Raw genomic sequence first — 143856 nt, 5'->3', positions numbered from 1 at the left:
AATTACAGACTGGGGTTGATGTTTAAGTTAAAGAGAAATAATCATGACTTCATTTTCATTTGCCTCTTGATCACTTTGTGTTCAATATATTAGGGAATTAGATCCTAGAATAAAAATCTTGCTCCTGGCCCTTCTTGCCCTGGTATGACTGGGTTTATTAAACCCTGATAAATTCTGTACGGGAGGTAGACAGCTACTATCCTGAGGCCCCTCCACTGCCCCTTCTACATTCCTGGCCTCTTTCCTTGGGACACCACCCAACTGCCTTGATTCAGCGGTCCTGGGTTAAGTCCTGGCAGATGGGAGAGCTTTCTAGACCACCAAAGCTCTGGCTATCTTCAGCTCTGGTTGGCCAGTGCCCACATTATACTAGTTGTGATAGATTTCTTTTAAAGATCTACATATTTATTTTAGAGAGAGAGAAAAAGAGAGAGCACAAGTGAGGGGGGGAGGGAGAGAGAATCTTCAGCAGACTCAACCCTGAGGGCAGAGCCCCATGTGGGGCTCGATCCCATGACCCTGAGATCATGACCTGAGCAGAAACCAAAAGTCAGAGACTTAACCGACTGAGCCACGCAGGCCCCCCTACTTGTGGTATATTTTTAATATTATCTTAGAGCAAAGCAATATTCTATGCGTTGATTTAATAATATCTGCCAGCCCTGATGCAACAAAAGGCAGACAAAATACAGTATTCTGAGGAGCATAAGGCAGTAGAATGGAGGAGAGGTGGAAACCAACCACGGGCAGGTAGGAGGGGTGGGAAAGATGGAAAAGCAGCAGGAGGAAGACCTAGTGTAAGAGGGTCACCACCTGCAAGGATGTGTTCCTTTCTCGTGTGCATTCCATCAATTCAGACTGTCCCCATAGGATGGGGGGTGAAAGCTCTTTGACAAGTACATGGTATATGACTAGAACCAGAGCTGTAATTACTGTGTTTGCTATGCTGACACCATTGTCTGACAAAATATTGTGCTGAACGTTTTCCTGCTTTTGCCCTTTGTGCTGGCTTACTTTGGGCAAAATAACATCAGTCAGGTTCGTATCCACCCCAGGTGAAATCCTGTTACGACACACTCAAAGGCTGGTGTCTACATTGTTTCCTTGTGCCAGGATTCCATTGTATTAAATATTGTTGAAAATCGGGTCCTTGTGAATCTTTCGGTGTTTTGTCAGAACGGTATTACACACTGTAATTTAGAAAGCATTAAAGAACCGTTGCTGAATGTACGAACTGCTTTTGTTGGGATTAGAGCCGAGTTTTGCAAATTGTGCCCTGCTAAACTCCAGAAGAGGGAAAGTGGGCTGGATGGCCAAAAATGTTTGAGAAATACAATGCATGTTGGAATATTACAGGATCTGAGGAGTCATGTATTTAAAAAAATGTTTGACTTTTATAAATCCAAGATTCTCAAATGTATTTGACTCTCTTCCACTCTCTCTGTCTCTCTCTCTTTCTTTGTCTCTCTGTCTTTCTTTCCATTTTTGTAATGAAATTCCCAAGGTGGGATACCAAGTTTGAGAAATGGAAATGTTGGGTCAGGTTATTCATTCTTGCATTTAGGGCACCGGCCATGTGTTTGGAAATGGGCCAGGCTGACAAAGCCAAGACAAATAAGGCACAGTGCTCCATCCTGAAAGGCTAGCAGAGGAGATGCAATGCAAATGATATTACAGAGCTGTTTTGTTTTATTTTTTAATTGTGGGAAAACAGGAGACAAAGCAACTGAACGGAAAAGAAGAGAGGTTAGAAACATGTCTGGGAAAGCTTCCCTGGTCAGGAAGTCTCACGTAAGCATACATTCATGCAATGTCAGGTACTAGAGATTTATAAAATAACCAACAGGGGGAAAAGACTCTCCCAAACATCGTCTACTAAAACCATTTAAGATAAATCCTAACAACGTAAGTTCATTCCTCCTACCTCAGGACATCGGTTACGTCAACATGTCTCCCTTAAGACAGCTAGCTCTCATTTCGGGTAGTTTCGTGGAAGGTGAGTGGTGGCCACAAAGATAATGTGCATTCTGTTTTCTTTGACACATATACACTAACCATTTCGGTCTTAATTGGACATCTGCTGAGATCCTAGCTCTCTTGCCATAGCTGGACAGGGATTTAAGGAATGTGCCAGGTTTCCCTGGCTGTGAACTTGTTTTTTCTTGTATCCAACATGCATACTGGCATGGCCCTTATTAACTAGTTATTCATTGGATGGGGAGTGGGAATGGGTTGGAATCCTTGATGTGGTTCCAAACATTGCTGGCTTTCTCAGCCTTAAAACCAACAGCCCAAAGACATCGAATGTCTTTGATGTGTTCCACAGAGTACCTAACATGCTAGGGGTGCAGCGGCGCCCTTATAGACAAGCGGAACGGAAATGAACGGGCGTTGTTCTCTCTCTAATAAAGAAAGATGGTATGTCCTCCACTCTGCCAATCAGTCCACACACATTATTTTGTTTCATTTTTACAACGACCATATGAAGAAGATATGACAGTATTTTTACCATTTTTACTGGGGCGAAAGTGAGGAACAAAGATGTCGGGCATTTATCCAAGGTAAAAGACAGAGCGAGGAGTAAAAGCTGGAGATCCTTTTCCTTCCAAAGCCTGAATACATTTCCACTGCACGCACTACAATGCCAGAATAAGGGGATGACTAAAACATATTTTTTACTATTCTAAAATAATTCCAATTTAGTGTGCTAAGCTGATGGCAATAGTCTTTACTTTGGATAGAATGTACTGTGCTTTCTTTCCCCAATGGAAGTAATTTACCATTACTTACGTTGTTCAAAATGGTTCAAAACAGAGTCCATTATTCCTTCACTTCTTTCCCTTTCTCTAATAAATACATTCCTTGTAGGAATCAGTCCAATTATTTTTAAATAAGGAAAGGATTGCTAGAATTTAAGGTGTACTCAGAACTCTTCAATGGCTGCCCTGTCACTCTTGGGAGAGACACACACATGAAGAGACAGGATTTCCAGAAGTGTTAGCTCGTTTAAGATGATTCTTAAGTATTTCCTCCACTTTAGAAATAGTTTCATGACTGAAAATATCTTCTTCAGAATAATGGCTGATTGAAAGGCAAAGCACTAGTCCTAAGGTTTTTAAAGGATATCAACAACATGCTACAGATACTTAAACAGAAAGAATGAAAGGTAAATTAAAATAGGCAATGTTTCAATCACGTGTTTTTTAAAAGCTTGATATCAAAGGAATGACCCAGTGAAACAGGTTTTAAAGGAAAGTAAGACCCTCTGTGAATCTGATGAACATTAAGAACTCTCTTTTTATTTTTATTCATTTTTTTAAAGATTTTATTTATTTATTTTGAGAGAGAGAGAGAGAAAGAGCATGAGTGGGGGTGAGGAGTGAGGGGAGTGGGGGGGAGGGGCAGAGGGAAAGGAAGAAGCAGACTCCCAGCGGAGCAGGGAGCCCAACTCAAGTCTCCATCCCAGGACCCCAAGATCATGACCTGAGCACAGGGCAGGTGCTTAACTGACTGAGCCACCCAGGCACCCCGAACACTCTCTTTTTAGATAAATAGAAATATACAGTCACATTTTATATTTAGAGGGTTTATCAGTCCCTGACACTCACTTACAGACCCCACTAGGAGGCTTTGATGTGGTCCTAAATAGTTTGGAAAAAAAAAAAAAAGAAAGAAAAGAAAAGAAAAAAGAAAGAAAGAAAATTGTCCAGAATGAAGAAAGGCAAAAACCAGATGATTTCTCAAAGGACCCTTGTGTCTCTATTAATCTATGATTCCAGTGGCCCAATTTTTAAATGCTGCTCTAAAATCCTTGCCCTGAAGTTCTTGTTTCCTATTCGAGGCCTTAATAAAAATTCCAGGAGTGTTAGTGACCTGAGGATTTCTGCCTTTCTCCAGCGAGAGAAGCCAGGCAACCCAAACCACAGAATAGGAAATGGTTTATATCAACTACGCAGCTCTCTAATATTAATGCTAAAAGGTTTCCCAAATGTTAATGTGCACACACATCAACTGAGGATCTTCTTAAAATGCAGATTCTAATTCAGTAGATCTGGGGCGGGATCCAGGATTCTGCATGTCTAACAAATTTCCGGGGGGTGTTGACAGTGTTGGTCTGTGGAGCAGACCGAGTAGTCAGATTCTAATAGTGGATCCATATATACCGCTGCGGCAGAGCCCTTTAGAACAGCCCCTCCCACTGTTTGCTCATGCATGTCCTGGAGCTACTTTGTCTCACCAACTAGAGCCTAACCTACACAAAGAGAGAGATACCACCAGGGCATTCGGTAAGAGAGGGTAAACTGACTTTTTTCCTTAGAATAAGACTCAATGATCGGAGTTTTGCATTGCGTTGTTCTCTTTCTACTTAACGTTTTGGTGTGTCTCTGCAAGGTCTGGGGTAGATTACGAGTAATGTCTATGAATGATTAATCTTTTCAAATTAGAGCAAATTTAAGATTATCCCTTTAAACCCATTGCTTTCACTTGCTGAGAGGACCAAGAGATGGAATCAGAGTTCGTTAAGTGCTGAGAATTACAATCAAAACCTACTCATGGTGGCCAAGCCCACAGATAGACTGTCTCATCCATGTGTGGGTGGGAGTTGAGAACCACTGCTCTTTCTTAGAGGTAGCCCTGCTATCTTCTGATTCTTCAAAATATGGATGAGTCAAAGATGAATAAGGCCCCTGATCAGAAAGATTTATTTCTGAGCCAAAGATTACCTTTCTGTATGTTAACGACTCGTGAGATTGTTTTAGCTGCTGGTGTTATTGATGACATTTTCAATGAAGAAAAAGATTCCATGATAGTTCCTAAAATGGGGGTTGAACAAGCAATGTGGAAAGTTTGGGAACACTGGTTTAGCATTTAGTAAGTGTATGTACACCTATCGGCAATTGTACAAGCCAAGAATATGTTATTTCATGTTTAAGGGGACGAAAACCATGGCTTTCTATAAATATTCTTATAAAAACCATATAGAGACCAAAATTGGACATGGCTCATTTTTTCATATTCAGTTTATTTCAATAATATATATATTTCTTTCACTATTTCTACTTTATGGAAGTTAGGTCTACGGCCATACCACCCTGAACGCGCCCGATCTCGTCTACTTTATGGAAGTTAGGTAAAATAAAATGTGTGTTTTTGATTACTTGTTCAGAGAGAATGACACTACCAGGCAAAATAACATTCCAAACTCAGTATGGGACAAAAGATATAGTCACAAAACATTTTCAGCTTGCTCCTATTTTAACTACAAAATTTACTCGAAAAAATGTGGCATTGTTTCTTTTGGAAATATTCATTTTTCCCTTTCTCTATGCACCAAAATGATTCTTTCTCTCCTCTCCCCACAGTTAGAACTCTTACTCAGAAAGTAGCAAGCCTGAGATTGCAGCCAGCAAAAAATGTTTACAAATGAAAGATAACCAAAGTGTTAAAAATTGTGTAAGGACAAATAGGACATCACAAGTAATTTTTAAATGACTTCAATGTTGTATTTTCTTATTAATTTCAATTTTTATTCTTAATTATGAAACATTTCAAAATAATGTCAGATATTCGTATACCCACCATGTAGTTTTAAGAGACTTTAACATTTTATATAGGTTCTGTTGTCTTTTAACAAGATTTTTTTCACTAAAAAGAAAACATTAAAAATACTTGTCAATGTCATCAAAGGGGTGAATCACTTCAACTGAAATTATCTGCTATATTCCATATAAAACTCATCAGAATTTTAAAGGATGACAGAAAGGCCTCTAGCAGAAATTCTTTCCCATGCCTCTTGCACCATGTCAATGTTCAAAAATAATACCAATAATAATCAGAATTTGGGTTTGCATACAGGGGAAATTTTTTTCTAAATAAATTAACTAAAAACAGAATAGAAAGTATATTTTGTAGACTTTTTGTTAATGATTTGCTTCATAATTACTTTAAGTACATATTTTTGAAAGAGGTATCTTAGTCCTTCTACTCCCATAAGTCCTGTGCTCATTTGTGTGCAAAGGTGAGGGGTAGGTATGGGTGAAGTATATTTATGTGTGCATAACCTTAGGTGTTAACTTTGTAAAAACTTAAAATGAGGTAAAGATTCTATTCCACTCTCCTCTGAAATTCCTTGATGGTCAGTGGATATGGAAAGATGTGATCAGTAACAGAACAGTTTTAGAATACAAAAATTATTAACAATTGAAACAATAAGATAACTCTTGTAAGTTATAATCTATTTAGAGATTATTTAGATGCTGGGAGAAAATATGGCCTTGGTGCTCATCATCAGGTAAGCTAGAAAGTAAATAGTAGTTCATCTTTCCCTTGCAGATAAAGATTAAAGAGGAAATTCTTAAATTTCAGACAGTGCTGTCATGATTATGGAGTAAAATGTGAGCAAAGAGTTGTATGTGAGCCCTGGGCCAGCCCTTTTGATAAAGCTGAAGATGCCTACGTGATTTGCCATAGGAGCCATTTATGGCTGTGTTCTATCAACTCTGGCTTTACTGTGATAGTATGTGTATTTGTGTTGGGGCAAACAGTGTGTTTGCCTCAAATCGAAGTCTAAAAGAGAATTCTTTCTCTTGCTATGGGCTTGAAATAGTTTTTGTTTGGGTTGATTTTACTGCTTGAGGTGAATTATCCCTTCATTGGCTCTTTTTATTCATCATATTATGATATATAATTTTGGTTAAGCAATCGTATAATCTTTTCTATAACATTGTTCTGGGCTTTGTATAAAAGTTTAAAGATGTGTTCCAGGGGCACCTGGGTGGCTCAGTCATTGAGTGTCTGCCTTCGGCCCAGGGTATGATCCGGGAGTCCTGGGATCGAGCCCCACATTGGGCTCCCCGCTCCATTGGGAGCCTGCTTCTTCCTCTCCCACACCCCCTGCTTGTGTTCCCTCTCTCGCTGGCTGTCTCTCTCTCTGTCAAATAAATAAATAAAAATCTTTAAAAAAATAAAATAAAATAAAAAATAAAAATGTGTTCCACAAATGAAATGCTTATGCTTGCATATTCAATATCTTTCCTATTGGACTTTGGATACAGTCTTGTGTTATGGAACTCATTTATAATGAAATCTTTTTCCTTTCTACATATTATGTTTAAAACAGCTATTTGAGTTTGATGATACTATATTTTTTCCATGATAAAGTTAGAGTAGTATTTTTTTTTTTTTACTTCAAAGAATGATTTTAATTTTGAGTTTTCTACGAACAGGTTTTGCTAAATAAATACATATTTATAAATATATTTTATATGTTTATATGTATATTTAAAAGCACTTAGCTCTAAGTTTCATAATCTTTTACATCTTAAGGCACATTTTTCATGATGTGCAAAATATTTGCTTTTTCCTTTATACTGTGACTATAGAATTTGAAAACATTTTCAAATTATTGGGAATATTTTAACGGCAATAACAGTGTTAATTTCTGTTCTTTATTTCTCGTTCAAGATAGTCAAGATGGCTTCAGATTTTTCAGTTCTTTAAGAGAGTTCATGCTTTCAACCTGTTTTAAGCTGAACTGTAGATGAGTTTCTTTGAATCCTACCTGTTTACCTAATACTAATAACCATTAAATACGACTGACCTCACAACTCAAAACATACACTTAAGTGTCTGAAATGACAAATGGTATATGAACATTTTATTCAACTATATTTTATACAGAAAATTTTAAATTTGTATCTTTCATATAGTCCTTATCCCAAGTGCTCATGCAAAAATAATTTATGTAATACATCATCTGCTTTGGACTTACATAGTTGGCTAAGAAACGGAGACTGTAGGAAATACCAACTCATTAGTCAACATCTGATGAAGATTTTTCATTGTGATTGAAGAAACGATTTTTCACACAGAGATATATTCCACCATCAATCAAATACCACTATGAACTTTGCTTCGCCCCCCCCCCCTTGGAATTTTTCTTTGTGGGAGTTAGACCGACCTTTGCCAAAAACAAACTATGTTCACACACAGAAACACAACTACCCTGCACCCGCACCCCCCCCTCCCAAAATCCAGATGCTAGTCGCCAAGCTGGGCTCTCGGAGGATATAGATAAGTAGGACCGCCGGAAAAATCTGGCTAGGTCACATGGTGCGACCACCCTGCCAACTACCGTTCAGTATTTACTTGAAAACTTCCAGAGATGAGCAACTTATTGTAGCCTCTGCTTCAAAGAATTTCAATCCAAGTGGAAAGGATTAGGCGAGCATAAATCTTTCTGCTTGTATTCTACAGTACTGAATACCGAGCCCGCACTGCACGATAAAAATAACTAAAGTGTTTAGAGATGACCCATTGCATTTCCCAAAGCGCTCTCAGCCAAAGGAGGGGCCAGCAGGTAGATTCAGAGAGCCCTGGCTATCCAAAACAGGGCGAAATCAAATCTGGGCCGCGGGTGAAAGCACCTGGAAAAAATTCGTGGTGGAGATGGCATCTGAGAAAGGCCTCGAAGCACCCACAGGGTGGCGAATGCGGCCGCTCCAGATGGAAGGACTCCCCACCTTGCTCTAAAGCCAGCTCAACCGCGGGGCCCACGCTACCAGGCACGGTTTTAGAAGACCCCTACAAATGCAAGGGTCCGACCGAGGAGGCACTTCCGCTGTACAGTTTTCTAAGTTTGGAATCCGAGAGTGCACGGAGGAGCTCCGGCTCTCGCAGGTGGGAGCCTCTCCCTTCCTTAGCTCAGACTCTCTGCGAGAAGCTTCCGCCCGCAAAAGGCTGCGGTGGCCAGAGGGGCTGTCGTGACTGCCGCTTCCCCACCAAATTCCGGCGTTCGGGAGCCGAGCTGCAGTGGAGAGACCCGAGTCCCGCCCCAGCGCGAGGGAGGAGATGCAACGCCTAGGCTCGCGCTCCGCGGCCGGGGAGCCTCTTTCCTCCCCCCTTTTTCCCGCGGCGGCGGCGGAGGTGGCGGAGGCGGTGGCGGCGGTGGGGCGGGGCGCGGGCGAGGGGCGGAGCTGGGGAGGAGCCGCGGCCGAGGCGGCCCCGCGGCGGCAGGTGTGGATGGGGCGGAGGTGCCGCTGAGGCGGAGGTGCGGGGATGTCCACTCCGCCGGCGCCCGCGAGGAGCCGGGGCTCGGAGGCCCGGACGGCCTCCCCGGAGGAGCTTCGAGAGCGGCTTCGATCTGCGCACAACTTGGGGCGCGCAGGCTCCACGTCCGGCGCCCAGAGGAGAAAGGCGCGCGTCCCCGACCGCGGCGCCCGCGCGGACCCCAGCGGTGAGGCGGCGACCGACTGGGGTGGGGGGGCGGCCGGCGCTGGAGGGTGGGCGGCGAGTCTGCAGACCGGCCCGTAAGCGAGGAACGCGCGGCAGCGGGGCTGGGGCGCGTCCCTTACCGAGTTAAGAGGGGTGCTCGGGCCCCCGCACTCTGCAGTCTGCGCCGCGGGCACCCGGGCGGGGATGCTGCGGCCGGCCACGGCGGCCCTGGCTCTGCGCAGAACCTTCTCCTCCTCTTGCCCCAAGAGCAGGTTGTTTCCCTGGCCTGACCTCGGAAGTCGCGGGTCCCGCTGTCTTCCCCTAAACGGCGAAGGAGGAACTGTGGGTGTCCGGGAGCGCGTTGGGGGGCGAGCGCTCTCAACCAGCGCTGTTTGAGGGGAGCCCGTTCGCTAGTTCAAATTCAGATTGTCACTTTGCAACTTGCTCTGCTTGCTCCCCTCTTCGGGGGAGGGGAAGTCAGGCGAGTTTTAACTCCCCACCTGGTCGGATTAGAGTTTATTTTCGCCGAATATGGGTGGGAAAGTGATGCTCTGCAAAATCGTGGTTTTTCCAACAGTGCGTCCCTTAAGAGAGCCTCCCATCCTGCAGCGAGACAATGGCAGTCGTGAAAACACGACCGAAGTGTTCACCTAGCGCCGCGGTGGCAGGCGAGAAGTTAAGGAAAACTTAAGCCCTAGTGACCCCTCAATAGGCTTCTTGCGGGACCGCTTTTGCCCCTCCACAGGTGGTACTAGGACTGAGAATGACGGCTCAAGACCTACACTTGGGTGGGAGCTGAGGCTGTGGCCGGACGCCCCTCACCGCCCTGGCGACTCTGGGTTCTGGAATTGGGCCTCTCTGCTTCCTTCACTGAAATCATGGCAGCTTGAAGTGAAATTGGGAAAATGAGCCTCTTTATTTTCCTTAGGAGTTTATTACCTGTGCATTGAAATGTGTCTCTCGTGGACAGAAATTTAAACAGTATTCTAGTTTACACTTTGTTTTAAAGAAATTGTGCTTGAACTGGTAAAAAAAAAAAATGGATTTAAAACTGACAGCCAAGTTTAGGTTTATTTGTTGTGGAGTTTGTGTTTGGTTGAGGCAAGGAGTGAGTTTTAAGTAATTTTTTTCAAGTCTAATATTGATTATTTTTTCATTGTTTGCAGAACTTAATCCTTCAGTGAAGGCCTTTTAAGGAATAAATGCAAAAATAACAGTGGTTTAAGCCCACCCGTAAGAACTATAGCCTGCCCCCCACCTTTTTTTCTTAACTTGTGACAGAGCCTCATGAAAGTTGAGCAGTTTCCTTGATCTTGGGATGTAAAATACGTCTTAAGTTGAATTTTAGGCCTCCAAATGAAAAAAAAATGTTTGTGTCTATCTTAATAGAATTTTCGGACTTTATAGAATTCTCAGTTTATGATGGTGTTTATTTTTTATTTATATCGCATTGGGACTTACCATGTCGATATCGCTTACCAGACTGGCAGACATGGGGAAAAGTCAAGAAGCTCCTTTAAAAGATACAGAGTTATTCTCTGGGTGAAATTTTATAGTTCTGAAAAGCATGTGTCAGAGACAAAGCTCTTGAGTGATAACATTAACTGTTGGCTTTTTTTGAAATTTTAAATAGACAATTAAGAAGGGAGGTATAAAATGCTTCATACTTGAGCATAGGTTTTTAAAATGCAAGTGGGAAAAAAGTTAAGGATATCATTTTTTTACAGTGTAATAACTAGATAGCTATTCAAGAAGCTATAAAAATGCTTGAGGAAGTAAAATAAAAAAGTAGCATAAAATCACATATTGTACTGTTAGAATTTTAAGGAGAACGCATACTTATATATCTCAAATACTCAAGTGAGCAGTATTAAAGTGCATCAAATAGAAGAGTTCCTGCATAGGATTTTTTCCTAGAATAAAAAAATATGTATTTATTTTGGTTTATCTTAAAATGAAAGTTATAGTTAAATTTTGTTGGTACCTATATGGGATAATTCAAAGGTTAGTAAGATGTCTTTTGCTTGGGACATTGACATTTTAGTGACAGGTGTCCTTAAATTTTTCATATAATTGCCACAGCTTTTCTTTACTTGATGTATCTAGGTATTTTTAACATATAAACACCATACGGTCTCTTAACAAACTTAAAACTGTAAAAAAGCAATAGATTAAATCCCTTATTATTAACATTTCAGGATAAAATCTAGCTATAAGATAAAAATGGCTTCTCGAAGACATTTTAGAATACATATAATGCTATGATTCTGGGAGAATGTTTTTGATAGTTCTTTTCCTATTCTTTGAAGTCATAAGGTAAAATAACAAAAAATCAGTAATTATGTTTTAACAGTTTCTTGATATATTTAACAGACTGTTTCCTTAATAACAATCTCCCAAGTGTTTCAAAAATTTTTGTAGGATCAAGTTTATTTTCTGTTAAGATACATTTCTGTAGACTAGAAAAAAACCTTTTTGAATTTAGAGTAGGCCAGTCTTAAATAAGAAATAATGAAATTTGATCTTTGTATTGCAAAATGTGTTTTCACTAAGGACATTTAAACTATGTCCTCTCTATTAAACATGTAAGTTTATAGAAAGTAAATCAGATATTTCATTGGTAAAATATAAGGGCCCTAATGTGCTTGCTTTGTTAAGGACTATTGAGACTTTTTTTCTCCACATCAATATGAGCAGTGGAGTCCAGAAAATTATCAAAATAATTTTGAAGAAGATAGAGATGAAGCGAAAAAATCCAAGCATGATCACGGTATATACGTGTGTTGGTTCGCAGCAGGGAAAGGGTGAAAAAGAAGATTTTAGGATCAAAATTTATCCACATTAGTCAGATTCCCTAGCACTCTCTACTTTATTGTATAATCGACTTTTTAGCTAGTATGTAGTTATTGAGTGTTTTAATACAGCAGACACCAGAAAAAAATAAATCTCATTTGAAAATCTTTAATTATGGCTTTATCGAATATACAGCCTACTCTGTATTGTCTGAATGCCAACAGAGAAGCTATTCAATATTTGAGACCAATTTATAAATTAAATGTATTATAAAAGTTAATTAAATAACTAGTTTTCATTTTAAGAGAACTGCCCCTTTTGAGGAACTATTTTTAACATTACAAATAGCACTCTCCTTTAAGTAAAATAAGAATGATTATATTAATTACAAATTATACTTTTAGCAAGGGGAAAATGCAATTTTTATTGGCCGGGGTGGGGAGGCATTTATGCTAAGTAGTTTGTGGCCCAGTTTCCATTTCTGTATCTGTGCTGCCTCTGACAAAGGATTGAGTGCTGAGGGATGAAAAACCGTGAGGAGAAAATTAATAAAAGAAGCTACGTGGGTTGATCAAGTTCTGCTCAGAAGCCTGTGTCCACATGAATTCAGAACTAGAAGAGAAATTCTGGCAGTCTGATTCCCCACAGGCCTTTTACACGGAGTCCCGTGAGTTAGCAGTGGCAGAGAAAAGAGGAGTCCTTTCTGCCATTTGCAAAGCCAACTACTTGATCCACAGCAAATCAAACCCAGGAAATCTTTTTAGTCTTGTCCAGTTCAGCTCCACTTCCTCGCCAGGGGCATAACAGCTGAAGTTAAAAGACTTATCCCCAAATGGGAAAATTAGTGCCATTTGTGTAGAGGCAGTAGCCTTATTCAAACTGCTTTCAACCTAATTGAAAAAAAAAAAAAAAAAAGACAGAATATGACTTGATTATATGTCCTCCAGGGTGGGTAGCACGTAGGAGACTGTGGCTCAAGAATGCCTTTAGGTTTTTCACTTATTTTAAAGTAGTTATAGTTTGCATTGTATTCTCGGGTTCGCGTGTCTGTGTGTGTCTGTGTGTGTGTGTGTGTTGTTTACTTCAACTTCTACAATTTGGAATAGGTGAAAAGTACCATAAAAAGGTGACCAAAATGTGTAGTGTTGGGCATGTAAAAGTTCTTCCACTCCTGCCAGTACTTCCGTTACTGAGATAATTCTCTGGTGGATTTTCTTCTGTGTTTTGTAAATCTCAGGTGTTTTGGTTTTTTGTTTTGTTTTGTTTTTTGCTTTGAGGTAACCCTGATTTTGAGAAGTTGAGCAGAAAAGGGAAAGAACTTTGTCTAAAAACCAATGCCATCTGCCAACCTGCGTCTTAAGTGAGCTCTGTCAAATTCCAGGTGAACTTTGGCCCTATTAGTAAATTGGATATATGTATTAAGTAAGGTTAAGAAAATCAGCTCAGAAAGGCCTGCTCCAGAAACTTGTGGTATGTGTGCTTTCCTAATTGATCTAAATCTAACATGTAATTATCAATCAAGACCGATATTGGTATGCATCTGAGGTGGAACTATTCTGGAGTCCAAATGTTAATGGTGGAAAAGGATTGGTCCCCAAAAAGTCAAATCGATAAGATCTTACTAAAATAACTTGAGATTTTTGAATTACAGCCCATGCTCAAGTGGAAACTCAAGTCATAAAGTCATTATTGAATAACCCCGTGGGGTAATTTTTTTCCTTCTTTAAACCTGACCTTTTACCTATTATCTCAACTTCATTAACTTAATTTAAAAAAAAAAGTCAAATAAGAAACAATAGGCTAAAGGAATAAAGTATGAGATCTCTGTGGTAAAATCTACGTATAGTGCATGAAGTCTTCTAAATCAGGATTTAACTGGCTTTTAACTCGAGTGGGCTTTTAAGTAACTAACTGGTAATATTGGTAATATTGTCACTTGACATTTCCTTTTCATATCTGTGCTGTAACTCAAAACTGATTTCCTTTTTATGGGTAAGAGTGGGACTATATTAAACTAAAAAACAAAAACAACTTACAGTTTACAGCCTGACTTTGATATAGAACACTGCTGCATGTTAACCAACACCTGAAAAGATTCTAGTTTGCTTCATTATTTATTTTTGGAATTGGGATTAGGTTGATTTTTTTTTTAAATGAAAAGAGTAGCTTTAATTTCCTTTTTAGATCACTGTATGTATATTAACTATTATGACAGACAGTCATTTGAATTGTACTTCTAATAAAAAAAAATTGCAAGTTAGTACCTGAACTGATGTCTGGTAAGTAACATTCTAATTGCTCTTAATAATTAAACACTTGAAATTTTATCATAGCTTTTTTAACATCTGAAAAATTTTCTAGATTCATGTAAAAGGGGGAAATACAGTATGACATCTTAGTCTTGTTAAATTTTAAGGCAGATCATCCAAAAGACATTTTCTTTCAGTGATCTGTGGTTTTTCAGCCAGAGGTACTGAAAATATCTTTATAGACAAAAGAAGAATATATGAAAAGAAATATAAAATAAAAGACTAACAAACTGGGTTGGTTTGTTGTTTGAAGAACTAAACCTTTAATATAATTTTTGTCCTTGTGGCCTGTAGTTTTTCAAATTCCGGAGAAATGGCAGTAAGTCGTATTTTATGACAAAGATGATCAAAAGATTTGACAAAAGTCAGTTTCTCTTTAAAATGGATGTCTTTAGTAGTTGGTAAAAGCTAATGTTCTATATTTCCTTTTATTAACACATTGTCACATAGAAACCGGTGAAATTGGAAAGCTAATTATACATAGGTTAAGAATAATTTGAAAAACAGATTTGTTTGAAAAGTACATCTTCCTTCTGAAGGTGGAGTTCATTATGCCAGTCATAAGTGTCAGTGGAATTTTCTTTTGCAAAATTTATTAAAGCAGAAATGATCAAACAACTGCATATTTCAGAATGGTAGACAAGTTACTATGTGTTAGATAGTTCCATTAGCTAACCTAAAACCATAATTCAGGAGCACCTGGGTGGCTCAGTCGGTTAAGTGGCTGCCTTCCGCTCAGGTCACGATCCCAGGAATGGTCCTGGGATTGAGCCCCGTGTTGGGATCCCTGCTCAGCAGGAAGCCTGCTTCTCCCTCTCCCTCTGCTGCTCCCCTTGCTTGTGCTCTCTCACTCTCTCTCTCTCTCTCTCAAATAAATAAATAAAATCTTAAAAATAAAACCCATAATTCATACTAGGAATACTAAAATAGAAATGGAAGAGTGTAATTTATTATTGTCCACTTGTATTCCAGAACACATGTCCAAATTATTGATCTAGAACCAACACAAAACCACTGTCCTAAATTTCTAGGTTTCAACGTCATCGAGATCTTTTTTTTTGAAGGCAAAAATTAAAATGTATGCAACTCTTCTAATTGCCAGAGCAATAACAATGAGAATTATAACTCTCTCTATTGATTATTTTCTGTGTGCCCGTGCTTAGTTCCGCACGCTTTATCTGCACTGCCTCTAGTAATCTTCACAGCAATGTTACAGTCCTGGTGCCATGATTGCTCCTGTTTTACAGACAAGGCAGCTGTGGCCTGGCGAGATTAAAGAGGTCAGACAGCTAGTAAATGGTGTGGCCCCTAGACTCAAACCTAAGTTTCTCCTATTCCCACCTCTCTATTCTTGCTTACCCTACTATGCTTCACAGTACGTAGCCAAGTATCCATGGAACTCCTCTAAAAAGCTGTCTGGGCATCACTTGTCCTCAGTTATAACACATCTTTGTCTTTGATTTTTAGAACCAGCTCAAAGTCTTCCATGTCCAAGTCTGGCAAAAGACATAGATGATACAGGTCATAACGTTTGTGACCAAAAGAAATAGGCAATGTCTTTAAAGTACCAAGCCCAATAATTCGGAACGGGTTGTACATTTTCTCTGGAAATCATTCCAAAAGAATCATAGACACAGTTTGGTTTGTTTTTTGGAACCATGACACTGGAATTTAAATACAGTTAAAGCTTTTAGGACACCCCACCCATAATAGGTGTTCCGTGAACATTTTTTTTTTAAGATTTTATTTATTTATTTGACAGACGGCCAGCGAGAGAGGGAACACAGGCAAGGGGAGTGGGAGAGGAAGAACAGGCTCCCAGCGGAGCAGAGAGCCCGGAGAGCCCAATGCAGGGCTCAATCCCAGAAGGCTGGGATCACACCCTGAGCCGAAGGCAGACGCTTAACGACTGAGCCACCCAGGTGCCCCGTGAACATTTTTTAACACAACGAGGGAATGGATAAAAAGCATTTCTTTGCCCATGGAAGTTCTAACACACATTGTGCGTTCACGTGTAGTACTGTGTGTGGGTCGATTACCACGGACTATGCAGCCTTGGACAAGTTACTGCACCTTCTTGAACCTCAGTTTCCCCTTTTGTGAAACGAGAATAATTACATCTTCCTCACTTAGTTGTGAAGATTAAATAAACGATAATTGCCTTTTCTTTGTTTCCACACCTGACCTTTTGTGTGGGTATAAAGCCTGTTGGAGAAGTGAGGATTGAGGGAAAACTGCCAGAGCCAGCCATAATGAGTCCCTGAGTTGAGAGAAGAGTTCACGTAACGAAACCCACCAGAGAAAGAGTCAAGACCCAGGAATAAGATGCAGATGGTGCTTTGCTGGTTCTGGAGTAAGGGTACAAGTCTGGGCAGAGAGTAGCAGATCCAGGGCTGGATCTCTAGTGTTGACTGTGGCTTTAGACAAGCTGCCTGGGCTGTTGATGTGTAAACTGAGAGCACACTTCAGGGCTACCTAAGAGTTTCTCAAGTGTGGTCCATCTTAAAGCTCCTACCTACAAGGTTTCAAGTGCCTGCGTTCACTGTACCTCACTTAGGGGACTTAAGGGAACTCCACAGAGGAGGACATTAGCATTCCAGACACACGCCCTCAACTTCCAGATACAGGTTAGCACTTCTTGGACCTGAACCTTCCCCTTATCACTATCTTCCCTTCCCCCCAGCCTCTCTCACTGCTTTCTCTGATAGCAAAGGAGGTAGGGAGTAGTTTTTATTTTGTAGAGGTTAAAGACTCAGCACGGCTGTACAGGATAATTGCAAAGGCTCCTTTCTGAGCTGCCATTTTGCAATGTCTGAAATTCTGCATAGGTACACAGTGAAAGAGCAAGAGCAGAAGGCTAAAAAGTGAACTGAGTCAGTTTGCAGGCTGGACAAGACAAAGATTAAAACACAGAGAAACTCAAAGAACTAAATAGCAAAGAAACATATATGGGGGGAGTGTTAAGATGGGTGCGAAGGTCAAAGCAAAAATGTTAAAGACAAAATTAGACAAATTTACATGAGAAGAAAATAAAACCGTAAAAAACAAATTTCATAATGGAAAAATGACTTTTAAAAGCAAAAGGAATGAAAGCTTAAGGCTTTTCTTCATCAGAGTCCCTCTTTTGAGGCCCATTGGAGCAGAGTCCTTATATTCCAGGAAAGCAAAGCTTTTCTGTGCATGGGGAAAGAGAGTTTAGGAGGAAGGTGATGTGGAACAACATTCCGGGATACCACCAAATCCAAATCTAAGCATTTTGAAAGGGAGATACTTGACAAAAGAATATTCTAAAGTTCCTTGAAAATAGAAAGCGAATCTCTCTTTTTGTGCTCGAAATGGAAAACAGGGACTACACAGATTGACAGGCACCTGAAATTTGAAGCATTTAAAGAAAAAGAAGAATTTGTCATCAGAAATGTTTCCCAAAAAATCCTTGGAATCTGGGATGCCTGGGTGGCTCAGTCAGTTAAGGATCTGCCTTCGGCTCAGGTCATGATCCCAGGGTCCTGGGATCGAATCCCATTTTGGGCTCTTTGGTCAGCGGGGAGCCCGCTTCTCCCTCTGCCTGTTGCTCCCCCTGCTTTTGTGCTCCCCCCCCAACAAAATCTTTAAAACAAATAAAAATCATTGGAATCAAAAAGCTAGTAAAATAGAGACAACAGGATAAATAGAAAAGAAACTTGCAGAGATAACGGCAAATTCTGCATGCTCTTTAGGTCAGAAGGACCCGATATAGTTGCTGGAACCTATGGCATTCTAGAAAATGACACTAGTTATGCACAATCGTGTGTGAGAGTGAGCAGGGAGAAATGAGCGAACGCAGCTTGCCAATTACCAGGGCCTGCTGAGTCTAGTGGTAACTAGGTTAAGTAGGTTGCTGTGGAGAGAAGTCTTAATGTTCACTTTTGTTGTCTCCCTCCCTGACCCCAACACCATAGGTGCCACACAAGAGTTATGGACTGGGGTATGGAGTTGGATGTCAGAAGCTCTGTGTCTGAGCCGAGCTCAGCACTTAACTTCTGGCCATGAGACGGGGACGCACATCACCTTCCACATTTGCTAAATGGGGTTAATGCTAATCTTGTACCTTCCTCACAAGGCTGTTATGAGAATCAGAGGAGCTCACATATGCAAATATTTTGTAAGTGTACCTGAATGTTTTTACTGTGACAGATCTCTTTGGAATTATTCCCAACATAGAAGAAGAAAAATGTGATGAGCTCATTTTTTGTTCTCTTCAGTCGCCAAAGCTCTTGAACCTTTATGACCTCATCTAAATGTAGGGCTTCCTTATCTGGAGTCCATGGATCACAAGGGGCCCATGGTTAGAATTCAGGGGATCGTGAACACATAGTGTTCATATAGATAGTGCAAACACATTTTTATTTTGCACTAACCTGGAATTGAAATTCAGCATTTCCTTCAATTAGTGGAGTGGAGGCAATAAGTTGCAATCATATTTTAGCAGGACCTGTGATTTTGTCACCAGTCAAAATCACAAGTAACTTATGTAACATTACAGTTGTTGCTGATGTCTAGAAATATTGTCTACGTGTGACACAGCTTTGACATGTTAGTTATTAGACACACTGCTAGATCTTGTTATTTAATATGTTGAGTCACATATATTAAAATGTGCATTTTACTATTTAGATATTTCAATGTAATTGGTTTCCTTTGTAACCTCATATACTTTATTTTATGCGTTTCATGTGAGAAGGGGTCCATAGATGCAAAAAAAAAGTTTGGGTTGTTTTTTTTTTTTTTTTGAAGTTATTCTGACAGAGGGCCTACTGGCGTCCCCAGATACTGATAATAAAAGGATTACTGGTACAATGGCTACTCATGCAGCCGTAGCTGAGAGTGTACTCCAGAGAGAAATTCCAGTTACACAGGTTAAAATAGCTTAAAGTTATAATATAATGAAACAGTGCCCTGGACAATAGGAGGCGCAGATCTCTTCGACCAGTGCCACCTCCCTCATGCATGGCGGGTTCAGGCCAGACTGTGCAGTGCACCGAGAGGGCTGAAGATCACAGGGCATGACAAGCCACATACCCCCTCCTCCAGTTCAGGTACTTCCTAACACCCGCAGATGTCTGAACGGCAGACAGGACGTGCAGTTAGAAACCCAAACAAGAAGATGGATGTTTACATTTCATTTTTAAATTTTATTGTGTGTTTTTGCCATTGTACATTTGTGTTCTAAAAAAAATGGCAACACCTAAGACTACTCTGCTCCCATGGGTCTTTGTTTAAATGTCCGTCAGACACACACGGGCGCCTTATGGATTTACATCTTCCTCGTCCGATGGAGTTTGAGTTCCTGGAGATAGCAGTCCTGTCTTGTCATATCCTCTGCTGATTTTATTTAGCCCCTAATAAGAGATAACAGAGTAAATTATACTGGTGTACACTTTGAGGGGCTGAGACCTTTTTTTATTGCATCCATATTCTTCTTTGCCAGCTCTGCTCTTTGCTTAAAAAATTAGGCTGCATTCACCTATTCATCTTGATTTCTGTATTGGATATTTGGGCTTCTTCAGAAACAGGGATTTGGTAGACACGATTGTCCTGGGTTTTGTCACAGCTCTTGATTTTGAGAGTGATGTCCTACTCATCTGATAATGCATGACTTTGAGATCTACTAGTTATATTCATCATGCAAGCACATCAGTGAATCAGAGCCTTTCAGAACTGGAAGGGCCCAAATTCTCTTGTGTGCTGGTGATCATGGAGGCCAGGAAAGGTAAAGGGACTTACCCAGGCTTCAGAGTAAGTACGCAATAGACTCAAGAGCTAAGTCCTGTCTCAGTCCACCACCCTTTCACCACACTGGCCTTTCCCTAAAGTGTGTTTGATCTTGCAAGATTCTGCGTAGGATTCTTCAGTTGGTTAGATGTGAAATTCTGCGTGCCATATATTTTTATCTGTTAAAGATTCTGAGAAGTTCTGCAATAAAGAAACTTGTCCAATGTTGATCTACCATTTTTAAGTTTATTTGACAACAGAACCCTTTTTCTCCCCCGCCCCCCCGAATTCCCCAGAATACTTTGGGAAATGCCGCCCAACACAGTGGTGAGCTTTGGTGGTGGTCACGGTAACAACAGCATTTACCGAGCACTTAGCACCATGTCACAGGCACTCTTCTAAGTGCTTTACATCATAAGACTCACTTAAGGCTCACAACCACCCAGTGAAGCAGGTACTGTAGTCATTGCCATTTTGCAGATGAGGAGACTGAGGCCAGAGAGGCAGCTGGAGTAAAGAAGTTGGATCCCTGAGGCAGTTGCATCAGACTGTAAACCAGGGTTTCTCAGCCTTGTCACTGTTGACGTTTTGGCCATCTGATTTGTCCTGTGCATCGTACAGCATTTAGCAGCATCACTGGCCTATACCAAGTTGTGTCAACTAAAAATGTCTGCCGACATTGCCAAACGTCCTCTACATTGCTCCTAGTTGAAAACAACTGCTGTAAACTTGCAGCAGAAATATACTTTCCCAGCCGAGCTTCTTAGTAGCTTTTACAGTGACTCATGATCATGATTGGGCAAATTACACATTGCAGGTTCTGTGACTGTCAGGTTGCGTATGCTTATATGGGGGTGGATGTGAGTTGAGCTTGACCCATGCTGTTCTCTTCCACTCCATTTCCATACACTGCTTCTGGTGAGAGAGAGAGCCAAGAGGCAGGTATTGTTGCTTTTGCCTGCAACCACTTATTACTGCCCTGTACACACACCCAATTCGTATATTGTTTCCATTTTATACTTCCCCTTGGACCTGACCCCCATAAACACACGCGCACACACAGAGTCTTTTTTTTCCTCCGTGTAGTAGAGGACTTAACACATTTGAATTACACTACAGTAAGAAGTTATGTCTGAGCCAAGATTAACTGCTGCCAAGGAAAACATGCCCAACAGTGAATAACTCACAAAAATTTGGTGAAGAAAAAATAAAGTTATATGATGAAGTATACTACTAAGGTATTGGGTTTTATTTTTCCAGTGTTAAATTCACACACTACGAATGGATTCAAGGCTTCTGGCCATTGTTTCTTTGTAATTTAATATGCCATTTTCGGGAGCAGCTGAAGTATAATAAAAACAACAGCGAAATACCTAGGTTTAAATCCTGGCTCTGCCAAGCATTTACTGACTGAGTGACCTCATCTCTTTTTTTCTAAAGGTTTGGTTCCTCACCAATAAGATGGGGTAATGATATGAAACATTATATTGTTGAAAGGTTGAAAGGAGAAAATATATGCCCAATATCCAGCCCAGGTCCTTCCAGGACCAGTTTTTCAAGGAACTCTACCATGGTTTGAACTTCATAATCCTTTTCAGTAACTCTTTAAGCGTAAACCAATTGTCTTTGAAAGTAACAGAGATATTATCAAGTAGCTCAGTACAGATAACTCTTATTACAAGATGGGGTTTGGAAGGCAGAGAGGGTACATACAGTACTCAGAGCCATTGAATCTTGAAAGCTTTACATTTAAGGACAGCAACAAAGCGAAGGCAGGGAGAGAAAGGATTCACCGAGGAACTTTAGGAGCAAAAGCTTATCCTCCTCTTGGTGGCCAGTTAGTGATTCAACCTTTCAGTGGATATTTGAGTGCCTGCTGTGTGCTGGACACTAAGCAAGCACTAGTGATAGAAAGAGAGCAAATAACAAAAACAGCTACTCTAGCTCTCCATCTGTCCCCTTGGAACTTAGACAGTGACCGTGTCATGTCTTTGTCCCAACTCCAGTTGATAGTTGCTGCCTAGAATGCTGGTTTGACAAGGGTGCTCAGGGTTGGCCAAACTCATCAGAAAGAATTCTGTTATCCATTAATATTGTCTGCCTTGGACAAGAGATAAAGGCGGTGACTGCATAGGATTTGACAGTCCTCAGACAGTGTGGGTCTCACCCATTAGTCATGAAACCAGTTTTGTGGATCACCATGAGCATTATTTAAGAAAGGAAATAGAAAAACAACAGAGTGCATTGCACATAGTGACAAGTATTGCTTTGTGGGAAACTTTTGTTTTAGTTATATACATATTGTGTAATAGGTCATGATGTAAAGTGGATTTCCTACCATGGGTCCTGTGACAAATGTGATTCTGGTGGTTACGTGGACTCCTACTCCTTTTTCTCTATGTTCATAGTGTTTTTGTTTTTCTGAAACAGCATGATGTGTTTGATAATTTGTGCCTGATTAATGAAAAGCAGAACAACTCATACATTCTGGAGTCATTCTTCAATACATGATGTGTTTATCCTTTGAGCCTATTTCCATTAGAGTCTTTGTATTTTCTGTGGAGTCATTAACAATTTTATTTATAGTCTGTTCTGAGGGGAGAAGCAGAAGTACCAAGTAGTTAGAAGGCACCTGAGTGAAGCTTGCTTTATAATATAGACCATGCCACTTTAGAACTGTGTAACGTGGAGAAGCTACTTAAAACTTGGATTTTGTGACCATCACACATGTTTATTTTTATACACACACGCACGTACACACGGAAGATCTTGATTCAGAATTCTTTGGTTACTCCTTAGAGCAACATAGATACATGCTCTCCTGTGTGCATTGGCAGATCATATCACATGACAAGATTTTGTAGAAACAACATCCAGGTTAAACATGGGACATAAAAATGCTCTTATATATCACATGTCCACCATGAATGATTAGGAGAAACCAACACCATTTTAGTACTTGACCCAACATCTGATGGTTCTATTTAATTCCCAAAGCATCGGGAGAGAAATGAATCTGTAATCAGAGAAGTGTCCATAGAAGGAGAAGAATATTTGGAAACCATGAGGAAAGAGGATAGGGAACAAGAGGGTAAGAAGCAGGATAATATGAAAGACCACACTTTGCCTCGATCCTGATGGTGGTTTCAAGCATAAAATGGTCATTTAAAAGTCCTACAGTGATGCTGTATAATTGGAAAATCCTGCTGCATGGCTTGCCTGACTGTTCCTTAGATAAGAATTACATACATTAAACATGCTTTTAAAACATGATAATGCCGTGCCTGGGTGGCTCAGTTGGTTAAGCATCCGACTCTTGATTTCTGCTCATATCATGGTCTCAGGGTCGTGGGGTCGGGCTCCACGCTGGGCATGGAGTCTGCTTGAGATTCTCTCTCTCCTTCTCCCTCTCTGTTTGCTTCCCCACCCCTCACCACTCATGGCACACACCATCTCGCTCTCTCTCTCAAATACATACATACATACATACATACATACATACATAATGAAAGCACCTTGAGCTTGGAATAAGACAGAACTGGGTTGGAATCCTCGGCAGAGCACTTCACCTCTTGGAACCTCGATGGTCTCTCAGGCAAAATGGATGTAATATCATATTTCACAAGGCAGTGATCAAGATGTACTGAGAGCTTGTATTTAAAATCCCTAGCACATGCTGAATGGCCACAAAAAGTTCTCCCCAGTCTCCTATCCTACCGGAGAAAGATTTGGATTTTATTTTTAAAACAATTTTTAATTGTTAAAAAAAATTTTTTTTTAATTTCCACATGAACACATGTGAAAGCATTATGGATAAGATCAGTGTTTTGAGAGCATGAAGTAAAACTTTCTCCAAGGACCTTTGATTGAAAAAAGTAAGTCTTTCACACCTTACCTGGGTACCTGTGGCTGCCTGCTTTGCCTGGGTGCCAGAAACAGGGAAAAGAGTGTACCAAGGCCATCCCTTACACCAACTGGCTTACTGGCTATTGCATTTCATACCACAGGCCAGATAAATGGTGTGTCATACACATTTAATGTGAACTTGGTATTCCTTGTAGGTTAAGAGATCTCACAGACAACTTGTTTTGACATCTCTGAATTGGGTACGTAAGGCAATTAGACTATCCAATCTACTCTAATAAGGTTCCATTCAAGCCTTCTCATCTTAAGGTTTTATGGTTCTTCATTCATTTGAATTGTGATCCACGATATCTCTGCTATTTTTTTCTTCTAGTTTAATATGTTGAAGACTTTTCAACTTTCGTTGGCTTGGGCCGTATCTATACCTATGATTAGAACATTAGCAAAAGTGACTGTTCTATCTGGACTCTTCCAACACCTACCTCTTAAAAGTCCTTGTTTGTGTATCACAATATTTGCTGAAAGCAGAACTCCTTTTCAAGATGTAATTCGCAAAGTGCCAAGTGACAAGCCATACCCACATGTGAGCACAAACATGGTGTATTTGTCAAAGCAGGTACCTATTATGCATGCATTTTATAAAAATTACTGGAAAAGTGCACCTCAGAACAGGCACTTTTAAAAGTGAGCATTCACTTGGCTTACTGAGAAGGACCAATCCAGAGCTGACCTTGCTCGCCCAGGCAAAATATGCTACACCGTGATTTCTCCCACCATTCCAAGAGTTTTCAGCCCTCTATCCATGAATGAATTTGGTGTATATTTTCCTGTCTCCTGGCTCCTCTGCAGATTGGCATTAATGTATCCAACCACTCATGGCTTTGTTGGACTTTTTATATGGAAATGTTTTGCTTCATTAGTTAGGAGTTTAAAAGATGTAGGAATACTGACTTCATGGGAAGGTTTTGAAATTGCTACCCTGCGAATTATAGAATATTTCATCACCACAGTTAAAATTCTAATAGGTACTGATTGAGGAAAAAAACAAATGTTATTCTGGTAACACAGAAGACAGCTACTGTATCATTTTCCCGGACTTGGGAATATATTAATTAATTTCAAGTCTGCACTGTTTCAAATCATTGAAATTTATGAATGAGCTTAAATTTACCTTTTAAGATTTACTAATTCAGAAGCATGATCTTTAATACAGATGTTATGAAATTTTTAGAGATCTACTGGCAGAATACTGCAATTATGCATCCTATAGGAGTAAATACTTTCTAAAATTTTATTCATTTAGCCAGCTCTCTTCTGCCTTTGTACTTTTAATATTATTTATCTCAGATTGTTACAAGCAATGTGCTTCTCATTGAATTTTTGGACACTTGGTTATAATTCTAGGAAACACTTGCTAGATACAGACAAAAGGTAAGTCAACGCTGATATGCAAAAATCAACTTTGTTTTTTAAATAGACTTAAGAATTAAAATGTTTCCACTTATTTTAAAGAAGATGGTCATTCTTTAAAGATCTTTTAAAAAATCTTTTTGACACTCATCATCAAAGTGAGAAAATTTAAACAATTCAGTTTCTGCTTTTGCCTGTAGGCATTTTATGCTAATCAGCTTAGTACCTTGGAAAGCTGTCAAGGGTTTGACAAGCCGAATGCAATGAGCCATTTACTCCAGAAGCCAAGTCCCCCTTAAATAATTTTCTAGAGACAAGAGTTTTCTGATGTGCTCAGACCTAACAGTTCTTCCCACTTCCTCTGCAAATGCTCCAGACCTTCAAAAACACCACCATGTACTCACTTGATTAATGTAATACACACACACAGGCTGGATGGAGGACCACACAGTGTGAAGGCGTAATAAGGTAGAGGTACTGATGGGTGGGTGGGCATCTAACCTCAGCCTCACCGAAGTTTATAATTTCCTACAAGGAAATCATTGAGTTCTTCTAGATTTTTTTTTTTAAAGACTTTATTTATTTACTTGACAGAGAGAGAGAGACAGCCAGTGTGAGAGGGAACACAAGCAGAGGGGGTGGGAAAGGAAGAAGCAGGCTCCCGGCAGAGCAGAGAGCCCGATGCAGGGCTCAGTCCCAGGACACTGGGATCATGCCCCGAGCCAAAGGCAGACGCTTAATGACTGAGCCACCCAGGTGCCCCAGTTCTTCTAGATTTTTAAACAGGGTCTCCCTATTGGATCTACTAGAAGTGTGCTTTTGAGAGATGATCGTTTTTGTTTTTGTTTTTGTTTTTTAAGTAGACTCCACACCCAGCATGGAGCCCAACATGGGGCTTAAATTCATGACCCTGAGATCAAGACCTGAGCTGAGATCAAGAGTGGACTCTTAACTGACTGAGCCACCCAGGCACCTCAACACTCTAAAAGACTTTGAAAAAGATCATCTCTTGGGGCGCCTGGCTGGATCAGTCGGTTAAGTGTCAGACTCTTGATCTCAGCCCAGATCATGATCTCGGGGTCATGGGATCGAGCCCTGTGTGGGGCTCCACACTCAGGGTGGAGTCTTCTTGTCCCTCTCTCTCTCTGCTTCTCCCCCCACTCATGCACACTCTCTCTCTTAAATAAAAAAGTCTTTTAAAGTGTTAATAATTATAAAATTGATCAAATTCCCTCACTCAGTCACACTCATGGTGTTTGATGATTTGACACATAGAATAAATAGGCTGATTTCCAGTGCTGGGTTATTTGGGGTAGGACAGATGCAGTGCTGCGGCCGAGTGGGGGGTGTCTGTCTGCACAGAGGGTATAACCCACCTCTCCTGGTTTGGCAGTTATGGGAATTGTAGCCACGATCACAGGGCCTTCAGAGTCAGAGTTGGGACTTAAAGCTGGTCATTTTCCTTCTTATGGCTTTTTGATGCAGTTCTTCTTTCACACTCAGAATAGTGCCTTTAAGTGTGCCTAGTGTCTAAAAATTGTGGAGAGAAAAATGTGGTATGAAAAGTACATTTTTTTCTGGCCTGACTTTGCATTAACTTGAAAGAAAATACAGACTACATGCTTATATCTGCACTGCCCCTGACTTTGGGGGATATTGAAGTGTGGATTAAAAAAAATAATAATAAAGACACAAAAAAATTCATGGAAGGATAGCTCCCTGTGATTTTATTTTTTTTTAAATAATTATAACTCTTGACACATTTTATCTTCAAAGTGCTTGGCAAATATTAATTAACTTTTTAAAACTTTAAAGGAACCAAGTCACCTTGCTTTTTCATAGAGAATATCCCATTGAAGTCAGGTGGTCTAAGATTGAGCTATAATTGAGCTATAATAGAATTATTAAAAGATTCTTAATAGGAATGCCTGGGCTTCAAAGAACAGAGACCTAAGTGGAATAAAGCAACATCTAAAAAATTAATTTGGTTCATGTTGAAGAAAAACTGAATTTATCGTCTTGGCCAAATATTCATGCCCAAATAAAATCTTCATAGTGAGAAATGGACTGGCTTTAATTTGATTTCTGCACTATTCAGGAGGCTGTAGAGTGACACTTGGCCTGATACCTACATTAAACATTTGTAGAATTTGGTCCATGTAGGCATATTATTAAAGAATTACTATTTCCATATTGACAAGTAGCAAAAAATCAATAAGCCCATAATTAATCCATTCTAATAAAAATAAGTGGTCTAAAATGGTGAGCATTGAAGAATATTTTCAAAACAATGAATTTATCTATTTATCAATACTTCTGACAAACTCTACCAGTCCAGAGTGCAGAACATCCTGTAGTTTTAATATAATTTACTTCCCATATTGGACTTAATGATTTGCTTTCATTGAAGGTTTCACCTTTAAGGTGATTATTCCAATATGGCAACATTATTTCCTGACTAGTGGTTCCCCGAACTGCTTACCTTTATGACATATTCCATTCCTACCTGCCCCCTACATACACACACCACAGACAGGTATCAGCAGAGAGTTAATATTTAACTCTTGTGGTGATGAGGAAGTGATCTGGTGGGTAAATCCAAAACCCTGCACGCCAGCAGTTCTTCATAATCCTTTCCATGTAAGGAGAGCAACTGATAGAATACAATATATATTTTTAAAGATTCACATAAACAGAAGAATAATATAAACAAAGTAATTAAGGTATAGTTCCTGGGATATCTAAAGTAGCCCTTACCTATCTGAGACTTGGGGTTTCTTATTTGTAACATAGTTGCAGTTCAAAAAACCAAACCAAACCAAGAAACTAGCTTAGTCCTTGTCATATAGTATGTTTTTCATAAATGCATACTCCCTGTCCTCAAAGTCAAGGTCCTTGCAAGTTTCTATTTTAGGAGAAAGAGAGCAGAGCTAATTCTGTTTAGTTCCCGGCTGCTTCATGCCTGAGATCATTTGCATGAACTGTTTCTCTCCTAGCAAAGTTCCATCCTGCCTTATCTGGTTTCTGAACTTCTGTTTAGTCTTCAAAGTCCTGCTCCGTCTTCAGTTCCTCTGTGAAGCTTTCTATGACTTCCTTCCAGACAAAATTCATCTATCTTTTGCCAAGTTTTTGAATCTTTAGCTATTTCTGTTCTTGCCTTTGTCATAATGATGTGTTATTTTTTCATCTTTCCACCTTCTCCACTTGGTTATTAGCCCATCACTGCTGAACTGCATTGGGTTTGTGTCTGTTTTTTATTCCCTGGTATATAAAGATTAAGCAATAAATCTTTGTTGAGATGAAGTGAAAATGTTCACTATAAACACAAGAAGGTCTTTAAGATTCGGTTTAAATAAAACAACTTTTTTTACTGTGCTCCATTTTAAAAAAATGATGTTATCTTTTTTTTTAAAAGATTTTATTTATTTATTCGACAGAGATAGAGACAGCCAGCAAGAGAGGGAACACAAGCAGGGGGAGTGGGAGAGGAAGAAGCAGGCTCATAGCGGAGGAGCCTGATGTGGGGCTCGATCCCATAACGCCGGGATCACGCCCTGAGCCGAAGGCAGACGCTTAACGACTGCGCCACCCAGGCGCCCTGATGTTATCTTATTTTTGCAATAAGAATTAAATCCATTCCACTGCAGAAATTTTGGAAAACACATACATTTTTAAAGAAGAAAATTGAAATGATTATTTCACTAAGAGATTAAACATTATTAACATTTTGATATACTTCTTCATTTTTTTTACTTAAAGGTGTAAATACATGTATACATATGTATTTAAACAAAATGGGGATGCTATGCTTTTTTTAACTGCTTTGCTTTTTGCCAAGTAGTTTGCAATTATCTTCACATATTTGTAAGTACTCTCCTAAGACATAGACCTACTATAATTTATTATTGGCAATATAATTTTTTTCCAGTTTTTTGTTTGTTTGTGGCTATACTAAAAGACTGAAATGTTTCTATGCTGATCGAAAATTCGTCAGCACCCCTTGTGTCCTGAGTACCCTCCTTCTACCCCTACTCCCAGACTCCTGACGATCCAGCAGTTAATGGGTTACAAATTAGCACAATCACAGGCCTCTAGGACACAGGTGGCATCCATTCTGATTAGTCCTGACTATGATAAATCTCTTCAAAATCATTAATGACACCCTGAATCTTTGTATACAGCGCTCATTATTTTTTTTTTTAATTTAAGTAATGTCTGCACCCAGCATGGGTCTTGAATTCATGACTTCAAGATCAAGAGTCACATGCTCTTCCGACTGAGCCAACCAGGTGCCCAGCATCTCTCATTATTTCTTTAAAGATCTAAAAATGAACATCTTTGGCCAACAATTATGTGTCAGGAGCCTATCAGGAAACAGATCGCTCAAAATAGGATAATTCGTATGGGGTTCAGTAACATTCATACAGGGATCAGTAAATGAACTGTTTAAAAGGGAGAGGACAGAGTAGGAGCAGAGCTGGTAAGAGCAGAGACAGTTTGCACCCTGGGCATGCAGGTGCGGGCAGGAGTGGTTATAGGGAACTGTAAGGAGAGGCACCTTGAAAAGAGCTGTGACTTTCGACTGAGTTCCCACAGGGAGCAAATCCAGGGAGTACACACTTCAGTTTCCCTCTCTTCTTTCCCTCAGATCTCCTATCAGGACACCTCAACTCCCAATAGGGAGTCAAAGGATGGGGGTTCTGTTTATATAGCCCTTTATAGGTCAGCTTCCCCGGATGGGAAAGGGTAAGGAGTTAATTTGGTGTGGTAAACCCAGAAGACAGCTAGCACACATATAGCCTCTTCATTCCATAATGAAAGTTTGTCTCCAGAAAAAATGATGTCGTAGATCCTCAGATGTAGGCTATAATGTGGGTGTTGGTTGATTATATTTACAGATAATCTGAATGCACTTACAGGGAGTGCAGCCTCCATCCTCTTGTGTCTACAGATAGAGCCTTCTCCAGTCATTACCAGTTTGTCATGGAGGCTTCCCCTCATTTATCCTCCATTCAACATTCCCCGGCTTGTTAACAATAATAAGATGACCATGATGTGACCATCCATCTATTTCAAAGCCTTCTATCTGTGGCTCTCTACCCTGGCTGCACATTATAATCATGTGCGGGGCTTTTATACACGTACCAATGCTCAGGCCCTCTCTCTAGAGATTCTGGTTTAGTCCCTGTGCTCCAAGGGTTCAGGCATCAGTAGTTTTAAAAAGTTCGGAAGAGTCTAGTGAACACCAAGGGCGGTGAAGCCCTGTTCTTCTGGAGGCTTCAGCAAGCACTAGGATTCCCAGGAAGGAGGGGAATTTGCTCTGCTCCAGCTTCTGGCAGCAGCACATACTCCCAACACCTCCACCTGTCACTGATGATGAAGTTTGGAGGAAATGACAAGTCACCTTCCGATCTGGAAGAAGATTGGAGTCTCAGTTTCTGACATGGCAGTTGGGACTAAGTTGCTCATAATTTTACTCTGTTAAGACATTTTGTAAATCAGAAATAAACTGAGTAATGAAACTCTAATGAGAAGCAAATATCTGTGCTTATGAAATGTGGAGACAGAGTTCTATTTTCCCAAGATTCGTCCATTGATATCCCATCATACACTGTAAGTGGTTACTATATATTTTATGCATATATGAAATATAAATGTCATTCTTAACATTTAAGTTTTAAGGGGAAAATATACATTTTAAGTAGAGGTGATCATATTTTTTTTTATTTGAGAGAGAGAATGAGTGAGAGAGAGAGCACAAGCTGGGGTGGAGAGGGGCAGAGGGAGAGGGAGAAGCAGTCTCCCCGCTGAGCAGGGAGCCCTGGGATCATGACCTGAGCTGTAGGCAGATGCTTAACCGACTGAGCCACCCAGGTGCCCCAAGGTGGTCATATTTTTAATGTTTCCAAATGGCTCAGAGAATTAAGTTACAGAGTAAATTTTTAGTAGCATTTCTAGACATAAAGAAATAGTATTTCTGAAAATCTACATTTCTCCCTTGTAATAAATATTGTGAAAGTTTAAGCGTAAGACTGTAATTTATTATTGAAAACATTTACATTATTTGCTACCTAATGTTTTATTTTATCTTGCTTTTTTAAAAATTTTACTTAATTAACAAACAGTGCAATATTGGTTTCTGGAGTAGAATTCAGTGATTCATTGTTACCTAATGTTTTAAATGAAGAGCAGTGCGTTTTATTTTTTTAATTTATTTTTCTTTTTACCAACAGTTTTATGAAATCCAAGCATCCTTGGTTCTATTCTCCCTCATCCATTGTGTTTGAAAAGCGCCTTGTCACCCATTCCCTTTTTCCAAGTACGACCCAGGCCACTTCTTTGTTTCAAGTCTTTAAAAAGTCATCATCCTTGCAGTACCAGATATTTCACAATTTAGTGAATGGAACAGTTTGCATTCTCTTCTGGATACCAAACATGACGGAACCAGAGTTGAACCTCGTTAAAATATTCTTCATCCCTTTTTGAGTATTTTTTCTTGCTGAAAGTCCAACATAAGTTATGACTCTAGAAAACTAATTGTAAGTTAATAAGGAAAAAGATTGTTCTTATATCTCTGTCTTAAAAGTGTAGCATGTGTTTGTCTTAGAATTCCACGTACTAATTAAATCCATTAATGGTTGTCATCAAGGATTGAAATTATTTTGATTTTTGTGCTGCTTGCATTTCAGAGTGAACATTCTCAGGGTGACATCAGTGATCAAGACATCAGGCTTTTAGTAAAAGATAATTCCTGTCAATGCAAGTAGAAACATCATCAAGAATATGTAAATGGATCTTCACTGTAATAAAAAATAAACATATTTGTAGGAACCTAGTCCTGTGAAAAACAAAAATCCCAAGGGCAGGGGCTCCTCACCATCTAGGGGATAAGCACTTTTTCCTTGTGGTTAAGTCAGATTACCAAATGCTGGTAGAAAAGGAGCATGAAAGGCTAGCGATGACCGTTTGAGGATGACAGCAGCCCACTCAGTGCACTGCCAAGTTCATTATTGGGAGGACTTCCTGGGAACCTCTTCACTCAAGTTGGGCTTGTGTCTTTACTTCTCCAGGTTTTCTTTCAGTCTCCTTGTTTGTGCTCTTCTGTTTCTTGAATTTATTTGAGATTCTTGCAGACATTTACTGGGAAAATGATTTATACACTTTAAAAAGTATTTCCAGAGCACTTTGGATTGTTTAGAGGAAATATCTAAAAATGCACACATTTACTCTTTTTCTTGTTTACATCTATTAATATTTATCTTTCCTTGGTGAATATTAAAATTAAAGAATTTTAGCCCTAGACAGGACCTTGGTGATCCGTTTAGTGAAAAGGGAGCATAACTGGGAAAAGTGCAGAGGACAAACATGGTTATTATTTTATTTTTAAAGTAGGTTTCCTCGTGAAGCGGATTTGAGTTATAAAGCAGCAATGCTGCACATCCTCTACAAAGAGAATAAAATAGGAATGATGATGCTTGCTTTGCAGGGAATTGGGAAGATTGGAAATAATCCAATAACATGTATAAAAGCCTAAAGTAGAAACAAATAACAGCCATTGTTGTCTCTCCTGCAGACTTTCCACCTCTCCTCCCCTAACCCCAGGTCACTGTGCAGTATGACCTTCACTCCAGTGTCCTTGATGTGGTCAGGCCATATTCCTTCCTAAAGCCTCCTTCTGGGTTCTAGCTCTTCTTGGGGCCTTATAGTCTCTGGATCAGAAAACTGCCCTGTCATCATTAGTTGCTCAAGGCGTTAGATTTTAATTAGGACAAAAGCCTTGGCAAAAGCCTATAGAGATCAGGCCCAGTTTGCCAATGAGCCTTCATCAGCAGTACCAAAATTATGTGCAAGGGAAATTTTGAAGAACAAAAGCACAGCCTGCAGTAAATATAACTTAGCATGCCTTAGTCTGTTCCTTTGTTAGAGTAGGGCATGTATCATTACCATCACCATCATCATCATTGTCATCATCGTCATGGTGCTGCCTGAGCAGAACCTTGAAGATGAATTCTGGTTTGCCAGGCAGAGCAAGGGGCATGTTAGGAGGGTGTTATAGAGAGGGAACAACACTTGCAAAAGGCTAGAGACTTAGCTTTCTCAGGGAGTGTCACTTTGGGTGATGGAAATACTTGGGAGCCCTTGGTTTTTGGATTACTTGGGAGATTCCCTACCATCTGTGCTTTGTCTGACTTTGGTGATATTTGGCTCCCAGGTAACCATCTAGTCTGATAATAAAATGTTTTACATTTTAATTATAGGTTGAGACAGTATTCCAAAGATTACTGACAAATAGGAAAATGGAGTCATTTATAGTTTTGCCATTGCCTCAACATGGTGGATCATTTCTTTGAGTTCAGGATGCTTCCTTTTGGATGGATCTTTTGGGATTCATGAAGCAGAATGATCATTTAGAAGAATATGTGAGGGGCAGGAGAAAAGTTATGAACAAAATGGAGCTGGGGATGTATCTGACATGCCAGGGAGATGGTAAGGATATAAATCTAGCCCCAGAGGGGGAGCCACGTCGGTGAGTAGAAAATAAGGCTGGTGAGGTTGTGTGTTAGTATGGGACACAGAGTGCAGACCTCAGGGAAGAGATGCTGCACGTCAGTGAGTAGAAAATAAGGCTGGTGAGGTTGTGTGTTAGTATGGGACACAGAGTGCAGACCTCAGGGAAGAGATGCTGAATGTTGACTCTGACATTTACTTGCAGTGCAATTATAAATTAATCACTTAACCTTTTTGAGGTTTAGTTTCCTGAGGTATAAGATGGAGGTAATTTTCCTCAACAGCTCTTCAGTTTGGAGTTAGGATTTAATAACACAATGGGTGTGAAGTGTTTGACACTTAATATATTCTAAATTCATCCTCCCTTTGGTTTAGGCTTTGGAGGACCTAGAATATGAATTGAATGGGAAACTCTATCATTACAAATATTTAAGATATTTGTACTTTAAGATATGCACTCTACCAGAGCTTGGGTGGTTGCTCTCCAGTGCTTCAAGGGGCAGCCTTGTGCTTAGCTGGGTTTGGGAGGCACCATATATGACTGATAAGTCACTCAACTCCTCCTGTGATTCGCAATAGTCCCACATTCTCTACATTTTCACACATGGAAGTATTGCTCACCCACCATCAGAGTGCTTTGGTTTCTTTCCAGAAGTGTTGACAGGGCTGCGCACATCTGTCCCCAGTCTCTCGCAACCCTGACCCCTATAAAGCCAACAGCACACATTTTTTAGGTGACTAGCTATGATTAGAAGTGATGGTCCATGGCCATGAAGTCCAGAGAAAGAAGAATGACTCATAAATAAAGTCATGACCTTACTGTAGAATAAACATTTCAATTTAATAAAGTACATATTTTTAAAGGCCTGATTAAGGGCTAAAATCTTTAGGAAAAGATGCCAGTTATCAATCCAAGCCAATGCTTTTACACTGACATAGACCACAATGCGGTGGTGATAACAGTCTTCAAATGGATAATTGAATCATAAACTGAAACAATTGGATTTTTAGTAAATAATGGCATTAAAGGAAATTCTAGGAATATGGAGTTTAGGATGAGCATACGGTAGCAAAGCAAGAGTTCATGTTCCATGTGTATGGAATGTCCTAAAGTCTAGTTTAATTTTTAGGTCCGTAGCAAATTTGTTAAGCAGGGAAGGATCCAACCTTAGTCTCTAAAACTGATTTTAAATGTGGCATGTAGGGGCGCCTGGGTGGCACAGCGGTTAAGCTTCTGCCTTCGGCTCAGGGCGTGATCCCGGCGATCTGGGATCGAGCCCCACATCAGGCTCTTCTGGTATGAGCCTGCTTCTTCCTCTCCCACTCCCCCTGCTTGTGTTCCCTCTCTCGCTGGCTGTCTCTATCTCTGTCAAATAAATAAAAAAAAAAATCTTAAAAAAAAAAAAAATAAATAAAAAATAAATGTGGCATGTACACTCTTTTCCTTCTTAAGCTTAATTTTCTTTTAAAGTTTAATATAGTTCACCAAGTCTTCACAGTGGGGCTCTATTTTGCCCTCTTACAAAGATCCAGCACAGCCTTCCTTCAGACCACTTCAGCCCCATAGGGCAAATGAACTTATCCAGTGTCACAGGGTACAATTTAGTGTTCAAGGAACATCAATCCTCAAGTAAATTGATGCCACAGATTCTTTAAATTGAAGTTCCAGGTGGTGGCTTTAGACAAGGATTAACTCAAGATCTCTCTAATCAGGAGTCTACATTTTTAAAATATTTGTCCTCCAGAGTTCCTAGTTCAGTGAAAGTTGCCTCTGCCTATCCAGGAGCACGGACTGAAAAACTGGGTTTTTGCTTTTGTTTTCGTTTTTCTTGGTTCCTCCATTTCCTTGGGCCCTCAAATCCTCAAGCAAGTTTTTTCTGTTCTGCCTCTCAAATATATCTCAAATCCGTGTGCTTCTCCTTCTCAATCAAACTGACACCATCTCTGCCTAGACAGCCTCGGTGGCCCCTGGTTTGTCTCTGTGCATCCACTCTGGTCCCTCCTGTCTGTTCACCATGAAAGAGCATGGAGAGCAATATCCTGTCAAAGCACAAGTTTTAAAAGGAAAATGATACAAAGTATTGAAATTTAAAACACACACGCATACACACACAGGTCTTGTCCTGTTGCTTCCTTATAGTCTTTGGTGGCTTCCCATTGATCTCGGTAAAATAACCCAAATCTTTATTCTTTCATTTCACAGATACAGATGGGCCTTTCTGCTAAAAAGACTTTTTCATCCCACTGTGTCCGGGGGATGCAGAGACGAATCAGTCTTGTCTCCAACCCTCAAGGAGCCCATACTCTAGCAAAACAGTGCTTGATCAAAGTTTACTTGTTTATTCATAAATATTCACCGAAATCCTGTAATTTACCAGCATAGTTGCAGAATGAACTTAGGTGTCCATTGACTTTGTTATGCCTTTTAGTAAAATGGGTGGCTTGAACAAACATGGCCTATGCTGCTCTAAGGATAATTTTGACCCAGTCAGTCTAAATTCAGAGCACATAGTCCTTCTTAATCATTATGCTACATCAGTCATCTTTCTACAGTAGTACTGCATAGCAAACAACCAGAAAACCTGAAGGAGTTGGCACTAAGTGTTTCTTTGCTTACACATTGGAGTGGTCAGCTAAGCAGCTCTGTTCATCTTGCTTGCTCGCACGTCGGGGTTGGCTGGCTGTCGGCCCACCAATGCCGGCCTTGGCTGGGATGACCAGGGAGACTTTGCCGTGCTATCTGTGTTTGACTTGAGATAATTAAATGTACTCAGCCTCAGCTTAATCATTTATACATAGGAAATAATAATAATACCAAGTGCAACCACTTCTCTGAGGATTAAATAGAGGGAAAAATGTAAAAGTACATTACTGCTTTCTCAAAAAAGACAGTTGCTTCTTCCCCTCCCCTGACCTTCCTTCTTCACTGGAACATAGTAAATGGTTTAATCTTGGCCTACTTTAGGCAAGAATTTGTGGGATAGAGAACCATCTATTGAAAATATCTTCCATATCTTCCAACTAAAAAGTACTTTTGTATAATACCCATACTCGAAAGGATTTAGGTCCCCTTGGGTGCCTGGGTGTCTCAGTCGATTAAATGTGTGCCTTCGGCTCAGGTCATGATCTCGGGGTCCTGAGATTGAGTCCCGCATCGGGCTTCCTGCTTGGCGGGAACCTGCTTTTCCCTCCCGCTCTGCCCCCTGCCCCCTGCTTATGCTCTCTCTCTCAAATACATAAATAAAATCTTAAAAAAAAAAAAGAATTTAGGTCCCCTTGAAGACTTAAGCCTGTTAACCATTTGTAGTTTGTCTTAAATTCCTATAATGAAGGGGTAGGTGTCTTTTTTCTCATTCCCATAGAAGAAATATGCAAGGAGGAAAAGGCAGTTTAGAACGGGTAGAGGAATGTAATTTTGGGCAATGGAGCTCTTTGAGGGAGAACAAATCTGGTAGGTTCCACAGTGTATGGGGCAGGGAGTGCATTGGACAGACAGATGGGAGTATGAGGCTTTCCAGCAGAAATGACAGGGCCACTGGAGAGGGCAAGGAATAAAAACCTCACCCTTTTTGTCATTTCCTGTGTACTTTAATGGAGCTTAGGCTTTGTTTCTGATACCTGATCTAAATATTCAATTGTGCTTTATTAATATTCCTAAGTTAAAATATATATAATTTTAACTTATTTAGTTATATATATTTTTATTTAATTTTTTATATTTAGTTTTTATAGCTATATAGTTCATTATATATTGCTATGTAAATTAATATATATCAATTATGTACAAATAAATATATATTAAATTATATCTATAAACTTACTCTTTCTTGTAACCCCCAGATTCAGGGCAAACACACATCTGGCTTCTATCAGTTAAGGAGTAGCTTTAAGCACATCCTGTCAAATTGTCTATTCCCAAAAGCAATACCAGCACATTCAGTGGATGTTATTTTTTCCCCACAGTTATGTTCTTGATTGGACCACAAATTTTTCCATAATACTGTACTTGAAAAATAGGACATTCTAGCTCTTTATACATCATCAGCCCCCTACCTCCAGCCTTTTTCAGAGAACATTTTTTTTTAAATGGGGCATTATGTAAATTGTATTGCAGCTCTGGAAAACCATTGAGTATTAGTTACACCGTCTTTTAAGTTGCTGTGATTGAGTTGCTCTCATTCTTTATATCTGTGTGCTAATTGGGGCTGATAGAGCTAACTACCTCCTGTCCCCCACGTGTCTGGAACATGCTGAATTTTCTTCCAGGGTGGTTTTAAATTAGCTAGTCACAAATTGAAATCAGATTATGCATTTAAAATGAATTTGAAGTTAGTTAAACTTCTTTGAAAAATTCTAGACTTGAGCTTTATTTTGTTAATGACACTCTTAAAGGTTTGAGATGTTTTAACAGTGTTTTTTAACTTCTAGGAAAAAAATTATAAATTGTCCCTGTAATCTCCAGGACATTTTACTGAGTGTTTTTCGAAGTTGAACCTTAACTGCTAAAAGCTATAATTAGGTACCCATAATATCTTTCCAGTTGCAACATAATTCACGGATAGGTTGTATTTTTGCAAGAAATTTGTCCGAGGTGTAATGTGGTGAGGAGGTGCGTTTTATCAGTGACCTGATAGAACCCATGATTTACTGGATATATCAGAGAAATTAATGGAAAGAACTCAAGTTTCAGCAGCATCTTTAATATGGGAAGGGTATGGTGTTCCAGACTTTTAAGTTATACATTGAGAAATTACCTTCTTTTTAAAAATATGCAAGTAAATAGGAAGAGGAATGTAGTGCATCCTGTCTTTTATCCTTTAAATGATCCCTTTAAATGAAATAGCCCATATAGCTTCTCAGGGATCTGCTGCTTCATCTGGCTGGTAATTCAGATAATTGCTAGCATTCAGTTTTCTTTTGCATATGCAAAATGAACCTGAAAAATTCACAAGAAAGTATTGCTTTCAGATTTGTAGTATATACCTTCTACAATGATGCAACTGCATCTGCCTCTTAATTATGAATATTAGGAATATAAAAAATGAACTTTTGGGAGAAATTTTGATTCAATTAAATCTTCTTGATTCAATGATGTATTTTTTTACCTGTATTTTCTAATCTATCTTGTATTTGCCTTTAATTTTGATACAGTGTTCTACTCTTGATGAACCAGAAATTCCTAAATACCTTTACATTAATAGATCATGTTATCAAGTTGAGCTGTATTCTGGGAAGTCAACTCATACCTCTTCCACCAGTTACCTTGCCCCAGCACAAGTTTTTATAGGGTCTTGTGTGATAGAATCCTCATAACTTCCTGTCCTCCCACAAGAAATATACACCACATGACACATGTGTAAGTGAATGACTCTGTGTGTGTGTATATATATACACACATATATAGTTCCAGACTTAGGAAACATTGAACTCTTGCTTCTGGTAAATGCAATTGATAATTAGCCCTGTTTAAGTGAATATGCTGCTTCTTATATGTACCTTGATAATGCTATGTAACTAACTGTTTTATCCTTATAGGTATATCTTAGGTTCATTTGTTTTTGTAAATAACATTTATTAGTATTTTTATCAGAAACATATAAAGAGGAAAACAAAAATAATTCATAACACTGTCCTCCAGTTATTTTTAAAATAATAAACCACTATTTAAAATAATAAATCACTCATGTATCCTTCAAGAAAAATTTATATGTATCAGCCAGGATATGTGTGTGTATACACATACTTTCATACTTACAGTTGACCCTTAAACAATGTGGGGTCTGGAGGTGCTGACCCCCGCCCCCCATGCAGTCGACAGTGCACATATAACTTTTGACTCCCCAAAAACTTAACTAATAATAACCTGTTGACTGGAAGCATTACCAATAACATAAACAGCCAATTAAGACATATTTTATATATGTAGGGGCGCCTCAGCGGGTAAAGCATACGACTCTTGATCTCGGGGTTGTGAATTTGAGCTCTATGTTGGATGTAGAGATTTTTTTTTTTTTTTTTAAAGATTTTATTTATTTATTTGACAGAGAGAGAGACAGCCAGTGAGAGAGGGAAAACAAGCAGGGGGGAGGGGGAGTGGGAGAGGAAGAAGCAGGCTCCCAGCAGAGCAGGGAGCCCAATGCGGGGCTCGATGCCAGGACCCTGGGATCACACCCTGAGCCTAAGGCAGACGCTTAACGAGTGAGCCACCCAGGCACCCCTAGAGATTACTTTAAAAATAAAATATTTTAAGAAAAAGACCCATTTTGTATATGTATTATATATTCTATTTTAATAAAATATGCTAGTGAAGAGGAAATGTTATTAAGAAAAATCATAAGGAATGGACTTTGAACTTAACAGCATAATGATGGATCTGTCTCTTCAGGCAAAGGAAACAAAAGCAAAAATAAACTATTTGGACTACACCAAAATAAAAAGGTTTACACAGCAAAGGAAATGATCAACAAAACAGAAGACAACTTAAGAGAATGGGAGAAGATATTTTCAAATGATATATCCAATAAGGAGTTAATATCCAAAATATATGAAGAACTTCTACAACTCAACACCAAAAAAATAGAAAGCGCTCAAAAAAATCTGATTGAAAAATGGATAGAGGACCTGAATAGACATTCTTCCAGAGAAGACATACAGATAGCCAATAGACACATGAAAAGATGCTAAACATCACTAATCATCAGAGGAATGCAAACCAAAACAGCAATGGGATATCACCTCATACCAGCCAGATTGGCTAGTATCAAAGGATAAGAAATGATGACTATTGGTGAGGATGTGGACAAAAGGGAACCCTAGTGCACTGTTGGTGGGAATGTAAATTGGTGCAGCTACTGTGGAAGACGATATGGAGGATCCGCAAAAAATTAAAAATAGGAATGCCATATGATCCAGTAATTCCACTACTGGGTATTTACCCAAAGAAAACAAAAACACTATTTCAAGAATAGTGCACCCCTATGTTTATTGCAGGATTATTTACAATATTTACAATTATTTACAATAACCAAGATATGGAGACAACCCAAATGTCCATCAATAGATGAATGGATATCTAACATAACAAAATAAAAAATTAAAAAAAATAGATGAATGGATAAAAAAATGTGGTATATACGCATAATGGAATATTAATCAACCATAAAAAAAGAATGAGATCTTGCCATTTGTGACAACGCAGATGGACCTAGAGGGTATTATGCCAAGTGAAATAAATCAGAGAAAGACAAATACCGTAAGATTTCACGTATAGGTGAAATCTAAAAAAACAAACAGACAAACAAAACAAAGAACAGACTCTTCCATACAGAGAACAAACTTGTGATTGCCAAAGGTGATAGATGATAGATAGATAGATAGATAGATAGATAGATAGATAGATAGATTAAAGGGATTAAGAGGTACAAACTTCCAGTTGTAAAATATATAAGGCATGGAGATGAAAAGTATAGCATAGGGAATATAGTCAGTAATACGCTAACAATGTTGTATACTGACAGATAGTGACTATACTTACATGGTAAGCATTGAGTAACATAGCATGGTTGAATCAATACGTTGGACCCCTGACACTAATACTAATGTACTTCAATTTAAAATTTGTTTAAAAGAAAGTGACAAGGAAGAGAAACTACATTGACAATACTGTATCTATCAAAAAAAATCTACATATAAGTGGACCCGCGCAACTCAAACCCATGTTGTTCATGAGTCAGCTGTACACAGAAGTGCTCTTACACAGCGTCATTATTCTGATGCTTTAAGCTTTGGTAAGGATGATAAAATACTCTATTGTGAGATTATATCATAATTTATAGTCATAATTTAGCCAGTATCAATCATATTGATGGACACTTGGGTTCTTTCCAGTTCTTTGGCTATTTAAAAATAGTGTCGCGGTGAACATCCTTGGACATATAACCTAGTGGTGCTTTTGCAAATGTATTTGTGGAATGAGTTCCTCGCTGGGAATTGTTGGCGCAAAAGAGCACTATTTTTAAGGGCCCATAAAGCAGTGAACTACACACTGCAGGATGACAGGTTGTTACTCAAGTACATCAGAGTACCAGAAATTGACTGATAGAATTCTTAGAGGAAAAATAAAACGGTACTACGTGTTCCTGGGATGTACAGTGGGCTGTGAATGTGATGGTAATAGCCCATAATTAACTTTCATCAGCTTTAGACTTTACTGACTTAAAATTTATGTCAGAATTTTCCCCCTGTTGTTTGACAAAGCAGTCAGTAAACATTCTCAGGGTTCATTTTAGATCAAAGGCCACGAAACAAAGAAGCCACAACCTTCCTGTGCTTAACTACTTCTTCAAAATGGACCACTCTAAGAAGACTTTTGTAATGTTCAGAAACAAACTTGCATTTTTAATTAATGAGTATGTTTTCCCTCCCTCAGGTGGAAGGGAAGATTTTGGAAAAGTAAACCACCGAAGAGGCATGGTATTGCTCCTGTAACTTAGAACTGGAGAGGAGGCAAGATGCTGGCATAGCTGTTGAACTGAGAACCTGCTATGCCAACATATTGCCATCTTTCTTGTCTGACAGCAGCCATGGCCACAGCCTGCCGCCCCTCATGTGTTGCTACGGATGTGTGCCCTTCCTTGGATATGGGTTTCCAGGACGTGGCCCTGCTCACCTCTGTGACCTCTCTTCCACCATGCTGCGTGTCACTCCATTTTAGCCATGACTGGCCTTTCTGGACGTTCCTGCCTCTTTCTCATCATTTGGGTCTCAGTGAAGGCATCAACTCCTGAAAGAAGCCTTCCTTGGCCACGCTGTCTAAAATAGCTGTCACATACCCCAGTTGCCCTTTACCCCGTAGCCTGCCTTATTTTCTCAAAATACTGGTCACTCCCCAGAACATATTCATTGACTTGTTTATGTATCTTTATCTCTCACATTAGAATGTAAGCCCCTTGAGGGTTAGGGACCTTGTTTGTCTTGTTCAACCACTGAGTCCCCAGAGCCCGACACACAGTAGGCCCTCAGTACATACTTTCGAAACTCCACCCTGACCTTTATGGTGCAAGAAAGATATCAAATAATTATATTTTCCCCATTACAAATGGCTTCGGTGAAACTGTGACTCACAAGTAACAATATAAAGAGCTAAATGATTGTTGAGTTCTGGACCTGCAACCCTCACTCCTTAAAGTAGTCAATATGATATCGTTGGGTCCACAGATGATATCAGTAGATCATAATGAGAAAAGCATGAGCTTCAAAATAAAGCCTCCGTGAGATTCTCACACTGGAGTTGCCTATCCGTGTGTTCTTGGACAAGTCATTTAACCTTTGAGCCATGGTTTTCTCAACTGTAAAATGAGGATAACAATAATAATCCCAAAGGTTCATGAGTCAAAGAGATAAGATATTTTAGCCAAATGATTCTTACTTCATCTCTGAAAAGTTAGTGTCTATAAAATTCCTGATATACATGTAGGAGTAGGCATCCAACAAATTTTATTTTCCTATCAAGAAAAAAGAATTGTTCTTTAGTTAGACACAGGTAATCTGACATGAAATAAGTGGAAGTGCTCTGCCGGAACCATAGCACAGATGGAATTCTGTGTTAAGACACAAGAGCTCTTGAGAGGCCAAGGTGTTAATTGTCCTAGTATCTCAAATTCTTCTCCTCTCCTGGTTAGTTCTCACTCCTCTACCTTCCTTTATTCCTGGAGTTACTGGTCTTGGGATCTCTTTTCTTTTCTTCATTTCTTTTTTCTTCTCCCCCCTCCCCCCTTTGGATCTCTTTCAAAAGCAACTTTCATAGATCCAATTTATAGAGTAAGAATATTTAATAATTACTATTTGTTGTTGATGCTTTTAGACATTGAAGCTTTAGTGAAATGTTTTGCTTTTAATAAACTAAATTCTAATTTTGATGCTTTTCCAAGAAATAAAATAACTATTAGTACTCTTGACTCTCATTATTTATTGCTACTCATCGTATTATAACTCTGACATCCGGAAAGTGTGCATTAGGCTTTTAAGTCATGCCGCTGAGAGTATATTAATCTGAGCTATTAATGTAACAAAAACATGTAGCACGAAAGTATGGCAGTTTTAGTCCACGAGTTCTATAAGCGTTCTCTTTATAGCTGAGGATGATTAGTTTAGAGACATCCTTTAAAACTCAATACGATAATTAAGGAACTTAAGCAGTATCATGCTACTTTTCTAGTCTGAAGTAGCTAACAGATTTATGGTTTCCATCTCGATGGTTTGTGTACTCATTAACTTGTTTTGTTCTTTTAATTCTTGAAGAAATCAATACACAGAACACCAGCCCTGGGGGGTCACTGCATAAGCTAATGTTGCCCACAAAGGACCCACACAGTAGCTATAGCTGAAAATTGACATCCGCATTCATTCCGGGCCTTGCTGGTAAAAACATTGGTGCACAATCAGCAGACCAGAACACACTGCTTATTTTAAGAATTGTTTTTATTTAATACTTTTTTTTTTTTTTTACCTGTAACTTTGTTCTAAGACTTGTTTCATGAGCTTGTTTGGGCTTCTTTCCCCTTTTTCAGAGTTCCGTTTGCCCTCATCTACATCAGAGATGTCCACTGCCCCTTGACCTCAATACAAGGTGAACTGGACCCAAGCATGGAAATGAACACGGAGCTCACTTGGATCAATCCTCCACATCTTACTGTGTTTTACTGTAACTTGCTGAACACCTGGACCTTCTCTTTTGATTCCAAGTGGTCATTCGGGTGCCTGGGCGGGGAAGGGCGGGGTACGATGTAGGTAACTTAGGACAGAGGAAGAGCAAAGTGGAAGACTAAGAAATTACTATCCTCCTGTATCCAGTAATTTCTTTAAGTCTGTGGTTTTCAATTCAGCATTCATTGTCAGCTACTGGGAGAGCTTGTTCAGAAATGCAGATCACAAACCAACCCCCAGACATTCTGATGTAATGGGTCTTGATGGAGACTCCGGCATCTTCACTAAGGAGCACCTTACTTGATAGTTTGACAGTGTACTACACTTTGAGAATGCTTGTCTTCAGTCTGAAATCAGAGGGCAAGTTGTTAAAAATCTCATACAGTTTCCGAATATGGAACTTGGGGGTGGTCTTGGAAGCAGCCTGCTTTTCTATTGCATCTGTGCTTATGGAAAACTGGAACAGTGTTTTGTAATTGTGTTTTCCTTATGCTCTGGGCTTTCTTACATAAACAGCCCATAACACTGCACGTAAGAGCACCACGGGCTGCTGCTGTGCTTCTGCCCCCTTGTTTTTAATTCAATCATCTTTTCTCCACTGGTTCACGTTATGATTTCCAAGATGTTTCATGTTCTTTTCTGATTGACTTGATATCAACCCAAATCCTTTACCTCTAAATATATATTCTTCTTTAGAATTTATGTCACATTGTAAATGATATATGAGCTCCTCGAGGCAAGAGACTAGGTCTAATTATGCAGATGGGGAATTTTCAACATTATTGGACTCCCTACAGTGACAAACCTTTCCATAAACTAAAGGATCACGTCATAATTGATCTATTTCTTAAGTTGAGATTCTTGTGGGTTTTTAAAAATTGGGACAGCTTTTCCTTTGTGAGACAGTGTGTATAGTAGAAAGAGCTTCAGAATGAAATGCAAAAACATCTAGGCTCTAGTCCCAGACCTGTCATTTTCTAACTCTGTACATGAATTTGGGCAGAGCATTTAATCTGTCATCTTATTTGGAAGTAATAGCAAGAGAGACTACATGATATATTGGAGAGAAAAAAAGGGAGAGCAAAATACAGCTGTGAAAACAACATGTAGGCAAACTGGGAGGGAATCTACAAGAGGAAAATAATTGGAGATTTTTAGTGGTCATTACTTTTATTTTAAAATGTTTACAGTGTTTTACTGCTTTGTGCTGTTATTATCTAATTTAACTATGAGTAAAAAATAATGAGTTTTGGTTAAAAGGCAGAACTTTGTTCTCATCCAGCCTGAACCATTTATTTGCTAACTAATCCCAGCCAAAAGAGAAGAAACGTGATATTTAATTTTATCTTGAGGAAAGGTCTGGCTTCTCTTATGCTGTTGAAAACCTAGATGGAAATAGCTTTTTGGCCTTCGAATAATGATGATAATGACTCTGACTCATATACCTTTTTTCTATGTCATTGGCTTATTATGAGATTCAAATTATTTAAGGTACATGAAGCTGCTTTGAAAATGGTTAGGAGTAGGGATGCCTGGGTGGCTTAGTCAGTTAAGCATCTGCCTTTGATTCAGGTCATGATCCCAGGGTCCTGGGACTGAGCCCTGCATTGGGCTCCTCGCTCTGCCTGCCACTCCCCTGTTTGTGCTTTCTCTCTCTCTGACAAGTAAAATCTTAAAAAAAAAAAAAATTGTTAGAAGTTACATGAAGTCCTAAGATACTGTTATTAAGTCCTTCTGACCTTTGCTCTTTCCCTTCACCCCTACAAACATTTACTTTTGAAGTGATTGAAATTGAAGTATTTTATTCTAAACTGGCTCTAAAGTTTTAATTCATAAGATTCCAATCATTTACCATTATACTTGTAGCAGCTAAACTGACAGGAGCTGTGGGCCCATCTTCTTTTAGTTCTGTTCATCTGGGAACGCAGAAGCAAAAAAGTGGGAGGCCTGGAGCTCAACTACAGGGGATTTCCTACTCCATCTACATGTAGCTCGAAAACACATTCAAACCGAAGTACTGCTTTAAGTTTCACTGAAACTAAGATGATGTTTTTATTCCCAAATAAACATTTTATGTATTTATTTAATGTATGTTAGAAAAATATACATTAGGGGCGCCTGGGTGGCTCAGTAGTTAAGTGTCTGCCTTCGGCTCAGGGCATGATCCCAGGGTCCTGGGATCGAGCCCCACATCAGGCTCCTCTGCTGGGAGCCTGCTTCTTCCTCTCCCACTCTCGCTGCCTGTGTTCCCTCTCTTGCTGGCTGGCTCTCTCTCTGTCAAATGAATAAATAAAATCTTAAAATATATATATTATATATATATATAAATATATATATAAAAAATATATAATATATATTTATATATATAATATATATAAATATATATTATATATATTATATATATAAATATTTATATATAATTTTAAGATTTTATTTATATAAAATTTATATATATATATGTGTGTGTATATATATATATATATATATATACACACACACACACATACACATACACATTAGAGTCTACTTTTGAAAGTAAATTTGTTTTGGGGCACCTGGGTGGCTGAGTCAGTTGAGCAGTTGACTCTTGATTTCAGGTCAGGTCATGATCCCAGGGTCATGAGATCGAGCCCTTCATTGGGCTCTGCCCTCAGCACAGAGTCTGCTGGAGAGTCTCTCTCTTCCTCTCTTGTGGCCCCTCCCCCTCTAAAAAAATACTAAAATAATAATTTAAAAAAAGAAAGTAAACTTGTTTTAATATTATAAAAGTTAATTTAAATAAAATATTCATAAACTTATGGTAAGTGGAAACAAGAAAAATTATGCAAGTGGGCTCACATAGCCAAATTTTGGGAAATAGGAATTTGGGTGAGCAAAATCCTGCTGTGGAGAAGCAGAGAGAGCATTATGGAATGGGAGAGATGTTTCCTAAAATTGCTTCAATATACAGTTCAAATCGAGAAATTGTTATATTACTCTTGGATGAAGAAAATTTATGTCTTAAGTGAGAATGAACGGACTTCACCTGTTCATTGCATATATGGTCCTGCATTTAGTTGCTTTTGAGAATTACTAATATTTCCCTGATGTAAGGACCTTGCATCTTCTGTCTTTGAAAGCAAAGCCCAGTTGGTGAATAACAAAGTTTATTCATACATGACTAGCCAATCTGAGCAAGTATTTGAGGATACGTGTGTGGCCTTTTGTGGAGATAAGAGGGTCCTCAGTGCCAAACTGTGGCACTTTCCACAGTGGGACAATTGCCTTACGGTGCCTACACAATGCCATGAGAAATGCAAATTAGAAAAGTGTCAGCAAAAATAATTTGCTAAATTCGAAATCTAGAAGTCCAAAAAGATCTGTACAGAGAACCATCAAGCATGCACGAGGAAATGAAACCATTCAGATGGCATTACAGGAAGGTGATGTAGTTACTGGGCAGCAGGCCACCCTCATAGTCTGCATACTTTGGAAGTATGTTCTATCCAGAAAAATGGGTGGTTTGACTTGATGATTCCAAATTAATTACCTGGTCATTGAGATAATTTATAGGAGACCACTCATGGAATTTGTGTGGCCCAAATTGCCTGCTCACATTTCCTGATCTGCCTTTCCACTTGCAACCTTTTCCTGATTTCTAAAACTGTCTAAGGGACCCACATACTAGACTTTGAAGACTAGTCATAAAAAATTAGGTTGAGTCTATTGCTGGATTGTGAAGGTGGGGCATGGGTGGAGGAGGAAGAGAGAAAGAGAAAGGAGATCATCTTGGGAAGATTAAGGTCTAACGTATTTTTTAAAAGATTTATTTATTTGAGAGAGAATGGGAGGGAGAGTGGCAGGGAGGGGCAGAGAGAGAGAGTCTCAAGCAGACTCTGAGCTGAGCTCGGAGCCTGACTCGGTTCGATCTCACAACCAGGAGATCACGACCTGAGCCCGAAGAGTCGAATGCTTAACCAGCCGTGCCGCCCAGGTGCCCCAAGGTCTAATACTGAAAGAAAAATGAGCACTTGAGAATGAAGAAAAGGTGAAAACAAAAGAAGGAAATATAACTAGTGACAAGGCCACAGACTGAAAAATAATTGAAATCCCACCTTGTAAAATTCAGATAATTTAAGAGTTTTTCAGTGAATACTTTTCCTAAATTTAATACATTCAAGATAATTGCATAGTGCATATAATTATTTTGAATTACATGACTCTTCTTTGGATCATTACGATATAAAAGCTCTATTGGTTTTTTGAGAATTACAGAAGTCCTTTACCCAACTTTTTATGTCATGGCTTAGTTTTTTTGCACTTATTTATTCATCATTCAATATTTATTAAGTATGTGCCATGTTCCAGGAACATCATACCTTCCCATGGCTTGCTGTCTAAGAAGAGATTAGCTTTTGCAAGTCTGATTATGATAGGGAAGTACTTTTGTGTGTGTGGAAACATAAGGCTACCTGAGTTAGACAGGAAATGATGAAGGAAACTCATTCCAAGGAAGAGCTGTTTTAAGTTTACTTCGTTCCTCGTAAGAGTGTTTTGTCAGGGGAGAGTGTCTTACTTCTTTGTATATCTTCATGGTACCCAGGACAAAACCTTGCACATACATCTGATGGGTATCTGCCATGATGATTATCAAGTGGTGTTTGATGTGCAAAGTACTTCAAAGGGATTGGCTTTTATTGACTTGAATTTTCTTTTTTTTTTTTTTAAAGATTTTATTTATTTATTCGACAGAGATAGAGACAGCCAGCGAGAGAGGGAACACAAGCAGGGGGAGTGGGAGAGGAAGAAGCAGGCTCATAGCGGAAGAGCCTGATGTGGGGCTCGATCCCATCACGCCGGGATCACGCCCTGAGCCGAAGGCAGCTGCTTAACCGCTGTGCCACGCAGGCGCCCCTTGAATTTTCTCTCTCTCTCTCTCTCTCTCACACACACACACACGCACACACACACACACGCACACACACATACACACACATATGAAACGCGGCAGTCCCTTTTGCTAAGTGAGGACTCCTTTCCCTGCTTCGGCTCTTCAGGATTTCTTGATTTCAGAAGCTGCTGTGGTTAAGCTCTGTTGATTTCAAGGATCAGAGTCTTGCCCAAGTTGCCTTTGGGAGAAGGGTCCAGTGCAAATATTCATGGCTAGAACTAGAAGATGTCAACCAAAGCAGCTCTAAGGAAATTCTCTTCTCTCCCCTGTTACTCCCTATACAGCTATTGCTCATTGCTTCCCTACTCCGCTCTGAGAGGTGACTCCATTTTCTTCTTCAGGTCACTTTTGTATTTTTACTCATTTTCCTCTTTCCCATAGCCTTGGCTTAGAAGGGGCTCTTACAAGTACCACCACCCACTTTTATGGACCCTGTCCGTTTCAGCTTCACTTTTCACTGTTAAATTTTCCATGTATTTTGGTTCCAATTACCAACACTGAGAAGCTGGTGGGCCCAGCTCTCCTGTACCAGACCACGTCGTAGGGTTGTACCATAGGCAGTCCCTGGGTCATATTCCACCTCTGGTGCAGTCACCTCTAGCCTGCTACAAAACATAGTTACCTAGGTCATAGGTATTGTGGACAGGGGTCCCTCTTTGTAAAGAGTTTGAGCAGTGTTTACCTAACCTCACCAAATGCCATCACTGGGTATCCACATACACTTACAAATTTAGAATTAGTTTCCTACTCTCGTATAACCTAACCAAACTTCCACAAACACTAAAATAATTTTGTTAGTTAAAAAAAAATAACCCCACATCTTGTTTTTCCTTTCTGTTTCTCCTCTTTTTCATGATGTGCTTTGTTCTTCAAACCATTAATTTTTGAACTTTCTCATACACACATAAGATTTAAGTATGCTGATGTTCCAGAAAAGATTAAATCTTAGAGATTCCTTTTTTTAAAACATTTTATTTATTTATTAGAGAGAGAGAGAGAGAGAGAGCACAGGGAGGAGGGACAAAGGGAGAGGGAGAAGCAGGCTCCCACACAAGCAAGGAGCCAGACTCCAGGCTCAATCCCAGGACCCTGGGATCATGACCTGAGCTGAAGGCAGACACTTAACTGACAGAGCCACCCAGGCACCCCTAAATCTTAGAGAGTATTTGTCTCTCCTCTTTCTTTTCATGGTAGAGCCCATGTAAATTCCCAATTGTTGGTGTTTGCCCTCTCTTTTTTCATCCCTTATTGCTTCCAAGAATTTTTTAAAAGATTTTATTTTTATTTGAGAGAGAGGAAGAGAGAGCACAAGCAGGGGGTAGGGAGAGGAAGAAGCAGACTCCCCACTGAGCAGGGAGGAGCAGGGAGTCTGATGCAGGACTCGATCCCAGGACCCTGAGATAATGACCTGAGCCTAAGGCAGGTGCTTCACCAACTGAGCCACCCAGGCGTCCTGCTTCCAAGAATTTTGGATAAACTCTTTTTGGAGAACACATGAGGCTCAGTCTCTTCATTTCACATTCTATTTTAGGCCAGGTTCTTTTGACACTTACCCCACAAATGAATTCAATGTTCAGTGATTTGCTGAGTTAGATAAGTCACGAGAAAAAAGAAGCATTTTCTAGATTAAAGGAATCAAGTCTGAGATCTGTTGAAAATTCCAAGATCTTTCAACTTTGATTTAAATATGAAGTTATGTAATACACAATATCTCCGTAAAAGACATTATGACCATAGCATAAATAGCCCACATTTCTAACTTAATCTTATAGTTTTCTTCATGTACTCTTCAAACATTCTTTTATGGTTGTAGCAGAATCAGATTAAAGCATCTCTTTATTTTGGCCTTCTTTAATTTTTTATTATTTTTTTTTAGAGAGATAGAGGAGGGGGGAGAGAGGCAGAGGTAGAGAGAGAATCTCAAGCAGGCTCCATACCCAGGGCAGAACCTGATGTGGAGCTCGATCTCACAACCCTGAGATCATGACCTGAGCCAAATCAAGATTCAGGTGCTTAACCAACCAAGCCACCCAGGCACCCTGGCCTTCTTTAATTTTTTTTAAACAGTAATGGACAAGTTTTTTAAAACAGAATAAAGCAGTGTGCTGATATGCACTCTTCCCTGGCCTCTTGCCTTTAGCTAATATTTGCAATTCCTTGTTAATGTGTTTTGGTATGTAGGTTTATTCCCCAGCTCTTCTTACAAGAAACATTACAAGAGAATCTAAAAGCTAACAACATGTTTTTTCTCTTGGAAAGGCCAAGAGGAGTAGTGATAATTTAGAAAAAGGTGTAATGTAACATTCAAAACCAATCTTTAGGAATCCCATGAGGAGTATCTAGGTTTCACTGCTAGCTTTGATAGGTACTCAGTAAATATTTGTAAAAATGACCAACAATCTTCATTATTAAATCTAAAAAGTTTATGGTCATTTCAAATCCTCATAATCTAGATTTTAAAGGATTAACAAGTACTTAAAAGTCAAGTTTCCTTTTGGAGGAACATAATGAGTAATTAATGGCAACATTGCCTTCCAGAAAAGTCTCAAAATTAACTGTGTAGCACTTGCTGAAACCTCACCCTTTGGAAAGACTGACAGAGGTATCCCCCTTGCCTTACATGCAGTGACCCCCTTTTCCACAGACCACATGCAGGGTCTCCAGTTTTATTTGGAACCGATAAACATACCTGAACTCCTTTCTCTTTATTTATTCAAGCTTAAATTTTCTTATCTACCAATAGATCAATGATCTTAGTCTATTGTTTTCTAACATCTTCAAGGGAAAAAACATCTAGCAGTTATGGTGTTCTTTTTGTTTTGTTTTGTTTTTTTAAAGATTTTATTTATTCAACAGAGCGAGAGACAGCCAGCGAGAGAGGGAACACAAGCAGGGGGAGTGGGAGAGGAAGAAGCGGGCTCCCAGCCAAGGAGCCTGATGTGGGGCTCGATCCCAGAACGCCGGGATCACGCCCTGAGCCAAAGTCAGACGCTTAATGACTGAGCCACCCAGGCGCCCCATACGGTGTTCTTTTTGAATTATTGCTATTGTCATTAATTACTTTAATTGTATGTTATGAGCAAATCGGTTACCATCTTGAGAAGTTAAGGTAAATCATTGCCATGTTAATAGTTTAAGAACAATTCATGAAGACAATGCTTACAAGGTAGAAAGTTCTTCCATTATTTGTCTACGAATTGGGAAATGCTTGCTAGAATTTGATTTTAGTAGTAGATCATCTAGCCTCAACATGGAAAACCTCTGTTCTGCTAAGTCTGAGAAACAATAGTCTTAATTATTATTCTCTTAATAAATTGAAAAATAACATGTCAATCTAATGTAAAGTCTGATATAAAATTTTTAGAGTTAGAGAATTTAACAATGCTTTTCTTATTTTAAAAAAAAATAGTGGTTGTGGGGTGCCTGGGTAGTGCAGCTGGTTAAGCCTTTGCCTCTTGATTTCAGCTCAGGTCATGATCTCAGGGTTGTGAGATTGAGCCCGCATCAGGCTCAGCTCAGAGTCTGCTTGAAATTCTCTCTCTCCTTCTCCCTCTGTCCCTCCCAATTCTGTGCTCTCTCTCCTTCTCTCTCTAAAAATAAATAAATATATATATATATATATTTTTTTTTTAAACTAGCTGTCCCTGTACTTATATCTCAATAAATTACAAAATGCTTTCTTTCTATTGCCCATCTTTTAATGCCCTCGGCTTCCTACCATCCTCTTTCCCCATCATACATATATGCACTTTTTCCCCTCACATCTGTGTGTGATCTTCTAATTATGATTGAATAGGCATGAATTAGAGATGGAAAAGTTCAATTTTGCTAAAATCTAAAATTAAGCACTATAGTGTTCAGGCTTATACTTTTATTTAAAAAGAAATCACTGTCCTTAAACTGGCTGGGATGGTAATGTGAAAGTACAAAGGATGTGGCCATAAGCTACTATTCAAAATTATGTATTTTTTTAAGTCCATGTGATGAATATAAAATGATCTTGGTCTCTGAAATTCCAACAAATAACCTCAAACTTTTGTAGTACTACAATACTTTGTATTCAGTTCTCATTCCCGAATAACAGCTGACCCGCAGTATTTCATAGTGCCCATTTTCCCCCTTTGATAATATAAGGTGTTTTCTTTAAAAATGTTCTTTTCTTCTTGGTACATGAAGATCATGCCTGCTGATGGTTCAAAAAGAAACACAATTCCAAGAGCCTCAGAAACTGATGTAACTAAATCATCTTGAAAGTGTCAGTACACCACCAGCCAGGCAGTCCGTTCATTTCAGGGTGATCTTAATCTTGTTCTGACCTTCAGGAAGGGTGAGATGAATAGGAAGAGGCTCAGTTTATATTCCCAAGGCTAATGAATGGTTTCATTATATGACCTGACCGTATCTGCTGCACAGTCATAGTGACAAAGAAGACATTTGTTTCTGTGTCTAAGGACTTCTTTTAAAAAATCTTTATTCCTACCCCAAAAAGGAGAACTGTCACCACACAGGATGCTTATCAGAGACACTGTCATAGTTCCAGCTTACTCCACCCATGCCCCAATTGCTACCTGTTGTTGGGTGTGTGTCACCATTTCCAAACCATCTTCTCTTGAATTTCAAGATGGGACCACTTTGGGCAGCTGTCTACCAGTTTTATATCTTTAGAATGACCTTCCTCATCTTGCATTTACACCTGACCCAAGGAACATGACACACAGATTGGGTTTCCTGGTTTCCTAGGGTAGCCAGAGTAAAGTTTGACACTGATAGATGGGGTCAAACTAAGGTGCCCTCAGGAAGTTGATCGTGAAGATACATTGACCCAATGAATGTTAATAAGTATAATTATGCCCCCCAAAATTGAAATTGAATTGAAGTTAATGTGTTAAATACTTTGAGCTCCAGGCAAATGTGTTTACTCTTTATAAAGAACTTTACAAATCTGCTACACGTTTAATAAGATTTTTTTAAGCAGTGATATCTTGTCTTAGTTTTTAGCTTATTTATTTAGAAGAACATCTTGTCTTGTTTATTTGAGACAATAATTCTTATCCTAGGCCCAAGAGTATTTTTATCCGGAATTGAGGTGAACTTGGATTCCTGGCATGGCAGGATCATTTGCTATTCTCCCATCTCACTGGTCTTTTGATAATAATCTGAGAATTTCCTGGAATCACTTTAGGCCATAGCCTTCCCACTAGTGATCCTTCCAGTCCTGGTTGTTGACTGTGTCAAGAGAAATGTGTGACCAGGTAGTCAGACAAAGTTACTTAGCAAACTCATTAATCTCTAGACCAGCTCAGGCACCAGTCTTCATATCTGCTTTCTGGTGGTTACACAAGGTAGCAGTATTGATTTTAGACAACTCTGTCACTTGATAATTGCTTAGAGCCCTGAAAAATGTCTGCTAGATTAAGAAAGCAAAGGGCAAAGTTTATGGCTCTTTAATATTTTGTAGTCTTCTGATTTATTTTTCTCTTTGCTCTACCAAGGAGCGAAGCCTGTTGAGTTCATCTCAAAACTCAGAGAATAATGAATCCCAAATGTGAAGAGCCCCATGAGCTTACAGTGGCTTCTCTGGTGTTTGTCTTTTTCAGTCCCTCAAATGTTTCTTCAGGAAAAGAAGCAGTGACAAATCTAGACTGAGAGAGTTGACATCGGGGACCAGTGGTATGGAATCTTAGTTCAGTTCCCATATCAGGTATACTTCATAATATCAAATAAAATAAATATAAATCGGAGGGGGTGAAAAGGACTCCAGAAGGACAGGAAACAAATTTTACCAATACTAGGCAATTTATATATGTTACTTTATTTAATCCTTTAACTGCTCTGCAAGGTTATTATTACACACCTATTTTATAAAAATGGCAGCTTACTACAGTTAACTTGCTCTCCGAGAACTGGGCAGCTCACGTGCTATTTCAAAGCCAGTACTATCTCAGTGCAAAACATGGACTCTTTCAAATATATCATTTTGTTCCAAGGAAACAAGACAGCATTCATTACAACAATGTGAAGTCAACTGGCACACTTCCTAAAATACATATTTTGGCAGATCTTTTCCTATGATGATTTCCATCTAGAATCCTTGTTAACTTTTTTAGGTCAAAGAGTCGTATCCATTAAGACATTGTATTCAGGAAGATATATGTTCACTCACATTATCCGGCCCATTAGATTTAAATACAGCAAAAGTTTGGTGTAAAAGGACCCAGGACTCACTTGGCACCCAGGACCACCCCCTTATACACACACACACACACACACACACACACACACACACACACACACCATAACTTTTCCTGAGCCTGATTGAGGCCTTCAAATCAGATATTAATTTACTATCTTGAGCCCAAGTAAGAATTTCAGGGTTCTCACCTACCAGCTGCTGACAAAACAGTTATGTGCCTGTGTGCCAAGCATATGATAAATAACTTTTCACATGTTACTTCAACTATTGCTATGTATTGTTATATATCAGGCCTTCTCTCTATCCCAATTTTACAGATGGGGCAATGAAATCAAAATTTTAGAGATGTGTGCAAGTTCACCTAGCTAAATTACAGAGCTAGAATTTGAGCTCGTGTCTGTCTTGATTCTAAAACTGTTCTCTTCTTTGTGACATGTTTACATTTGCCTTTCTACTCACAGTCCCTCTGCTTGGATGATATTTCTACCTTAGTTGTTAGCTGTGGTTTTCTTAAGACACTGTAAGATGAGAAGCACCCAGGGAAAATGAGAATACCTTAGGGTCACGTGGAGCTGCGTTTTAATTCTACTTATGACCTAACCGTCTTTGTTGTGTCTTCGTTGTTTGGTTGTTAATCCCATCTAGTGACATTTTCCGATATTGTATTTTTCAAATCTTGAATGTCTCTTTGGTTCAGTTTTTTGTTTTCCGTTTCCCTTCTCACTGTATTTATGTTCATTTTCCATGTGGATCTTATTTATAATAGCTGCTTTAATATCTTTGTCTGCTAATTCCATCATCTCCCAGTCCATTTCTGTTAACTCATTTTTTCCGAAATATGTGTCACAGTTTCCTATTCCTCATAGGTTTAGTAGTTTTATATTGAATGCTGGACATTGTAATTTTATGTTTCAGTGTGTGCTGGATTTTGTTGTATTTCTTTAAAGAATTTTGGATTTGTACTGTCAGGCAGTCCTTAATTGTAGATTAGTTGGTTTTTTTCCGGTCTTGTTCTTAAGCTCTTTCGAGACAGGTCTAGATTAGTCTTTAGGATTAATTTAGCTTCATATTTAAGAGTGCCTCTTTCGGGGTTCTTTATTGAATGTCCTATGTGTTCAAGAAGGTCTCTCCTAGGTGGCCAGTGGGAATTTGAATGATTTCTGACCCTGATTGTGCTCTTTGGCTTCAAGCTCCATGATAATGATTTTCTTCCTCTGGACGTTTTACTTGTTGGGCCTTATAGGGCTTCACCTGATGTGTGCACAGACTAGGATTCACCAAAGACTCAAGAGTACCCCTGTGAAATTTCTGGAAATCTCTCTAGATAGCTAGCTCCCTCCTTTTGGGTACTCTGCTCTGCAAGTTCTGGCTGCTTTGGCCTCCCCAAACTCTGACCTCTGTTTCTTCAACTCAGAGAGATTGTCTAGGGAGGTTCCTCCTCCCTACAGCCTAGGCTAGAAATTACCTCTGATCAGAAAGCCTCATTTGCTTCCCATCTCCCAGGAATCACAATCTTAAACTGCCTATCATTCAGTGACTACAAATAGTTGTTGCCTATATTTTGTCTAGTTTTCTAGTTGTTTGCTGAGGGAGGATAATTCTTGACCCTATTACTCCCTTATGATCAGAAGTGTAAGTCCCCGTTGTTGGAAATGTTATTTAACTTCTTTAAGTCACAGGTGTTTTTTTTTTTCTTTTCATTTTTAAAGTGGAGATAAGACCTACCTCTCAAGAATATATAAAGATTAGAAATAATAATAATAATGTATTCTGTTTGTACCACACATTTGGATTTAATGTCTGTGTCTTAATTTCCTTATCTTTGCAATAAAGATTGTAATAGGACTTAAATCATAGAGTAATTGTGTGGATTAAATGAACTAAAATCTGTAGTTTGCCAAAAGTAATGCCTTGGACATATTAAGAGTTGCAAGTGTTAGCTAAATAAATAATTTTAAACAATCATGAGGATGTTATCTGCTATCAGAAAGAAAACAATCCTACCAGTTACCAACAGCAAACACACGTAGAGTCAGAGGACATACAAGCAATTTAACTTTCCCCACTGAGATACTTTCCAGTTTACAGAGACCATCTTTCCTTCTCTCTCTTCTCCTGCCCTTCATTTTCCCTCTGTCTTAACCTCTTTTCCCTTCCCTGCCCAATTACCTCGTTCACTCCTGGCTGCATGATGAAATGTTCTCAAGATCATGATGACCATACTTGCCCACATCTTTGAAGAACTTTGGTGTACCTTTTACTGCTAATCTTAGAAAAGCTTAGGTTTTTTAATTTTGTCAGACTGGATCATATATAGCAGAAATCTTTCTCTTGTTATCTGGACCACTTCTTTTAACTTTGATATGTTTGAGGTGCTAAGCAACAGAGGTTGCCTTACCATGTTTACCAAAGAATCCTGCTGAGGGTTGGGGGGAGGTAAAGAAAAGAAGGAGGTGATAAATACCAAATACACAAAGCTTTTTGAGAAAATGTGTATGCAGTATATGTAGTATATATTAAGTAAGTGGTGACTATTTGGATATTGCCATGTGAGTGGATACTCAAGTAGCATTATTATCTAACCAAGTATTAATATTAAGACTAGAGAAAATAGGAAGTTAATTGTGAAATATGATCAGGGGGATTTAGGTAGACTATATTGCCCCTGAACTTGATCATTTAGATGTAATCCAGACTCACCTGTTATCAATTCCAGGGTTCAATACTTCCACTACTCTCTTATTAATATCTTAGAGCCCCTTGTTTCATTGTCATTCAGTTGAACACCCCCTGGCAAAGTCCCAATCCTGGATGGACTGTGGACCTTCTCTGCTTCCATTCAACGCAAGGTAAATTGATGTTATTGTTAACTAGGATCACCAAGCAACCTAACCAGGTATATTAGTTAACTAATCCACACATATACATTAAATATGAAATATAATTATATATTCTTTTGATGCCTAATTTTGTCCATCCTTCCTGCTAAAGACCAAGCCTGCCATGCGTTCCATCTCTTTCTCCTCTCTCTACTGGCTTCTTCCAGTCAACAGGTTGTCTTTCTTACCTTAAAAACAAACCAAATGAAAAAAATAACAAAACCTTCCAAGACTGAACATCCCATTCTTGCTTTCACTTTATTTTTCTCTTCCATGGAGTGCTCAAATTTTTATTGGCATCACCTACATTGTTTTTTCCATTTCATCTTAAAAGCATTGAAATCTGTCTCCCACCCAGACTGCCCTGTTGAAAATTCTATTTACGGAAGTCACTAATGACTTCCATGTCATTAACTCCAATGTATGCGTTCAGGTACTTTCTTTGCTTATCCACTCAGCAGCATTGGACACTGTGAGACTATTCTTCTTTCTTGAAAACTGGTTTCCCTTCTACTGAACTAGACACTCTATTTCCCTTTGCGGTATTCTCTTCTCCTTCCTTAAATATTGGTATTCCCCAAGGTTTGCTCTTAGGCTACTTGCTTTTGTCACTCTGTATATAGAAGTTCTACAGCCAGACGGTCCATAAATGGAAAGGAAAGGTGCTCCCAACTGATCTTATTCTGATCCACTTTTATGTTATGTTATGCTATAAAATTTGTTTATACATTACTATTTTTCCCTTCTCACCCCACCTAATCCAATTAAGCTCCATTCCAGGGATCTTTATCACTGCCTCACAGAACAGGCCTAAACAGTGATAGGAAGATAAGAAGCAATCAATAAAAATTTGTTGAATGAATTAATGTCATGAGGACCAGTACATGTTGTGTAAGTGCTTTTAGAGGATGCACCCACTGGATCCTTCTCTCTTTGAATTAATTGACATTTATTGAAGAAAAACATTGATAGAAGATAGGCTTCATCTTATTTCCATCTGTGATTGATTAATAGGGGACTGTACTTGGAAAGCTATGTTGAACATACTTGTCTTGGGGTCAATGGAAAAAGGTGTTGCGATCTATTAATACTGTCACACCGCATACAAATAACATAATAATATCATTTGTTGAGCATGGACCCTGTGCCAAACATTGATAAGCACATTATTTCAATTAGAGGTCACAATAGCTGTATGAAACACTGTTATTACCCTTGTCTTTGCATTGATATAACTGAGATACAGAGATGGTAATAGCTTTCCCAAGACCACACAGCAAACAAATGGTAAAGTTGAGATTTAAATGTAGTCTGTTACACTTTAGAGGCCATGGGCTTAAGCATCACACTATACTCATAAGGTGGAGTGGTGGACTTTTCTTTCCCTGTATTTTTGCCATTCTTGGCCTAAATTAACCTCTGAAGAGCGGACAGAAGAACAGTATAGGTGATGTTAGTATGGAGAAAGAAGGTTACTCTGCCCTATGAGGCCTCAGTTATCACATCACAAAAACGAATTATTTCATTAAAAAATGCATGCATACACAAGCACACACACATTTTTTTTCCCTTTTGAAATAGTCACAAAAATTGCCAATATAGGAGAGAGAATCTTGGTTTTGAAACCAGTTCAGAGTACGCTCCCAGTCTGGTGCCCCAATATTCTCACACACTTTAATGTATATTTCCTATAAAGAGGAACATTTCTACTGCATAACCACAATGTCATCATCAAAACTAAGAAATTAACATCCTGGGGTACCTGGGTGGCTCAGTCAGTTAAGCATTTTACACTTGTTAAGCATCCAACTCTTGATTTTGGCTCAGGTCATGATCCCAGGGTCATGAGATCAAGCCCCAACTTGGGCTCTGTGCTGAGCATGGAGTCTGCTTAAGATTTTCTCTCTCTCCGACTATGGACTATGAGAAACAAACTGAGGGCTACAGAGGGGAGGGGGTGGGGGAATGGGATAGACCGGTGATGGGTAGTAAGGAGGGCACATATTGCATGGTGCACTGGGTGTTATACACAACTAATGAATCATCGAGCCTTACATCAAAAACCGGGGATGTACTGTATGGTGACTAACATAATATAATAAAAAATCATTATTAAAAAAAAAAAAAAAAGATTTTCTCTCTCTCCTCTCTCTCTTCCCCTCCCCCACACTTGCACACTCTAAATTATAAAAAGGGGAAATTAGCATCGTTACATTGGGACCATGTAATACTCACTCTTCATCTTTAGATTTGTCCAGTTGTACCAATAATATCCTTAATAGCAAATGGATACTGTTAAAAATCATACTGTGTGTTCAGTTGACATATTCTTTAGTCTCATGGAGCCTCCAACAATCCACCAATTACAGCTCAGGTTTCCTACCCCAACATCAGTTCCCATGGTGGTTTCCACTTGTGAGTCTCTGCTTCAGAAAACTGTTAGTCCCTGGATTCTCCTGCCTCTCTCTCCAATTTAGGGGGCATTGGTTTTCCTTGTGTCTTCCTCGGTCTTATGGGTTGAAAAAGAGTGATTGAATTTTCAGTCTGTTCAGCTTTTTACTTAATAGGATAGAGTAGTGACTTCTAAGCTTCTTACATGCAGAACTGGAAACCAGAAGTCCCTTTAGTTTCTAAACTGGAACAGTTCCTGTCTTCCTTTGACTTTCACAAGCTTAAATTGTTACAGGGCAATTGTTTTGTAGAATGTTCCTCAATTTTGGTTCAAGTGATGATTCCTCATGATTACATTCAAGTTTTATCTACATTGGTAGAAATAACTCAGAAGGGATGCTGTGTTACTTTGAGTTGCATCTTGTAAGGTGGTGCATGATTTCAATTTGTCCCATTATTGATGAGGTTCACTTTGATCCTTTGACTAAGGATGGCATCTAGGCATTTTGCTGTGACTGCCAGGCTTTTCCATTATTTAACTCTTTAAAACTAGTAAGTAGGTAGCTTTGTGACGTAATGGATATATTAATTAGCTTGACTGTAGTCAAACATCATTTCACAATGTACATGTATATCAAAACTTCATGTCGTATACCTTAAATATATACAACATAAATAAATAAATAATCAAATATTTTCTAGGGCAGTACTTTGAAACTTTGTCCACAAGAACTTTGCCTCTCTCACCCCACTTTTGCTGTGACTCTTCACAGAAACTGGACCCCCATGGATACTCTCCTCACTCTTCCCAGGCTCCAACACCTCATGCCAGGTTAGCTCTCCATATGGACGTTTGCCTCATCCTCTTTGAACCCTGGCATCCCGCTCCAAACTACAGTGCATCCCTGCCCCTTCCAGCACAGTGCTTACTTTTTTTCTGCCCATCTGTTGGCTTTAGGACTGACTTTTTCAGGAAGGGAACAGGAAGCAGAGATTATATATCATTTAAAATCACTTCTAACTACAGCATTCTAGGACAGGTAAACTAATACAGTTAAATATTTGCAAGTTTATGCTCAGAAAATGGGGGTAGAGATGTATTGAGACCACTGGGACAAAGGGCCATGCCTGAAGTGATCACCGAGGCCAGGGGAAGTGAGGCATGGAGTAGCCTGGGCAGGGCTAGATATGTCAGATGCGGATCCAGGTCAGAAGCAAAAGATCCGAGAGGAGGCGGAGAAGTCAGGCCATGTGTAACAATAACCCTCAGAAAGGCAGAGGTGATGACGGTGAATAGCGAGAAAGCAACAAATGTCCATTAAAGCAGTCAAGGCAGAAAAAGGGAAATATTTAACAATACTAACCAGCAAGTATCTTAATATGAGTTAGAGTGATTAGTAATCTTATGCATTATGGGAACAATCATTTTGTCAAAAAATGTGTTTCTGACCACATGTTATTAGACCACTAGATGCCATGAACTTTTTGATTTCTCTTGCCAACAGGGCAAGTTGATGCCAGGCTCTAAGTATTGGTGTTATGCTGCCATCCTTTGGTCAAATTTCAAACGTCTTCCTTACTAATGAACTATTTTGGTATGTTTTTAACATACAGAAGTAACCAGAATTTTAATTACATTTAGATTGACAATGTTAAATTTATGAAAAAAGGGTGAATAGATAAAAATGTATACCTGTGCAATAAATTTAAAAGTCATTTACAAAGTCCATTCTAGGCAGATAGATTACCATTGTTAGTTTATTCAATTTTCTTCAAAGACATTGTCTTTTTTTTAGACAACTGACTGAGCTCAGGGTATAGCCCCTAGCTATACCACTTTATTTTTATAGTAGTTTCTCTAGGGCTTAAAGTATATATATCTTTATTTAGCATATCACAATTTACTTTCAAATAATATTACACATGGCTTGAATTCCAGTGTAGAGGATATTACAACAGTATATATCTTTCTGCTTCCTCTCATCCTTTGTGCTATTGCTGTCATACATTTTCATGCATTTTAAACCCCACAAACATTGATACTATATTTATTTTAAATAGTCAATTACATTTTAAAGAGATTTTTTAAATGAGAAACTATTTCCTCTATATTGACTCCTTATCATATATTTACCCACATAGTTACCCTTTCTGGTCTTGTTCATTCCTTTTGGTAGATCTAAATTTCTATTTGCTATCATTTTTCTTGAGTAGCTATTCTTCTTCTTGAATAACTTCCTTTAATAATTCTTGTATCTCAGGTCTTCTGGCAATGAATTCCCTTGGCTTTCTGTTTGTCTGAAAAAGTATTTTGTCTTCAGTTTGGAAATATAATGTTGCTGAGTACAGAATTCCAGGTGGAGATAGCTTTTCTTTCAGTACTGTAAAGATGTCGTTCCACTGTCGTTTGGCTTGCATAATTTCCGAAGAGAAGACTGCTGTCATCTTAATTTTCTTTCTCTGTGCATCACATCTTCTTTTTCCCTTCCCTATTTTAAGGTATTCTTTCCACCATTATATTTCAGCAATTTGATGATAATGTGCCTTGGTGTAATTTTTTTCTTGTATCTTCTATTAGGAGTTTCTTAAGCTTGTTGAATCTGTGGTTTTATCATTTTAATTAAATTTGGAAATGTTTCAGACCTTATTTTTTTCACCATTCTTTTCTCCTTCTAGGACTCTAACTACGGAAATATCAGACCCATTCAGTATGATCATACAGGTGACTGATGTTCCCTCAGTCTTTTTCTCTTTTATTTTTGATAGTTTCTATGGTGATGTCTTTGAGCTCACTGATACTGTTTTCTGCAGTACCTTATCTGAATGTTAATCCATCTAGTATATTTATCATGTTAAGTAGTATATTTTTCATCTCTAGAATTTCACTTCGCTCCTTTTTGATATCTTTCATTTCTTTCCTCATCGCGTTCATCTTTTTTCCTATCTTGTTGAGCTTATGAGGTATATTTACAATAGATATTCCAACCTCTTTGTCTGCTAATTCTGTCACATGTGTCATTTACAGGCCTTGTTTCTTGATTATCTTTTATACCGCTTATGGGTCCTATTTTCCTGCTTCTTTGTGTGTCTGATAGCTTTTGACTGGATTCAGAACATTGTAAGTTCAACATTACTGGATTTGTGAAGTCCTTCATATATGGTTGGGCTTTGTTTTAGGACATAGTCGAATCACTATAAGGACATAGTTTAGTTACACACTTGAGTTACTCTGATTCCTTTGGGGCTTGCTTTTACACTTTGCTAGTACGGATGGAACAGACTTCATAGTCTAGGGCAATGTCATCTCACTACCAGGGGACCATCCTCATAAGGACTCTACTCACTGGTCCCAATACTAGGAAGTCTTTGTACTTTGGCTGGTGGAAACACGAAATAGTTCCAGCCCTGTGTCCACCCTGGGGATAGTTAGCCAGTTCCTTTCTGAACATTCTTTCCTTATTCTCCAGATTCTAAGTGACATGGGCACTAGGCATTCTTAAAAAAAAAAGTAGTGTGTGTGCATGTGCTTGACTGTGTGTCTGTACACATGGCTGTGCGTGTGGAGGGTCATGAATGACATTCAGAGCCCATGAGACAGTAAAGTCTGGTATGTGGGTCCCTTTTGTCTAAATCTAAGGATGGTATTAAAGGAATCCACTGCAAGCTTACACTACTTTAGAGAAAAACAATGGAAAAGTATCATGATAGTGAAAAAAAAGTGCTAAGTCTTAAACATCACTGATTAAGACAGAGTCTTTGGGGATGCCTGGGTGGCTCAGTTGGTTAAGCATCTGCCTTTGACTCAGGTCATGATCTCCAGGTCCTGGGTTTGAGTCCCATGTCAGGCTCCCTGCTCAGCAGGGAGTCTGCTTCTCCCTCTCCCTCTGCCCCTCCCCCTGCTTGTGCACACACGCTCTCTCTCTCTCTCTTTCTCTCTGTCAAATAAATAAATAAAATCTTTTTAAAAAAGTAGTATAGCTAATAAACCGATAGTGGAGATAAAATGGAATCATTTTTTGTAATCAATCCAAAAAAGGGAAAAAAACAAACAATCAAAAAATAAATAGCAATATGGTAGGTGTAAATCCTGCTGTGGTACATTAATTTTATTTACCTATGTGCATAATCACATAAAATGTAAATGTGACAAGTGAAAAAACAGCCATATATGAGACAGAACAATAAAGGCAGTTTTAAAAAGATATACAGTGCTGTGAGGATCCAGAAGAGAGATTATAGCTTCTTAAAAATAAAACCTAGGCCCTAAAGAAGTAATCCTTAGTCCTTGCACAGAGAGGTACTGGGGGTGAAGGAGGCATGGGTGATGTTCCTGAGAGAGAAAGCATCCAACAAACACACACACACATACACCCCTGCTAGCTGTGTTAAGGAAACACACCCCTGCTAGCTGTGTTAAGGAAACACACCCCTGCTAGCTGTGTTAAGGAAACACACCCCTGCTAGCTGTGTTAAGGAAACACACCCCTGCTAGCTGTGTTAAGGAAACACACCCCTGCTAGCTGTGTTAAGGAAACACACCCCTGCTAGCTGTGTTAAGGAAACACACCCCTGCTAGCTGTGTTAAGGAAACACACCCCTGCTAGCTGTGTTAAGGAAACACACCCCTGCTAGCTGTGTTAAGGAAATACACCCCTGCTGGCTGTATTAAGGAAATAGTAAGTCATTAACCTTATCTGGAGTTCAGGTTCCCTCACATGACGTTTGGAGCAACAGTGGGAGATGAGATTGGAAAGGTAGATTGGAGGCATATGCAGGAGGATTTAGAATATGGAGCTGGGTATTTATAATTCAAGAGGCATTGCTGATTTAAATATATTGATGTAAAAGTTTACCATAGTTATACGTACTCTAGGGAATATACACTAGCCAACTGTCCCCAATCTCTTCACATATAACTTTATCATTTATAATGGTTACATAACAGGGCACCTGGGTGATGCAGCCAGTTAAGTGTCAGACTCTTGGTTTCAGCTCAGGTCTGATCTCAGGGTCATTAGATCGAGCCCCGAGTAGGGCTCTGTGCTCAGCACGGAGTCTGCTTGGGCTTCTCTCTCCCTCTCCCCGCTGTGTGCATGCTTGCTCTCTCTCCCTCTCTCTTTCTCTCAAATAAATTTTAAAAATCTTTTAAAAAATGGTTACATAGCACTTATTTTTTAAAGATTGTATTTATTTTATTAGCACAAGTGGAGGGAGGCAGAGGGAGAAGCAGTCTCCCTGCTGAGCAGGGATCCCAGTGCAGAGCTCGATCCCAGGACCCTGGGATCATGACCTGAGCTGAAGGCAGCTTCTTAACCCACAGAGCCACCCAAATGCCCTACATAGCATTTAATTATATGGATTTACCAACATTTATTTAACCATTCCCCTATTTTTGGACCTATAGGCCATTTCTAATATTCTGCAGTTGCAGTAATTTTATAACAACCTTCTTTTGCTAATTTTTTTCTCTTTTACATCACATTTCACAGGCTAGAAACTTAGATATTCAACTGCTTGAATAAGATATAAAACAATTTAAGATTGCTCATACGTATTTTAAGGTTACTTTGTTCAAACATTTGTGCAAATTTACAATTCTACTTGAAGTTTTAAATTTAGTACTCTGTATAGATTTTAATTCCCCCCCCCAGCCGAGAGCCCTATAGGTGCTGCTAAACCTCTGATAAATATTACTCAGATATATATTTAATATAAATATTGAAAAAGTATTCCTTTAAAAAAATACTCTCAATAAAAGAACTTTAATAAGCTTGACTAAATATTTAGAAAGCATATTGTGTTGAGCGAAACTTTGTATGGAATAATGAGAGTAATAGAAAATCATATTGGGTGACTAGTATGTAATTATCTCAGGGAACACATACAATGAAACAAGTTCTTTTGGTTACTTCATCAAACAGCCAACACAATGGGGAGAGTGGAGGAAATGTCCCATAAACACTATGAAAAGGGAACCAGAAAACCTAACATGTAATCTTGGAGTAATGACAACATTAGAAAACAAAACCTCCAAAAGAGAACACCTTCCAGAATAATCTGAGATGCATGAAAAGCAAACATTCACTGAAGTTGGAGCTGTACTAAGTCTGTACAGAGATAAGTGGCATATTTGACCTTCACCATGATTCCCAAGCATTTCTTTGAAATCGTGTTGGTGCTGTTGGCCTCTTCCACTCTCTTCTCCCTCGAACTGAAACTGGCTCTCTTCCAACAAAGAGTAAACAGAGAGAGTTTACGACTCTTGAATAAATTGCAAAAAGCATCAATTCAGCAGTGTCTACCACACAGGACAAACTTCCTACTTCCCCAGCAGTCTGTGACTCGTCGCCGGTACCAGAGAGGGCAAGCCCTGGGCATTCTTCATGAGATGCTTCAGCAGATCTTCAACCTCTTCAGGGCAGATATGTCTCTGGATGGCTGGGAGGAAAGCCACATGGAGAATTTCCTCACTGAACTTCATCAACAGCTGGAACACCTAGAAGCGCTTAGAGGCCTGCAAGCAGAGCAGAACAGTAGTGAGAACCCTAGGTTGCAGGTTAAAATGTACTTCCGGAGGATCCATGATTACCTGGAAAACCAGGAGTACAGCAGCTGCTCCTGGACCATTGTTCGAGTAGAAATCAGCCAGTGTCTGTTCTTTGCTTTCCAACTGATAAGAGAGCTAAGCAAACAAGGAATGGATTCCTTCAAGAATGTGGAACAAGAGCCAACTGCAAGCCTTAAAAGCATAGGGTAGGTGGAGGGCTGGGAGGACTTTTCCGGACACTATTATTTCTTTTTTCAAAAATTGGTAGTATTGTTTTGGTTTTATGTGTGTGTATATATATATATATTTTTTTTTACCTATCCTTTTAGATTATGCATATTGACTACAATTGTCTGTATCTTGTAATGTCACTTTGTATTTTCTATTCATCTTAAGTTTTATGAGTTAAAGTAGATTCATTAATATTTCATAATTGGTTCTTCAAATGAGTATATTTTCATCAAAGTTGTCCAGGTAAATAAAACGAAATATGTCTCCACTGTAATAATACTTTTCTTAACATAGAACATCCATTCCAATGATTTCTTTGCCAGAACTTGGTAGACACAATGAGAAATACTAGGGATAATGTGCATTGCAAGATTTGAAAATATCAATACACACCGAATATTTGTTACAGGTGACACAATAGAAATAGGGCCAAAGGACGTGAACAAGCAGATTGCAGAGGGAAAACAAATGCATGAGAAGAGGTTCAACCTCATTCATAATAATAAAAATGCAAATTAAAAGCGAATAACATGCCATGTGTAACAGATAGGTGAAGGCCCACACTCCATGGAGATTTGGGAGAGGGATGCTCTTGTAATTTGCCAGAGCACTGGAAATCGGTAGGATCACTATAGAGGCAATTTGGTGATAACTGTTAAAATTATAGTCCCTGATCCATAAATTCTGGGTTTGAAATTTATCTTATAAAAATGCTTGCACATGTGTATAATGACTTACGTACAATATTATTCATTGCAACATTATTTATAATATCCAAAAACAGAAAACCACACAAACTCTTTTAATTAGAGACAGTTAAAATATATTCACACAAAGGAACACAACTCAGCTGGAGAAAAGGATGAGGATGCTCTTCCTATACTGAAAAAAAAGTAAAAAATAGGCAAGATGCAGAACAGGGTATATAAAATGCTATCTTTCACATTAAAATGTAAAACGAATTTTACATTTGACCTAACTTGTGTATGAACAAATAAAGAATATACAAGAAATAAATTACAATGATAACCTGTATTTTGGGGAAGAGAGACTAAGGGAAGAGGACAGAGGTGCGTTCACAGCTTTTTTTTTTTTTTTAAAGATTTTATGTATTTATGTGACAGAGAGAGACAGCCAGCGATAGAGGGAACACAGCAGGGGAGTGGGAGAGGAAGAAGCAGGCTCCCAGCGGAGGAGCCCGATGTGGGACTCGATCCCGTAACGCCGGGATCACACCCTGAGACAAAGGCAGACAATGACTGCGCTACCCAGGCGCCCCTCACAGCTTATTTTTATATTTTCATTTTTAGTCATGTGAACATTACAAATTAAAATAATAAATTAAAATATATCCAACAAGTGCCAGTTATTAGAAATATACATGAAGGAGGGGCAGCTGGTGGCTCAGTCAGTTAAACGTCTGCCTTCAGCTCAGGTTCTAATCTTGGGGTCCTGGGATTGGCCCTGCCTGGGGCTCCCTGCTCAGTGGGAAGTCTGCGTCTCCCTTTGCCCCTCCCCCTGCTCGTGCTCTCTCTGTCTCTCAAATAAATAAATAAATAAATAAAATCTTAAAAAAATATATGCATGAAGGAGTCTTGCTGGCAAAAGGAAGTGTTAGATGAAGATTAGAAGAAACAGGACTGTACCAGCCTTCCCTTGGCGGGGAGGGGAGTGGCCAGGAGGAAGAGAGCTGGACAGAAGGGCACCCATGGCAACCAAGGGAGAGGGTTTCCACTCGTCAGAACTGTGGGTGATGAAGGGACTCCAGCTCTTCCAGCCAGGAGCTCTCAGAAATCATCGTGGAACACATGTGGGGCCAGAGAAACTAGACGTTCACTGAGACTTGGTGGCTTTCCCACAGTCACAGTGACTTTCGCCCAATGTAAGAAGCAGAGCCACGGCCCAAAAGTCTGGGGCTAGTTCTACTACTTGACGTCATGTTCTGCTTTCGAGTCATCGCATCGAGATGAACTTGATCACTGAATGTGAAAACTCGCTGAAGAGCAAAACATATTTCGTCCCAGTTTAATCAGTGTAAGTGTATTAGCTGTTGGTCCATACTTTCAGATTTGGCTTCAAAGGGAGGAGGACCAGCTGAATTGGCTCCTGGGTTGGAGGCAGGATCAGCTGCCCTAGAGGAAAGGGACAGAGAAGCAGAGGCTGGGCAGTCAGGAGGAAGTCTGTCACATTTCAGCCCAGGCACTGACCTGTTCACCTTCAAGTTTACCCGGAGGCAGGGAAGTGGAGAGAGGAGAGGTATTTACCACACTTGACTGCAAATACAGGTCATGCGCTTCACATGATCAGTAGAATTTGTGTTTTCTTTAAACCAGGAAGTTTTCAGAACAAAATCCTTCGTTTAACACATTATTCAATTCTCTCATTAACCTAGCAAAGTAGATTCTGTTATTACACGCTTTTCTCAGGTGAGAATGACAAGACTCTTACAGTGAAATAACTTGGTCAAAGTAATGTAACAAGCCATGGAGCCGGCCAACGCCAGCACAAAGATTCTCAAACCCATCTGCTGACTTGGGAGCCTGCGCCGTGTTCCAGACCCCACCAACCCCAACGGCACTATGCAACATCGCTGCGAAATAATAATGGTAACAAGAGGGATGATAATTTGCTCTGGCGTTCCTTATTCAAGTTCACACCCTGTCTGCAGCCTTGAATTAAAGGAAGAACATTTTCTCCTCCCTGGACATTTCTTTCCTGAGAATTGAGGAAAACAGAATGGAGGAAGTGCCAAGTAGAAATTCATAGCAGATAATATGTACTCACATTTAGAAGCTAAAACCAATACTTTATATGCTAATGTGTCCCCAACCATTTAGCTTTATTAAGTTGACATCCTGCTTGTACAACTGTTGTCACTGCCTAATACAAAATAAAAATTGCTTGCTTTTAAATATATGTGCTGTCTTAAAACTTTAAAACCAGAGTTCTAAATTTGGAGATATTGAGGAAGATAAATACTTTAAAGAGACTAGATGAAAAAATAAATAAATAAATAAACAAACAAACAAATAAATAAATAAAGAGACTAGCTGCCCTGCTGGTAGTGTGATTGTGGGCTCAGAGTAAAGGTCAGGTCATTTGTACTCACAGGCTCGGTCATCTGAGTTATCCTTGTTACATCTACATGTACTGAGCTAAATAGATTATTAAATGAAAAAGCAGGTTACATGGGGCGCCTGGGTGGTGCAGTCGTTAAGCGTCTGCCTTCGGCTCAGGGCGTGATCCTGGCGTTCTGGGATCGAGCCCCACGTCAGGCTCCTCCGCTGGGAGCCTGCTTCTCCCTCACCCACTCCCCCTGCTTGTGTTCCCCCTCTCACTGGCTGTCTCTCTCTGTCAAATAAATAAATAAAATCTTTAAAAAAAAAAAAAGAAAAGAAAAAGCAGGTTACAAAATAACAAGTATAGTATCATCATATTTTCTACAAATAAAAATGCATGTGAAATGTCTGAAACGAAATGCACTAAAATGTTCAAAGTAGTGCTACTGGATGATAGAATTTTCATTCTCTTATACTTTTCGAATTTTAAATATTTCTCCCATCAATATAAATTTATTTTAGAATCAGGAAAAAAATTAAATTATTTTATTTTTGAAATTTTAAAAAAAAGAACAATAAATATGGCTCCTTGTAGAGAGCTGGCTTAGGATACTTAACCACCTGCAGTAAATTAAGCCCCACCTCCAGTATGTATCAGAATCATCTAGAGGGCTTGTTAAAACACAGATAGCATGGCTTCACCCCCAATGTTTCTGATCCAATAAGTCTGTAGTGGGGCCCAAGTATTTGCATTTCTAACAATTTCTAGATGATGCTGATGCTGTTGGTCCTAAGACTCCACATTACAAACCATGCCTCTATTTCTTGATAGCCTTGGTGGACTTTTCACAGTTAAAGGCCTGGTCTCCTTGAGGTTACTGATCTCATATTTTCCCACAATACCATCCTAGGTGGGAGATAGCTGATGAGGAGAGTTTTGTCTTTTTCTATCACTGCCTTTTCACAGCAGCAGTTTTGATGGTCTTTCTCCTTCTTAAAGAAGCTGGATATAGAGACTATAATACCCCAGGTGCACCCCATGACAGTAACTGTCTTCTCAGGAAAATGACCCGAACCAAGTTTTTGTCTGGGTTTCTGTTCCTCATGCCTGTGGTGGTGTCACATCCAACCTGGAACCATAACATGACTGGATGAGGAATATGATGTGAACACAAAAGAAATCAAAGGATTCCAAGGTAAAAGATGGCAAACTGGTTCAGTAATCGAGAATTATAGATGTTTGGGAAATACAGAGGTTTGGGGGCATTCTTGGAATTGCCTTCGACTGGAATGAGTCATTTAGCCCAAGTTTTCTCCCCGTATCCAGTGATTGGATGTCATTGGGGGATAAAGGCTCAGATCCCTCACTCCACCTCTGAAGGGTCATTGCCGCTTCAGAGCCCTCCCCCCACACCCAGCTTTTGACTGAAGCCACGTTGTGACTGGCCTGCAACTCAGCTTTTCCTCTCTTCCACGTCCTGCCTTCTCTTCTCACACGTGTTGAGCCCATAGCCCTCCCTAATCAACTCTTTGCATGGCAATTTTGTCTCAGAGCCTGCTTTCTCAGCACCTGACTTCCAAAAGTATAACCCACAGACCTTCCATTTGGGGCCATAGAAAACCCAAATTCACATATTGTCTTGGTCAAGTACATATTAGCTTCCTAATATGTGTTATTATCTCATTCTTGCTATTTATGACTCCTTAAAATTTTTCACTTCACAGAAAACCCTTAGAGTCTGATTTGTCTAAATCTGTTTGCCCCTCCAGAGCAGAACTCCTATCAGGTCACAAACCACGCTGTACGAGGATGGACTACTTCTCTCTCAACAAAAGTATGACCTACTTCAGGGTGGGGAAATGACTTCTTACCTTTTTGCCTAGCACATTCTTGAACACATAATGGGACAATCTAAATACTGAATGAATAAAGACATTTAAAAGGCAGTGTTAACAGAAAGAAGAGATATATAGGGGCACCTGGGTGGCTCAGTAGGTTAAGCATCTGCCTTCGGCTCAGGTCATGATCTCAGGGTCCTGGGATTGAGCCCTGAGTCAGACTCCTTGCTCAGCAGGGAGTCTGCTTCTCCCTCTGCCCCTCTCTTCTGCTCATGCTCTCTCTCATGCTCTCCTCTCTCTCAAATAAATAAATGAAATCTTAAGAAAAAAAAAGGAATGAACTTTTATAGAGAAAAGTGGTGGAGGGCATCGGGGTGTAGAGCTATTATAAACAAAAAGTCCTTTGGAAAAAACTAGGAGCTCAAAGTATAGTGGCTTCTCATTGGCTGAATAGTGATTTATCTCTCATTGGCTGGGCTTTTGCCAGGGGAGGTCCTCCTACTGGAATAGTAAAGTAGTATTCGCTTGCAAGGTCCATCTTTTCCTGTTGATTTGCAATTGTCTTTGAGTAGTAGCGATGGTAAGGCATGAGAGTTCCCCGTGTCCAACCTCTCAACTCCACTTTATTAAGTTTCACATGTTGTGTAGAAAATCCATGGGGAGGGGGGTGGGGGAATGGGATAGGCTGATGATGGGTAGTAAGGAGGGCACGTATTGCATGGTGCACTGGGTGTTATACACAACTAATGAATCATCGAACTTTATATCAAAAACCAGGGATGTACTGTATGGTGACTAACATAATAAAAAAATATTATAAAAAAAAGAAAGAAAATCCATGTTACTGATCACATTATTGATTGTGATTACTGGCTTAGAAACAATGTGTACAAAAATGTTCTGTCTTTTTATTTAAACAGCAAACATATTTATGGGAATCTAGAAAAAGTACATAATGCAAAATAAAGGGGAAAGGCAGGCTTTAAAATGGTGATGTCAATCTAATACCAGTTCTGTGTTGTTATTTACTATCTAATCTGACCACATCACACCATCCAATATAATTGGTTTTTAAGGGAATTTGGGGAGATTTTTGTTTCCATCCCAACTTTAATAACTTTGTTCTCTGGTGTGTCTTTGCTAAGAAGCAGATTGGAATGGCTTAGTGCTGGTTAAAAAGGGGGGGAAAGGCTTTGGCTGTCTTCATTAAGGATGAACAGAACATGGTGCTATGTTAATTAACCAGATGCAATAAGGCATAGGAATACCTGGAGTTACTTTATTTCTAGAGGTTGACACACTGAGCAAACCATTCTAGTGACTGATGTTATTCTGCCCTCTAGTGGTTCAAATTAAAAATCCCTGTTTGACTACATTCCAGGAAAACCGCTTTAAGGCAGGATTTTTATGAAATTTTCCCCTTAAAAGGACAACAAGCCAAAAATGAAAAACAGCATGGAAAACTTGATGTATATACATCATCAAATAATCGGAGCAGAAATATTTTGATCTCATCGAATTTCAGGTTTGCAGTTTTGCCCATTACGTCATTCAAAAGTTTTCAAAAACTGCAACATTTCAACTCGATTTAAGCATTCACAACAAACAATGGAGTACTACAGACGCTTCCCCATGCCATTTTCTGAACAGAGTACCATATCTTCAAGCCTTAAGAGTGTAAGATTTTTCAAAGGCAGAAAAAAGGGACCACGCAATATATCCAAACACAAAGCTGACCAAGTCTTAGTATTCTAAGTGCTTTTTATACACTATTTCCTTGAAGGCACTAGGATCTTTGCTACTTTAGTTCAATAGCTTTCATCCAGTTCAGGCAAACACACACACACACGTATGAATGACACAGAATGGCTTCTGGACCAGCTAACCCAGACTCTCCCGGTGCTCACACATGTTTCAACCAAGGTGATTTATTGAACTTCTCATAGTCAAGTGGCACTGACTACGTCCCCCATTCTCCAGCCCATTTTCTCAAGATTATGTTCTTCTCTACTGAGCATTGCCTCACTCAGGATGGATGTGCTATTTCATGGTGCTTCCTAAACCTCAGCTTGCCTGGACATATTGCCATCTTTCTTTTGTAGATATGATGGAAAGAATAGTTTAAGAAGCAGTATTAGAATGAGATTGATATACAACAGTTGAGAGCTCCCCAGACCTGTGAGTCAAGCTGTGCAGTTTTATTATGCACAGTCTCCTTCTAATTCTTGTCTATAAAAGCATGTCCAGCTCTTTCCTGGTCCATGTTCCCAAACTGTTACAATAAAAATGGGGGCTTATCATTCTTTGACTTACTTCAGCCAAGGGCCAGTCAACGGCTTTGGGGATAAGGACGAGGAGGCTGGGGGAGGGAGATTATACTTACTATTGACTCATCTACTTATCTTAGTAAGTGGGGAAAGCATAATACTCAGAAATCAAAATATTCCTTAAGTCAAAATTTAGCCATCAATAGGAAATTTTCTCTCAGTGTGAATTTTAATTAAAAAAAAATCAATATCAACTCATAATACACAATCCTTATAAATCTTGCTTCTTCCACCAGGCTTAACGTTTGCTCCATTTTTTTCTGCCATCCCCTCTGCCCACATACATACATACACCTTCCTCAAGACAATAATTACAAACTTTACTTTAAGAAATATCCCATATTTTGTATATATCAACACAAACCTGGGGAGGTCACCTTGTTTTGGTTCCAAGAAAAAGACAGACATAGGGTTCTTCACCTGTGGGGGCTGGGTCTCCTGCCCAGGGCACAGGTGAGCACACCCAGCATACCCTTGCTCTTTTGGATCCATTCTTCCTACCTCTTCGGCCAAAATATTCCCTCCTGTCCAACATAAAAATCCCACTGGCTTGTTTTAGCTTCTTTCCAGTTCTGCTTTTCTTTCTAGGCAATGCATAATCCTGAACACACAGGATAAAGAATCAATCAGACAAATTCAGGATTTTCTTTAGAGAAAGTCCCTAAGATAAGAGAGTGAATGCATTTCCCCATGTTAGTAATTTCTGTGTCTGTTGCTACCTAATAAGCTTTTTTCCCTTTTGTATTTTTATGTACAACACATAACGATTATGTGTTGTTTGAATGAATGAATGAATGAATGAATGAATGAATGAATACAAATAAATGAGGAGTATCAGGATCTTGGCAGGAGTGGTGGTGATTAAGCACTGCACATGAACTGACATACCTTTGAAGATGCTGAAGATACTCGGGGGAGATTTTTCTTGTTCTCAGGCCATGTTCTCCAAGATTTCAGGGTGTCAGAGGAGGCCAGTCTGTGCTACAGCAGCTCTGGTATGGGGGAAGCCTCTCGGTGCTGGTACCATTCTTGGAGTCGTCAAAATAAACCATCTATTTTTGCCTTTAAGTGAGTTCAATCTTCATCTTCAAATAGACTTAGAGCTCCCTTAAAGCTAGAATATTTTGTTACAGCGTTTACGTCAAGTGTCTAGAGGCTCTCCCTCATCCTAAGGACTTAATGTGTCCATTGGTCCTGAACAAAAATGCTTCACTGAGATTCCACGCCATAATCAGTCTGGGAAATACAGGTATTCCCGGTTTCTCATGTAGGTCTCTCCTGAAAAAGACATCACCTTTCTTGCACTTTATCTTTGCATTGACTTAGATGTTAAAAATTGAACACATGAACACATAACTTTTGAGAAATTGCATGCATTGTTACAAAATAAAGTTGTTATACATTGTAGTGAAAACATTGTTCTATGAAATATAAATACCATGTGCAAAATAAAATACAAAATTAAACCCGTCAGATAATTCATATGTCTCTGCTTCTAAGGTCACTATTGTTGATTCGAGGCTTTAGTTTTCGGTTGGTAGAGCACCTTCCAAAATGCGTGACCGCCTGGACTTTATGTGAATCATTTGTCACTGTTTTGTGAGAGACTAGTTCTCTTCCGTTTCTCTTCGGTTTTCTTTTTTCTTTTTTTTCCAAATAAAGGACAGTTTTTGTTTTTGTTTTTTTTTGAAGATCCTATTTATCCATCTGAGAGAGAGACAGCACAAGTGGGGGTGGGGGAGCAGACTCTCCTCGGAGCAGGGGGCCCACTGTGGAGCTCGATCCCAGGACCTGAGATCATGACCCAAGCCGAAGGCAGACACCCAACCAACTGAACCACCCAGGTGCCCTTTCCTTTCTTTACAGCTTTGTTAATAAGAGAAAGCACCTGCTGATTTTCACTGTGACAGTTGCTTAAACACAGAGATGTTAACCCACGTTTTCCTGGAAGTAACACCTTATTCTCTCTTCCACTTCACAAACAAGCTTACAGAGATAATCTCCTACACACAGTATCCCTAATTCTCATTCTTGTGTTTCCTCTTCAACCTACACCCATCTGGTTTCTGCCCCATTAATTCCACTAAACCAGAACCATGCCAAAGTCACCAGCGGCATCTGCTTGCAGGCCTACTGGGACAGTTCATCCACACCTGTCCTGCAAGCACCACTCTGAGACATATTCCCTTCGGGAGTCTAGTCCCCATGTGACCTTCCAACTGCACTGGCCCCTCCACCTCAGTGCCGTTGCAGGTTCTCCTCTGTCTGACCGTTAAATGTTGCGGGTCTGCAGGACTACCTTTGGGTCTCTTCTCATTGTCCACTCTACTTAGAAAATGACCACACCCACTGCCCTGCCCTCATTCCCAGATACTCAATAAAGAATCCCAAATTGACACCTTCCTCATGGCATTTTTGTAAATTCTAGACACACATTCCCAACTGCCCGTAAGACTTCTGCATTTATAGGTCTCCCAGGCACCTTAGAAAGGACATCTAATATTATTTTTCCTTTCCAGCATCATTTGCATCTAAAGCTTCTTGTGTAGGGGCTTCTGGGGTGGGGGCACAGTCAGTTAGGCATCTGACTCTTGATTTCTGCTCAGGTCATGATCTCAGGATTGTGAGATGGAGCCCTGGGTCAGGCTCTGCACCAGGCCTGGAGCCTGCTTGAGATTCTCTCTCTCCCTCTCCCTCTGCCTCTACCCTTGTCTGCCTCTCTAAAAAGATAAATAAATAAATAAAAATAAATAAAGTTGCTTGTGTAAGAACATCATTTTCCTTTGCTTCTCTTTGTAGTTTTTAAGAGAATTGAAATAGGGATGCCTGGGTGGCTCAGTTGGTTAAGCGTCTGCCTTTGGCTCAGGTCATCATCCTAGGGTCCTGGGATCCAGTCCCACATCCTGCTCCTTGCTCAGCAGGGAGCCTGCTTCTCCCTCTGCCGGCAGCTCTCCCTGCTTGTGCTCTCTCTCTAACAAATAAGTCAATAAATAAAATCTTTTAAAAAATAACATAATTGAAGTAAAATAAACATTAGTAGCATTTTCATGTCTCCTTCCCTAGGAGACTAAGTTTCAACGCAGCAGGAACTACATGTGCTTTATTTACCTCTAGGTTGGTTTTCTTTTTTTTTTCCCATTAAAAAAAAAAGATTTATTAATTCATTCATGCATTCATTCATTTGAGGGGGGTGCACAGGGAGAGGGAGGAATCTCAAGCAGACTCTCTGCTGAGCATGGAGCTTGACCTGGGGCTTGATCTCAGGACCCTGAGATCATGACCTGAGCCAAAATGAAGAGTCTGACGCTTACTGACCAAGCCACCCAGACGCCCCTTTTTTCCATTTTTTTTTAAGATTTTATTTTTAAGTAATCTCCACACCCACCGTGGGGATTGAACTCACAACCCTGAGATCAAGAGTTGCCATTCTACTGACTGAACCAGCCAGGTGCCTCAGTTCACCTGTAGTTCTTGACCACAATTACACATTTGTCATTTAGATACTCTATTTTGACATATACTTTGAATGGAATGAAAGAGTAAATAAAATTCTACTATCTGTTCTTCAATAACATTTACAAAACAATTTGGATTTTGATTTTGGAGTAAACAATCCAAGAAGATTCCTCTCACAAGTATTTAATATATAAATCAAAGTGCAAATTTAATAATATGAAAAGGTAAACACGTTTTGTAAATTTTAATGCAGCGAAAAGATAAACAATTTGTTATATATAATTTCAGAATTCTATAAATATCATAAGTGCAAGAAGAAATGAATAAATTAAATAAATAAATAAATAAATAAATAAATAAATAAATAAATAAATAAATACATAAGCAGGAAAGCATCAGGGCAGTCATCTCTTAGGCATTAATGATCCTGAAGCTGGATTTTTTAATATTCTTGCGTCATACTATTCACGAAATATTTGCTGAGTTAAATTCCGTAAGTTCTCTACTAAAGCAGGAACGAGAGCCCCTTGCAGTGACCAGACATAGGTGCGTGGGTGATACGGCACATTCGTCCCTGAGAAGCATTTCGAGGTGACCCCAGGTCTGCATCCCTAATCCCTAACCTATCTGCACGTGGGCGGAGGAAGACAACGATCTCATGACTGCCGCTCTGACAACTTCCCAGGCGCAGTCGCTGTACTTCTTCTCTTCCAGGTGCGGACGGATTTCCCGGAAGTCCCTCTGCAGGGCGGGTGTCGGGCGGTCGGTTCCAGAGCGGATTCCTCCCGTCCCACCGCCCGCAGCTCCCAGGGGTCCGGGTCTGGCAGCGGCCGACCGAGGCCAGAGCGCAGCTGGTCCGGCAGGGGGCGCTCCAGGCAGCCGAGGAGCGCCGTGTGCGGCGGGGGCTGAAGGTCCGCGGGAGCCGCTCGCGGAGGACCGACGCGGCCTGAGGCTTGTGCAGCCGCCCGCGCTCCGCCATCTCCCGCGGGAATCCGAAGCCTCTTCCGTCCTGCAGACAGAAGAGAGCGGACAGTCGGCTCCCTTGCCCCGCAGCACGAAGTGCTCCCTGCTCACCCGCGCGTGGCTCTGAGGCCGGGCACAGCCCGAGAGCCCCCGGGCCGCAGGGGAGCACCCCGAGGGCGCGGAGCAGAGGGCGCAGGACGGCCGCGGGGAAGACGAGGCTGCTGCAGGCCTGGCCGGGCTGGGCGCCCGGAGAACCCCGAGCCGCGGTTCTCTGAAGACAGGCTTGGCCAGCAGGGCTCTTCAGTGGGCAACGCCGAAATGTTCCTTTTCTGAGCAGTCCTCTCTGCTTTTACTGCCTAGTTTTAGTTTTCACTGAGGGCTTGCCCGCATTATCTAGGAAGCTGGCACCAACCTAGACCATGACTTGCACAACAGAAGCTCATTCTCCCAGTGAACTTCCGATGGGTCCCTCCACGTGGGTTCTTAGCAGTCAAACGAGAGCCATCTTTACCCTGAAACGGAAGTGGTGTAGGAACGTGAGGCCTCACACACGCACCTACACACGCACCAGTTTTACTCTAGAAACGTTGCTCTTCTTTGTGTGAGGAACAAAATGGGGCCTTGATTCTGGACTAGGTTTTTACCCTCCTTTCCTCACGCGGGGAGACGGGCTCCTTCGTCTCGACGGATTTGTATCTTGTTGGGTACTGACCAGACCAGCTATGGTAAGACGCTCTCTAGAACCAGGACTGGGCTTTATTCAGTGTTATAGTCACAACAGAGGCTTATGGTAATGAGTGCAGGAGTTCTCCGATGTTCCTCTTCATTCTAGAAATAACTGATGCAGGTCCCTGCAGTGATGGGTCCCTTGGGACTCAGGGTCAGGACTAGTACAGACACTGTCCTTTCTCTGGGTCATTTTGTAACCGGTCTACACTGCTCCTCAGGCTGTGCCCCTGCCCCCAGCAGGTGTCCTGGTTCTCGTCTGGGACGTGGACGGGTGAAGATTGTGTTCTGCCAGGCACACCTCACTCACAAGGTAGTTACCACCTCTAGGAACATTTTCCTCTGGAGTGACTGAGTGTCTTCCACCCGGGCTCTCTGGGACTCACTCCCTGAGGGCGGGCTCACCATGTCCTGAGGACTTTAGGTTCCCCAACGGTGCAGGGGCTGGTTTCCTTGTGAGCAAAGCCATTACTGCCGCTAGATCCTTGCCCTCGCCCCTGGAGTGTTTGTGCGGGGACGCGAGCTCTCAGTGCTGACCTCCTCCTCTCCTGACCAGGCATCAAAAGTGTCAGCAGCCTTCAGATGCTGAGGTGAACGTTTGTGTTGTCGACCTAGAGGAAAGACCCAATTGTAATCATTTCACCTTGAGTTGTGAATATATTTATTTTGCCACCACAGCTTTTACTTTTCAATTTTTTCATTTTTTTAAGTAGGCTCCACACACAGGGTGGAGCCCAACGTGGGGCTTGAACTCACAGTCTGAGATCAAGACCTGAGCTGAGATCAAGAGTCGGATGCTCAACCAATTGAGCCACCCAGGTGTCCCTATTGTTCAGTTTCTTCTTAAACTCCTGAACAATTGTTAGTCTCCCCTTTGGAATTCAGTTACTGAAGCATAGGACACAGAGTTCTGCATAATTTTGTGGAAAGAGACAAACAATATTCTCATATATAGCTGTAGAAGCAAAATAAGATGATACCTACCACAATTTAAGTCATTCCTCTATGGAACCTGTGATGCTAGGTGCCTTAAAGGGCATGAGTTCACTGAATATTCACGATATTTAACAAATATGTTAAATCTGTTTTTACTCCTGAAGAACACACAACACACTCTTGCTCTATGGATTTCCATGATTCATGTTATATTTTCAGCTGATTTTGACCAATGTTTTTCTTTGTTCTGAATATTAAGAAAGGGAATGCCTGACCCAGTTTCCCCCGGGTCATTTTTTAAGAAAATCTCTCAGTCTTTATGTGCATGAGAATTTTGTTATCTGGGGATCCCCCAAAGATTGTGATATTCATAAACTTAGGTAACATTACCAGTGAGTAACAGAAAAGAATTCTTATCATAGCAAACTTCCTAGGAAACGAAATGTGGCATAAAGCTTCTGTAGTAAATTATGGTCGCAATGACAGGACAGTAACCAAATTAATAAATCCAGACATTCCAGGAACATTTTTAATCAGTAGTAATAGAAAATTTCATGAAGGTTGAATGAGTTATCTATTCCTGCCCAGTGAATTCTTAAAGCTGAACAGCTCGCTGATGCAGAAGGTAGTAAGAACCAAGACAGGATACACCATCGTAAGTAGTTGAGTCACAATTCAGTCTGAATATAATATTAAAAACATTAACGTGATTTGCCAGAACATCAATTCCATGGGTCACCCAGGAAGAGAGAAATGACATAAAAGGGCAAATTATGCACACAAAAACCGACCCACATTATTCCCAGATCCCATGCTGTATTCTTCTCCACTTCAGAGGCACTGACTTCTCTTATTTCTGCCCCCACCTGCTCCAGTGTGGTCTCTGCTTATGCATTCCACCAAACCAACCCTCATGAAGGGCAGCAAAGGCATCTATTCTTCTGACATAGCAGGCAGTTTCAATCCACATCTTCCAGGAATCCACTGATGGTCACCAAACACACTTATTTCCTTAATACACTAATCAGCATCCTCTCTCCTTACCCCTGTACTGTATGGCCACGAGTCCACTGTCTCCTCTGTGGCTCTTCTGTCCCGTCCATTTAATGGTCGGAAGCCCTCAGAATCAATTTTTTCAAAAGATTTTCTTTATTCATTTGAAAGAGAGAGAGACAACCAGCGAGAGAAGGAACACAGGCAAGGGGATGGGAGAGGAAGAAGCAGGCTCCCAGAGGAGAGGCCTGATGTGGGGCTCGATCCCAGGAATCCGGGATCACACGCTGAGCCACAGACAGAGGCTTAACGACTGAGCCACCCAGGTGCCCCTCAGAATCAATTTATATGTTTCTCACGCTGCACGGTTTCACGGCATGACCACCTCGGTTTCTGGATTTCCCTGCTAGATATGGACCTCAGCCATGGCCTTTCTTGTCAAATGCCGGCTCACCTCTCCCCTGACACTGGACATTTGTGCCTCCACGACTACCAGTCCCCTGTCGAGGGATCCACCACTTTCATGTGTACTGGCTGACCTTCTCCATTCTAGCTGCAAGTGAGAGAATTCACTTCCTTCCCTTCTTCATTATAACACTAAGTATGGTGATTGTTTATAAATTCCTATGCCTACAACAACCAAAGATATAGATACCTGGAACTGTATTTCTTACGTCCTAGAGCCTAAGGACAACAAGCAAGTTGTCTTAGAGGAAGTCCATCGTCATTTCCGATGTTAATGTAGTATGATAGGTAAATGCATTCTGCCGTCCGATTTCCAATGGAGTTGCACAATTGGACTTGGTGTTACCCTTTCAAAAAACTCCCATAAAAAGTTCAATAAGAAAAAATTGATGAGCTGGTTAAATATCAAAAATAGATTTTATTATATTCTGCAATGTAAAGGTGCACATAATATCTGAATAAAATAATCTGAATCTTAAAAGTATTTACATACATAAATATTTAAATAGATAAATAAACATGAGCATGGTCATCCGGAAGCAACTACTGCTTGTGGGGTTGACATGTTCTAGAAACACTGGAAAAATCGACTCTGCTCATGTCACCAGGACAGCAGAAATGAGAGTCTTTGACACGGCCCACTCCGTCGGGCAAGTGTGATATTCTCAGTCAGAGAGATTCATTTCCGTGTTGAAATGGGTCTCATTTCTTGCGCCTTAGTCCTTCTTGCAAGATCGTTGAAGAAAACAAGGAGCTCGTGATTTCTGCTCTGACAGTCTCCCAGGCACAAGGGCTGTATTGCTTCTCTTGCAGGTAGAGGGAGATTCTTTGGAAGTAGTTCCTCAGGATGGAGTCCACATTCATGGCAGGAGTCTCTCCCACTCCCGCCGCCTGCATGGGACAGGCTTCCAGGACGCTCAGCTGCTCAGAAAGTCCCGAGCAGAATTCCTCTAGGAGGGTCGTGTTCCAAGCAGCAGATGAGGCCTCTGTGCAGAAGACGTGGAAGATCTTCTGGTTCATCACATGCACGACCGAGAGGGCTTGAGCCTTCTGCAACTGCTTGCCATCAACCACCTCCTTGGGGAAGGCAAAGTCACGTGTGTACCCGTCACAAGAGCTAGCAGACATTCTCTTCATTTGTCCCAGGAGCGTCAAGGCCCTCCAGGCAAACAGGCCATGGTTCTGAGGCAGGTCACAGCCCAGAGAGCAGAGGGAGTTGCCGCTGAGCACCACCAGGGCCACCAAGAAGGAGAAGGGCAGGGCCATTGGGGATCCTGCAGAGGCTGCTGGCCTGGCTGGGGTGGGCAAGTCTGGGAACCGTGGCTCTAGGTTCTCTGAGCATCTTGCATTGTGCGTGTGCCTTAAGTAGGGGACTTAGGAGTTTTCAATTTCTGAATGTTTCCCTTACTTTCTACTTCTCTTTTTGCTTTCCTTAGGCACTTTCTACTTGGGTTTAGAGCATGGGTTTCTCAACCATGTATTATTTTTTTCATCATTGTGTCTTCTCCCCAGAGTCTTTCTGGATGCTTTTAATTCAACCTTCCAAGAAAACTTAAGAGCATGGATACACAATTTATATAGAGAGAGAGTTGTGCATTGTATTTCTATCTGTGCTTTATAGATTCAAGGAAAGTGTCAAGTTTATCCAATTCAGGGTTAAGATTGACTAAACACTTTAAGCTAAAACTTCAATTTTAAAGCTATTGATGCTGAAGTAATAAGGAAATTTGATAAGTGACTCATAACTTCTTTACAGATATAAGTTATAACATAGGAAGTACATATGCAAAGTAACAACTTCTGAAAAGACAGAACGATTTCAGTGGACATAAACATTTAAAATCATTCCAAATCACTAGAATCACGTGAAAACTTAAATGATTTACTTAACATCTGGTTTTAGTGTACTGAATTTCAGTGTTGCCTCATAGGACAAAATCATTTTTCACTTCACCTGCTACTAGACACTCTTGAAGGTATTGTCAAAATATTTTTTCTGTGTAGCACTAGACAATTACTGATGTGTTGGACAAGTTTTGTAGAACTAAAGAGTAAAATATAATTGGTATTTTATTGCCAAAGCCCACATCACATCAAAGCTCTGACAAGCAACCACCACAAGACAGCCAATGGCAGCTCAAAAGTAAGCAAGGATCACCTCTCCTGGTAAGACATTGAGATCCAGGAAATGATGGAGAGAAACTCTTTCAATCCTAAGTGATTGGTCTTATTCCTGGTTTGTCGCAAGGATCTTGCAGACAGTTTGTGTGTCATCCAAGCATTCTATGTCATTGTTTCTTGTATAAGACCCAAGAAAACCCAATGAGAGACGATAAATACTAAGGTTGTGTTAGACCGCTCCAAGGCTGTGCCACGGCCCCTAGCAGGTGGCCTGGTTCTCGTCTGGGACGTGGACGGGTGAAGATTGTGTTCTGCCAGGCACACCTCACTCACAAGGTAGTTACCACCTCTAGGAACATTTTTCCTCTGGAGTGGCTGAGTGTCTTCCACCCGGACTCTCCGGGACTCCCTCCCTGAGGGCGGGCTCATCATGTCCTGAGGACTTTAGGTTCCCCAACTGTGCAGGGGCTGGTTTCCTTGTGAGCAAAGCCATTACTGCCGCTAGGTCCTTGCCCTCGCCCCTGGAGTGTTTGTGCGGGGACGCGAGCTCTCGGTGCTGACCTCCTCCTCCTCTCCTGACCAGGCATCAAAAGTGTCAGCAGCCCTCAGATGCTGAGGGTGAACGATTGTGTTGTCGACCTAGAGGAAAGACCCAATTGGAATCGTTTCACCTTGAGTTTGGGAATGTGTTTATTTTGTCACGACAGCTCTTACTTTTCCATTTTTTCATTTTTTTTAGTAGGCTCCACACACAGGGTGGAGCCCAACGTGGGGCTTGAACTCACAGTCTGAGATCAAGGCCTGAGGTGAGAGTAAGAATCAGATCCTTAAGGGACTGAGCCCCCCAGGCGCCCCTATTGTTCCAATTTTACTGAAACTACTGAACACTCGTTAGGCTCGTAATTGCTGAACGGAGCACGGGTAACCCGCTGATTCTGTCTCTCTGGTGAAACTTCCAACAAAATACCAATGACTTGGAGTAGTTCCTTCAGTCTGCGTCCTTCTGTGAGGCATCTCAGTGTGGTCATCTGCCTGGTGTTCAGAATGCGGGGGCCGAGGCCCAGGCTGTGACGTCAGGGAGAAACAGCCTTCTTGCCTCTCCTTAGTCATGCTATTGCATTTTCAATTTCAGTAACCACACCGAGAAGATCTGCATGACTTAATCTGTCCACAGTGCTTTACTGGACACACCCCGACTTGCTGCGCCTGCCTCCTCTTCTACGTCATCGTGAGGATCATACGAAAGGAAGTGAAAGAAAGGCCAAGGGGCTGCACCGGTTTTCTCTATCACTTTCAAGACATCCGTTTTTCTGTTTCTCATTTCAACTTTCCTAGAGAGCCAAACATGACAGTGGTGAGTGGGGGAGGGGGCAAGACAGATGTTCCGTCTGAACGTCACAGAAGTGAAAAGAGTGGCCTCTCTGCTGAGGAAATGCCAGAGTGTGCGTTAGCAAAATTGGATGCGGCAACACTGGGGAGGGTCAGCTCTGGCAGAGGGCGAGCATGAAGGCTGCACCGATTTACCCCAAGTCAGGAAAGTGGCTGCCTCGACCAGAGGCTCACACGAGACCAGCTCCTGGGGCCCCGGGCAGCCCTCAGCTTGGCAAGACCAGCCACCTGAGTTTTCTTTCATTCAATCCACATGTGCTCAGCGGTGAGGAGAGATGAGAGGAGTCACACCAACCAGCTCACAAGAGGCTGGCGACCAGCACCCCAGCTGCTCACCCTCCGTGGAAGGAGAGAGGATACTCGCCCTGCCTGAGCGCTCGACCTACTTGAGAAATCCACTCAGGCCAGGAAGCTTGCCTTGATACACCTAATATTAAGGCCAAGGGAACGGAATGATCCTGAATGATCTGCTCTTCCTCTGGATAAGAACAGTGATGATGACGTTTTATGATGATAACACTAAAGCTGATTGCAGGCTAACTCTTCTGAGATCCTTGAAATCCGTAACTCTATCTTCTCAACATCTCCGTTTGGATGCGGCGTATTTATACAGCTGTTTGGAGAGAAGTCGAAACCCAGAGGAGTGAATTATTCTGAAGGTACCGAGGTCGAACGTTAAGGAGTTGTGAGATAATGGCTTGTCTGGAAGCACCTGTTAGAAAGTGCGATGGATAGAAATGGACAGAGGATTGAAGAGCCAGAAGAGGAAATGGCATGAAATCGGTCGGGAGGGGAGGGTGAGGGATCAAGGATTCCAGATTCCACTTCAGAGGCCAGAGGGTTGTCGTCTCTTGTTGTGTGTGGTCCCAGGGGGTGTGGTGTGAGTCAACTGAACGACTGACTTGAAGTTCTAAGGAAAAGTTGACAGAATCCCTTCTAAATACTCATAAGGCACTAGACTTTTCTGCCAGTTGAAACAGAAGTTTGCAGCTGGCACTGGAGTAACCTTACTTCCTTCCGCTACCCCGCCGGCTGGTGTCGTGTCGGTGTCACCCCTGCTGGGGACACTGCTATGGGCCACGTCCGCATAGGAGACCTCTGTGCTCCCAGCGTCCACTTGAATTGTCTCAGTTTCGGGAAGAAAAATAAGACTTACGGACCATATATAAATCATTCCTTGGTGAAAGACGCAATGCTAGGTGTCTTTAAAGTGCACGAGGTCAGGTAATATTCACAATATTCTGCCATAATCGTTCAATCTGTTTTTACTCCTGAATTTTACTCAACTCACTCTTACTCTATGGATTCCCATGATCCATGTATTTTCATCTGATTTTGACCAATGTGTTTTCTTTGCTCTGGATATTAAGAAAGAGAATGCCTGACCCAGTTTCCCATTGTTGAAGAACGTCTGTCAGTCTTTATGTGCATGAGAATTTTGTTATTTGGGGATCCACCAAAGATTATGGTATTCCTAAATGTGGAAACATTGCCAGTGAGTAGCAGAAAAGAATTCTTATCGTATCCAACTCTTTAGAAAACTAAATGTGGCGTAGAGCTGCTGTAGTAAACAGGGTCCCGATGAGGAGTTAAGGAACCTATTTAATAAAGCCAATAATCAAAGGAACCGTTATTTTATCAATAGGAATAGATAATTTGATGAAGGATTGAATGAGTTATCTATTCCTGCCCAGTGAGTTCTTAAAGCTGAACAGTTCACCGATAATGCAAGGTAGTAAGAATCAGGACAGGATACACCGTTGAACGTAGTTAAGTCACGATTCGGTCTGAATACAATATTAAAGACATTAACATGATTTGCCAGAACATCAGTTCCATGGATGACCCAGGAAGAAGGCAATGACATGAAAGGGCAAATTATGCACACAAAAACCCACCCACATTATCCCAGATCCCATGCTGTATTCTTCTCCACTTCAGAGGTGCTGACTTCTCTTATTCCTGCTCCCACCTGCTCCATGGCGGTCTCTGCTTCTGCGTTCCACCAGACCGACTCTCAGGAAAGGCAGCAAAGGCATCTATTCTGACTTAGCAGGCAGTTGCAATCCACATCTTCCAGGAATACACTGATGCTCCCCAAAGCACATTCATTTCCTTAGATACGCTCATCAGCATCCTCTCTTGTGACCTGTGTACTGTATGGCCAGAAGTCCACTGTCTCTCCTGTGGCTCTTCTGTCCCCTCCCTTTCACGGTTGGAGAGCCTCAGAATCAAGTTTATGTCTGTTTCTCACACTACACGGTCTCCCCGCAGGACCACCTCTGTTTCTGGCTTTCCCTGCTAGATATGGACCTCAGCCGTGGTGTTTCTTGTCAAATGCCGGCTCACCTCACCCCTGACACTGGACATTTGTGCCTCCACGTCTACCAGTCCCCTGTCAAGGGATCCACCGCTTTCATGTGTACTGGCTGACCTTCTCCGTTCTAGCTGCAGGTGAGAGAATTTACTTCCTTCCCTTCTTCATTATAACACTAAGTATGCTGATTGTTTATAAATTCCTATGCCTACAACCACCAACGATATAGATACCTGGAACTGTATTTATTTTGTCCTAAAGCCTAAGGGCTATGAACAAGTTGCCTTAGCGGACTTCCGTTGGTATTTCCGATGTTAATGTAGTATGATAGGTAAATGCATTCTGCCGTCCGATTTCCAATGGAGTTGCACAATTGGACTTGGTGTTACCCTTTCAAAAAACTCCCATAAAAAGTTCAATAAGAAAAAATTGATGAGCTGGTTAAATATCAAAAATAGATTTTATTATATTCTGCAATGTAAAGGTGCACATAATATCTGAATAAAATAATCTGAATCTTAAAAGTATTTACATACATAAATATTTAAATAGATAAATAAACATGAGCATGGTCATCCGGAAGCAACTACTGCTTGTGGGGTTGACATGTTCTAGAAACACTGGAAAAATCGACTCTGTTCATGTCACCAGGACAGCAGAAATGAGAGTCTTTGACACGGCCCACTCGGTCGGGAAAGTGTGATATTCTCAGTCAGAGAGATTCATTTCCGTGTTGAAATGGGTCTCATTTCTTGCGCCTTAGTCCTTCTTGCAAGATCGTTGAAGAAAACAAGGAGCTCGTGATTTCTGCTCTGACAGTCTCCCAGGCACAAGGGCTGTATTGCTTCTCTTGCAGGTAGAGGGAGATTCTTTGGAAGTAGTTCCTCAGGATGGAGTCCACATTCATGCCGGGAGTCTCTCCCACTCGCGCCGCCTGCATGGGACAGGCTTCCAGGACGCTCAGCTGCTCAGAAAGTCCCGAGCAGAATTCCTCTAGGAGGGTCGTGTTCCAAGCAGCAGATGAGGCCTCTGTGCAGAAGACGTGGAAGATCTTCTGGTTCATCACATAAACGACCGAGAAGGGTTGAGCCTTCTGCAACTGCTTACCATCAACCACCTCCTTGGGGAAGGCAAAGTCACGTGTGTACCCGTCACAAGAGCTAGCAGACATTCTCTTCATTTGTCCCAGGAGCGTCAAGGCCCTCCAGGCAAACAGGCCATGGTTCTGAGGCAGGTCACAGCCCAGAGAGCAGAGGGAGTTGCCGCTGAGCACCACCAGGGCCACCAAGAAGGAGAAGGGCAGGGCCATTGGGGATCCTGCAGAGGCTGCTGGCCTGGCTGGGGTGGGCAAGTCTGGGAACCGTGGCTCTAGGTTCTCTGAGCATCTTGCATTGTGCGTGTGCCTTAAGTAGGGGACTTAGGAGTTTTCAATTTCTGAACGTTTCCCTTACTTTCTACTTCTCTTTTTGCTTTCCTTAGGCACTTTCTACTTGGGTTTAGAGCATGGGTTTCTCAACCATGTATTATTTTTTCATCATTGTGTCTTGTCTCCAGAGTCTTTCTGGATGCTTTTAATTCAACCTTCCAAGAAAACTTAAGAGCATGGATACACAATTTATATAGAGAGAGAGTTGTGCATTGTATTTCTATCTGTACTTTATAGATTCAAGGAAAGTGTCAAGTTTATCCAATTCAGGGTTAAGATCGACTAAACACTTTAAGCTAAAACTTCAATTTTAAAGCTATTGATGCTGAAGTAATAAGGAAATTTGATAAGTGACTTATAACTTCTTTACAGATATAAGTTATAACATAGAAAGTACATATGCAAAGTAACAACTTCTGAAAAGACAGAACGATTTCAGTGGACGTAAACATTTAAAATCATTCCAAATCACTAGAATCACGTGAAAACTTAAATGATTTACTTAACATCTGGTTTCAGTGTACTGAATTTCAGTGTTGCCTCCTAGGACAAAATCATTTTTCACTTCACCTGCTACTAGACACTCTTGAAGGTATTGTCAAAATATTTTTTCTGTGTAGTACTAGACAATTACTGATGTGTTGGACAAGTTTTGTAGAACTAAAGAGTAAAATATAATTGGTATTTTATTGCCAAAGCCCACATCACATCAAAGCTCTGACAAGCAACCACCACAAGACAGCCAATGGCAGCTCAAAAGTAAGCAAGGATCACCTCTCCAGGTAAGACATTGAGATCCAGGAAATGATGGAGAGAAACTCTTTCAATCCTAAGTGATTGGTCTTATTCCTGGTTTGTCGCAAGGATCTTGCAGACAGTTTGTGTGTCATCCAAGCATTCTATGTCATTGTTTCTTGTATAAGACCCAAGAAAACCCAATGAGAGACGATAAATACTAAGGTTGTGTTAGACCGCTCCAAGGCTGTGCCACGGCCCCTAGCAGGTGGCCTGGTTCTCGTCTGGGACGTGGACGGGTGAAGATTGTGTTCTGCCAGGCACACCTCACTCACAAGGTAGTTACCACCTCTAGGAACATTTTTCCTCTGGAGTGGCTGAGTGTCTTCCACCCGGGCTCTCCGGGACTCACTCCCTAAGGGCGGGCTCACCATGTCCTGAGGACTTTAGGTTCCCCAACTGTGCAGGGGCTGGTTTCCTTGTGAGCAAAGCCATTACTGCCGCTAGATCCTTGCCCTCACCCCTGGAGTGTTTGTGCGGGGACGCGAGCTCTCGGTGCTGACCTCCTCCTCCTCTCCTGACCAGGCATCAAAAGTGTCAGCAGCCCTCAGATGCTGAGGGTGAACGATTGTGTTGTCGACCTAGAGGAAAGACCCAATTGGAATCGTTTCACCTTGAGTTTGGGAATGTGTTTATTTTGTCACGACAGCTCTTACTTTTCCATTTTTTCATTTTTTTTAGTAGGCTCCACACACAGGGTGGAGCCCAACGTGGGGCTTGAACTCACAGTCTGAGATCAAGGCCTGAGGTGAGAGTAAGAATCAGATCCTTAAGGGACTGAGCCCCCCAGGCGCCCCTATTGTTCCAATTTTACTGAAACTACTGAACACTCGTTAGGCTCGTAATTGCTGAGCGGGGCACGGGGAACCCGCTGATTCTGTCTCTCTGGTGAAACTTCCAACAAAAAACCAATGACTTGGAGTAGTTCCTTCAGTCTGCGTCCTTCTGTGAGGCATCTCAGTGTGGTCATCTGCCTGGTGTTCAGAATGCGGGGGCCGAGGCCCAGGCTGTGACGTCAGGGAGAAACAGCCTTCTTGCCTCTCCTTAGTCATGCTATTGCATTTTCAATTTCAGTAACCACACCAAGAAGATCTGCATGACTTAATCTGTCCACAGTGCTTCACTGGACACACCCCGACTTGCTGCGCCTGCCTCCTGTTCTACGTCATCGCGAGGATCATACGAAAGGAAGTGAAAGAAAGGCCAAGGGGCTGCACCGGTTTTCTCTATCACTTTCAAGACATCCGTTTTTCTGTTTCTCATTTCAACTTTCCTAGAGAGCCAAACATGACAGTGGTGTGTGGGGGAGGGGGCAAGACAGATGTTCCGTCTGAACGTCACAGAAGTGAAAAGAGTGGCCTCTCTGCTGAGGAAATGCCAGAGTGTGCGTTAGCAAAATTGGATGCGGCAACACTGGGGAGGGTCAGCTCTGGCAGAGGGGGAGCATGAAGGCTGCACCGATTTACCCCAAGTCAGGAAAGTGGCTGCCTCGGCCAGAGGCTCACACGAGACCAGCTCCTGGGGCCCCGGGCAGCCCTCAGCTTGGCAAGACCAGCCACCTGAGTTTTCTTTCATTCAATCCACATGTGCTCAGCGGTGAGGAGAGATGAGAGGAGTCACACCAACCAGCTCACAAGAGGCTGGCGACCAGCACCCCAGCTGCTCACCCTCCGTGGAAGGAGAGAGGATACTCGCCCTGCCTGAGCGCTCGACCTACTTGAGAAATCCACTCAGGCCAGGAAGCTTGCCTTGATACATCTAATATTAAGGCCAAGGGAACGGAATGATCCTGAATGATCTGCTCTTCCTCTGGATAAGAACAGTGATGATGACGTTTTATGATGATAACACTAAAGCTGATTGCAGGCTAACTCTTCTGAGATCCTTGAAATCCGTAACTCTATCTTCTCAACATCTCCGTTTGGATCAGGCGTATTTATACACCTGTTTGGAGAGAAGTCGAAACCCAGAGGAGTGAATTATTCTGAAGGTACCGAGGTCGAACGTTAAGGAGTTGTGAGATAATGGCTTGTCTGGAAGCACCTGTTAGAAAGTGGGATGGATGGAAATGGACAGTGGATTGAAGAGCCAGGAGAGGAAATGGCATGAAATCGGTCGGGAGGGGAGTGTGAGGGATCAAGGATTCCAGATTCCACTTCAGAGGCCAGAGGGTTGTCGTCTCTTGTTGTGTGTGGTCCCAGGGGGTGTGGTGTGAGTCAACTGAACGACTGACTTGAAGTTCTAAGGAAAAGTTGACAGAATCCCTTCTAAATACTCATAAGGCACTAGACTTTTCTGCCAGTTGAAACAGAAGTTTGCAGCTGGCACTGGAGTAACCTTACTTCCTTCCGCTACCCCGTCGGCTGGTGTCGTGTCGGTGTCACCCCTGCTGGGGACACTGCTATGGGCCACGTCCGCATAGGAGACGTCTGTGCTCCCAGCATCCACTTGAATTGTCTCAGTCTCGGGAAGAAAAATAAGACTTACGGACCATATATAAATCATTCCTTGGTGAAAGACGCAATGCTAGGTGTCTTTAAAGTGCACGAGGTCAGGTAATATTCACAATATTCTGCCATATCGTTCAATCTGTTTTTACTCCTGAATTTTACTCAACCCACTCTTACTCTATGGATTCCCATGATCCATGTATTTTCATCTGATTTTGACCAATGTGTTTTCTTTGCTCTGGATATTAAGAAAGAGAATGCCTGACCCAGTTTCCCACGCTCATTGTTGAAGAACGTCTGTCAGTCTTTATGTGCATGAGAATTTTGTTATTTGGGGATCCACCAAAGATTATGGTATTCCTAAATGTGGAAACATTGCCAGTGAGTAGCAGAAAAGAATTCTTATCGTATCCGACTCTTTAGAAAACGAAATGTGGCGTAGAGCTGCTGTAGTAAACAGGGTCCCGATGAGGAGTTAAGGAACCTATTTAATAAAGCCAATAATCAAAGGAACCGTTATTTTATCAATAGGAATAGATAATTGGATGAAGGATTCAATGAGTTATCTATTCCTGCCCAGTGAGTTCTTAAAGCTGAACAGTTCACCGATAATGCAAGGTAGTAAGAATCAGGACAGGATACACCGTTGAACGTAGTTAAGTCACGATTCGGTCTGAATACAATATTAAAGACATTAACATGATTTGCCAGAACATCAGTTCCATGGATGACCCAGGAAGAAGGCAATGACATGAAAGGGCAAATTATGCACACAAAAACCCACCCACATTATTCCCAGATCCCATGCTGTATTCTTCTCCACTTCAGAGGTGCTGACTTCTCTTATTCCTGCTCCCACCTGCTCCATGGCGGTCTCTGCTTCTGCGTTCCACCAGACCGACTCTCAGGAAAGGCAGCAAAGGCATCTATTCTGACTTAGCAGGCAGTTGCAATCCACATCTTCCAGGAATCCACTGATGCTCCCCAAAGCACATTTATTTCCTTAGATACGCTCATCAGCATCCTCTCTTGTGACCCGTGTACTGTATGGCCAGAAGTCCACTGTCTCCCCTGTGGCTCTTCTGTCCCCTCCCTTTCACGGTTGGAGAGCCTCAGAATCAAGTTTATGTCTGTTTCTCACACTACACGGTCTCCCCGCAGGACCACCTCTGTCTCTGGCTTTCCCTGCTAGATATGGACCTCAGCCGTGGTGTTTCTTGTCAAATGCCGGCTCACCTCTCCCCTGACACTGGACATTTGTGCCTCCACGTCTACCAGTCCCCTGTCGAGGGATCCACCGCTTTCATGTGTACTGGCTGACCTTCTCTGTTCTAGCTGCAGGTGAGAGAATTTACTTCCTTCCCTTCTTCATTATAACACTAAGTATGCTGATTGTTTATAAATTCCTATGCCTACAACCACCAACGATATAGATACCTGGAACTGTATTTATTTTGTCCTAAAGCCTAAGGGCTATGAGCAAGTTGCCTTAGCGGACGTCCGTTGGTATTTCCGATGTTAATGTAGTATGATAGGTAAATGCATTCTGCCGTCCGATTTCCAATGGAGTTGCACAATTGGACTTGGTGTTACCCTTTCAAAAAACTCCCATAAAAAGTTCAATAAGAAAAAATTGATGAGCTGGTTAAATATCAAAAATAGATTTTATTATATTCTGCAATGTAAAGGTGCACATAATATCTGAATAAAATAATCTGAATCTTAAAAGTATTTACATACATAAATATTTAAATAGATAAATAAACATGAGCATGGTCATCCGGAAGCAACTACTGCTTGTGGGGTTGACATGTTCTAGAAACACTGGAAAAATCGACTCTGTTCATGTCACCAGGACAGCAGAAATGAGAGTCTTTGACACGGCCCACTCGGTCGGGAAAGTGTGATATTCTCAGTCAGAGAGATTCATTTCCGTGTTGAAATGGGTCTCATTTCTTGCGCCTTAGTCCTTCTTGCAAGATCGTTGAAGAAAACAAGGAGCTCGTGATTTCTGCTCTGACAGTCTCCCAGGCACAAGGGCTGTATTGCTTCGCTTGCAGGTAGAGGGAGATTCTTTGGAAGTAGTTCCTCAGGATGGAGTCCACATTCATGCCGGGAGTCTCTCCCAATCCCGCCGCCTGCATGGGACAGGCTTCCAGGACGCTCAGCTGCTCAGAAAGTCCCGAGCAGAATTCCTCTAGGAGGGTCGTGTTCCAAGCAGCAGATGAGGCCTCTGTGCAGAAGACGTGGAAGATCTTCTGGTTCATCACATAAACGACCGAGAAGGCTTGAGCCTTCTGCAACTGCTTACCATCAACCACCTCCTTGGGGAAGGCAAAGTCACGTGTGTACCCGTCACAAGAGCTAGCAGACATTCTCTTCATTTGTCCCAGGAGCGTCAAGGCCCTCCAGGCAAACAGGCCATGGTTCTGAGGCAGGTCACAGCCCAGAGAGCAGAGGGAGTTGCCGCTGAGCACCACCAGGGCCACCAAGAAGGAGAAGGGCAGGGCCATTGGGGATCCTGCAGAGGCTGCTGGCCTGGCTGGGGTGGGCAAGTCTGGGAACCGTGGCTCTAGGTTCTCTGAGCATCTTGCCTTGTGCGTGTGCCTTAAGTAGGGGACTTAGGAGTTTTCAATTTCTGAACGTTTCCCTTACTTTCTACTTCTCTTTTTGCTTTCCTTAGGCACTTTCTACTTGGGTTTAGAGCATGGGTTTCTCAACCATGTATTATTTTTTCATCATTGTGTCTTGTCTCCAGAGTCTTTCTGGATGCTTTTAATTCAACCTTCCAAGAAAACTTAAGAGCATGGATACACAATTTATATAGAGAGAGAGTTGTGCATTGTATTTCTATCTGTGCTTTATAGATTCAAGGAAAGTGTCAAGTTTATCCAATTCAGGGTTAAGATCGACTAAACACTTTAAGCTAAAACTTCAATTTTAAAGCTATTGATGCTGAAGTAATAAGGAAATTTGATAAGTGACTTATAACTTCTTTACAGATATAAGTTGTAACATAGGAAGTACATATGCAAAGTAACAACTTCTGAAAAGACAGAACGATTTCAGTGGACTTAAACATTTAAAATCATTCCAAATCACTAGAATCACGTGAAAACTTAAATGATTTACTTAACATCTGGTTTTAGTGTACTGAATTTCAGTGTTGCCTCCTAGGACAAAATCATTTTTCACTTCACCTGCTACTAGACACTCTTGAAGGTATTGTCAAAATATTTTTTCTGTGTAGCACTAGACAATTACTGATGTGTTGGACAAGTTTTGTAGAACTAAAGAGTAAAATATAATTGGTATTTTATTGCCAAAGCCCACATCACATCAAAGCTCTGACAAGCAACCACCACAAGACAGCCAATGGCAGCTCAAAAGTAAGCAAGGATCACCTCTCCAGGTAAGACATTGAGATCCAGGAAGTGATGGAGAGAAACTCTGTCAATCCTAAGTGATTGGTCTTATTCCTGGTTTGTCGCAAGGATCTTGCAGACAGTTTGTGTGTCATCCAAGAATTCTATGTCATTGTTTCTTGTATAAGACCCAAGAAAACCCAATGAGAGACGATAAATAAGGTTGTGTTAGACCGCTCCAAGGCTGTGCCACGGCCCCTAGCAGGTGGCCTGGTTCTCGTCTGGGACGTGGACGGGTGAAGATTCTGTTCTGCCAGGCACACCTCACTCACAAGGTAGTTACCACCTCTAGGAACATTTTTCCTCTGGAGTGACTGAGTGTCTTCCACCCGAGCTCTCCGGGACTCACTCCCTGAGGGCGGGCTCACCATGTCCTGAGGACAGTTCCCCAACTGTGCAGGGGCTGGTTTCCTTGTGAGCAAAGCCATTACTGCCGCTAGGTCCTTGCCCTCGCCCCTGGAGTGTTTGTGCGGGGACGCGAGCTCTCGGTGCTGACCTCCTCCTCCTCTCCTGACCAGGCATCAAAAGTGTCAGCAGCCCTCAGATGCTGAGGGTGAACGATTGTGTTGTCGACCTAGAGGAAAGACCCAATTGGAATCGTTTCACCTTGAGTTTGGGAATGTGTTTATTTTGTCACGACAGCTCTTACTTTTCCATTTTTTTCATTTTTTTTAGTAGGCTCCACACACAGGGTGGAGCCCAACGTGGGGCTTGAACTCACAGTCTGAGATCAAGGCCTGAGGTGAGAGTAAGAATCAGATCCTTAAGGGACTGAGCCCCCCAGGCGCCCCTATTGTTCCAATTTTACTGAAACTACTGAACACTCGTTAGGCTCGTAATTGCTGAGCGGGGCACGGGGAACCCGCTGATTCTGTCTCTCTGGTGAAACTTCCAACAAAAAACCAATGACTTGGAGTAGTTCCTTCAGTCTGCGTCCTTCTGTGAGGCATCTCAGTGTGGTCATCTGCCTGGTGTTCAGAATGCGGGGGCCGAGGCCCAGGCTGTGACGTCAGGGAGAAACAGCCTTCTTGCCTCTCCTTAGTCATGCTATTGCATTTTCAATTTCAGTAACCACACCAAGAAGATCTGCATGACTTAATCTGTCCACAGTGCTTTACTGGACACACCCCGACTTGCTGTGCCTGCCTCCTGTTCTACGTCATCGCGAGGATCATACGAAAGGAAGTGAAAGAAAGGCCAAGGGGCTGCACCGGTTTTCTCTATCACTTTCAAAACATCCGTTTCTCTGTTTCTCATTTCAACTTTCCTAGAGAGCCAAACATGACAGTGGTGTGTGGGGGAGGGGGCAAGACAGATGTTCCGTCTGAACGTCACAGAAGTGAAAAGAGTGGCCTCTCTGCTGAGGAAATGCCAGAGTGTGCGTTAGCAAAATTGGATGCGGCAACACTGGGGAGGGTCAGCTCTGGCAGAGGGGGAGCATGAAGGCTGCACCGATTTACCCCAAGTCAGGAAAGTGGCTGCCTCGGCCAGAGGCTCACACGAGACCAGCTCCTGGGGCCCCGGGCAGCCCTCAGCTTGGCAAGACCAGCCACCTGAGTTTTCTTTCATTCAATCCACATGTGCTCAGCGGTGAGGAGAGATGAGAGGAGTCACACCAACCAGCTCACAAGAGGCTGGCGACCAGCACCCCAGCTGCTCACCCTCCGTGGAAGGAGAGAGGATACTCGCCCTGCCTGAGCGCTCGACCTACTTGAGAAATCCACTCAGGCCAGGAAGCTTGCCTTGATACACCTAATATTAAGGCCAAGGGAACGGAATGATCCTGAATGATCTGCTCTTCCTCTGGATAAGAACAGTGATGATGACGTTTTATGATGATAACACTAAAGCTGATTGCAGGCTAACTCTTCTGAGATCCTTGAAATCCGTAACTCTATCTTCTCAACATCTCCGTTTGGATGCTGCGTATTTATACAGCTGTTTGGAGAGAAGTCGAAACCCAGAGGAGTGAATTATTCTGAAGGTACCGAGGTCGAACGTTAAGGAGTTGTGAGATAATGGCTTGTCTGGAAGCACCTGTTAGAAAGTGCGATGGATAGAAATGGACAGAGGATTGAAGAGCCAGGAGAGCAAATGGCATGAAATCGGTCGGGAGGGGAGTGTGAGGGATCAAGGATTCCAGATTCCACTTCAGAGGCCAGAGGGTTGTCGTCTCTTGTTGTGTGTGGTCCCAGGGGGTGTGGTGTGAGTCAACTGAACGACTGACTTGAAGTTCTAAGGAAAAGTTGACAGAATCCCTTCTAAATACTCATAAGGCACTAGACTTTTCTGCCAGTTGAAACAGAAGTTTGCAGCTGGCACTGGAGTAACCTTACTTCCTTCCGCTACCCCGCCGGCTGGTGTCGTGTCGGTGTCACCCCTGCTGGGGACACTGCTATGGGCCACGTCCGCATAGGAGACCTCTGTGCTCCCAGCGTCCACTTGAATTGTCTCAGTCTCGGGAAGAAAAATAAGACTTACGGACCATATATAAATCATTCCTTGGTGAAAGACGCAATGCTAGGTGTCTTTAAAGTGCACGAGGTCAGGTAATATTCACAATATTCTGCCATAATCGTTCAATCTGTTTTTACTCCTGAATTTTACTCAACCCACTCTTACTCTATGGATTCCCATGATCCATGTATTTTCATCTGATTTTGACCAATGTGTTTTCTTTGCTCTGGATATTAAGAAAGAGAATGCCTGACCCAGTTTCCCACGCTCATTGTTGAAGAACATCTGTCAGTCTTTATGTGCATGAGAATTTTGTTATTTGGGGATCCACCAAAGATTATGGTATTCCTAAATGTGGAAACATTGCCAGTGAGTAGCAGAAAAGAATTCTTATCGTATCCGACTCTTTAGAAAACGAAATGTGGCGTAGAGCTGCTGTAGTAAACAGGGTCCCGATGAGGAGTTAAGGAACCTATTTAATAAAGCCAATAATCAAAGGAACCGTTATTTTATCAATAGGAATAGATAATTTCATGAAGGATTGAATGAGTTATCTATTCCTGCCCAGTGAGTTCTTAAAGCTGAACAGTTCACCGATAATGCAAGGTAGTAAGAATCAGGACAGGATACACCGTTGAACGTAGTTAAGTCACGATTCGGTCTGAATACAATATTAAAGACATTAACATGATTTGCCAGAACATCAGTTCCATGGATGACCCAGGAAGAAGGCAATGACATGAAAGGGCAAATGATGCACACAAAAACCCACCCACATTATTCCCAGATCCCATGCTGTATTCTTCTCCACTTCAGAGGTGCTGACTTCTCTTATTCCTGCTCCCACCTGCTCCATGGCGGTCTCTGCTTCTGCGTTCCACCAGACCGACTCTCAGGAAAGGCAGCAAAGGCATCTATTCTGACTTAGCAGGCAGTTGCAATCCACATCTTCCAGGAATCCACTGATGCTCCCCAAAGCACATTTATTTCCTTAGATACGCTCATCAGCATCCTCTCTTGTGACCCGTGTACTGTATGGCCAGAAGTCCACTGTCTCCCCTGTGGCTCTTCTGTCCCCTCCCTTTCACGGTTGGAGAGCCTCAGAATCAAGTTTATGTCTGTTTCTCACACTACACGGTCTCCCCGCAGGACCACCTCTGTCTCTGGCTTTCCCTGCTAGATATGGACCTCAGCCGTGGTGTTTCTTGTCAAATGCCGGCTCACCTCTCCCCTGACACTGGACATTTGTGCCTCCACGTCTACCAGTCCCCTGTCGAGGGATCCACCGCTTTCATGTGTACTGGCTGACCTTCTCCGTTCTAGCTGCAGGTGAGAGAATTTACTTCCTTCCCTTCTTCATTATAACACTAAGTATGCTGATTGTTTATAAATTCCTATGCCTACAACCACCAACGATATAGATACCTGGAACTGTATTTATTTTGTCCTAAAGCCTAAGGGCTATGAGCAAGTTGCCTTAGCGGACGTCCGTTGGTATTTCCGATGTTAATGTAGTATAATAGGTAAATGCATTCTGCCGTCCGATTTCCAATGGAGTTGCACAATTGGACTTGGTGTTACCCTTTCAAAAAACTCCCATAAAAAGTTCAATAAGAAAAAATTGATGAGCTGGTTAAATATCAAAAATAGATTTTATTATATTCTGCAATGTAAAGGTGCACATAATATCTGAATAAAATAATCTGAATCTTAAAAGTATTTACATACATAAATATTTAAATAGATAAATAAACATGAGCATGGTCATCCGGAAGCAACTACTGCTTGTGGGGTTGACATGTTCTAGAAACACTGGAAAAATCGACTCTGTTCATGTCACCAGGACAGCAGAAATGAGAGTCTTTGACACGGCCCACTCGGTCGGGAAAGTGTGATATTCTCAGTCAGAGAGATTCATTTCCGTGTTGAAATGGGTCTCATTTCTTGCGCCTTAGTCCTTCTTGCAAGATCGTTGAAGAAAACAAGGAGCTCGTGATTTCTGCTCTGACAGTCTCCCAGGCACAAGGGCTGTATTGCTTCGCTTGCAGGTAGAGGGAGATTCTTTGGAAGTAGTTCCTCAGGATGGAGTCCACATTCATGCCGGGAGTCTCTCCCAATCCCGCCGCCTGCATGGGACAGGCTTCCAGGACGCTCAGCTGCTCAGAAAGTCCCGAGCAGAATTCCTCTAGGAGGGTCGTGTTCCAAGCAGCAGATGAGGCCTCTGTGCAGAAGACGTGGAAGATCTTCTGGTTCATCACATAAACGACCGAGAAGGCTTGAGCCTTCTGCAACTGCTTACCATCAACCACCTCCTTGGGGAAGGCAAAGTCACGTGTGTACCCGTCACAAGAGCTAGCAGACATTCTCTTCATTTGTCCCAGGAGCGTCAAGGCCCTCCAGGCAAACAGGCCATGGTTCTGAGGCAGGTCACAGCCCAGAGAGCAGAGGGAGTTGCCGCTGAGCACCACCAGGGCCACCAAGAAGGAGAAGGGCAGGGCCATTGGGGATCCTGCAGAGGCTGCTGGCCTGGCTGGGGTGGGCAAGTCTGGGAACCGTGGCTCTAGGTTCTCTGAGCATCTTGCCTTGTGCGTGTGCCTTAAGTAGGGGACTTAGGAGTTTTCAATTTCTGAACGTTTCCCTTACTTTCTACTTCTCTTTTTGCTTTCCTTAGGCACTTTCTACTTGGGTTTAGAGCATGGGTTTCTCAACCATGTATTATTTTTTCATCATTGTGTCTTGTCTCCAGAGTCTTTCTGGATGCTTTTAATTCAACCTTCCAAGAAAACTTAAGAGCATGGATACACAATTTATATAGAGAGAGAGTTGTGCATTGTATTTCTATCTGTGCTTTATAGATTCAAGGAAAGTGTCAAGTTTATCCAATTCAGGGTTAAGATCGACTAAACACTTTAAGCTAAAACTTCAATTTTAAAGCTATTGATGCTGAAGTAATAAGGAAATTTGATAAGTGACTTATAACTTCTTTACAGATATAAGTTGTAACATAGGAAGTACATATGCAAAGTAACAACTTCTGAAAAGACAGAACGATTTCAGTGGACTTAAACATTTAAAATCATTCCAAATCACTAGAATCACGTGAAAACTTAAATGATTTACTTAACATCTGGTTTTAGTGTACTGAATTTCAGTGTTGCCTCCTAGGACAAAATCATTTTTCACTTCACCTGCTACTAGACACTCTTGAAGGTATTGTCAAAATATTTTTTCTGTGTAGCACTAGACAATTACTGATGTGTTGGACAAGTTTTGTAGAACTAAAGAGTAAAATATAATTGGTATTTTATTGCCAAAGCCCACATCACATCAAAGCTCTGACAAGCAACCACCACAAGACAGCCAATGGCAGCTCAAAAGTAAGCAAGGATCACCTCTCCAGGTAAGACATTGAGATCCAGGAAGTGATGGAGAGAAACTCTGTCAATCCTAAGTGATTGGTCTTATTCCTGGTTTGTCGCAAGGATCTTGCAGACAGTTTGTGTGTCATCCAAGAATTCTATGTCATTGTTTCTTGTATAAGACCCAAGAAAACCCAATGAGAGACGATAAATAAGGTTGTGTTAGACCGCTCCAAGGCTGTGCCACGGCCCCTAGCAGGTGGCCTGGTTCTCGTCTGGGACGTGGACGGGTGAAGATTCTGTTCTGCCAGGCACACCTCACTCACAAGGTAGTTACCACCTCTAGGAACATTTTTCCTCTGGAGTGACTGAGTGTCTTCCACCCGAGCTCTCCGGGACTCACTCCCTGAGGGCGGGCTCACCATGTCCTGAGGACAGTTCCCCAACTGTGCAGGGGCTGGTTTCCTTGTGAGCAAAGCCATTACTGCCGCTAGGTCCTTGCCCTCGCCCCTGGAGTGTTTGTGCGGGGACGCGAGCTCTCGGTGCTGACCTCCTCCTCCTCTCCTGACCAGGCATCAAAAGTGTCAGCAGCCCTCAGATGCTGAGGGTGAACGATTGTGTTGTCGACCTAGAGGAAAGACCCAATTGGAATCGTTTCACCTTGAGTTTGGGAATGTGTTTATTTTGTCACGACAGCTCTTACTTTTCCATTTTTTCATTTTTTTTAGTAGGCTCCACACACAGGGTGGAGCCCAACGTGGGGCTTGAACTCACAGTCTGAGATCAAGGCCTGAGGTGAGAGTAAGAATCAGATCCTTAAGGGACTGAGCCCCCCAGGCGCCCCTATTGTTCCAATTTTACTGAAACTACTGAACACTCGTTAGGCTCGTAATTGCTGAGCGGGGCACGGGGAACCCGCTGATTCTGTCTCTCTGGTGAAACTTCCAACAAAAAACCAATGACTTGGAGTAGTTCCTTCAGTCTGCGTCCTTCTGTGAGGCATCTCAGTGTGGTCATCTGCCTGGTGTTCAGAATGCGGGGGCCGAGGCCCAGGCTGTGACGTCAGGGAGAAACAGCCTTCTTGCCTCTCCTTAGTCATGCTATTGCATTTTCAATTTCAGTAACCACACCAAGAAGATCTGCATGACTTAATCTGTCCACAGTGCTTTACTGGACACACCCCGACTTGCTGCGCCTGCCTCCTGTTCTACGTCATCGCGAGGATCATACGAAAGGAAGTGAAAGAAAGGCCAAGGGGCTGCACCGGTTTTCTCTATCACTTTCAAAACATCCGTTTCTCTGTTTCTCATTTCAACTTTCCTAGAGAGCCAAACATGACAGTGGTGTGTGGGGGAGGGGGCAAGACAGATGTTCCGTCTGAACGTCACAGAAGTGAAAAGAGTGGCCTCTCTGCTGAGGAAATGCCAGAGTGTGCGTTAGCAAAATTGGATGCGGCAACACTGGGGAGGGTCAGCTCTGGCAGAGGGGGAGCATGAAGGCTGCACCGATTTACCCCAAGTCAGGAAAGTGGCTGCCTCGGCCAGAGGCTCACACGAGACCAGCTCCTGGGGCCCCGGGCAGCCCTCAGCTTGGCAAGACCAGCCACCTGAGTTTTCTTTCATTCAATCCACATGTGCTCAGCGGTGAGGAGAGATGAGAGGAGTCACACCAACCAGCTCACAAGAGGCTGGCGACCAGCACCCCAGCTGCTCACCCTCCGTGGAAGGAGAGAGGATACTCGCCCTGCCTGAGCGCTCGACCTACTTGAGAAATCCACTCAGGCCAGGAAGCTTGCCTTGATACACCTAATATTAAGGCCAAGGGAACGGAATGATCCTGAATGATCTGCTCTTCCTCTGGATAAGAACAGTGATGATGACGTTTTATGATGATAACACTAAAGCTGATTGCAGGCTAACTCTTCTGAGATCCTTGAAATCCGTAACTCTATCTTCTCAACATCTCCGTTTGGATGCGGCGTATTTATACAGCTGTTTGGAGAGAAGTCGAAACCCAGAGGAGTGAATTATTCTGAAGGTACCGAGGTCGAACGTTAAGGAGTTGTGAGATAATGGCTTGTCTGGAAGCACCTGTTAGAAAGTGCGATGGATAGAAATGGACAGAGGATTGAAGAGCCAGGAGAGGAAATGGCATGAAATCGGTCGGGAGGGGAGTGTGAGGGATCAAGGATTCCAGATTCCACTTCAGAGGCCAGAGGGTTGTCGTCTCTTGTTGTGTGTGGTCCCAGGGGGTGTGGTGTGAGTCAACTGAACGACTGACTTGAAGTTCTAAGGAAAAGTTGACAGAATCCCTTCTAAATACTCATAAGGCACTAGACTTTTCTGCCAGTTGAAACAGAAGTTTGCAGCTGGCACTGGAGTAACCTTACTTCCTTCCGCTACCCCGCCGGCTGGTGTCGTGTCGGTGTCACCCCTGCTGGGGACACTGCTATGGGCCACGTCCGCATAGGAGACCTCTGTGCTCCCAGCGTCCACTTGAATTGTCTCAGTCTCGGGAAGAAAAATAAGACTTACGGACCATATATAAATCATTCCTTGGTGAAAGACGCAATGCTAGGTGTCTTTAAAGTGCACGAGGTCAGGTAATATTCACAATATTCTGCCATAATCGTTCAATCTGTTTTTACTCCTGAATTTTACTCAACCCACTCTTACTCTATGGATTCCCATGATCCATGTATTTTCATCTGATTTTGACCAATGTGTTTTCTTTGCTCTGGATATTAAGAAAGAGAATGCCTGACCCAGTTTCCCACGCTCATTGTTGAAGAACATCTGTCAGTCTTTATGTGCATGAGAATTTTGTTATTTGGGGATCCACCAAAGATTATGGTATTCCTAAATGTGGAAACATTGCCAGTGAGTAGCAGAAAAGAATTCTTATCGTATCCGACTCTTTAGAAAACGAAATGTGGCGTAGAGCTGCTGTAGTAAACAGGGTCCCGATGAGGAGTTAAGGAACCTATTTAATAAAGCCAATAATCAAAGGAACCGTTATTTTATCAATAGGAATAGATAATTGGATGAAGGATTGAATGAGTTATCTATTCCTGCCCAGTGAGTTCTTAAAGCTGAACAGTTCACCGATAATGCAAGGTAGTAAGAATCAGGACAGGATACACCGTTGAACGTAGTTAAGTCACGATTCGGTCTGAATACAATATTAAAGACATTAACATGATTTGCCAGAACATCAGTTCCATGGATGACCCAGGAAGAAGGCAATGACATGAAAGGGCAAATGATGCACACAAAAACCCACCCACATTATTCCCAGATCCCATGCTGTATTCTTCTCCACTTCAGAGGTGCTGACTTCTCTTATTCCTGCTCCCACCTGCTCCATGGCGGTCTCTGCTTCTGCGTTCCACCAGACCGACTCTCAGGAAAGGCAGCAAAGGCATCTATTCTGACTTAGCAGGCAGTTGCAATCCACATCTTCCAGGAATCCACTGATGCTCCCCAAAGCACATTTATTTCCTTAGATACGCTCATCAGCATCCTCTCTTGTGACCCGTGTACTGTATGGCCAGAAGTCCACTGTCTCCCCTGTGGCTCTTCTGTCCCCTCCCTTTCACGGTTGGAGAGCCTCAGAATCAAGTTTATGTCTGTTTCTCACACTACACGGTCTCCCCGCAGGACCACCTCTGTCTCTGGCTTTCCCTGCTAGATATGGACCTCAGCCGTGGTGTTTCTTGTCAAATGCCGGCTCACCTCTCCCCTGACACTGGACATTTGTGCCTCCACGTCTACCAGTCCCCTGTCGAGGGATCCACCGCTTTCATGTGTACTGGCTGACCTTCTCCGTTCTAGCTGCAGGTGAGAGAATTTACTTCCTTCCCTTCTTCATTATAACACTAAGTATGCTGATTGTTTATAAATTCCTATGCCTACAACCACCAACGATATAGATACCTGGAACTGTATTTATTTTGTCCTAAAGCCTAAGGGCTATGAGCAAGTTGCCTTAGCGGACGTCCGTTGGTATTTCCGATGTTAATGTAGTATGATAGGTAAATGCATTCTGCCGTCCGATTTCCAATGGAGTTGCACAATTGGACTTGGTGTTACCCTTTCAAAACACTCCCATAAAAAGTTCAATAAGAAAAAATTGATGAGCTGGTTAAATATCAAAAATAGATTTTATTATATTCTGCAATGTAAAGGTGCACATAATATCTGAATAAAATAATCTGAATCTTAAAAGTATTTACATACATAAATATTTAAATAGATAAATAAACATGAGCATGGTCATCCGGAAGCAACTACTGCTTGTGGGGTTGACATGTTCTAGAAACACTGGAAAAATCGACTCTGTTCATGTCACCAGGACAGCAGAAATGAGAGTCTTTGACACGGCCCACTCGGTCGGGAAAGTGTGATATTCTCAGTCAGAGAGATTCATTTCCGTGTTGAAATGGGTCTCATTTCTTGCGCCTTAGTCCTTCTTGCAAGATCGTTGAAGAAAACAAGGAGCTCGTGATTTCTGCTCTGACAGTCTCCCAGGCACAAGGGCTGTATTGCTTCGCTTGCAGGTAGAGGGAGATTCTTTGGAAGTAGTTCCTCAGGATGGAGTCCACATTCATGCCGGGAGTCTCTCCCAATCCCGCCGCCTGCATGGGACAGGCTTCCAGGACGCTCAGCTGCTCAGAAAGTCCCGAGCAGAATTCCTCTAGGAGGGTCGTGTTCCAAGCAGCAGATGAGGCCTCTGTGCAGAAGACGTGGAAGATCTTCTGGTTCATCACATAAACGACCGAGAAGGCTTGAGCCTTCTGCAACTGCTTACCATCAACCACCTCCTTGGGGAAGGCAAAGTCACGTGTGTACCCGTCACAAGAGCTAGCAGACATTCTCTTCATTTGTCCCAGGAGCGTCAAGGCCCTCCAGGCAAACAGGCCATGGTTCTGAGGCAGGTCACAGCCCAGAGAGCAGAGGGAGTTGCCGCTGAGCACCACCAGGGCCACCAAGAAGGAGAAGGGCAGGGCCATTGGGGATCCTGCAGAGGCTGCTGGCCTGGCTGGGGTGGGCAAGTCTGGGAACCGTGGCTCTAGGTTCTCTGAGCATCTTGCCTTGTGCGTGTGCCTTAAGTAGGGGACTTAGGAGTTTTCAATTTCTGAACGTTTCCCTTACTTTCTACTTCTCTTTTTGCTTTCCTTAGGCACTTTCTACTTGGGTTTAGAGCATGGGTTTCTCAACCATGTATTATTTTTTCATCATTGTGTCTTGTCTCCAGAGTCTTTCTGGATGCTTTTAATTCAACCTTCCAAGAAAACTTAAGAGCATGGATACACAATTTATATAGAGAGAGAGTTGTGCATTGTATTTCTATCTGTGCTTTATAGATTCAAGGAAAGTGTCAAGTTTATCCAATTCAGGGTTAAGATCGACTAAACACTTTAAGCTAAAACTTCAATTTTAAAGCTATTGATGCTGAAGTAATAAGGAAATTTGATAAGTGACTTATAACTTCTTTACAGATATAAGTTATAACATAGGAAGTACATATGCAAAGTAACAACTTCTGAAAAGACAGAACGATTTCAGTGGACTTAAACATTTAAAATCATTCCAAATCACTAGAATCACGTGAAAACTTAAATGATTTACTTAACATCTGGTTTTAGTGTACTGAATTTCAGTGTTGCCTCCTAGGACAAAATCATTTTTCACTTCACCTGCTACTAGACACTCTTGAAGGTATTGTCAAAATATTTTTTCTGTGTAGCACTAGACAATTACTGATGTGTTGGACAAGTTTTGTAGAACTAAAGAGTAAAATATAATTGGTATTTTATTGCCAAAGCCCACATCACATCAAAGCTCTGACAAGCAACCACCACAAGACAGCCAATGGCAGCTCAAAAGTAAGCAAGGATCACCTCTCCAGGTAAGACATTGAGATCCAGGAAGTGATGGAGAGAAACTCTGTCAATCCTAAGTGATTGGTCTTATTCCTGGTTTGTCGCAAGGATCTTGCAGACAGTTTGTGTGTCATCCAAGAATTCTATGTCATTGTTTCTTGTATAAGACCCAAGAAAACCCAATGAGAGACGATAAATAAGGTTGTGTTAGACCGCTCCAAGGCTGTGCCACGGCCCCTAGCAGGTGGCCTGGTTCTCGTCTGGGACGTGGACGGGTGAAGATTCTGTTCTGCCAGGCACACCTCACTCACAAGGTAGTTACCACCTCTAGGAACATTTTTCCTCTGGAGTGACTGAGTGTCTTCCACCCGAGCTCTCCGGGACTCACTCCCTGAGGGCGGGCTCACCATGTCCTGAGGACAGTTCCCCAACTGTGCAGGGGCTGGTTTCCTTGTGAGCAAAGCCATTACTGCCGCTAGGTCCTTGCCCTCGCCCCTGGAGTGTTTGTGCGGGGACGCGAGCTCTCGGTGCTGACCTCCTCCTCCTCTCCTGACCAGGCATCAAAAGTGTCAGCAGCCCTCAGATGCTGAGGGTGAACGATTGTGTTGTCGACCTAGAGGAAAGACCCAATTGGAATCGTTTCACCTTGAGTTTGGGAATGTGTTTATTTTGTCACGACAGCTCTTACTTTTCCATTTTTTCATTTTTTTTAGTAGGCTCCACACACAGGGTGGAGCCCAACGTGGGGCTTGAACTCACAGTCTGAGATCAAGGCCTGAGGTGAGAGTAAGAATCAGATCCTTAAGGGACTGAGCCCCCCAGGCGCCCCTATTGTTCCAATTTTACTGAAACTACTGAACACTCGTTAGGCTCGTAATTGCTGAGCGGGGCACGGGGAACCCGCTGATTCTGTCTCTCTGGTGAAACTTCCAACAAAAAACCAATGACTTGGAGTAGTTCCTTCAGTCTGCGTCCTTCTGTGAGGCATCTCAGTGTGGTCATCTGCCTGGTGTTCAGAATGCGGGGGCCGAGGCCCAGGCTGTGACGTCAGGGAGAAACAGCCTTCTTGCCTCTCCTTAGTCATGCTATTGCATTTTCAATTTCAGTAACCACACCAAGAAGATCTGCATGACTTAATCTGTCCACAGTGCTTTACTGGACACACCCCGACTTGCTGCGCCTGCCTCCTGTTCTACGTCATCGCGAGGATCATACGAAAGGAAGTGAAAGAAAGGCCAAGGGGCTGCACCGGTTTTCTCTATCACTTTCAAAACATCCGTTTCTCTGTTTCTCATTTCAACTTTCCTAGAGAGCCAAACATGACAGTGGTGTGTGGGGGAGGGGGCAAGACAGATGTTCCGTCTGAACGTCACAGAAGTGAAAAGAGTGGCCTCTCTGCTGAGGAAATGCCAGAGTGTGCGTTAGCAAAATTGGATGCGGCAACACTGGGGAGGGTCAGCTCTGGCAGAGGGGGAGCATGAAGGCTGCACCGATTTACCCCAAGTCAGGAAAGTGGCTGCCTCGGCCAGAGGCTCACACGAGACCAGCTCCTGGGGCCCCGGGCAGCCCTCAGCTTGGCAAGACCAGCCACCTGAGTTTTCTTTCATTCAATCCACATGTGCTCAGCGGTGAGGAGAGATGAGAGGAGTCACACCAACCAGCTCACAAGAGGCTGGCGACCAGCACCCCAGCTGCTCACCCTCCGTGGAAGGAGAGAGGATACTCGCCCTGCCTGAGCGCTCGACCTACTTGAGAAATCCACTCAGGCCAGGAAGCTTGCCTTGATACACCTAATATTAAGGCCAAGGGAACGGAATGATCCTGAATGATCTGCTCTTCCTCTGGATAAGAACAGTGATGATGACGTTTTATGATGATAACACTAAAGCTGATTGCAGGCTAACTCTTCTGAGATCCTTGAAATCCGTAACTCTATCTTCTCAACATCTCCGTTTGGATGCTGCGTATTTATACAGCTGTTTGGAGAGAAGTCGAAACCCAGAGGAGTGAATTATTCTGAAGGTACCGAGGTCGAACGTTAAGGAGTTGTGAGATAATGGCTTGTCTGGAAGCACCTGTTAGAAAGTGCGATGGATAGAAATGGACAGAGGATTGAAGAGCCAGGAGAGCAAATGGCATGAAATCGGTCGGGAGGGGAGTGTGAGGGATCAAGGATTCCAGATTCCACTTCAGAGGCCAGAGGGTTGTCGTCTCTTGTTGTGTGTGGTCCCAGGGGGTGTGGTGTGAGTCAACTGAACGACTGACTTGAAGTTCTAAGGAAAAGTTGACAGAATCCCTTCTAAATACTCATAAGGCACTAGACTTTTCTGCCAGTTGAAACAGAAGTTTGCAGCTGGCACTGGAGTAACCTTACTTCCTTCCGCTACCCCGCCGGCTGGTGTCGTGTCGGTGTCACCCCTGCTGGGGACACTGCTATGGGCCACGTCCGCATAGGAGACCTCTGTGCTCCCAGCGTCCACTTGAATTGTCTCAGTCTCGGGAAGAAAAATAAGACTTACGGACCATATATAAATCATTCCTTGGTGAAAGACGCAATGCTAGGTGTCTTTAAAGTGCACGAGGTCAGGTAATATTCACAATATTCTGCCATAATCGTTCAATCTGTTTTTACTCCTGAATTTTACTCAACCCACTCTTACTCTATGGATTCCCATGATCCATGTATTTTCATCTGATTTTGACCAATGTGTTTTCTTTGCTCTGGATATTAAGAAAGAGAAGGCCTGACCCAGTTTCCCACGCTCATTGTTGAAGAACATCTGTCAGTCTTTATGTGCATGAGAATTTTGTTATTTGGGGATCCACCAAAGATTATGGTATTCCTAAATGTGGAAACATTGCCAGTGAGTAGCAGAAAAGAATTCTTATCGTATCCGACTCTTTAGAAAACGAAATGTGGCGTAGAGCTGCTGTAGTAAACAGGGTCCCGATGAGGAGTTAAGGAACCTATTTAATAAAGCCAATAATCAAAGGAACCGTTATTTTATCAATAGGAATAGATAATTTCATGAAGGATTGAATGAGTTATCTATTCCTGCCCAGTGAGTTCTTAAAGCTGAACAGTTCACCGATAATGCAAGGTAGTAAGAATCAGGACAGGATACACCGTTGAACGTAGTTAAGTCACGATTCGGTCTGAATACAATATTAAAGACATTAACATGATTTGCCAGAACATCAGTTCCATGGATGACCCAGGAAGAAGGCAATGACATGAAAGGGCAAATGATGCACACAAAAACCCACCCACATTATTCCCAGATCCCATGCTGTATTCTTCTCCACTTCAGAGGTGCTGACTTCTCTTATTCCTGCTCCCACCTGCTCCATGGCGGTCTCTGCTTCTGCGTTCCACCAGACCGACTCTCAGGAAAGGCAGCAAAGGCATCTATTCTGACTTAGCAGGCAGTTGCAATCCACATCTTCCAGGAATCCACTGATGCTCCCCAAAGCACATTTATTTCCTTAGATACGCTCATCAGCATCCTCTCTTGTGACCCGTGTACTGTATGGCCAGAAGTCCACTGTCTCCCCTGTGGCTCTTCTGTCCCCTCCCTTTCACGGTTGGAGAGCCTCAGAATCAAGTTTATGTCTGTTTCTCACACTACACGGTCTCCCCGCAGGACCACCTCTGTCTCTGGCTTTCCCTGCTAGATATGGACCTCAGCCGTGGTGTTTCTTGTCAAATGCCGGCTCACCTCTCCCCTGACACTGGACATTTGTGCCTCCACGTCTACCAGTCCCCTGTCGAGGGATCCACCGCTTTCATGTGTACTGGCTGACCTTCTCCGTTCTAGCTGCAGGTGAGAGAATTTACTTCCTTCCCTTCTTCATTATAACACTAAGTATGCTGATTGTTTATAAATTCCTATGCCTACAACCACCAACGATATAGATACCTGGAACTGTATTTATTTTGTCCTAAAGCCTAAGGGCTATGAGCAAGTTGCCTTAGCGGACGTCCGTTGGTATTTCCGATGTTAATGTAGTATGATAGGTAAATGCATTCTGCCGTCCGATTTCCAATGGAGTTGCACAATTGGACTTGGTGTTACCCTTTCAAAACACTCCCATAAAAAGTTCAATAAGAAAAAATTGATGAGCTGGTTAAATATCAAAAATAGATTTTATTATATTCTGCAATGTAAAGGTGCACATAATATCTGAATAAAATAATCTGAATCTTAAAAGTATTTACATACATAAATATTTAAATAGATAAATAAACATGAGCATGGTCATCCGGAAGCAACTACTGCTTGTGGGGTTGACATGTTCTAGAAACACTGGAAAAATCGACTCTGTTCATGTCACCAGGACAGCAGAAATGAGAGTCTTTGACACGGCCCACTCGGTCGGGAAAGTGTGATATTCTCAGTCAGAGAGATTCATTTCCGTGTTGAAATGGGTCTCATTTCTTGCGCCTTAGTCCTTCTTGCAAGATCGTTGAAGAAAACAAGGAGCTCGTGATTTCTGCTCTGACAGTCTCCCAGGCACAAGGGCTGTATTGCTTCGCTTGCAGGTAGAGGGAGATTCTTTGGAAGTAGTTCCTCAGGATGGAGTCCACATTCATGCCGGGAGTCTCTCCCAATCCCGCCGCCTGCATGGGACAGGCTTCCAGGACGCTCAGCTGCTCAGAAAGTCCCGAGCAGAATTCCTCTAGGAGGGTCGTGTTCCAAGCAGCAGATGAGGCCTCTGTGCAGAAGACGTGGAAGATCTTCTGGTTCATCACATAAACGACCGAGAAGGCTTGAGCCTTCTGCAACTGCTTACCATCAACCACCTCCTTGGGGAAGGCAAAGTCACGTGTGTACCCGTCACAAGAGCTAGCAGACATTCTCTTCATTTGTCCCAGGAGCGTCAAGGCCCTCCAGGCAAACAGGCCATGGTTCTGAGGCAGGTCACAGCCCAGAGAGCAGAGGGAGTTGCCGCTGAGCACCACCAGGGCCACCAAGAAGGAGAAGGGCAGGGCCATTGGGGATCCTGCAGAGGCTGCTGGCCTGGCTGGGGTGGGCAAGTCTGGGAACCGTGGCTCTAGGTTCTCTGAGCATCTTGCCTTGTGCGTGTGCCTTAAGTAGGGGACTTAGGAGTTTTCAATTTCTGAACGTTTCCCTTACTTTCTACTTCTCTTTTTGCTTTCCTTAGGCACTTTCTACTTGGGTTTAGAGCATGGGTTTCTCAACCATGTATTATTTTTTCATCATTGTGTCTTGTCTCCAGAGTCTTTCTGGATGCTTTTAATTCAACCTTCCAAGAAAACTTAAGAGCATGGATACACAATTTATATAGAGAGAGAGTTGTGCATTGTATTTCTATCTGTGCTTTATAGATTCAAGGAAAGTGTCAAGTTTATCCAATTCAGGGTTAAGATCGACTAAACACTTTAAGCTAAAACTTCAATTTTAAAGCTATTGATGCTGAAGTAATAAGGAAATTTGATAAGTGACTTATAACTTCTTTACAGATATAAGTTATAACATAGGAAGTACATATGCAAAGTAACAACTTCTGAAAAGACAGAACGATTTCAGTGGACTTAAACATTTAAAATCATTCCAAATCACTAGAATCACGTGAAAACTTAAATGATTTACTTAACATCTGGTTTTAGTGTACTGAATTTCAGTGTTGCCTCCTAGGACAAAATCATTTTTCACTTCACCTGCTACTAGACACTCTTGAAGGTATTGTCAAAATATTTTTTCTGTGTAGCACTAGACAATTACTGATGTGTTGGACAAGTTTTGTAGAACTAAAGAGTAAAATATAATTGGTATTTTATTGCCAAAGCCCACATCACATCAAAGCTCTGACAAGCAACCACCACAAGACAGCCAATGGCAGCTCAAAAGTAAGCAAGGATCACCTCTCCAGGTAAGACATTGAGATCCAGGAAGTGATGGAGAGAAACTCTGTCAATCCTAAGTGATTGGTCTTATTCCTGGTTTGTCGCAAGGATCTTGCAGACAGTTTGTGTGTCATCCAAGAATTCTATGTCATTGTTTCTTGTATAAGACCCAAGAAAACCCAATGAGAGACGATAAATAAGGTTGTGTTAGACCGCTCCAAGGCTGTGCCACGGCCCCTAGCAGGTGGCCTGGTTCTCGTCTGGGACGTGGACGGGTGAAGATTCTGTTCTGCCAGGCACACCTCACTCACAAGGTAGTTACCACCTCTAGGAACATTTTTCCTCTGGAGTGACTGAGTGTCTTCCACCCGAGCTCTCCGGGACTCACTCCCTGAGGGCGGGCTCACCATGTCCTGAGGACAGTTCCCCAACTGTGCAGGGGCTGGTTTCCTTGTGAGCAAAGCCATTACTGCCGCTAGGTCCTTGCCCTCGCCCCTGGAGTGTTTGTGCGGGGACGCGAGCTCTCGGTGCTGACCTCCTCCTCCTCTCCTGACCAGGCATCAAAAGTGTCAGCAGCCCTCAGATGCTGAGGGTGAACGATTGTGTTGTCGACCTAGAGGAAAGACCCAATTGGAATCGTTTCACCTTGAGTTTGGGAATGTGTTTATTTTGTCACGACAGCTCTTACTTTTCCATTTTTTCATTTTTTTTAGTAGGCTCCACACACAGGGTGGAGCCCAACGTGGGGCTTGAACTCACAGTCTGAGATCAAGGCCTGAGGTGAGAGTAAGAATCAGATCCTTAAGGGACTGAGCCCCCCAGGCGCCCCTATTGTTCCAATTTTACTGAAACTACTGAACACTCGTTAGGCTCGTAATTGCTGAGCGGGGCACGGGGAACCCGCTGATTCTGTCTCTCTGGTGAAACTTCCAACAAAAAACCAATGACTTGGAGTAGTTCCTTCAGTCTGCGTCCTTCTGTGAGGCATCTCAGTGTGGTCATCTGCCTGGTGTTCAGAATGCGGGGGCCGAGGCCCAGGCTGTGACGTCAGGGAGAAACAGCCTTCTTGCCTCTCCTTAGTCATGCTATTGCATTTTCAATTTCAGTAACCACACCAAGAAGATCTGCATGACTTAATCTGTCCACAGTGCTTTACTGGACACACCCCGACTTGCTGCGCCTGCCTCCTGTTCTACGTCATCGCGAGGATCATACGAAAGGAAGTGAAAGAAAGGCCAAGGGGCTGCACCGGTTTTCTCTATCACTTTCAAAACATCCGTTTCTCTGTTTCTCATTTCAACTTTCCTAGAGAGCCAAACATGACAGTGGTGTGTGGGGGAGGGGGCAAGACAGATGTTCCGTCTGAACGTCACAGAAGTGAAAAGAGTGGCCTCTCTGCTGAGGAAATGCCAGAGTGTGCGTTAGCAAAATTGGATGCGGCAACACTGGGGAGGGTCAGCTCTGGCAGAGGGGGAGCATGAAGGCTGCACCGATTTACCCCAAGTCAGGAAAGTGGCTGCCTCGACCAGAGGCTCACACGAGACCAGCTCCTGGGGCCCCGGGCAGCCCTCAGCTTGGCAAGACCAGCCACCTGAGTTTTCTTTCATTCAATCCACATGTGCTCAGCGGTGAGGAGAGATGAGAGGAGTCACACCAACCAGCTCACAAGAGGCTGGCGACCAGCACCCCAGCTGCTCACCCTCCGTGGAAGGAGAGAGGATACTCGCCCTGCCTGAGCGCTCGACCTACTTGAGAAATCCACTCAGGCCAGGAAGCTTGCCTTGATACACCTAATATTAAGGCCAAGGGAACGGAATGATCCTGAATGATCTGCTCTTCCTCTGGATAAGAACAGTGATGATGACGTTTTATGATGATAACACTAAAGCTGATTGCAGGCTAACTCTTCTGAGATCCTTGAAATCCGTAACTCTATCTTCTCAACATCTCCGTTTGGATGCTGCGTATTTATACAGCTGTTTGGAGAGAAGTCGAAACCCAGAGGAGTGAATTATTCTGAAGGTACCGAGGTCGAACGTTAAGGAGTTGTGAGATAATGGCTTGTCTGGAAGCACCTGTTAGAAAGTGCGATGGATAGAAATGGACAGAGGATTGAAGAGCCAGGAGAGGAAATGGCATGAAATCGGTCGGGAGGGGAGTGTGAGGGATCAAGGATTCCAGATTCCACTTCAGAGGCCAGAGGGTTGTCGTCTCTTGTTGTGTGTGGTCCCAGGGGGTGTGGTGTGAGTCAACTGAACGACTGACTTGAAGTTCTAAGGAAAAGTTGACAGAATCCCTTCTAAATACTCATAAGGCACTAGACTTTTCTGCCAGTTGAAACAGAAGTTTGCAGCTGGCACTGGAGTAACCTTACTTCCTTCCGCTACCCCGCCGGCTGGTGTCGTGTCGGTGTCACCCCTGCTGGGGACACTGCTATGGGCCACGTCCGCATAGGAGACCTCTGTGCTCCCAGCGTCCACTTGAATTGTCTCAGTCTCGGGAAGAAAAATAAGACTTACGGACCATATATAAATCATTCCTTGGTGAAAGACGCAATGCTAGGTGTCTTTAAAGTGCACGAGGTCAGGTAATATTCACAATATTCTGCCATAATCGTTCAATCTGTTTTTACTCCTGAATTTTACTCAACCCACTCTTACTCTATGGATTCCCATGATCCATGTATTTTCATCTGATTTTGACCAATGTGTTTTCTTTGCTCTGGATATTAAGAAAGAGAATGCCTGACCCAGTTTCCCACGCTCATTGTTGAAGAACATCTGTCAGTCTTTATGTGCATGAGAATTTTGTTATTTGGGGATCCACCAAAGATTATGGTATTCCTAAATGTGGAAACATTGCCAGTGAGTAGCAGAAAAGAATTCTTATCGTATCCGACTCTTTAGAAAACGAAATGTGGCGTAGAGCTGCTGTAGTAAACAGGGTCCCGATGAGGAGTTAAGGAACCTATTTAATAAAGCCAATAATCAAAGGAACCGTTATTTTATCAATAGGAATAGATAATTTGATGAAGGATTGAATGAGTTATCTATTCCTGCCCAGTGAGTTCTTAAAGCTGAACAGTTCACCGATAATGCAAGGTAGTAAGAATCAGGACAGGATACACCGTTGAACGTAGTTAAGTCACGATTCGGTCTGAATACAATATTAAAGACATTAACATGATTTGCCAGAACATCAGTTCCATGGATGACCCAGGAAGAAGGCAATGACATGAAAGGGCAAATTATGCACACAAAAACCCACCCACATTATTCCCAGATCCCATGCTGTATTCTTCTCCACTTCAGAGGTGCTGACTTCTCTTATTCCTGCTCCCACCTGCTCCATGGCGGTCTCTGCTTCTGCGTTCCACCAGACCGACTCTCAGGAAAGGCAGCAAAGGCATCTATTCTGACTTAGCAGGCAGTTGCAATCCACATCTTCCAGGAATCCACTGATGCTCCCCAAAGCACATTTATTTCCTTAGATACGCTCATCAGCATCCTCTCTTGTGACCCGTGTACTGTATGGCCAGAAGTCCACTGTCTCCCCTGTGGCTCTTCTGTCCCCTCCCTTTCACGGTTGGAGAGCCTCAGAATCAAGTTTATGTCTGTTTCTCACACTACACGGTCTCCCCGCAGGACCACCTCTGTCTCTGGCTTTCCCTGCTAGATATGGACCTCAGCCGTGGTGTTTCTTGTCAAATGCCGGCTCACCTCTCCCCTGACACTGGACATTTGTGCCTCCACGTCTACCAGTCCCCTGTCGAGGGATCCACCGCTTTCATGTGTACTGGCTGACCTTCTCTGTTCTAGCTGCAGGTGAGAGAATTTACTTCCTTCCCTTCTTCATTATAACACTAAGTATGCTGATTGTTTATAAATTCCTATGCCTACAACCACCAACGATATAGATACCTGGAACTGTATTTATTTTGTCCTAAAGCCTAAGGGCTATGAGCAAGTTGCCTTAGCGGACGTCCGTTGGTATTTCCGATGTTAATGTAGTATGATAGGTAAATGCATTCTGCCGTCCGATTTCCAATGGAGTTGCACAATTGGACTTGGTGTTACCCTTTCAAAAAACTCCCATAAAAAGTTCAATAAGAAAAAATTGACGAGCTGGTTAAATATCAAAAATAGATTTTATTATATTCTGCAATGTAAAGGTGCACATAATATCTGAATAAAATAATCTGAATCTTAAAAGTATTTACATACATAAATATTTAAATAGATAAATAAACATGAGCATGGTCATCCGGAAGCAACTACTGCTTGTGGGGTTGACATGTTCTAGAAACACTGGAAAAATCGACTCTGTTCATGTCACCAGGACAGCAGAAATGAGAGTCTTTGACACGGCCCACTCGGTCGGGAAAGTGTGATATTCTCAGTCAGAGAGATTCATTTCCGTGTTGAAATGGGTCTCATTTCTTGCGCCTTAGTCCTTCTTGCAAGATCGTTGAAGAAAACAAGGAGCTCGTGATTTCTGCTCTGACAGTCTCCCAGGCACAAGGGCTGTATTGCTTCGCTTGCAGGTAGAGGGAGATTCTTTGGAAGTAGTTCCTCAGGATGGAGTCCACATTCATGCCGGGAGTCTCTCCCAATCCCGCCGCCTGCATGGGACAGGCTTCCAGGACGCTCAGCTGCTCAGAAAGTCCCGAGCAGAATTCCTCTAGGAGGGTCGTGTTCCAAGCAGCAGATGAGGCCTCTGTGCAGAAGACGTGGAAGATCTTCTGGTTCATCACATAAACGACCGAGAAGGCTTGAGCCTTCTGCAACTGCTTACCATCAACCACCTCCTTGGGGAAGGCAAAGTCACGTGTGTACCCGTCACAAGAGCTAGCAGACATTCTCTTCATTTGTCCCAGGAGCGTCAAGGCCCTCCAGGCAAACAGGCCATGGTTCTGAGGCAGGTCACAGCCCAGAGAGCAGAGGGAGTTGCCGCTGAGCACCACCAGGGCCACCAAGAAGGAGAAGGGCAGGGCCATTGGGGATCCTGCAGAGGCTGCTGGCCTGGCTGGGGTGGGCAAGTCTGGGAACCGTGGCTCTAGGTTCTCTGAGCATCTTGCCTTGTGCGTGTGCCTTAAGTAGGGGACTTAGGAGTTTTCAATTTCTGAACGTTTCCCTTACTTTCTACTTCTCTTTTTGCTTTCCTTAGGCACTTTCTACTTGGGTTTAGAGCATGGGTTTCTCAACCATGTATTATTTTTTCATCATTGTGTCTTGTCTCCAGAGTCTTTCTGGATGCTTTTAATTCAACCTTCCAAGAAAACTTAAGAGCATGGATACACAATTTATATAGAGAGAGAGTTGTGCATTGTATTTCTATCTGTGCTTTATAGATTCAAGGAAAGTGTCAAGTTTATCCAATTCAGGGTTAAGATCGACTAAACACTTTAAGCTAAAACTTCAATTTTAAAGCTATTGATGCTGAAGTAATAAGGAAATTTGATAAGTGACTTATAACTTCTTTACAGATATAAGTTATAACATAGGAAGTACATATGCAAAGTAACAACTTCTGAAAAGACAGAACGATTTCAGTGGACTTAAACATTTAAAATCATTCCAAATCACTAGAATCACGTGAAAACTTAAATGATTTACTTAACATCTGGTTTTAGTGTACTGAATTTCAGTGTTGCCTCCTAGGACAAAATCATTTTTCACTTCACCTGCTACTAGACACTCTTGAAGGTATTGTCAAAATATTTTTTCTGTGTAGCACTAGACAATTACTGATGTGTTGGACAAGTTTTGTAGAACTAAAGAGTAAAATATAATTGGTATTTTATTGCCAAAGCCCACATCACATCAAAGCTCTGACAAGCAACCACCACAAGACAGCCAATGGCAGCTCAAAAGTAAGCAAGGATCACCTCTCCAGGTAAGACATTGAGATCCAGGAAGTGATGGAGAGAAACTCTGTCAATCCTAAGTGATTGGTCTTATTCCTGGTTTGTCGCAAGGATCTTGCAGACAGTTTGTGTGTCATCCAAGAATTCTATGTCATTGTTTCTTGTATAAGACCCAAGAAAACCCAATGAGAGACGATAAATAAGGTTGTGTTAGACCGCTCCAAGGCTGTGCCACGGCCCCTAGCAGGTGGCCTGGTTCTCGTCTGGGACGTGGACGGGTGAAGATTCTGTTCTGCCAGGCACACCTCACTCACAAGGTAGTTACCACCTCTAGGAACATTTTTCCTCTGGAGTGACTGAGTGTCTTCCACCCGAGCTCTCCGGGACTCACTCCCTGAGGGCGGGCTCACCATGTCCTGAGGACAGTTCCCCAACTGTGCAGGGGCTGGTTTCCTTGTGAGCAAAGCCATTACTGCCGCTAGGTCCTTGCCCTCGCCCCTGGAGTGTTTGTGCGGGGACGCGAGCTCTCGGTGCTGACCTCCTCCTCCTCTCCTGACCAGGCATCAAAAGTGTCAGCAGCCCTCAGATGCTGAGGGTGAACGATTGTGTTGTCGACCTAGAGGAAAGACCCAATTGGAATCGTTTCACCTTGAGTTTGGGAATGTGTTTATTTTGTCACGACAGCTCTTACTTTTCCATTTTTTCATTTTTTTTAGTAGGCTCCACACACAGGGTGGAGCCCAACGTGGGGCTTGAACTCACAGTCTGAGATCAAGGCCTGAGGTGAGAGTAAGAATCAGATCCTTAAGGGACTGAGCCCCCCAGGCGCCCCTATTGTTCCAATTTTACTGAAACTACTGAACACTCGTTAGGCTCGTAATTGCTGAGCGGGGCACGGGGAACCCGCTGATTCTGTCTCTCTGGTGAAACTTCCAACAAAAAACCAATGACTTGGAGTAGTTCCTTCAGTCTGCGTCCTTCTGTGAGGCATCTCAGTGTGGTCATCTGCCTGGTGTTCAGAATGCGGGGGCCGAGGCCCAGGCTGTGACGTCAGGGAGAAACAGCCTTCTTGCCTCTCCTTAGTCATGCTATTGCATTTTCAATTTCAGTAACCACACCAAGAAGATCTGCATGACTTAATCTGTCCACAGTGCTTTACTGGACACACCCCGACTTGCTGCGCCTGCCTCCTGTTCTACGTCATCGCGAGGATCATACGAAAGGAAGTGAAAGAAAGGCCAAGGGGCTGCACCGGTTTTCTCTATCACTTTCAAAACATCCGTTTCTCTGTTTCTCATTTCAACTTTCCTAGAGAGCCAAACATGACAGTGGTGTGTGGGGGAGGGGGCAAGACAGATGTTCCGTCTGAACGTCACAGAAGTGAAAAGAGTGGCCTCTCTGCTGAGGAAATGCCAGAGTGTGCGTTAGCAAAATTGGATGCGGCAACACTGGGGAGGGTCAGCTCTGGCAGAGGGGGAGCATGAAGGCTGCACCGATTTACCCCAAGTCAGGAAAGTGGCTGCCTCGACCAGAGGCTCACACGAGACCAGCTCCTGGGGCCCCGGGCAGCCCTCAGCTTGGCAAGACCAGCCACCTGAGTTTTCTTTCATTCAATCCACATGTGCTCAGCGGTGAGGAGAGATGAGAGGAGTCACACCAACCAGCTCACAAGAGGCTGGCGACCAGCACCCCAGCTGCTCACCCTCCGTGGAAGGAGAGAGGATACTCGCCCTGCCTGAGCGCTCGACCTACTTGAGAAATCCACTCAGGCCAGGAAGCTTGCCTTGATACACCTAATATTAAGGCCAAGGGAACGGAATGATCCTGAATGATCTGCTCTTCCTCTGGATAAGAACAGTGATGATGACGTTTTATGATGATAACACTAAAGCTGATTGCAGGCTAACTCTTCTGAGATCCTTGAAATCCGTAACTCTATCTTCTCAACATCTCCGTTTGGATGCGGCGTATTTATACAGCTGTTTGGAGAGAAGTCGAAACCCAGAGGAGTGAATTATTCTGAAGGTACCGAGGTCGAACGTTAAGGAGTTGTGAGATAATGGCTTGTCTGGAAGCACCTGTTAGAAAGTGCGATGGATAGAAATGGACAGAGGATTGAAGAGCCAGGAGAGGAAATGGCATGAAATCGGTCGGGAGGGGAGTGTGAGGGATCAAGGATTCCAGATTCCACTTCAGAGGCCAGAGGGTTGTCGTCTCTTGTTGTGTGTGGTCCCAGGGGGTGTGGTGTGAGTCAACTGAACGACTGACTTGAAGTTCTAAGGAAAAGTTGACAGAATCCCTTCTAAATACTCATAAGGCACTAGACTTTTCTGCCAGTTGAAACAGAAGTTTGCAGCTGGCACTGGAGTAACCTTACTTCCTTCCGCTACCCCGCCGGCTGGTGTCGTGTCGGTGTCACCCCTGCTGGGGACACTGGTATGGGCCACGTCCGCATAGGAGACCTCTGTGCTCCCAGCGTCCACTTGAATTGTCTCAGTCTCGGGAAGAAAAATAAGACTTACGGACCATATATAAATCATTCCTTGGTGAAAGACGCAATGCTAGGTGTCTTTAAAGTGCACGAGGTCAGGTAATATTCACAATATTCTGCCATAATCGTTCAATCTGTTTTTACTCCTGAATTTTACTCAACTCAGTCTTACTCTATGGATTTCCATGATCCATGTATTTTCATCTGATTTTGACCAATGTGTTTTCTTTGCTCTGGACATTAAGAAAGAGAAGGCCTGACCCAGTTTCCCACGCTCATTGTTGAAGAACATCTGTCAGTCTTTATGTGCATGAGAATTTTGTTATTTGGGGATCCACCAAAGATTATGGTATTCCTAAATGTGGAAACATTGCCAGTGAGTAGCAGAAAAGAATTCTTATCGTATCCAACTCTTTAGAAAACGAAATGTGGCGTAGAGCTGCTGTAGTAAACAGGGTCCCGATGAGGAGTTAAGGAACCTATTTAATAAAGCCAATAATCAAAGGAACCGTTATTTTATCAATAGGAATAGATAATTTGATGAAGGATTGAATGAGTTATCTATTCCTGCCCAGTGAGTTCTTAAAGCTGAACAGTTCACCGATAATGCAAGGTAGTAAGAATCAGGACAGGATACACCGTTGAACGTAGTTAAGTCACGATTCGGTCTGAATACAATATTAAAGACATTAACATGATTTGCCAGAACATCAGTTCCATGGATGACCCAGGAAGAAGGCAATGACATGAAAGGGCAAATGATGCACACAAAAACCCACCCACATTATTCCCAGATCCCATGCTGTATTCTTCTCCACTTCAGAGGTGCTGACTTCTCTTATTCCTGCTCCCACCTGCTCCATGGCGGTCTCTGCTTCTGCGTTCCACCAGACCGACTCTCAGGAAAGGCAGCAAAGGCATCTATTCTGACTTAGCAGGCAGTTGCAATCCACATCTTCCAGGAATCCACTGATGCTCCCCAAAGCACATTTATTTCCTTAGATACGCTCATCAGCATCCTCTCTTGTGACCCGTGTACTGTATGGCCAGAAGTCCACTGTCTCCCCTGTGGCTCTTCTGTCCCCTCCCTTTCACGGTTGGAGAGCCTCAGAATCAAGTTTATGTCTGTTTCTCACACTACACGGTCTCCCCGCAGGACCACCTCTGTCTCTGGCTTTCCCTGCTAGATATGGACCTCAGCCGTGGTGTTTCTTGTCAAATGCCGGCTCACCTCTCCCCTGACACTGGACATTTGTGCCTCCACGTCTACCAGTCCCCTGTCGAGGGATCCACCGCTTTCATGTGTACTGGCTGACCTTCTCCGTTCTAGCTGCAGGTGAGAGAATTTACTTCCTTCCCTTCTTCATTATAACACTAAGTATGCTGATTGTTTATAAATTCCTATGCCTACAACCACCAACGATATAGATACCTGGAACTGTATTTATTTTGTCCTAAAGCCTAAGGGCTATGAGCAAGTTGCCTTAGCGGACGTCCGTTGGTATTTCCGATGTTAATGTAGTATGATAGGTAAATGCATTCTGCCGTCCGATTTCCAATGGAGTTGCACAATTGGACTTGGTGTTACCCTTTCAAAAAACTCCCATAAAAAGTTCCATAAGAAAAAATTGATGAGCTGGTTAAATATCAAAAATAGATTTATTATATTCTGCAATGTAAAGGTGCACATAATATCTGAATGAAATAATCTGAATCTTAAAAGTATTTACATACATAAATATTTAAATAGATAAATAAACATGAGCATGGTCATCCGGAAGCAACTACTGCTTGTGGGGTTGACATGTTCTGGAAACACTGGAAAAATCGACTCTGTTCATGTCACCAGGACAGCAGAAATGAGAGTCTTTGACACGGCCCACTCGGTCGGGAAAGTGTGATATTCTCAGTCAGAGAGATTCATTTCCGTGTTGAAATGGGTCTCATTTCTTGCGCCTTAGTCCTTCTTGCAAGATTGTTGAAGAAAACAAGGAGCTCGTGATTTCTGCTCTGACAGTCTCCCAGGCACAAGGGCTGTGTTGCTTCTCTTGCAGGTAGAGGGAAATTCTTTGGAAGTAGTTCCTCAGGATGGAGTCCACATTCATGCCGGGAGTCTCTCCCACTCGCGCCGCCTGCATGGGACAGGCTTCCAGGACGCTCAGCTGCTCAGAAAGTCCCGAGCAGAATTCCTCTAGGAGGGTCGTGTTCCAAGCAGCAGATGAGGGCTCTGTGCAGAAGACGTGGAAGATCTTCTGGTTCATCACATGCACGACCGAGAGGGCTTGAGCCTTCTGCAACTGCTTGCCATCAACCACCTCCTTGGGGAAGGCAAAGTCATGTGTGTACCCGTCACAAGAGCTAGCAGACATTCTCTTCATTTGTCCCAGGAGCGTCAAGGCCCTCCAGGCAAACAGGCCATGGTTCTGAGGCAGGTCACAGCCCAGAGAGCAGAGGGAGTTGCCGCTGAGCACCACCAGGGCCACCAAGAAGGAGAAGGGCAGGGCCATTGGGGATCCTGCAGAGGCTGCTGGCCTGGCTGGGGTGGGCAAGTCTGGGAACCGTGGCTCTAGGTTCTCTGAGCATCTTGCCTTGTGTGTGTGCCTTAAGTAGGGGACTTAGGAGTTTTCAATTTCTGAACGTTTCCCTTACTTTCTACTTCTCTTTTTGCTTTCCTTAGGCACTTTCTACTTGGGTTTAGAGCATGGGTTTCTCAACCATGTATTATTTTTTTCATCATTGTGTCTTGTCCCCAGAGTCTTTCTGGATGCTTTTAATTCAACCTTCCAAGAAAACTTAAGAGCATGGATACACAATTCATAGAGAGAGAGAGTTGTGTATTGTATTTCTATCTGTGCTTTATAGATTCAAGGAAAGTGTCAAGTTTATCCAATTCAGGGTTAAGATTGACTAAACACTTTAAGCTAAAAGTTCAATTTTAAAACTATTGAGGCTGAAGTAATAAGGAAATTTGATAAGTGACTTATAACTTCTTTACAGATATAAGTTATAACATAGGAAGTACATATGCAAAGTAACAACTTCTGAAAAGACAGAATGATTTCAGTGGACTTAAACATTTAAAATCATTCCAAATCACTAGAATTACGTGAAAACTTAAATGATTTACTTAACATCTGGTTTCAGTGTACTGAATTTCAGTGTTGCCTCCTAGGACAAAATCATTTTTCACTTCACCTGCTACTAGACACTCTTGAAGGTATTGTCAAAATATTTTTTCTGTGTACCACTAGACAATTACTGATGTGTTGGACAAGTTTTGTAGAACTAAAGAGTAAAATATAATTGGTATTTTATTGCCAAAGCCCACATCACATCAAAGCTCTGACAAGCAACCACCACAAGACAGCCAATGGCAGCTCAAAAGTAAGCAAGGATCACCTCTCCAGGTAAGACATTGAGATCCAGGAAATGATGGAGAGAAACTCTTTCAATCCTCAGTGATTGGTCTTATTCCTGGTTTGTTGCAAGGATCTTGCAGACACTTTGTGTGTCATCCAAGAATTCTATGTCATTGTTTCTTGTATAAGACCCAAGAAAACCCAATGAGAGACGATAAATACTAAGGTTGTGTTAGACCGCTCCAAGGCTGTGCCACGGCCCCTAGCAGGTGGCCTGGTTCTCGTCTGGGACGTGGACGGGTGAAGATTGTGTTTTGCCAGGCACACCTCACTCACAAGGTAGTTACCACCTCTAGGAACATTTTTCCTCTGGAGTGACTGAGTGTCTTCCACCCGGGCTCTCTGGGACTCACTCCCTGAGGGCGGGCTCACCATGTCCTGAGGACTTTAGGTTCCCCAACTGTGCAGGGGCTGGTTTCCTTGTGAGCAAAGCCATTACTGCCGCTAGATCCTGGCCCTCGCCCCTGGAGTGTTTGTGCGGGGACACGAGCTCTCAGTGCTGACCTCCTCCTCCTCTCCTGACCAGGCATCAAAAGTGTCAGCAGCCCTCAGATGCTGAGGGTGAACGATTGTGTTGTCGACCTAGACGAAAGACCCAATTGGAATCGTTTCACCTTGAGTTTGGGAATGTGTTTATTTTGTCACGACAGCTCTTACTTTTCCATTTTTTCATTTTTTTTAGTAGGCTCCACACACAGGGTGGAGCCCAACGTGGGGCTTGAAATCACAGTCTGAGATCAACGCCTGAGCTGACAGTAAGAATCAGATCCTTAAGGGACTGAGCCTCCCAGGCGCCCCTATTGTTCCAATTTTACTGAAACTACTGAACACTTGTTAGGCTCGTAATTGCTGAGCGGGGCACAGGGAACCCGCTGATTCTGTCTCTCTGGTGAAACGTCCAACAAAAACCAATGACTTGGAGTAGTTCCTTCAGTCTGCGTCCTTCTGTGAGGCATCTCAGTGTGGTCATCTGCCTGGTGTTCAGAATGCGTGGGGCCGAGGCCCAGGCTGTGACGTCAGGGAGAAACAGCCTTCTTGCCTCTCCTTAGTCATGCTATTGCATTTTCAATTTCAGTAACCACACCAAGAAGATCTGCATGACTTAATCTGTCCACAGTGCTTTACTGGACACACCCCGACTTGCTGCGCCTGCCTCCTGTTCTACGTCATTGCGAGGATCATACGAAAGGAAGTGAAAGAAAGGCCAAGGGGCTGCACTGGTTTTCTCTATCACTTTCAAGACATCCGTTTTTCTGTTTCTCATTTCAACTTTCCTAGAGAGCCAAACATGACAGCGGTGTGTGGGGCAGGGGGGAAGACAGATGTTCCGTCTGAACATCACAGAAGTGAAAAGAGTGGCCTCTCTGCTGAGGAAATGCCAGAGTGTGCGTTAGCAAAATTGAATGCGGCAGCACTGGGGAGGGTCAGCTCTGGCAGAGGGGGAGCATGAAGGCTGCACCGAGTTACCCCAAGTCAGGAAAGTGGCTGCCTCGGCCAGAGGCTCACACGAGACCAGCTCCTGGGGCCCCGGGCAGCCCTCAGCTTGGCAAGACCAGCCACCTGAGTTTTCTTTCATTCAATCCACATGTGCTCAGCGGTGAGGAGAGATGAGAGGAGTCACACCAACCAGCTCACAAGAGGCTGGCGACCAGCACCCCAGCTGCTCACCCTCCGTGGAAGGAGAGAGGATACTCGCCCTGCCTGAGCGCTCGACCTACTTGAGAAATCCACTCAGGCCAGGAAGCTTGCCTTGATACATCTAATATTAAGGCCAAGGGAACGGAATGATCCTGAATGATTCTGCTCTTCATCTGGATAAGAACAGTTATGATGATGTTTTATGATGATAACACTAAAGCTGATTGCAGGCTAACTCTTCTGAGATCCTTGAAATCCGTAACTCTATCTTCTCAACATCTCCGTTTGGACTCGGCGTATTTATACAGCTGTTTCGAGAGACGTCGATACCCAGAGGGGTGAATTATTCTGAAGGTACCGAGGTCGAACTTTAAGGAGTTGTGAGATAATGGCTTGTCTGGAAGCACCTGTTAGAAAGTGCGATGGATAGAAATGGACAGAGGATTGAAGAGCCAGGAGAGGAAATGGCATGAAATCAGTCGGGAGGGGAGGGTGAGGGATCTTGGATTCCAGATTCTTCTTCAGATGCCAAAGGTTTGTTGTCTATTGTTGTGTGTGGCCATTGTGTGTCTATTGTTGTGAGTCAACTGAATGACTGACTTGAAATTCTTTAGCCTTTTTCAAAAGACCTGTATCTTTATTTATTCAAGTTTTTATTTAAATTCCAGTTAGTTAATGATGTGGGAAACAAAGGCAAAGCAAAAATTAAATGTCCTTATTACCGATAGCCCACTCACAAGTCCTCTAAACAGGCCAAGTGACATTCCTCTAGAAACTCAGCTCCCTCTTTGTTAATACTTTGCTAAGGGCAAAAGGCAATCTTGGCTCAACCCCCAGCATCCTGTAAGTCTGTTTTAACAGATAAAATTCCTTTGAAAAATTCCTTTATCTCCACCCCACAAGATATATGTTGTCCATCATCCCCCATGCATATGACCCACTGATATACATCTGCAGGGTCTCATGACTGAGTTTCTACTGACCTAAAAGACTTTTCCCAACAAATCTAGCACCCTCAACATCCTGGAAACCTTGTTTCCAAAATACCTGGGTGGTGTGTGGTATCCCTAACCCCTTCCCAACTGTAAAGTATATAATTGCCATTCCTCATGACCCCAGGGCAGCTCTTTCTGCCCACAGATCCTGTTCCTGTGCTTTAATAAAACCACCTTTTTGCACATAAGATGTCTCAAGAATTCTTTCTTGGTTGTAGGCTCCGGACCACAACATCTTTCCTAGGTAAGTTAACATACAGTATAATATTCATTTCTGATGTAGAATTTAATGATTCATCTCTTACATACGACACCCAGTGCTCATCACTTCAAGTGCCTCTGTAATCTTCATTCCTTTAACTGATCCTCCCGTCCACCTCCCCCCCAGTCACCTTCAGTTTGTTCTCTATAGGTAAGAGTCTATTTTCCAGTTCGAGACTTACTTTTTCTTTTCCTTTTTTTTTTTTCATGTGTTCATCTGTTTTGTTTCTGAAATTCCACATATGAGTGAAGGAAATCATATGGTATTTGTCTTTCTCTGACTTATTTTGCTTAGCGTAACACTTTTTAGTTCCATGAACTGACTGACTATAGGTTCTACATAAAAGTTGGGAAAATCCCTTTTAAAGAATCACAAGGGAGTAGATTTTTCTCCCAATGGAAATAGACATTTGCACTTAGCATTGGAGTAACCCTCCTCCTTCCAATACCCTGCAGGCTGCTATCACGTCAGTGTCACCCGTGGTGGGGACACTGCTACGGGTCACATCTGCATTGGAGAACTCTGTGCTCCCAGCATCCACTTAAATCTTCTGAGTCTCGGGAAGGATGTGGAGAGACAGTTGACTCAATGCTGCCCTTTCCTACTGTTCCACCTCCTGAGGACAAGTCACTGATTCACATTTCTGTTCTCCTTCCAGGTTCCCAAGTTGCTGTTGACTTTCAACACTTTCATGTTTCCAGACATGCAACTGTGGTGTTCTGAGCAAATAAGCGTCCCATGCCCTTGTTAATCAGAACATAGTGATGTAGGAAATGTTGATGTTCAGAGCCGACAGCCGAGAAAGAATTCTTGAGACATCTTTCGTGCAAAAAGGTGGTTTTATAAAAGCATGGAGACAGGACCTTTGGGCAGAAAGAGCTGTACTGGGGTTGTGAGGAATGGCTGATTATATACTTTAGTTGGGGGAAGTAAAGATAAAGGGACGTTTCCAAAAGGACTTTCATATGCCAAGGAAGACTCACAGGATCCTGGAAGCCTAGTATTGTCAAGCTAAGGTTGTCTTCCCCTCTAGCAAGGCAATAACATTAAGACAGTTGGGAGTTTCTTGGAGGAAGTATTTGTCAATGGGCTGGAGCTTATAAGGAAATTTAATTTTATCTACATTTCCTTTTTTGCCTTTGTTCCCCACATCAATAGAAATGCCCGAACACTGGCAGAGATGAGCCTCTGTGATTGTTCAGGTGTACATGTGTGGGCTGGGTTCCCTGTACTTACTTTGTTTTCTGTGCGGGACTGGACATCTGGGAGCCTTCAGCTCTGCAGCAGGAATCAGCTGGCGGGGAGGGTGGAGGGAGGGCAAGTGCGCACTCTGGCTCTTGAAGCTGACAAAGCTTGGCTGCTTGTGGCCCATGCTGCCCAGTGATCTCTCACAGCCCATTGGTGGGCATCCGGTCACCAAACCCTCCACTGCCGACTCACCTGTCATGTTGACCAGAAGCTCCTGGGGATGGAAAGTTGTACGGGCGATGCCCTGTCGCCCCTGCCTCTGGCCCTCCAAAACTTTCCAGTATTTAATATTCAGTAACACTGGGATTGAAACCAAATGTGGCTATAGGGATTTTCAGGACAAGACTTACTCTTTCTCACAGACAGAATAAGGAAACAGGTTTATGACAGCATTAGAATCTCTGGTTGTCAACAAGTAGCCTTTTTGTAGCTTGAAGGGACATCCTCAGGAAGAGGTCCCATTTCTGCATGGATCCCAAGCATGGCCTTGAGTCTTGGTCTGTGCCCTTATTGTACATGGCCACCAGCGAGGGGCGGTCTTCCCAGAGACGAGCTTCAGTAGCCCACCATTCAACCTGATCCTGCTTTCTGTTTCCTTTTAGCCACAGCTGCTCTTACATCACATTGGATGGAAATCAAAACAAAGCCTGTCTTGTGGGTGGTTCTGCAAAACCTAGAGATTTCATTTCATTTTTGCTTTCTATTTGCTTTCTTGCGATGTGCTGCTCTTTAGGGAAACCTTGAAGCTGAGACCACAACAGAACAGAAAGCTGTTGTGTAAGTTGGTACAGCCACTCTGGAAAACAGTGTGGAGGTCCCTTAAAAAGTTAAAAATTGAGCTACCCTATGACCCAGCCATTGCACTACTGGGTGTTTACCCCAAAGATACAGACATAGTGAAGAGAAGGGCCATATGCACCCCAATGTTCATAGCAGCATTGTCCACAATAGCTAAATCGTGGAAGGAGCCGAGATGCCCTTCAACAGATGACTGGATTAAGAAGTTGTGGTCCATATATACAATGGAATATTACTCAGCTATCAGAAAGAACAAGTTCTCAACATTTGCTGCAACATGGACGGCACTGGAGGAAATAATGCTAAGTGAAATAAGTCAAGCAGAGAAAGACAAATATCATATGATTTCTCTCATCTATGGAACATAAGAAATAGGATGATTGGTAGGGGAAGAAAGGGATAAAGAAAGGGGGGGTAATCAGAAGGGGGAATGAAACATGAGAGACTATGGACTATGAGAAACAAACTGAGGGCCTCAGAGGGGAGGGGGGTGGGGGAATGGGATAGACTGGTGATGGGTAGTAAGGAGGGCATGTATTGTATGGTGCACTGGGTGTTATACGCAACTAATGAATCATCGAACTTTATATCGGAAACCAGGGATGTACTGTATGGTGACTAACATAATATAATAAAAAACCATTTAAAAAAATAAAATAAAATAAAAAAGAAAGCTGTTGTGTGAATAGGCTTAGAGGTCAAGAGAGTGAATGCCAAGGATGCTGTGGGGACTTCAGCCTTTGTGAGGAAGGAAACTGTTAGGACAGGGGAATGTGTCCTGGAGTGTGGAGGCGAGGGCAGGTGCCAGATGATTAAAGAAATAGCATGGTCTTGTGCACTTCTACCTAGATATTTATTCTCAACTCTCAGATGTTCATATAAGCCACCATTTCATCACTGAATATAAATAAGACTCTTCTTTGCAATGGAGAGTGAATTGGTCAGTCTTCTCTAGAAATATCAGCAGAATTCTGGTTTTGGAGGCTGCCTCCTTTGGAAGTCAGTTACTAAAGTGTAGAACACGCAGGGTCCCAAGAATTTTGTAGAAAGAGACAAACAATATTCTCATGTATAGCCGTCTGAAGAAAAATAAGAGAATACATACCATATTTTAAGTGGTTTTGATGTAGCAAAGACATTGAGGTTCGAAGCTGATGGCCAAGAGAGAATTCTTGAGATGTCTTTGGTGCAAAAAAGGTGGTTTTATTAAAGCAAGGGGACAGGACCCGTGAGCAGACAAAACTGCACGAGGGTCATGAGGAGTGGCTGATTATATATTTTCAAGTTGGGAGGTGGTAAGGATAGCATAAGTCTCTAAGGAATTCTGGAAGCAAGTTTTCCCGGACCTTGAAGGGGCTAGCTGTTGGGAAAAAATCATTTATTACTATCTAATAAAACCTTAGTCAGGAGACTCTCCAGATGTATATTGGTGGGCCGTATGTTTCGGGGATGATTGCCAATATGTATCTTGGGGGTTGGAGATAAAGGAAGTTTCCAAAGGAATTTTTATATGTTAAAGTAGGCTTATAGGATCCTGAGGTTGGGCTAAGATTGCCTTTTGCCCTTAGCGAAGCTTTAACATGGAGGCAGCTGAGTTCCTAGAGCAATGTCACTCTGCGTGTTTGGAGGACTTGTCAATGGGCTGTAGGTAGTAAGGAAATGTAATTTTTCTTTTCCTTTGTTTCCCACATCAGTTATTCTATGGAACATGTGATGCTAGGTGCCTTTAAAGTGCATGAGTTGGGTTAATATTCACAATATTCTGTTATAATTATTAAGTCTGTTTTTACTCCTGAATTATACACAAAGTGCTCGATCTCCATGGATTTCCATGATTCCTGTATTTTCAACTGATTTTAACCAATTTTTTCTTTGCCTTAAATATTAAGAAAGAGATTGCTAGACCCACTCAAATTGTGAAGAAATTCAGTCAGTCTTTATGTCCATGATAATTTTGTAATTTTGGAATCCATGGAAGTTTCTGATACTCAGAAAATGAGGAAAAATTTCCAGCAAGTAACATAAAAGAATTCTTATCATATCGAACTCTCCTAGGAAATGACATGCACTATAAAGCCGCTGTAAACCAGTGTCACAATGATAAAAGTTAAGTAGCTTAATTAGTGAAGCCAATAATTCCAGGAAACATTATTTTATCAGTAGTGATAGATATTTTGATAAAGCGATGAAGCGTTGAAGAGGTTATCTATTCCCATCTAGTGATTCTTAAACCTGAGCAGCTTGCTGATACACAAGGTAGTAAGAACCAAGACAGGATACACCATTGTACGTAGTTAAGTCACGATTCAGTCTGAATACAATATTAAAAACATTAACATGATTTGCCAGAACATCAATTCCATGGATCACCCAGGAAGAGAGAAATGACATAAAATGACAGAAAAACTGACCCACATTATTCCCAGATCTCATGCTGTATTCTTCTTCACTTCAGAGGCACTGACTTCTCTTATTTCTGCCCCCACCTGCTCCAGTGTGGTCTCTGCTTATGTGTTCCACCAGACCGACTCTCATGAAGGGCAGTAAAGGCATCTATTCTTCTGACATAGCAGGCAGTTTCAATCCACATCTTCCAGGAATCCAATGACGTCACCAAACACACTTATTTCCTTAAATACACTCATCAGCATCCTCTCTGCTTACCCCTGTACTGTATGGCCACGAGTCCACTGTCTCCTCTGTGGCTCTTCTGTCCCCTCCCTTTAATGGTTGGAAAGCCTCAGAATCAAGTTTATGTCTGTTTCTCACACTACACGGTCTCCCCGCAGGACCACCTCTGTTTCTGGCTTTCCCTGCTAGATATGGACCTCAGCCGTGGTGTTTCTTGTCAAATGCCGGCTCACCTCTCCCCTGACACTGGACATTTGTGCCTCCACGACTACCAGTCACCTGTCGAGGAGTCCATAGCTTTCATGTGTACTGGCTGACCTTCTCCGTTCTAGCTGCAGGTGAGAGAATTTACTTCCTTCCCTTCTTCATTATAACACTAAGTATGAGGATTGTTTTTAGATTCTTATGCCTACAACAGCCAAAGATATAGATATCAGGACCATATTTGTCATGTCCTATAACCTAAGGGCAACGTACAACTTGCGTTAGAAGAAGTCAGTTGTTCCTTCTGATGTTAATATAGTATGAGAGGGAAATGCATTCTGCCATCCATTTTTCAATCAAACTGCACAATTAGAATTAGTGTTACTCTTTAAAAAGAATGCCAGTAGTAAAAGTTTAATAAAGAGGGGTGCCTGGGTGTCTCAGTCGATTAGGTGTCTGCCTTCAGATCATGTCATGATCTCAGGGTCCTGAGATGGAGCCCCGCCTTGGGCTCCCTGCTCCAGGAGGAGTCTGCTCTTCCCTCTCTCTCTTCCCCTCACCCCTGCTTCTGCTCTCTCTCTCTCTCTCTCACTCTCTCTTTCTCAAATGAACAAAATCCTTTTTAAAAGTTGAATAAAGAAACAAATTATAAACTGATTAAATATTTATTATATTTGTATTTATTGTATTCTGGAACATAAGGGGTACATAATCATATATAAAAATCTGAATCTTATAAATATTTACATAAATAAGTATTTAAATAGATAAATAAACATGAGCATGGTCATCTGTAAGCGACTACTGCTTGTAGAGTTGACATGTTTTAGAAACACTTGAGAAATTGACTCTGTTCATGTCACCAGGACAGCAGAAATGAGAGTCTTTGACACGGCCCACTCGGTCAGGAAAGTGTGATAATCTCAGTCAGAGAGATTCATTTACGTGTTGAAATGGGTCTCATTTCTTGCGCCTTAGTCCTTCTTGCAAGATCGTTGATGAAAACAAGGAGCTCGTGATTTCTGCTCTGACAGTCTCCCAGGCACAAGGGCTGTATTGCTTCTCTTGCAGGTAGAGGGAGATTCTTTGGAAGTAGTTCCTCAGGATGGAGTCCACATTCATGCCGGGAGTCTCTCCCACTCGCGCCACCTGCATGGGACAGGCTTCCAGGAGGCTCAGCTGCTCAGAAAGTCCCGAGCAGAATTCCTCTAGGAGGGTCGTGTTCCAAGCAGCAGATGAGTGCTCTGTGCAGAAGACGTGGAAAATCTTCTGGTTCATCACATGCACGACCGAGAGGGCTTGAGCCTTCTGCAACTGCTTGCCATCAACCACCTCCTTGGGGAAGGCAAAGTCACGTGTGTACCCGTCACAAGAGCTAGCAGACATTCTCTTCATTTGTCCCAGGAGCGTCAAGGCCCTCCAGGCAAACAGGCCATGGTTCTGAGGCAGGTCACAGCCCAGAGAGCAGAGGGAGTTGCCGCTGAGCACCACCAGGGCCACCAAGAAGGAGAAGGGCAGGGCCATTGGGGATCCTGCAGAGGCTGCTGGCCTGGCTGGGGTGGGCAAGTCTGGGAACCGTGGCTCTAGGTTCTCTGAGCATCTTGCCTTGTGTGTGTGCCTTAAGTAGGGGACTTAGGAGTTTTCAACTTCTGAATGTTTCCCTTACTTTCTACTTCTCTTTTTGCTTTCCTTAGGCACTTTCTACTTGGGTTTAGAGCATGGGTTCCTCATCCATTTCTTTTTCTTATTGCCTCCTTCCTTCAGATTCTCTTCAATATTTATGTAATTGAACTTTCCAAGAAAATTTAGTTACAGGGATCTATGTACAGTGTGTATATATATATGTGTATATATATATATATATATACACATATATATAGTTGTATTTTTAGCTCTGCTTTATAGAGAAAAAATATTGTACATTTTACTCTGTTCATTCAATTCAGGGTTAAGAATGAGTAAAAAAAAATTAGAGTTTCACTGATTTATTTTAGAAAGAGAGAGAGAGACAGAGGGAGTGCTAGTGAGGGGCAAAGGGTGAGGATCTTGAAGCTGACTCCCTATGGAGCAGGAAGGTCAATGGAGGGCTTGATGCCTAGGTGGACCCCAAGACACATGAGATCATGACCTAAGCTGAAAACAAGAGCCAGATGCTTAACCGACTGAGCCACCCAGGTGACCCAAATGACTAAAAATTTTAGCTGGAAGTAAAATTTTAAAGCTATTCCTCCTTCACTGGATAACTAAATTTGATCAGCTACTTCTAATTTTTTACTTATACAAATTGAAGTATATAAAATTCATAGGCAAAATAACAATTTCTAGAAAGACATAATAATGACATCAATGTACTTAAATATTTAGAATCATCCCAAATTGTTAACAGCAATTGAAAAATTAATTTACCGGGGCACCTGGGTGGCACAGCGGTTAAGCGTCTGCCTTCGGCTCAGGGCGTGATCCCGGCGTTCTGGGATCGAGCCCCACATCAGGCTCTTCCGCCATGAGCCTGCTTCTTCCTCTCCCACTCCCCCTGCTTGTGTTCCCTCTCTCGCTGGCTGTCTCTATCTCTGTCGAATAAATAAATAAAATCTTTAAAAAAAAAAAAAGAAAAGAAAAATTAATTTACCTACTTAACATTTGTTTTTAGTATACTGAATTTTAATGTGACCTAATGGGAAAATAATGTCTAAGTTCACTTCCAACAATATATACTCATCAAGTTATTATCACAATATTTTTTTCTGTTTTGCTGTACATAGAATTATTGATGTATTGAATAGGCTTTCCAGAACTCAAATATATATGTAATATATATTTCTGTATATTTATATATGTATGTATATATACATATGTATATGTATATATATTGTATATATATGCAAATATATAATATAAAATATAATCTATTAGTATTAAATTTCCAAAGCCCGCATCACAACAAGGCTCAAACATTAGCCATGTCCACAAGACAGCCAATGGCAGCTCACAAGTCAGCAAAGATCACCTCTCTAGGTAAGACTTTGAGATCCAGGAAATGATGGAGAAAAATTCCTCCAATCCTGATATTCCCGTTATTCCTAGGTGTGGCACTATCTTGCAGACATTTTGTGTATCTTCCACAAATTCCATGTCCATGCTTCTTGTGTGATACCCAAGAAAACCCAATGACAGGCAATAAATACTGAGGACTAAGGTTTTGTTAGAGCTCTCCAAGGTTGAGCTTTGGCGTACCACACACCTGCAATATTGAAGACTTGTTCCCAACCCTAAGAACTACTTGTTACATTGTTGGAAGCAATTGTATCAATGGTTCCCTCTGGTGCAGGAATGCTGATAATGGGAGAGCCTGGGCAGCTACGGAAGCAGGGAGGGTGGGAAAAATTTCAGGACCTTCTGCTCACTTTGGCTGTGAACATAACTGCTCTGTTTAGAAAGTATTCTTTTCTGAAAGTACATACAAGCCACGGAAATTGCCTTGTTATACTAGCAGAGTCAGTTCATTCCAAGAAAGGGCCTTTTTTTGCTCTGGGGGGAAATCTCCCACCAGGGGACAGACTTCTACATACAAGACAAGGCCAGTCTCCAGACTTGGTCACAGTCTTAGCCCAACTTGGCCACTCGCTGGCCGCCTTCCCCTGTAAAGATTGTGTTGGGCCACGAATCAGCAACCTCCTGCTCCTATTTCCTCTCTGTTACAGCCACTGTGACGTCACTGCAGCAGGGACAGTCCCGCAGGGCCAAAAACAGCCACCAGGACAAAAGAAGAGAACTAGGCTTCTCCTATGAGAGTTTCGAAAACACCTAGACATTTCAAACAACTTTTGCTCTTCCTTGGTGGCTTTGTCATTGCAAGTAAAATTGCCATACAGAAACCACAAAGGAAAAGGAAGCAGCTGTGTGAATGGGCAGGAGAGGCTCATGAAGAGGGAGGGAGGAGGGCAGAGCTCACTGAGGGTTTCTACTCTGGGGGAGAGGGAAACATTGTGATTTGGGAGTGAAAGGATGGGAACTGGGGAAGCTGGGAGGAAGGGGAAATGTCCTCTAACAGAATGTAGAGAGTATGTGTACATAGGTACACAGTCTATGTATACATAGCATATTATCGTGTCTATAATGACACTGAATTCATGGGCCACCTGTTCCCAATTGGGTATCTTAGAGGATGAGCAGTTTGCAGTCAGTTACAGAGAGAAGGCTAGGAGAAGTCCACTATTCTCTCAGAGATCTCGATGAAGAACATAAGAAAATAGTCACCATCTCTTAAACCCTCACTCAGTGGAAGATACTAGAGACTTTTAAAGGTGCTACTTTGTTATTACAGCAGCTCTAGCAATATTCCCACCCGACTTTGCATTTGGGGAAACTGAGTTTCAGAGAGCCCAAGTGAGTTTCTCAGGATCAAACAACTAGATCGTAGCAGAATCCAGATGCAATGCATCATCCTATAGCTCATGTGGTAAATTACTCCCTAACGTTCATCCTGGGAAATTCTGCAACTTCTCTTCTTGCACACTTTCTGGAGATCACTCTTCCCTGGTTGTGCCTCACCTGCACTGGCTGCCCCATCTCTGTGCCCTTTGCAGGCTCCCCTTCTCTTTCTCAGCCTTAAAAGTTAACGGTTCTCTAAAGCTTTAGGACATCTTTCACTCCACACACAACTCAGACGGAAGGACTTTCAGTACCATGCCTCAATTTCCAAATATGCAACAAACAATTGTGATTTAATGACTCCAGGACATGAATTGTTGGAGATTCCAGATTCACCTATGCATCTACCAGTGGGAAGTCTGCTTTCCCCTCTTCTTGGCATCCCTCCTTCAAGCTCCTGGTGACAGAATCCTTTGTCCTCTACCTCTCATTCGACCATGAAACATAATTGGTATTCATCAAGCATGATGGCTGTTCTTATATCTCTTTCTCTTCCAAATTGAAAGATCCCAAAGAATAGACTTTCAAATTCCTTTTTTCACCTCCATATTCTCAGAACTACAACGCCCTAACTTAGAAATATGCAGTTTTGAAATATAACTGACTGCTAAAACTGAGTAAGTTGAATTCACCATGGATTCTTCACTACGGGTTGCACAGTCAAGCTATTACTTTTTTTAAGAATAAAGAAATCCAAAATGTCTTCCTCAAAAGAATTTCATAAAATAATGAAGAAAATAACTTGATAAAAGTAAAAGGTGGAGAGGTTCCTGGGTGGCTCAGCCTGTTAAGTGTCTGCCTTCTGCTCAGTTCATGAATCCAGGGTCTGGGATCCAACCTCAGGTCCGGCAGCCTGCTCAGCAAGGAGATTGATTTTCTCTCTGCCTCTACAGCTCACTCTGCTTGTGCTCTCATACTCTCTCTATCAAATAAATAAAACCTTAAATTTAAATTAAATTAAATCAAATTAAAAGATTGACAGGGACGCCTGGTGGCTCAGTCTGTTAAACCTATGACTTCAGCTCAGGTCATGATCCCAGGGTCCTGTGGTGGAGCCCCCCGTTGGGCTCCCTGCTCAAGGGGGAACCAGCCTCTCCCTCTGCCTACTGCTCCCCCTACTTGTGCTCTCTTTCTCTCTGTGTCAAATAAATAAAATCTTTAAAAAAATAAATAAAAAATTTAAAAAAAGATGGACATAGTTATCTGAACATATTATCAAGTGGTCATAATATTATATGAACAAAATTATTTTATTTTTTAAACTATCTTAGCTCTGCTAGATAGTGTGGCACAGATAAAGGCAAAGAATGCATGTATGAATACATTGACCCCCCCCCCCCCAGCATAGTAATCATAGTTAATTTGAATTCCTGGTCTGATAATTCCAAAATCTCTAGTATCTCTGAGTCTAGTTCTGACATATGCTCAATCTCTTCAAACTGGTTCTCACCTTTCTGTTTGACATGGAAGCTCTTGTGCACAGATGAACAGGATACACTGGGTAAAAGGAAGTGCAGAAAATTGGGCTTTAGGGTGAGGTTTTGTGTTTCTCTTGCTAGCACATGGCTGAGCTTACTGTGTGTGGTAGCCACAGCTGTCAGAGCCTAAATTCCTCCGGTGTCCCTGCTTTTGTCTGTCCTAGAGACTTCTTCAGTGACTTCTGACACGTGCTGTCCTTTTCAGTGGTAATGCCACCACTCCATGGGAATCCTGTTGATGTGCTGCTCGGTCTGGGGGGAGAGAATGCTCTATAAAGCTAGGATTCTGTGTCAGGCTTTATGTGAGCCTGCGCTCCTGGCTGTGACCTGCACAGGTGGCCTTGCTCAGCTTTTGCACCACTCTGCTAGGGAAGACAGGAGACTTAGAGCGGCGTGGAGTCCGGATTTCCCTTGCCACAGGTGAATTGGGCTCTGCAAGGACAGGTTCCCTGCGGGCAGGCCTCTTACTGAGGAGAAGAGGAAACTCAAGAGGATTTTAGAATGATGCCTTTACCCTCCCTCTGCTGGAAAAGCCAGCAGATTTTCTCTGATATTCACAGGGGGAACCTAGTGGGGATTCTGAAGGTAAAACTCACACACCTGTGGGCTCCACTAACTACGGAGCCCTGAAGTTTGTACCTTTCCAGTGGAAGCACACAGAGCCTCGAGCAATGCTTCAGTGCCGGCTTGTGTTCCTACCAATACCTGTGGGATTGTCTGCATGCTCCTTTTTCTCCAGTTACCAGCGCTGAGGCTGGCCCTGGGACCTCAGCTGTGAATGGATCTGAGAAGAGTTGTTGTTTTCAATCGTCTTACATTTTGTGGTTGCTGTTGTTGCTGTTGCTGTGACATCAGGAATACAGTTTCCAACTGGTACCGTGTCAAACAAGAATCCAGAGGGTCCTGCAATATATGAACACAGAACAACTTCATTATAGCTCTCTCCTACGGAGGATGCCCTTAGAGATACTCATGTTCACAGACACATTTTAACCACAGTTTTGAATAATTCAACTCAATGTGTTCTATGACTGAAGCAGAAAGAAGAGTCCTTAGAAAGAAGGAACACAGGGGCATGTGACTTAGTGTTGTAGGTCAAGAATAGCATTCTAGGTCCTATTCCTGCTTTCCACCTTTTTTAAAATTTTCCTTTCCTTATTTCTTCATTTGAGTATAAAGAGATGGGTCTCCTGATTTTGACTCGGACACCTTCCCAGGCAGTCACTATATTTCTTCTCTCTCAGATGGAGATGGATTCTCTGGAAGCACCTGTTCAAGGCCAGAGTAGGGCCCTCAATCCCCGGGGGAGACCCCCCTCCTCCATCGCAGGCACCACACAGGTGTCCAGGATTCCAGCTGCCCCTGGAGCCCCGGGGGGAGTTTGTCCAGCAGGGTCGTGTTGAGGCAGCACACGGTGCCCGGTGAGGAAGAGGGTGAAGGTCTGCTGGAGCATCTGGTGGAGGACAGAGGTGGCCTGGGCCCTCCTGGACCTGCTGGCCACCCACCATGTCCCAGAGGAGATGTCCCTCAGTCAGGAGAAGGGACAGATCCTCCTCCTCCAGGTCAGAAGCAGCAGGTCCTCCTGTGGAGCCTCCCGGGGCTGGGAGGCAGGTCACGGCCCAGAGCTGAGAGGCCACCACAGGGGACCAGCAGGAGCACCGCAGATGGCCTGGGCGCTGCACCTGAGGGCTTCTGGTGGCCTGGGCACCGTGACCCCCAGCTCCTCTCCAATTCTTTCTATTCATGACTCTTAAATAGAACAGGGTACTTTTCATTTGCAGAATGTTCCTGTACGCTCTTTACGCCTTTTAATTTTTGTTTGCTTCTCTTTAAGTATGTGTTACATTGATTAGCAGAGATCAGACTACATCACCCATTGCAATTATTTTTTCATTTTTTCATCCAAGTTTAATTTGCCCAAAGAAGGTAAATCTCTCCAAACTATATTCTATCTATAGTCACTAGCTTCTCTTCTGTTCCTTGCCCTTTTTTCCCCCCCAGTATAGTTTCTGGTGAGTAATTCAGTCAAACCAGCTCGCACCTGGGTCACATGCCCTCTCCTTCCAGCCTCATGGGCACTTTCCATTCACCTTTTGCAATGATGCAATTCCTTGAAGCCTTTTTCAGTTTTGAAATAGACTCTTAACCAATATTCGCTCTTACCCTACAGCCTTAGGGCCATTCCACCTTTGTTTCCAGTGTGGCTCTTTTCTCCCTTAACCAGTGGAGGTTTGAGGCATCGGTTTTAAGACCTTTTCTCATTCTACAGTATCTTCCCACGCGACCACTTCCCTTCCTGGGCTTTAGGTGAGTGGAATGGCTTGTAAATGGCAGACTCAGAGATGCATTTTGTAAAGAATATTCGCACTTGGATGTTTACCAGTCTAATGTGGAAGGCAACTAGTACTTTTGATTCTATTCCCTGACCTGTCTGCTTCCTTTTCTGCTTTCAGAATTCCCATATTCTTTTTTTCTCCTTCTACCCTTTAGGATAACTGATATTAATTCACTATGGTTATTGCTTGGAGGTTGGTTTTTCTACAAAACTCAAAGATACAGATAGGGGATTAGATTTGTTATCTCTGCCTTTACCCTGACAACAACATACAAACTGACGTTAAGGAAGTCTATGGTGTTACTTCTAATGAGAATCATGAAATAATGAGTAAGTGAGTTGTACAATCCATTCTTTCATCAGGTTGTCATCAGACTTGTTTCCCCCCTTTTTTTTAAAGTTGTTATTTATTTATTTATTTATTTATTTATTTATTTATTTAAGAGGGGGAGAGAGAGAGAGAGCAAGCAAGAACACCAGAGCAGGGGGAGGGAGAAGCAGGAGCCTGATGCAGGGCTGATCCGAGGGTGCAGAAGGCAGCCACCTAACCAACTGAGCCACCCAGGCGCCCCTCCTCCTTCAGTAAGAAACAAATACAAGAATTTTTCTATAGAAATATTTAATGTACAAAAAAATAAAAAATTTAATAAATGTAAAGCATGTATATTTGTATTGTCACAAAGTGAAGATACACCTACTATTATACAAAGAAAAATAATTTAAATCTTATAAATAGTGAAATAAATAAATAGGTAGATCAGCATGGTCATCTGAAAGCGACAGGTGTTTGTAGAGTTGACTTGATGTTGCTTTATACTCCTGAGAATATGTGACAGATTGATTCTGTTCATGTCACCAGGACAGCAGAAATGACAGTCTTTGACATGGCAGGTAACTCGGGAAAGTGTGATATTATTAGCCAATGAAAATAATTTCCATGATGAAATGGGTCTCATTTCTTGCGCCTTAGTCCTTCTTGCAAGATTGTTGATGAAAACAAGGGTTTCATGATTTCTGCTCTGACAGTCTCCCAGGCACAAGGGCTGTATTGCTTCTCTTGCAGGTAGAGGGAGATTCTTTGGAAGTAGTTCCTCAGGATGGAGTCCACATTCACGCCGGGAGTCTCTCCCACTCCCGCCGCCTGCATGGGACAGGCTTCCAGGACGCTCAGCTGCTCAGAAAGTCCCGAGCAGAATTCCTCTAGGAGGGTCGTGTTCCAAGCAGCAGATGAGGCCTCTGTGCAGAAGACGTGGAAGATCTTCTGGTTCATCACATGCACGACCGAGAGGGCTTGAGCCTTCTGCAACTGCTTGCCATCAACCACCTCCTTGGGGAAGGCAAAGTCACGTGTGTACCCGTCACAAGAGCTAGCAGACATTCTCTTCATTTGTCCCAGGAGCGTCAAGGCCCTCCAGGCAAACAGGCCATGGTTCTGAGGCAGGTCACAGCCCAGAGAGCAGAGGGGGTTGCCGCTGAGCACCACCAGGGCCACCAAGAAGGAGAAGGGCAGGGCCATTGGGGATCCTGCAGAGGCCGCTGGCCTGGCTGGGGTGGGCAAGTCTGGGAACCGTGGCTCTAGGTTCTCTGAGCATCTTGCCTTGTGCGTGTGCCTTAAGTAGGGGACTTAGGAGTTTTCAATTTCTGAACGTTTCCCTTACTGTCCACTTCTCTTTTTGCTTTCCTTATGCACGTTCTACTGGTATGGAGCATTGTTACCCAACTCTATGTACATATTTTTCATGATTGCCCTTGCCTCCAGAGTCTCCTTTGATGTTTTTTAATTGAACCTTCCAGAAAAGTTAATAACAAGGATACAGTATGGATAAAGTTAGGAACTGTACTTATATCTGAGCTTTGCAGATACAAAAGAAAGTGTAAAATTTACTTTTTATTTTTAACTCAATGCAGGGTTAAGAATGACTAACAATTTTAAGCTAAAAGCCAAATTTTAGAGCTATTGGTGTTCAACTCTATGACTAAATTTGATGAGTGACCTATAATATACTTACTTATATAAATTGTAATTTATAAAGCACATATGCAAATTTACAATTTCTACAAAGACATAATAATTCGTTCAA

At 42.2% G+C, this 143856-nt stretch overlaps 11 protein-coding genes and 1 long non-coding RNA gene across 12 annotated transcripts; 2 read left to right on the top strand and 10 right to left on the bottom strand.

The window, feature by feature from the left end:
* The first annotated feature begins 67087 nt into the window (after positions 1-67087).
* IFNE (interferon epsilon) lies at positions 67088-67702 on the top strand. Its single transcript, XM_026505994.3, has one exon. The coding sequence runs from the start codon at positions 67088-67090 to the stop codon at positions 67700-67702; it is 615 nt and encodes a 204-aa protein (XP_026361779.2).
* A 15487-nt stretch (positions 67703-83189) lies between these two features.
* Positions 83190-83753, bottom strand: LOC125283239 (interferon alpha-1/2-like). Its single transcript, XM_048223233.1, has one exon. It carries the CDS (start codon positions 83751-83753, stop codon positions 83190-83192), a length of 564 nt encoding a protein of 187 aa, XP_048079190.1.
* A 5306-nt stretch (positions 83754-89059) lies between these two features.
* On the bottom strand, positions 89060-89623 carry LOC125283248 (interferon alpha-1/2-like). Its single transcript, XM_048223258.1, has one exon. It carries the CDS (start codon positions 89621-89623, stop codon positions 89060-89062), a length of 564 nt encoding a protein of 187 aa, XP_048079215.1.
* A 5311-nt stretch (positions 89624-94934) lies between these two features.
* On the bottom strand, positions 94935-95498 carry LOC125283244 (interferon alpha-1/2-like). The gene has a single exon (XM_048223252.1). It carries the CDS (start codon positions 95496-95498, stop codon positions 94935-94937), a length of 564 nt encoding a protein of 187 aa, XP_048079209.1.
* Positions 95499-99688: 4190 nt separating this feature from the next.
* On the top strand, positions 99689-117757 carry LOC130544025 (uncharacterized). The gene is made up of 4 exons (XR_008959887.1): positions 99689-100196; positions 105886-106065; positions 111755-111934; positions 117624-117757. It is a non-coding gene; the product is annotated as an uncharacterized LOC130544025 (long non-coding RNA).
* On the bottom strand, positions 100805-101368 carry LOC125283245 (interferon alpha-1/2-like). Its single transcript, XM_048223253.1, has one exon. It carries the CDS (start codon positions 101366-101368, stop codon positions 100805-100807), a length of 564 nt encoding a protein of 187 aa, XP_048079210.1.
* On the bottom strand, positions 106674-107237 carry LOC125283243 (interferon alpha-1/2-like). The gene has a single exon (XM_048223250.1). It carries the CDS (start codon positions 107235-107237, stop codon positions 106674-106676), a length of 564 nt encoding a protein of 187 aa, XP_048079207.1.
* Positions 112543-113106, bottom strand: LOC125283246 (interferon alpha-1/2-like). Its single transcript, XM_048223254.1, has one exon. The coding sequence runs from the start codon at positions 113104-113106 to the stop codon at positions 112543-112545; it is 564 nt and encodes a 187-aa protein (XP_048079211.1).
* Positions 117758-118411: 654 nt separating the features above from the next.
* Positions 118412-118975, bottom strand: LOC125283247 (interferon alpha-1/2-like). Its single transcript, XM_048223255.1, has one exon. The coding sequence runs from the start codon at positions 118973-118975 to the stop codon at positions 118412-118414; it is 564 nt and encodes a 187-aa protein (XP_048079212.1).
* Positions 118976-124279: 5304 nt separating this feature from the next.
* On the bottom strand, positions 124280-124843 carry LOC125283240 (interferon alpha-1/2-like). The gene has a single exon (XM_048223234.1). The coding sequence runs from the start codon at positions 124841-124843 to the stop codon at positions 124280-124282; it is 564 nt and encodes a 187-aa protein (XP_048079191.1).
* A 9648-nt stretch (positions 124844-134491) lies between these two features.
* On the bottom strand, positions 134492-135055 carry LOC125283241 (interferon alpha-1/2-like). Its single transcript, XM_048223235.1, has one exon. The coding sequence runs from the start codon at positions 135053-135055 to the stop codon at positions 134492-134494; it is 564 nt and encodes a 187-aa protein (XP_048079192.1).
* Positions 135056-142727: 7672 nt separating this feature from the next.
* On the bottom strand, positions 142728-143291 carry LOC113260291 (interferon alpha-1/2-like). The gene has a single exon (XM_026505996.3). It carries the CDS (start codon positions 143289-143291, stop codon positions 142728-142730), a length of 564 nt encoding a protein of 187 aa, XP_026361781.2.
* Positions 143292-143856: the final 565 nt, after the last annotated feature.

Source organism: Ursus arctos, unplaced genomic scaffold (genome assembly GCF_023065955.2).
Source record: "Ursus arctos isolate Adak ecotype North America unplaced genomic scaffold, UrsArc2.0 scaffold_18, whole genome shotgun sequence".
NCBI lineage: Eukaryota > Metazoa > Chordata > Mammalia > Carnivora > Ursidae > Ursus > Ursus arctos.
Note: the sequence above shows the minus strand (reverse complement) of the source record. Positions and strands in the feature narration are given on the sequence as shown.

Excerpts from the sequence above, each read along its gene's own strand:
- LOC125283241 (XM_048223235.1), bottom strand. The coding sequence starts at position 135,055 with ATGGCCCTGCCCTTCTCCTTCTTGGTGGCCCTGGTGGTGCTCAGCGGC.
- LOC113260291 (XM_026505996.3), bottom strand. The coding sequence starts at position 143,291 with ATGGCCCTGCCCTTCTCCTTCTTGGTGGCCCTGGTGGTGCTCAGCGGC.
- IFNE (XM_026505994.3), top strand. The coding sequence starts at position 67,088 with ATGATTCCCAAGCATTTCTTTGAAATCGTGTTGGTGCTGTTGGCCTCT.
- LOC125283244 (XM_048223252.1), bottom strand. The coding sequence starts at position 95,498 with ATGGCCCTGCCCTTCTCCTTCTTGGTGGCCCTGGTGGTGCTCAGCGGC.
- LOC125283246 (XM_048223254.1), bottom strand. The coding sequence starts at position 113,106 with ATGGCCCTGCCCTTCTCCTTCTTGGTGGCCCTGGTGGTGCTCAGCGGC.
- LOC125283245 (XM_048223253.1), bottom strand. The coding sequence starts at position 101,368 with ATGGCCCTGCCCTTCTCCTTCTTGGTGGCCCTGGTGGTGCTCAGCGGC.
- LOC125283248 (XM_048223258.1), bottom strand. The coding sequence starts at position 89,623 with ATGGCCCTGCCCTTCTCCTTCTTGGTGGCCCTGGTGGTGCTCAGCGGC.
- LOC125283239 (XM_048223233.1), bottom strand. The coding sequence starts at position 83,753 with ATGGCCCTGCCCTTCTCCTTCTTGGTGGCCCTGGTGGTGCTCAGCGGC.
- LOC125283240 (XM_048223234.1), bottom strand. The coding sequence starts at position 124,843 with ATGGCCCTGCCCTTCTCCTTCTTGGTGGCCCTGGTGGTGCTCAGCGGC.
- LOC125283247 (XM_048223255.1), bottom strand. The coding sequence starts at position 118,975 with ATGGCCCTGCCCTTCTCCTTCTTGGTGGCCCTGGTGGTGCTCAGCGGC.
- LOC125283243 (XM_048223250.1), bottom strand. The coding sequence starts at position 107,237 with ATGGCCCTGCCCTTCTCCTTCTTGGTGGCCCTGGTGGTGCTCAGCGGC.